General features: G+C 24.2%; 10 protein-coding genes across 20 annotated transcripts; 5 read left to right on the top strand and 5 right to left on the bottom strand.

Moving 5' to 3' along the window:
- Positions 1-3,180: 3,180 nt before the first annotated feature.
- LOC129606804 (flexible cuticle protein 12-like) lies at positions 3,181-4,629 on the bottom strand. Its single transcript, XM_055517368.1, has 2 exons — positions 4,392-4,629; positions 3,181-3,864 (listed from the first exon to the last, which is right to left on the bottom strand). Exons 1-2 carry the CDS (start codon positions 4,517-4,519, stop codon positions 3,672-3,674), a joined length of 321 nt encoding a protein of 106 aa, XP_055373343.1. The 5' UTR covers positions 4,520-4,629; the 3' UTR covers positions 3,181-3,671.
- Positions 4,630-18,059: 13,430 nt separating this feature from the next.
- Positions 18,060-18,936, top strand: LOC129606807 (endocuticle structural protein SgAbd-6-like). The gene is made up of 2 exons (XM_055517372.1): positions 18,060-18,196; positions 18,747-18,936. Exons 1-2 carry the CDS (start codon positions 18,060-18,062, stop codon positions 18,934-18,936), a joined length of 327 nt encoding a protein of 108 aa, XP_055373347.1.
- A 6,617-nt stretch (positions 18,937-25,553) lies between these two features.
- Positions 25,554-26,146, top strand: LOC129606745 (endocuticle structural glycoprotein SgAbd-5-like). Its single transcript, XM_055517258.1, has 2 exons — positions 25,554-25,752; positions 25,882-26,146. The coding sequence occupies exons 1-2, from the start codon at positions 25,625-25,627 to the stop codon at positions 26,069-26,071; spliced, it is 318 nt and encodes a 105-aa protein (XP_055373233.1). The 5' UTR covers positions 25,554-25,624; the 3' UTR covers positions 26,072-26,146.
- A 4,289-nt stretch (positions 26,147-30,435) lies between these two features.
- Positions 30,436-30,906, top strand: LOC129606744 (larval cuticle protein 65Ag1-like). The gene is made up of 2 exons (XM_055517257.1): positions 30,436-30,566; positions 30,717-30,906. Exons 1-2 carry the CDS (start codon positions 30,436-30,438, stop codon positions 30,904-30,906), a joined length of 321 nt encoding a protein of 106 aa, XP_055373232.1.
- A 2,472-nt stretch (positions 30,907-33,378) lies between these two features.
- Positions 33,379-34,738, bottom strand: LOC129606884 (endocuticle structural glycoprotein ABD-5-like). Its single transcript, XM_055517501.1, has 3 exons — positions 34,636-34,738; positions 34,284-34,411; positions 33,379-33,872 (listed from the first exon to the last, which is right to left on the bottom strand). The coding sequence occupies exons 1-3, from the start codon at positions 34,642-34,644 to the stop codon at positions 33,686-33,688; spliced, it is 324 nt and encodes a 107-aa protein (XP_055373476.1). The 5' UTR covers positions 34,645-34,738; the 3' UTR covers positions 33,379-33,685.
- Positions 34,739-53,306: 18,568 nt separating this feature from the next.
- LOC129606935 (larval cuticle protein 1-like) lies at positions 53,307-55,458 on the top strand. The gene is made up of 3 exons (XM_055517583.1): positions 53,307-53,315; positions 53,519-53,670; positions 55,236-55,458. Exons 1-3 carry the CDS (start codon positions 53,307-53,309, stop codon positions 55,456-55,458), a joined length of 384 nt encoding a protein of 127 aa, XP_055373558.1.
- Positions 55,459-55,712: 254 nt separating this feature from the next.
- On the bottom strand, positions 55,713-57,342 carry LOC129606904 (actin-related protein 6). 2 transcript variants are annotated; one of them, XM_055517532.1, is made up of 5 exons: positions 57,170-57,342; positions 56,923-57,067; positions 56,202-56,837; positions 55,950-56,137; positions 55,713-55,883 (listed from the first exon to the last, which is right to left on the bottom strand). In XM_055517532.1, exons 1-5 carry the CDS (start codon positions 57,247-57,249, stop codon positions 55,754-55,756), a joined length of 1,179 nt encoding a protein of 392 aa, XP_055373507.1. In that variant the 5' UTR covers positions 57,250-57,342; the 3' UTR covers positions 55,713-55,753. The 2 variants fall into 2 exon arrangements, with proteins under 2 accessions (XP_055373507.1, XP_055373508.1); XM_055517533.1 differs by having other exon boundaries at positions 57,199-57,293.
- Positions 57,343-65,099: 7,757 nt separating this feature from the next.
- Positions 65,100-108,548, bottom strand: LOC129606727 (protein nervous wreck). Of its 7 annotated transcripts, none has more exons than XM_055517226.1 (10): positions 108,505-108,548; positions 102,723-103,213; positions 94,149-94,381; positions 67,475-68,558; positions 67,259-67,397; positions 66,990-67,189; positions 66,160-66,919; positions 66,024-66,095; positions 65,883-65,905; positions 65,100-65,776 (listed from the first exon to the last, which is right to left on the bottom strand). In XM_055517226.1, the coding sequence occupies exons 2-10, from the start codon at positions 102,741-102,743 to the stop codon at positions 65,180-65,182; spliced, it is 3,129 nt and encodes a 1,042-aa protein (XP_055373201.1). In that variant the 5' UTR covers positions 102,744-103,213; positions 108,505-108,548; the 3' UTR covers positions 65,100-65,179. The 7 variants fall into 7 exon arrangements, with proteins under 7 accessions (XP_055373201.1, XP_055373206.1, XP_055373203.1 ...); XM_055517231.1 differs by having other exon boundaries at positions 67,478-68,558; XM_055517228.1 differs by having other exon boundaries at positions 102,723-102,836; positions 108,505-108,545.
- A 15,695-nt stretch (positions 108,549-124,243) lies between these two features.
- LOC129606972 (PHD finger protein rhinoceros) lies at positions 124,244-138,765 on the bottom strand. 4 transcript variants are annotated; one of them, XM_055517631.1, is made up of 7 exons: positions 136,977-138,765; positions 136,668-136,868; positions 136,350-136,566; positions 136,076-136,265; positions 135,615-136,013; positions 135,469-135,551; positions 124,244-135,357 (listed from the first exon to the last, which is right to left on the bottom strand). In XM_055517631.1, the coding sequence occupies exons 1-7, from the start codon at positions 137,435-137,437 to the stop codon at positions 124,675-124,677; spliced, it is 12,234 nt and encodes a 4,077-aa protein (XP_055373606.1). In that variant the 5' UTR covers positions 137,438-138,765; the 3' UTR covers positions 124,244-124,674. The 4 variants fall into 4 exon arrangements, with proteins under 4 accessions (XP_055373606.1, XP_055373604.1, XP_055373603.1 ...); XM_055517629.1 differs by having other exon boundaries at positions 135,469-136,013; positions 136,977-138,126; positions 138,193-138,765; XM_055517628.1 differs by having other exon boundaries at positions 135,469-136,013; positions 136,977-138,374; positions 138,435-138,765.
- Positions 138,766-140,383: 1,618 nt separating this feature from the next.
- Positions 140,384-143,279, top strand: LOC129606843 (coiled-coil domain-containing protein 6). Its single transcript, XM_055517427.1, has 6 exons — positions 140,384-140,490; positions 140,747-140,952; positions 141,020-141,110; positions 141,164-141,313; positions 141,380-142,129; positions 142,202-143,279. Exons 2-6 carry the CDS (start codon positions 140,828-140,830, stop codon positions 142,622-142,624), a joined length of 1,539 nt encoding a protein of 512 aa, XP_055373402.1. The 5' UTR covers positions 140,384-140,490; positions 140,747-140,827; the 3' UTR covers positions 142,625-143,279.
- Positions 143,280-144,179: the final 900 nt, after the last annotated feature.

The raw sequence follows: 144,179 nt of genomic DNA, 5'->3' as shown, positions 1-144,179 counted from the left end.
TTGCCCTTGGGTCTTTGACAATACTTCTTTTGAATCAATATAATATGCTGCTAACAAATGAGTTAAGGATGCTCATTTTTTAATAGATCAGAACCATGTTGGACTCCCGAATCATCACGGCTGATATGGGATGCGCTAGTGTCACAAGGAGCATCGTATGTATGGCTGTCACTTTTCACCTCTGCTTTGGTGTATGGTGATGAATGGCCTTTTGTATCTACAGACTCTCTGATGAATGAAACAAGAAGCAAGGCCAGTTGATGATCTGGTTGTTATTGTGAGAGGCCAGGTTGATGATCTTGTAATTGACTGAATGCGAGTGGGTCTGAACATCATTGGGGACTGGTCTCAGACTTAGTATTAAACCCGGCAGGCTGTTATTAGACGAGTTGCCAGGAAACTCAATTTTTTTCTATAAACTAATTATTTACAGCAGTTATTTGGCTACTTTATAAAGCATTTGACTTTAGATTTAAAATAATTAAATGTCACATCTTTTCTCACATAAAATAAAACTGTAGACGTGTCCTGATTAACAATATTTCTTTATTTGCTTACTTATTTTATTTAATTCTGAGGTGAATTTTAAAATTTATAAAATACCCATAAAAAAAATTGGATTGTATGTATGTATTAATAGATAAGATTTTACCTACATACATTTATGAGGTATACAATACATTTGAAATCAGTTTCAAAAATGAAATGGGTTGAAATTTTGTGGCAGATTAAAAGATTAAATAACATGAGGATGATCCTGATTGTAGGCCTGTGGCTAATGAAATACTGTGACTATGACTTGTTATGAAAATTCAATTATACTAAAGGTTTCAAAAGGCGAATATTGTTTTGAAAGTCATAGCTCTATTCCCTCATATCACCTTCAAATGTTCGAAATAATGAAACCTGCATATTATGTTACTGCATAGCTACATGAGTTTGCTGCAACAGAAAGCTTCACAAATGCACAGAATGTATTCCGTTTAATATGCTCTGCGTTTTATCTATATACATACATGGTGACCCGTGAGAAGGCCGACTGCTAATCAAATCTTCTGTTTATTATTGCCAAACCATTAAGCCAGCCTTTTAAAATTTATTATACAACACCTAAAGGCTATGCAGTCTATCACATACTAGTATATGAAAAATAAATCTGTGCTAAATTTGCTAATATTTCGCTTTAACGTTGTTATCGCCCAGTGAAATATTTATCACTATAAAATTATAATGATCCACACTTAAAATTTTATTATGCATAACTGTATACCTATACATACACACATGCGCCATAAAAAAAAAATTAAGCGAATCTAAGTGAAAAATTAATTGACTAATTTCCATTTTTTTTGCATAAATTTTATTATTCAAAAAAAAAAATACACGGTATTAATTTTGTTCCTATAGAACGTGTATAAAAGAATAGTAAATTCGATGTGTGTATATATATATGTATGTAAGTTTAGTAAAATGAACAGCTAGTGAAAAAGATGATGCATTCATCCTATAACAATTATGACAGTTTATTAGATATTTTGTTTTTCTATATAAAGCTTTTAATTAATGTAATAATTATAATAATAATAAAATGTTATAAACGTTATTAATTTACAATACAATATTCGAACACACATAAATGTATACGTACATACAAACTTATTGATTAAATCTAGATAAAGATGGATGTACAATCTTAATCATTGTGATATTTATTTTTTGATTCTTTTTGGCTTTAAGCTCTTTGTTGGTTACTATTAAGTTTTTTCTTCGATTTCTTCGATTTTAGAAAGTTGATATGCAATTATTATGTATTTTAAAGCATACTTCAAAGAATTTGGGTCATTACGTTATATACACACTATTATATGTAAATATGTACATACATACATGCAAATATTAATTAAATTATAGATAAATTTTAATTATATGCAAATGCTGATATCTGAAATTTTAATTAATTTGTAAAATTTCGTAAAAAATTCAATATTTTAATGTCATTATTACCATACTAATTTTGATAATGATTATAGGTATATAATCTTAAATTGCAATTGCGATTACAATTTTTCAAGGTTAATAATTTTAGGGCACTTGTTTTTCCATATAATTAAAAGAAATTAAAATAATGGAAAATATACTGAAATCCGAATCTAGCTCGATATTAATCTAGATGCAGATATATGGTTGAATAATAAATGTTAATAATTACCCAAAATCATTAGTGAATTTCTTAATTTAAAGATCATAATGATAATCTTATACAGTTATATATATATTATAATTAATTCTTATAAAAACTGCTGTAAATGACAAATTGTATATGTTGAGTATAAGTAGGCATATTTAATGTCAATTTCCGTATATACATATACATACATATATAATGTAATGTTTAATTATTAACTAGTCTACTTAATTTTTAGTAAGTAGACATATTTTAAATACGAGTATTGTTCTACTTTAATTTCATAAACACTTATACACTCCATAATTTATAGTATATAGCAAGTGTATACACTTCGTTTTTCGAAAATTAAATTTAAGTGAAAAAATTTATTTTCATAATCTTTTAATTATAATCTTAAAGACCTTTTTAACTTATCAACTTATATTTCAATTATTTTCAACTTTTATACCAGAAAATTATCTTAAAAATATTTTCAATAGTCCTTGTATACAGCAGAATAAAATGTTGTTACAATGATCTTGTGATCTTATTGTAATTACCATTTAAAATAGTAATTAATGTTAATCATCATTATTTACAAAGTAAATGGAAAGTAATAATTTTATTTCCATTATTTTAAGTAAATGTTCGGAAAATCAATTTTATCAATTGGCGACAAAGTTAATGATTAAATATTGAGTCTTTATTTATTTCTCATTCACTTACTTTTGAAGTATTTATACTTGAAACACCCCTGTAGTAAAAGTATTTATACTATTTTTTAATTACTAGACCTATATTGTGTGTAATCTTAAAGAGTTCATTAATTTGCCCAAGTTTAAAATTTTTAAAATGCGTAAATGTGCGGATTGTTATAATAAATATAATTCAAGGCTATCTGGCAATATTTTGCAATTTTAATGCTGCAAATTGAATTTAATTAAAACAATTATTATTTTTTTTTTATATAACAAAATCTTGTTCTTTATTTTTTATTCAATTTTATAATTTTTTTTTTTTATTTTAATTATTATCAGTTTTAATCACATTACATTTTTTTTTTTTGTTTTTTTAATCTAAATGATTCGTTAAGTACAATTTAAAAAAATGACTTAATTTTTTGTCTTATATAAAATTAAAAATATAAAAAGAATTTTTTATAGCCAAAAAAAAAAAAAATTTTGAACAAAAAAAAAATTTCTTAAACCAAAAACAAAAATTTTTAAATCGAAAAAAAAAAATCTTAAATCAAAAAAAAAAGGTGGTATTTTTTTTTTTCAAATTTTCTAAATAAAAAATTTGAAAGCGAAATTAAAATTACAAAATTAAGTGAGTTGAGTGAGTGAGTGAGTGAGTTTTTTTCATTACTGCGTAGAGGCGCATTCTTGAAGATGTCTATTATATATATATATATATATATATAATAATTATAATAATAGTATTTTTATTTTCTCTTTTAAAAAATATAATATGGCATGACTAGATGTTATTCTAATATACATGCTTATGCTGCACGTGGTAAATGTGCACCTTCTGGTTGAAAACCATTTTCATCAGCAATATAATTTAATGTATATGTTTGTCCATCATCAGCAACCCATGAATATGAACCACGTACAGCAATTGCTTCTTGTTCAGTACCAATATTTCTTAATTCAGCTTGTTCTTGACGTGATGTACCATCACTTGTTTCGAAACTATTTATGTACATAATTAGAAAATATAGTATAGTATATAATAATTAAATTTTAATGTTAATTGATTATTAAATTAAATTGTTAATAAAGATGACAAAAAATTCATGTATAGAATGAAAATTAATAAAAAATTAAAATATTTTAAATTTCTATTGTTAGTATGCTTGAATTTATTAATGAATATTGTCAGTTAATTTTACAAAATATTATTAATGATTTTCACCAAAAATGTTGAATGATAATTAAATAAAATATCAATTGTTCGATAAGATTTTATTCCGAATTTTGGAAGTGAAAACGATCTCATTATTTAAATTTCTTTTTGAAAACTTTTTTAAATTATTTTCTAAATTAATATTGTCTTTATTATTCAACACTATTCTATTAAAAATTCGATTCACTTTAAGAATTTTTAAATACACTTTTCATTTTAATAATAATTTAAATATTCCATTTAATTATCCATATTGTATTAGAAATAATTACGTAAAACAAAAATTTATTTAAAAAAACCAAAAAAAACTTACGCAAAATTATAACCATCTACACCAATATTATTATTATCATATCGTAAAATTTGTGCGTTTCTTGAATCATCAATTGGTACAGCAACAGCTACAGCAAATAAAGCAGCGAATACAATTACGAATTTCATTTTTAAATAAAAAAAAATGAATTTATAAATTCTTTAAAATAAAAAAAAAATATATTCCGTTTCGGACTTTTATTGTCGAAAAGATAAACTTCTAATGTTAATCTTTTTGAATTGAACAACAGTTTTTATACAAATTTACTCCCGGTTGGTAATTGTTCCAATATTATGTACAATAATATAACAATTGCCCGTAAGCGCATATATTTATGACAGTAGGTACATTTTTATATATTGTTATATACGTTATATATTTGTGTTATATGCGATTGAAATGTATACATAAATAAATGAAGAGTACATGTACATTGAATTATAAAAGGAATAAGAAGAAGAAGAAGAAAAAGAAGAGGAGTACATAAAATTAACCATTCGCACATTAAAAAATATTTAAAATTTTTTTTTTTTTTTTTTGAAAATGTAGTAGTTTTATACAGTACATTCTTATATACAAACATACCGTATACACCTTATATATACCGTAAATATTAACTATTTTAAATTTATATTTCTTATGTACTCATATTAAAATCTCCAAAGTATAATAATTGCGTATATGATGTGCAGATATTATATGTACAATTGTACATGCCTATACATATATATATCTTCTATATACAATAAATTTTGTTAAAATATCATCCATAAAGTAAAGGTGAATTCAATGAATATTATTAACCTATTGAAATCAATTGAAGATGGTTGCACATCATCGCAATATGATCAAAAAAAAAAAAATTTATTTTTTAACTTTCGTTATATTTTTTTTTTAATTCAACAATGATTATCAATTTGAACGGTATATGATATTATCAATCAATAATCAATATCATCATCATCAACTTAATCATCTTAAAAATTTTTTAATACCTACATACTATCATGTATTGTGAGTAGAATTCATGAGGAAAAAATGTGTTTAAGAGCAATATCACAACAATTTTAATAATATAAGTAAGTGAAAAGAAAGAGAAAAAAACAAAAACAAAAATTAAATTGTAAGTATAAAGTATAAAAGCTTTGAATGCCATTAAATAATTAGCACTTCCAGTCAAAATAAAATTAAAATTTTTTCTTATTATAAAATGTTATGGATTTTCATATTTGGAAAAAGGCATAAAGTTATGAGAATAATTGGTTACTGCCGTCCAAAATTATAACATGACTACAAAGCCATAAGTCCCCTGCAAAACCAAAATCAAATACAATTACGGACACTATTGTGTTTAAGTTGCTGGAATCCATCCACGCTATATCGTAAATCGGGGAACAACTTGAGATGGGACCAAGTAGAGCGACGTTATTTTTCCTAACCAATTCTGACAAGTGGAAACATTCTCACACCCGTTTGGAGTTTATTAAGAATAAGTCAAGAGCTTTAAGTCGTTGTCTGGCAACATATACTCGAAGGTATAACAATCGCAGGGTTAAGTCGCAGAAATCCACCTGCTCTGAACCGTGAATTACAGAACAGCTCAAGCTAGTATAAATGGTAGAGCAACGTCATAATCAATTCCACAAACAAATGTAAACACTCCCACACCCGTTTGGAATTAATTAAGAATAAGTCAAGAGCTTTAAGTCGTTGTCTGACAACATATACTCCAAGATATAGCAATAGTTTTACTCTTCTACCTTCTGTGTATACTCCCCTGTAAGATAAGGAAAAATTCTTAAAAATTTTCAAAAACTCAATTTATATGCATTTATTCTCGATTTTTTTTTTGTTGAAGTTAGAACAGATGTTCCAAATTTTTTACACCACACTACATCTGGCATCAATACCGAAATCGAAAACATAACTTTGACCCATTTCTTTGCAAATTCTTTTACTCGTAAAAATCTTGTGTTATATCAAAACTTTAAAGTGCAACATGCAGAGCTATGTATAGGTATACGCGGACACGCCATTCTTCGTATGACTACCCCGTGGCATTAAAACTTATGTGGCTCCAAAATTTTTACGAGATTCGCTTGGAATTTCTAATTACCAAATTGGACGAATATTGTTTTTGTCAATAATTCATTCCATAACATATCAAATAACGGGATCTATACCAGTATACATGCATAATTCGACAATTTAATCCAATGTACAATAGAAAATAACGATTCAATTCCATTGACTAACAAATCAAAGAAAAAAAAGACCAAAACTATCTAGATCTTTAATGAATCAATCTTTGTCATAATTATTTTTATTGTATGAAATTTCAAAGCAGATCATCTTTTTTTTTACATCTGATTGTATTTGATATTTATATAATGTTGTTTATATACTAAGTACATAATACGATAATAATGAAAATGAAAACAGCAAGCTGATGACCTTCTATACAAAATTATTATTTTCTTTATTTTTTTGTTTTTTTTTTCTTTTACAAATAAATATCGAAATATGGTGGTCAAATATGCTTATATTCACAGAGTACCTGCATACATACTTAACTACATAGATATATGGCAAAATGTAATTATATACAACCAATTCCAAATATCGTAGTCATTGTAAGTATGTGTCGTTTACTCGTCATAGTTAAATACTTTTCAGGTATGTGCAGGTACTCATCATATGTACATTTACTTGGTTTTTTGTTATTCTTCTTGTTGTTTTGGAATGAATCAATGAATTTAATAAGTTTGTGTATTTATGGATTCTGAAAATTCTCTTCATCTGTACAACTTAATTCAATTTCATAAAATTGTTTCTATTTTTTCTACATTACTATACATGTAGATATAATCCACACAAAAAGTAACAAAAATTTTTAAAAAATTTTAGAATTTAATTTGATCAAACAATTGATAATGTCTTATCAAGAAGTTTGCTAACTCAATACTGGATGCCTGAAATTTCATAGCACTTCCAAAATATAGGGTGATAAATTGGAATTAAATTGAAACGAACAAAAAGGCTGGTTATGAGCTTGCTGGACATCTTCATCTTTTTAAGTTTTTTCTTATAACTTGTTCACAGACGCTTATAATACAGCCAATTCGACAAACGTATTCCAGGGTTTGAGTCCCAGATTCTTTGGTTAAAGGACCAGCATCATGATTACCCCTAATAAAGGGTTAAAATTTTTTTGTTTGAATATTATTTTATGTTAAAAATGAAGAGCTCACAAACCTTACGAATGGTATAATAAAACCATGGTAAAAAATAAAGCTATATCTAACATGTCTATATTATATGTAGGTATCTGTACATTCATTCATATATGCTTAACTGTATCGATATTATTATGGTGATTAAAATTGAAAATTATTTTTTAAGAAAATATTGAATCTTAAGCGCGTGTTTCTTAAAATTTACACAAAATAAAAAAAAAATCTTATAAATATTTAAAATGTAAACATATATGTACGTACATACATACGTATGTATGTACATATATGAACATAATAATTAATATATAACAATATATAACAAATTAATATACATATATGAACATAATAATTAATATATAACAGAAAAGTTAATTAAAATTGTTTTTGGTATATAAAAATCTTTAGGAAGTACTACAGTTAATTTTAATAACAAATATAGAATTTCGCGATAGACAGAGACAGAAAAGCAATTTATAAAATAAGAACAACAAAAACAATAACAACAACCTGACAATCAAATTAAAAATTAAAATTACTTTGTATTTTTTTATTCTTTTTTTAAAAACGTTTACGTTTGTTTTCGTAGATTAATAAGTACTCTTAAAAAATACAAAAAAAAAAATATTTAAAATACTTAAAAAATGAAAAAACAGATTTTGTATTTTTTGGAAAAATCTATTAAAATAATTAAATGCGTTATGGATCAGGAGGAGTGAGGAAGAGATGGGTTTTTAGTGTTTGTTATTTAACGAGAATTTTCGATTATTGTGTATATAGATTTTTTGGAATACACACATGCACATTACGTTAAACATAACGCTCCGATCGTTATTATGCAAACAATAATAAATCACGTATAGGTAATTAAATTGTATGATGATGAAAAACAAGTACAGTAAATCAAACGGTTAAGAGAACGGTTTATTTGCGGAACAAGAAAAACAAATGAAACAAATCAAAAACAAAAAGCGAAAAGCGAAAAAATGATGGATGAATTTTAATTTTTCTTCGTCTTTTTCTTCTTTACTTAGTACGAGTACTTTACTATAGGAATTCATAATATTGGAAGATGGGTGGGTAGAAAATAATATTCTTTTAAAAAAACTAAGAAAAAATATTTGAAAAAATTTTTAACTTATTTTTTTTTTCTTTTCTGTTACGTAAGAAGTGGTAATCATCAATTAAACTGGTTATTTATTCAAATCATACATTGTATTCATTTATTGGTCACTATCTATACGAACAGTGAATTAAAAAACCATTGATAGAATATTAAAAAAAATTTTTTTTAAAAATCTAAAAATATCAAAAAAATCTTAACACGCAAATGTGTATAGGAACATTGAGAAGAGTCAATGAGCGTGTGCTTCATACGAAGGGGTTTTGGCGATTATTATTGCATTTTCAAAAATAAAATTCATTTTATTTAAAATTCTCCTAAAGTATATAAATTAATATGTTCTTCTTTTCTGTTAATTAGTTAATTTTATACGACGTATACTTAAAATACGCAGAAAATCTACTATTTTATACTATTTGAAATAATTTAAAAATTCTTAAAACGTTTTCAATTAAACGTCTTTGATTTGTATGTGAATTGTATAGAGAACAACAAAGCGCATCATATAATGTCATCAAATAACGATTTATAACGAGAATACGATGTATGTATATGCATATTATTTTGTATAATTGGACGTGGGCATTCTCTTCATTCCCAGCTTGCACTAAATAGGAAAATATGTCCGCCAGGAATTTATTTGAAAACAAAAAGTGAAAATATAGAAAATCGTTTTTCTGGAACACAATTTACGTGAAAAACCATCGAAATATGGAAAATCGTCTGGAAAGGAATTTATTTAAAAAATTATTGAAAATATCAAAAAACGTCTGTCTGGAACGCATTTTATATGAAAAACCGTCAAAATATGGAAAATCATCTGTCTGGAACGCAATTTATTTAGAAAATCGTTAAAAATATGAACAAGTGTCTGTCTGGAACGCAATTTATATGAAAAACCGTCGAAATATCGAAAATAGTTTGTCTGGAACGCAATTTATTTAGAAAATCGTTAAAAATATGAAAAAGCGTCTGTCTTGAACGCAATTTATTTAGAAAATCGTTAAAAGTATGAAACGATTTTCTATAGCGTCTGTTTGGAACGCGATTTATTATTGAAAAAATCATAAAAATTTTAAAATGCATTTATTTAGAACGCGGCTTATATGAAAAACTGTCATAATATATTTATGAATGTGAAAGAATTAATTTTATTTTGCATCAATGTCACTGGTCATAATTGAAAAGGTAAGAGAACCAATTAAATAAACACAATCAATTAGTAAAAATTCGTTTTAATAACTTCTCTTCCTTAAACGAAAATAATTCCAAAACGTAATTTTTATGAACACATATTTATAAATTATACCTACACAAGTGAGTTAAATGTTACTTTTTTCGATGAGAAACCTAATGAAAAATTCATGAAAACATCCTTGAAATATTGAACATAATCTTAAACTATACAACATGTACATTACATAAAAATTACATTACATTTTTAACCTGTTAACAAAATTTAAATTGAAAAATTATGTTGAATTTTCATAAAAAAAAAAAAAAAAAAGTCAATCAGGATGCGCATCATGTTCATCTTATTTATGTAATTTTAATGTAAATAATTAATTTTGGAATTCAAGTTTTTTTTTGTCGGAAAAAGCATTTAAGACAATAACAATTAATACAGAATATAATATGAAAGATATTGGACAATATTGCTAAAATTTCGCATAAATAAATTTTTCTTTCAATTAAGCCCTTCATTTCATTTTAAGTGTTACTTTTATCATTATGTTATGCTTTAAAAATTGTTTATTACATCTATAATTGAGTTGAAAAGAAGCATGAGTAGCTACTAACAAAAGTAATTAGCTTCTAAGTTAGGACACCAAAAAATTTCACTATTGCGCACATATCAGGTAGCGCCCCACCATATTACGAAGCATCTTATTCTGGAAAGTTTATATTTGCTTGGCACAATCCCATGGTTTTACATCATCTGTTCATATAAGCTTCATTATTTGGTTATATATCAACACGTATAATATAGAACCCAGAATACTACCTTAAAGCACACGCACCCCAATTTTGTTTAAATGTGACTTCTTGACCTGCTTAATTTTAAATAGATTTTCAGTTAAATATGATTCAAGTAACTCCACGAAATGTAAAAGTTTCTACTTTTTAAGTTTAAATTGCAATCCTTCGTATCAAATTTTATTAAAAGCCTGGGTCACGTTCAGAAGTATTGTTGAAAATATTTGCTTTTCTCCTAAAACTTTTTCTACTATATTTATTACTCTGTGCACTTGGTCAACTGTTGAATGCTTCGTTCTTAAACTAAACTGATAATTTGGAATCAATTTTTTATTTTCCATTATCGGTATCAGCCTTGTTAACAATCGGTGTAACATTTTTAACAATTACGGGACAATAATAAAGTCCAGATTTTAAAAATAAATTAAATTTTTTAATTGATTTTGCTCCCAATTCAAATAACTTTCGTTTTCAAAATATTAAAGAATTGCAAATTAATCTTGGCACCCCCAAACGAGTTTTTTTAGAAATATATTGTTTAATTTTTTTCTTTAATTGCTTTTCTTAATAAATATTTATTTAATTTTAATTTATTAATAATTGAAAACCTTGATTTTAATCAGAATAAATTTAAAAAGCAAATTTTTATTTAATTTCAACAGCAAGATGACAAACACGTTATTTATACAAATTACCTAGATGTATAAACACCACATGACGTGTAGTGTTATAAAAATTGCTAATGATTTACAAAAATTATTTTAATTCAATATTAAACTCATCATAAATTAAATATTATAATAATCTTATAAACTCATACTGTACCTATACTTAAAACTAAATTTTTTTTTAATTTACTCAATTAATTTTAAAGCGCAAACCTGTACGCGAGTAGTTTATGAATTGAAAAGAAATTAATTTTCAAATATTGTGGACACCCACTTCGATAATCACTTAAATCCAAAAATTATTACAATTAATTTAAAATATTTTAAGGTCGTTTTTTAGTGTATAATATGGTTCGTGGTACAAACAATTTGTAATGCAATCTACTGGAATAATTTAATAAACTTCTTAAAATTTATAAAAAAAAAATTTTTTTTTTAAATATTTTGCGTTTCCGTATTAATATTTTATTTTTTTTTTTTGCCATCTTTTTCTTGCAAAGTTCATCCAATATAAATTTTTTGAATTAAAACTTTAATTTATGAAACTCAATATAAATGAATGTGTTATAATTTAATTGTGTTCTAATAAATGCGAGAGAGGAAAAACTGGTTCATATACACAATCATCTGTTTTATTTTGATGATTAATGGTGTTTGTACGCGAGCCAAAAAAAGGTATAAATAAATGTAAAAACAAGATTAAAAATTCTGAACAATGTCAGATCACTTGAAGTTTTCCAATATTTTAATTGATATATCTGTTTATAATTTGATATACAGTTATTTCAGTAATGCAAACAACTATAACGATGTATCGATTTGTTTTACATAAGTTTATAGGGTAAATAGGATAACTGGTATGCATAGCTCAATATATAACCGGTTTGTACATTTTTGTATATACTTTGGTAAAAATAGGAAAAGAAATGTGTATTATTTTCATCATGCCCGCTAGAATGTAAATGTCATAAACCAGTATATTACTCAAAATAATTTCATAAATTGAGTAGTACACATATACATATATGCTCTATGAAAATTTAAAAATTTTTCATAAATAAGCTATTTCTTTTTAATATTAAAAATTGTAATAAATCTTTTAGCGAAGTTTTCGAAAATTCGCTTAAAAAATCTTTACCTCTTGTAGTTTAGCCAAAAAATACACTTCAACGTTCTCGTATAATTATCAAATTGTCTCTAAACAGGAGCCTTCAAATATGTTATCAAGTAAATTTTGTAATGTTACACAGTAATCGAAATACTTACCTTAATATTCCCTTATTTTCTGGTTAAGTTTTTATTTTAACAAAACAATAATATCATACGAGGTTTTAACGCCATTCTGTGTCTTCCAAGGAATTTCTTGATTTAGAAAACAAAACAAAAATGAAAATTAAATTCGATTCTTCTTGATTTAATTTTGATTCTTCTCAATTTAATTTCGATTCAATTCACTTTACAATTGAATTATACATCTTTTTGTTAGAAATTATTAGGTTGTAGTTACAAATGATTTTATTAGAAAATTTTTTTTTTGCTATTCTTATTTATTATGTACAAAACTACAAATAAATTAATTATTTTTGGAACCGTACACAATTTATTTTATATAAAATTTGCCTTAAAGAATAATTATGTAAAAATTTTCGAAATTCACACCACATTAATCGAAATAGGTTATACATATGTAAGTACTTTAATAGTATATGCATTGTATTTTTATTAGTTGCTTGCACAAATCATATGATTGCTATTGTTAGATAGAGATAAAAAAAAATTTAATTACCACTGATAATTGCGTCAAATTATAATGAGACTCAAATAGCAATAATTTTAATTTTTTGTAATTATATTTTTAAAATTAATAACAATATAGAAAATTAATATTAATACAAAAAAAATTGGTAATAATCATTATAAAAATTGTAATTTTTTTTTTTCGAAATTCCACACCTCATTAATAATAATTTGAGAAAAGAGGAAAACAACAAGAAAAGACGTACCATAAAAAAATTTCTTTTAAACATTTTTGCAATTTTAAAATATAGATGGCGCAGTTTCAAATTTCAACTAAATGTGTCAAACGTCAAATTTATTACAAATACTTTGGTTCATCTTACTTTTTCTTTCGAAATCTTTTACTAAACATATTTTAAACCTTTTATACATACATACATACATATATTTTTGTTATTATTTTTTCAAACTTTCTTAATTTTGCTTTTTGTTAATTAATTGAGACAAAAAACAACAATAATCAAAACCTCAAAATATATTTTTTTTTATTAATCAAAATTGATTAGGATTACAACTAAAACTAAAATACATTAAAGATATACAAGATAATGTTATACACTACAATTATTACAGATAAGAAAAAAAAAACATAATTTTATATTTTACCTACATCATCTTTAAGATCATACTGACCGCGATAACTGATTTAATAATTGACTGAATGATTGTCTAAATAATAATGAATTATTTAAAAAAGAACCAAAAACATAATGAGACCTACAAACCTCGTGTAAAGTTGAAACATAAGCAAGAAAAAAAAACAACATCAAAATTAAAATTATTACTTAATTTTTGAAAATTAGTAAGAAGCTTAAAAATTACTCTTATTTAATACAGATATACACATATGTACGTTAAAAAGTGCAGTAACTCTAATTTTACTAAGCGACTAAAGTTTACAGAAAATCACAATTTTTAGCTCGTAACAAGTAACAAAAAACGGATTGAATGTAAATTATAAAAATTAGAAATATTTTTTTTTTTTTGTTTGCTCCTCTAAAATGAATTCATGTAGAAAAATTTTGATGGTCTGCCCTACACTATCATCATTTTAAAAATTAATTAATCACATTGTAGGTACTTATATGTATATTATAATTTTATATAGTATAGGTTCATCATTTATCCGCAGGTTAATTTCTAAAGCAAAAATTCATTCAACTTCATTCAAATTTATTATTTATTACTAAAAGTTATTATACTCGTAGTATAAGAAGATATAATAATAGTAATAATGTTATAAAAATTTTTTATAGTAAATTAATAAAACTGCTACACATAGTTTTTTGGCAATAATATAAAAAATACGTTGATAATGAATAATTGTTTAATAATGCAAACAATTCTAGGGGGAAAACAATAATCTGAAAATTAACTTAATCTAAGTAAAATTGAAATTTAGAAAAAGAAAGGTAATTTCTTCATACATAACAGCACAATACCTTAATGCACGCACCTTCAACAATCGAGTTCTATTGGAAAGTGAAAGTTTTTCAGTTTTTCCACATTTATGGATCAAACCAATGGTTTTTAAAGAATCAACCCCTTGAACAAGTGAGAATACTGCTTTTATTTACAATTTACGAATTTATTTAAATTAACTTTGCCATATACCAGAACGGGTGGATTGGGACGGGGATATTATAGACGGGAGAGTGGGGTGGCTACAATAAGTCAAAAATGGCTGCGGTGGCTTGGGGGGATGCTCCTGTCCCACTCGGTTCCCTTAGAATCTATCTATCTATCTATGGACGGAAGAAGGGGTGAATGAATAGACGAATGGAAGGATGGAGAGATGGACGGACTAACAGACAGAAAAACGTCTGCTTCAAAAATGAGCCAAAAGTAACTAAAGATTGCAATTCTGAAGAAGGTGGCGCATCGTTTTGTTGAAAAATTGTCCTCAAGCTTTATTTTCTTAAGTTCCAATAGCTTATTTGTTAAGATGCTTTGCAACCTAAAAATTCAAACATATCCGACTTTTTGCTAACTAAATTAATCTAGTCCAAGCCGGCTTTAACTTAAAATTACATACATTGTTCTTCAAATCATAATTAATTAATTATCTTATCTTCATTATTATCTTATTTTGTTTCAATAATCAAATTTAATTAAAAATATACGATTAAAATTCTTAATAACACCTACAACAATTTAAGAAAAAACTTGAAATATTATAATTGCAAATACTTTAAAAACGCGACAAATATCAAGATTTTATTGTCATTTGTCATTATGATTATTATTTTTCATTATCATATTAAATATCTAACAGATTTGTTTAGGATGATTAAATGACCAATTATGATAAGAAATCGATTAGGAATAAAAAATTAAAAAAACAGATAAAATTTTTCTCTTTTTTTTATATTTGTTTTTTTTTTTTTAATATAAATTATGAATGAATACAAGTCAATTAAGATAATTTCGTTTGTCGCACACACATACACATATATATTTAATTTATTTCTCAATTTTTTTTTTTGCAACCTTAATATATTTGTAATTTATTAATATTTTAAATATTATATTAAAAATTTTAATTATATTATAAAAAATATAGAAAAAAATCAAAATAAAACATTTAATTTTCGACTTTTATTGATTTAAAACAAGCCATTTAAAACAAAGACTAATAATAATAATCATTAAAATATTTAACCCACTTACTGGCATAGACGAGTAAAATCGCCAATAAAATAGAGTCAACTTTTGGGTCATGACGAATGTACTCGTTAAAATTTATCATGACATCGAGACTACTAGTCAATATAATAAAAGATTAAATTGTTTGTGTGTATTTCGTCACCCCTTCGAAATCAAAATACCTTTCAAGTGTGTATTTGCGTACATGTATATAAAAAATTTTATAATTCGCTTTGTGTCATTACGAGTAAGCTCGTCTTGTTTTCATGCAAATTTGCTGAGTATAAAAATAAGTGTGCTGTTGAGTAGATCGACAAAAATGTTGTTGCTAATAGAAAATAAAGTATGAACAGGAACACGAAAAATCGAAAAACTATTTGGAGAGTATTATATCAGACTTAGAAGTTTTCGATGTATCGGTTTATTCAGAATAAGGTTTTTTACGTTTTAACTTTAAATAATTTTAAATTTCCTTTAATTTTTTGTTTACAGAACTTTTATATCTCTAATATGGAAGATATATGAAAAGTGACCCCCACATAATCACAACTTTAAAATGGTGTCCGTAGAGAGTTAAAAAAAAAAAATTGTGTGCTAAATTTAGACATTTTTGGTTAAAATTAAAATATAAAAACAAAAAATCGGTAACTATTTATGTTAATTAGATATCATGGCACGGCGAGTTACACAAAACAAAAAAAAGAAATATCACAATCAAATATGTTTTATTAAATTATAAATGAATGCCTTTTTATATACAGTCAAATCAAATTTAACTAAACGTGCTGGGCAGATGAGTATATGAACTAATTATTATGTGTTACTGTGTCTGTATTTCAGAATAAATTTTTAATTAAACTGGAGACTCTTTAAAATAAGCATTACTAAATATATACAAATTTATAGGTATGAGAAAAAAAATGACACGAAAATTTTAGAACAATTATTATGAGCTTATTAAGACAGCCCAATACTGCCGCAGAGTATACTGAATATGAATTCTTCACTAGACCTGGACTGTGATATTATCATTATGTCTTATGTTTGATGCTTTCTTTCAAGAATAAATAGTGCGCATATTTTAATGATTTGACAGGCTCCCTATAAATATGAAGGCAGGGCATTTACCCACAAATATGAAGAATATGTGTTTTGACCCTTCCGTGTAACAGTTGATAGTACGTGATCTTATTTGGTATAGTGCGAATTTGCTTTCTCAATTCTTTCTGTTATCTGCTCACAGAGTAAAAATTTTCTCAGAGCTCTGCCTCTGAACTGTACAGTCTTTGGTATAATTCCGAACTCTTCCTGCAAATATTACTGTCCTGTATTTTCTAACCTGAAGATCAAAGTCTCCACTGCTGCCTTGGCAATCAGGTAAAGTAGGATTAGTTCCAATATTACCTTCGATGTTGGAATTGAGCATTTTCTTATAGCCCTTGTGAGGCAGACGCAGGTAAGTCTCTGCAATTATATCACATTTTTCTTATCCTTATTATTACACGTAAACTACTTTAAAATAATATAATATAAGATTAATGTTTTAAGGAAATGTGCTACAAGTTTTAATTTTTATTTTATTAACAATTTGTTTAATTAATAACAGTATGTGCACGAGCGTACTGATTAGGCATATGTCAAATTCAAATGCGGCTTTTTGTTTTTTTCTATTATTGTTGTCATTTATTGTAATAATTCATAAATTATATTTAAATTTTAAAAGAGAAGAGTGGCAAAATGAAAAAGTGGTTTGATTATTTTTTTTCATTTTGTTTTCATATAGAAAAATTATTTTTCTAATAAAACTTCTTAAATTTGGTTTTTAGTTTTAATATTTATGTTTTTCTCTTTTACTATATTTTACTAAAAAATTATAATTTTTTGATTAAAACTTTCTTGTTTTAAGTATAGAAGAAAAAAGTAGACAAAACAACAATGTAGATATTGAGATTTTATGCCTAAAAAGCACCAAAAATTTCATTAAAACAAAAAAAAAAGAAGATGATTAAAGATTTTTGCTAATCATATATATTGTAGTTAAATATATAAAAGAAAACGAATCATTGTAATTGGAATTAGTTATTTACGATAAAACTAAGATATTGGTTGTATTGTAAATTTAAAAAATAAAAATATTCTACAAAATATACGTTTGGGATTTTTCGCTTTGATTTTGCTTAATTCTTTCATATCATCTTGTATAGCAAAAAATTAAAATAATAAAATGAAATTTACTATTATTACAATTATTTATTCAATTGGGATTTGTTGTGTCCTTGCTGCTCCTATCGATGATTCTCAGAATGCACAAATCATAAGATCAGATTTCGATAATATCGGTGTCGATGGTTATAGATTTTCGTAAGTTACAATCAATTTTTAATATATTCATAGAAATTTTTATTCATGTTTTTTATAATAATTGAACAAACAAACCGATTTACAAAGATTTGTACAATATGAGAGACAGACAAGAACAATGAAATAATTTGGCATTGTAATTTCAAAAAATTTACATTTTTTATTAAACGTATAGAAATGTTTGATTTAAATGTAAAAATATTGCAAAATCATGCATAGGAAAAAAACAACATTTTTTTTGGTGAGAAAAAAAAATTCAAAAAATTTTTACCATCATAATAAAAAAATGCCTGCATTACACATGTTTTTCTTTTTTTGCTATGATTATTAATTAAAAATTTTTATTATTCCGATAACTATGCATTCAATTCCAAAAAATATACATGCACAATGTAGACACATAAAATAAAAATTCTTAGAAAAATAAGAAAAAACAAATTCAAATAAAAATTAAATTTTATATAACGGTTTACAATGACATCATTGACCTTTATTTTTTTAGTTTTAAATTCAGATAAAATAATTAAATTTTTTTTTGTTTCTGTTACAGCTATGAAACTAGTGACGGTATTTCACGTCAAGAAGAAGGTCAATTAAAAAATCCTGGTACAGAACAAGAAGCAATTTCAGTACGCGGATCAGTATCATGGGTTGCTGATGATGGTCAAACATATACATTAACATATGTTGCAGATGAGAATGGTTATCAACCGGAAGGAGCACATTTACCGCAGCCTTAATATTATTTTTAACAAAAAACGCGTATTAATTCTATGCTGTACAATACATTTAAATTGAATTCAAATTAGCAAGAGCTCCTCTTTAATTTGATTTCTTTCAGATTTTATTTCTCTATTGGTATTCAGTAATTCCAATAGAGTAATTATATATACATATATATATATACATATATATATATATATACATATATATACAAAACAGATGTTAGTGTTAAATGCCTTTTATAGTATTAATTTAATATTTTTAGAAAAACCAAAAAAATTTGCATTACTTAAATGTGAATTAATATAAAAATAGAAAAAATAAATACAAAATACTTTTCTTAAATGTTCTATAATTTTTCTGAAAAGCTGCCTTTGAATGCCAAGATATTCCTAAATATTTTGTATATATTTTTGTATATAAATTTTATATAACTGCAATCTACTAAGTATGTATATATATTTGATATACTAATAAGAGTTCTTAAATTATTTACTCAACATCAGGCGCCATTAATATAACGTAACAGTCGGTATAACTTTAGGTGCCACGCCAGTAATATTTTACTAAACACTAATATGGGTTGAGTATTAATTTTAATTTTACAGGTAAATTGCAGCCATCAATTTGAACATAATAATTGAGCCTTAGTTCGTTTTAAATTTTCGTTAATAAGTAGTTATTACTTTCGCTATAATATAACAGTGTCTCTAACTTTCCTCTTAAAGTTAAAACTCTATTTCAAGTAAATGATTAATTTTTTAAAATTATTGCAATAACCAATTTAATTAAATTTTTTAGGTATATTTATTATAATTGCGATACTACTTAATTATTAACATATTAACATTATATGCGTGCAGTAAATTGTGAATATATAACCCCATTCCAAGACGTGGGCAGTTGACCACGGAATATGTTTGTATAGTTTTTTTTATAAAAGACAATTTATAATTAGTGTCCCAAAATTTACTATACATATATGCGTAGTTCCGAATATTATGTAGGTAATTATATAAAAACTGATTCAAAGAAGAGAAAACTACAATATTTTTTTATTGGTACAAAAACATTTTTGGAGCACAAGTTAAAATTGCATAAGTGATTTTCAAAACAGCACATTTTTCTTAAAATATATACAGAACAAAATAAAAAAAACGCCGTTAAATTACATTCCTGATTCTAATAAAATAAGACTGGTAGTAAGAGAATGAAGATTTTTTTACCTTGAAGAATCTATCTTGAACATTGAACGTTTTCTCATTTTTGATACATGGATGATAAGTATTAATTCTCAATTTTAAGAGCATTGCAATATGAGGTTAATGTGACACTTAATTTATTATCATGACGAAAATATATTAGGGAAAAGACTATATTTGCCAGCAATTTTGAAAAACTGAAAATTTTATGACAGACGTACAAAAAAGAGAATAATTTAAATTAAAAATTTTTCTCTCAGTTTAAAGTCGATGCTATTAAAATCACGAACACAAAAAATAAAGCGTCCACATTCTTACATTTTAGATAATTTATTGATGAAGGTCAAGGAAATTACATCGTTCAGGTAAATTTATGTATATTGCACGCGTATTATTCGTGGTGATATGTGTATGTTTATTGTAAAGTATTTAATATTGGTAAATAATTAATACAAACGAGATCCGATTACCGTAATTTTAGTTTTGTTAATATCTTTTATTTTTGTTTTTAGTATAATTTGAAAATATTACATTCAACCTTTTAAAAAATTTTTTAATGTATGTATGTAACGTTTGTAAATTGAAATAATATGTTTTATCACAAAGTTTTACCGGTGCGGTTTTAAACCAGTTAACGCAAAACAGAAACATTGGAATGATAACGTTAGGATAAGTTGTATTGAAAAATGTAAAAAAATACCACAAATAAATTGGCAAGTGCAATTTCATTATTATTGAAATTAATTATTATTTTAAGCTCTAATGGGTTTAATTATCAAGAAATTGCAAAAATTCTGTATAAGTTATTCTCAAAGCTAAAATTTATGGCAATTTAGAAATCACTTAATGGATTACTATTATATACAAATTCATTTTACCTCTTCTATCTCAAGTCAGCAAATGCGTATAAGCACCAAGTTCAGCAGAAATAAGAAAATATCAATTTTTGCAACTTAAATATGCGCAATTACTAATAATTTACAATTTATTATTCTTAAAACTCATAAAGAAATTCAAGTGTGCAACAAAATTTTATTTAAATTAAAAATTTAAAATAATAAAATTCAAAAACAAATTTATAATTACAATTTAATTATGACACAGAATTTTTTCAATTTGTATAACCATTAAGCGCAAAAATGTGCAATTGATGCGTTTAGCTGTGTAAATGATCGCTTAGCCATAAATAAATTAGACTGCATTCCATGTAAAATATTAGATTTTTTACATTGTAAGTATATGTAGAAAAAAATCAATTGAATTTAATTGTAATATTTTTAGTAGGATATTTTCAAAACATAAACGCAAAAGAACAAAATAAATATAAAATTTTGTGACCTTTCAATTTTACTCAATTATAGAATAAATTTTGGAAGATTGCGGTTTTTGAAAACATTTAACTTTATATGCATAACATTACCTTATTTTATTCGGGAAATCTTTGGAAATTTAAACTATGGCAATCTTCGAAAACTGTCGTTCCTTCGGCAGTAATTTTCTTGACTCGTCTATTCTTATAGTTCGACAGTATATAGAATACCATAACGAGGAAAGACACATAATTTCCGTTCAAATAGTCAATTTTAGAGCTTTTATGGAACAAATTCTAAAGTTCATCTGATAATGATGCAACATTAGATTAAACTTTACATTAGACTTTAAAAATTTTGAGTGAGACTGTAATAATTTCAAAAATTTTCAAAATATTTTGGTTATTGAATATTAATAATTAAAAAAAAATGAGTTAATATTAAAAATATGATTGAAAATTATACATACGTATGGAATTTCGACAATCTTAAGTTGTTAAAATTAAAATTAATAAAAGTTTGCAATTATTTACACACTAAAAGACTTTGTGTTTAATACACGCACTAATCAAAATGTCAATGTCCTCAAACTTAATTTATACTGAATATTTCTTTAACTCTCAGAAATTTTAATTACATACTTATATATTTTGCAAGTCATTAAATACAAATATTAACGTTATTCCTCCAAAATACACTTGTCTATAATGACATAATCCAATTAATTATTTAAAAACTAATAAAAAACAAATATTACTATTCATACTATTAGAAGAATATCTTCCGTTTAACCTCATTATATGGAGTTGATTCGATTCATCGAGAGTGAAGAACAATCGTTTTTTTTTAGTAAAATTCATTTTATAAAATTTCGAAGGAAATAATTCATATAAACCGGTTTCAAAGTAACAAGATTTTGATTTTTTTAGTAAAAACCAAAAAAAAAAAAAAGAAAAAGTATCAAATATTTTTTGTCAAATTATGATGGAAGATCATAAATTGTGTATTTTTTATGTGTATGTTCTTATGTTTTTAATAATTTAATTGCACTTATGATAGAAACATGCTATATACAAATTGAAGTTAATTCCAACCTTCGAGTATTTATTTATTCTTTACTTCAAATATTTATTAAGCAATTAACGATAGAAAAAGACAACACAAAAGTTAATTTATGTTTTAATTAAATAATTTTACCAAATTTTATTCCTATGTCAATCAATTCGATTGAAACATTTTAATTATTAGTGATATTCATTTGTGTCTTTTGATGAAATATTTATTATTTAATTGCATTTCAAATCCAATTCAACAAATGGTTTTGCATAGCATACATAAGTCATAATACGCAACTATCTTGCAAGCAATTCGTAGGGAGATTCAACATTGTGAACTGATAAGGTTTATTTACACATGTGTGTTCTAATTTTAGTGAATCATTACTTACAAACGCGAAAATTGTGGAATTTTTATCAACATGGTTATGATGTTTTTTTTGCTCGAATAAAAGTTTCCATTTCCAGTAAAAAATAAAACCATCTGAAATTTTTCAAACGTAATGTAAATTAAACAAAAAATGTGAATTAAATACAAACACATTATATAGTGTGAATTTTACGTATTCAAATTCCAGTTTATCATATATATAAACGCCACTTATTATGCGGGATTATGCCGTAACAAGTGCACGAAAAAAAAAACTCAAAATTTGATTATAAAAATGATTAAATAGCAAAAAATCTGAATTTTTTTTTTTGATTAAATTTTTTGATGCGCTCATAATTCGTGAATTAAAAAAAATCGGTTTATCCTGTTATAAATCGAAATTTGTAGTCATAAATTATAAAATGAACATATATATGCTTCTGTTCACAAAAAAATTGAATACTTTTGATACAATATATACGAAAAAATCTACAATTTAATCTGAAACTGTAAAAGTCGTGCTTGTAAACCTTGCTTGGCGTCAGCGTCCTGCATGACGCAAATAATAGTAATTACTCTCTATTCTCACCAGATAGTTGAAAACAAAATAACAGCGATTTTCCGCGACAAAATGTCAGAATTTATATAGAATACACATATGTATTTAAATGAGACTGTCAAGAATCAAGCAAAATTACCACCGCAAAATCAACCGCCGACGATAAAATAGTCTAAATTTCTGTATTTTGGTTATATATAAATTCCGCATTTTTTTCATATTATCTGTTCCCGTGTGTGTATTATATTATATGCAAAAAAGTGTTTAGTTAATTTGCCGTCACCGTTCACCACTTTGACTATGATGACATTTAATATTTTCCCGAAGTTTTGAACACCAACAACGCAATTGCTGACATAATGTACATCGTAGATTTATTCTTAGATTTTAGAAGTACTTTACTCTTAATTCAAATTTTTTTTTCTTTAAATTGCAAAATGATTTCAAATGCTTTTCACTTCATTTTATTGACATTAAAGCATTTTTAAATCATTCTTGATTTATAATCACTTTAAATTCAAAATTTTCTTTTATTTTTCAAATGTGACATTTTTAAATTTGAATTCTTCAAATATTTTATAGAAAAAATTATATTTTCTAAGAATTTCAATTTACAATAATTGTGGGCAAAATACAAAATATAAATCATGGTTTTACACAAAATAGCATAAACCATTTCCTGATATTGGCGCTGGAATTGATTTGGAGAAGAACCATTAAATTGTCAACTTATAAATTTAATTTTTTTGTTTACAAAACCTCAAAAAAAGGCAATTTTTTTTAAATTTTATATTCTCATTTTTGATATACATACATACATACATAAATAAATACGTATGCAGTTGCTCTTCCGAAATCAATTAAAATCAGCAAAAAATAATATATTGCCGGTCTCTTTCGTGTATGTGTACATCAAAGCAAAAAAGTTCAATCACTCACTGTCAATTTTTGATTATTCAATATTTCTTATGTTCTTTTTTCTTTTTTTGTGAATTTTAAGCCTATTGTTCTTTATAATTTCATACAAATGGCAGAAATTTTTTAAGAACCTAAACTAAATTCAGACAGGGGAGCAAACAACATATTATTCTTGTTTTGGTTTTCTCTTATTTAAATGTCTATATCTATATACATGTAAACATAGTTTAATCGATTCTTTAATTTCAATTCGATATTTTTGAATGTCATTAATTTTTTTTTTTTAATTTTTATTGTCATTTTTGTTGTCATCATAATATTATAATGTTGCTGTTGTTTATTAGTTTTGTAGGTGGTGGATATTTTTAATCGGGTATAAAATATTGTAAAATTAATTAATTGTAATATTTTTTTTGTGTTTTTGGAAAACAATAAAAAGAATATTTGTAATACAAAAAAAAAAAATAAAATTTGACCCCAAAACAAGAAACAAAGAAACAATATGATTTTTTACTTCTCTTTTCATTTTGTTTTTTTACCAAATTTCGTATACATTTATAGTAAATTCATGCTCTAAAATCAAGAAAAATTAGCGCGATCATCTTGAAATCTACATAATAATATGAAAATTTATTCTTATATTCACCAAAAATTTAAATAACTTTTTTGATAATAAATTTTTGTTAATACCGCCAAAATTTCTTAAAAATGAAAATATAAAAAAAAAAAATACCAAAAATGTGCTACTGACCTTTGTTAACTTATTTTGTCAAAAAATGCATTAAAAGTTTCAACAGAAAATCAAGATTGTAATAAAAATGAATTCGATTGTACATATATACACATATAGATTTACTAATAAAATTTACAAAGTATTAATGCAGTATATGTGAGGAGTATATGTGTTTTTGGTGTTGTAAAATATAAATTTATGCATATATTTTTCGATTACAATATTTTTTTTTTAAATCATACAATCTCCAATTTATCACAAGAAGATGCGTTCATATACGTAACGTATGTACATAATTATATACTTTTTTGTTTTCTATGTGTATTTCTATTTTTTAAATTTTTATTAAAGATTATGAAAAATTAACATTTATAATAAATATTTCATTTTTACATTTTATATAAAATCAAATTCTATTATACAAACTAAAATTTACTATAAAAGCAGTTAACAATTTAGTCAACACTATCATTCGACGATTACACTTTCAAATAGTTAAAGAAATACAAAAAACTAAATTTTAAATTTTAAATAATTTAAAAAATAAAAATAATAAAAATGAAATACGTTATTGCATTTGTTACACTTTTTACAATTGTTATTGCTGCACCATTGGATAATTCACAGAATGCACAAATTATACGACAAGATTTAGATAATATCGGTGTAGATGGTTATAAATTTGCGTAAGTTTTCTCAATTGGATTGTCAACTTATAGCATATTTTTATATTATGCATCTTAAAGGATTAAAAATATTTAATAATTTTAATATTATTTTTCTTTTTTAATCCATAAACATACATATATACATAGTTATGAAACTAGTGATGGTGTAACACGTGAAGAACAAGGTGAATTAAGAAATGCTGGTACTGATAATGAAGCAATTTCAGTACGTGGTTCATATTCATGGGTAGCTGATGATGGACAAACATATACAGTTACATTTTTAGCTGACGAAAATGGTTTTCAACCAGAAGGTGCACATTTACCAAAGGCTTAATTTATAATTACATAAATACATTTAAAAAAAAAATGAGAAAATGAGAAAAAAAGAAAAAAAAAATTGTTAATTAAGTTTAATTTTTTTTTACAAGTAAATATATTTTTTTTTATAAAAACCATTTAAAAAATTTTAAGTATTTTTAGTATTACAACAAAAACAAAAAAAATACCAATATGATATCACACATATGCACACAAACTAAACATATACAAACCTAGAGTTTTTATAACAAATTTTAAAAATCTCAAAATTTTTTCTTAAACCAAAAAAACAAACTAATCAATTCTTTTTTGACTTCATTTTGTTTTCTGTCTTGTATTTTAATTGTTGAATAGTATTTAAGTAAATTTGTTTACTTTTTAAAATATTTACAGTATGTATATAACAATATAGATCATAATTATAACAGTATAATAATAATAGGTCTTATAACAAAAAACACTTCAAATATAATTGGAAAAATAACAAAAATTTTGATATTTTTTAAAAAACCTTTAAATAAATAAACACAATACATACATAAATATTATTATGTAGATGAAAAAAAATTATGTAGATCTGATATATACAGCAATATAACACTTTTATTTATATTTATTAAATGTGCCTTCTCTTTAATTTTATATTTATTAAACCTATATTCGTATCATGGATTTCTTTTAAAACATAATTACAGATTAAGAAGGAGGAAAGGATGAAAAAAGCAAAATTTAATTACGAGTAGAAAAATTAAATTATCATATAAATTACATAAAAATTTTTGAAAAAATCTACAATAATTATTGAGGTTATATGTATTAATTGAAATCGTGATATATTTAATATTTTTCATAATTATTATAATGAGTATTCATAATTATAATTGTACCGGAATGCACATGAGACGATACAGTAAATTGTAAAATGTAAATGGATAATTCACTTTACGAAGTCCATATCAAAAATCAATAAAATCGGATTATCAGTATGAAAAATCTATAACATGTATGTATATCGGAAGTGAGTATAATATAATCTCGTATTGTGGATGTAAATATGGAAATCGATAAAATTTTTTTGGTATGCTTCTCCTTTATACAATTAATGTTGATTTACGAGTAATTTGTAAATAATTAAAATTCTTGATTTGTCTGGTAATTTTTTGAAAATATGTAAATTGAAGGTAGGTTACCCGAAATTTTGAGAACTCGGGTATACATACATACATATAACAAAATAATTCTAGAGAGAATTTATACTTTAATTTCTAAAAACAACTTAATACGACTAGATTTTATATTGACTGAAAATTATATCGAATTTTACAAGTATGTACAGGTAATACAAAACTTATTCTCAGGGAACATTTTAAGATTTCCATTCCCGTAACAAAATAAGAGAATGAATTAATGATTAACATTTAATATATACGAGAAATGTGACATTCAAGATAAACAAAGAAAACTATAAATTCTAATGATTACAAGAAAATTTGACAGTAATTGATTGAACTGCTTGTTATGGTATGCTTGTTATTGAATTAATAAGTAATATATTTAAATAAATTTTCATATTATTAATAAAATTATGATTAAGCAGTCGGAAATAATTTCGGACTAGGTCAATACTATATTCATATCGTATTATAAATCGGACATAACATAAAATATTATAGAAACAATGTTGTAGAATAACTTTTAACTTTGATTTACAAAATTTTAATTATAATGTGTAACATTTTATTAATTTTATATTTTAGATTGTATTTTTCGGGACTGAAGCTTAATTCAATTGGATTGGATTGGGCATACCTTGAGATGTCCCCCTAAAACAATCGTCAGATAGGAACTAGAGCGGAGCCGTCAACGAAAAAAATTTGTTAGATCTATCGACAAAAATTACTTGTACATGGGCACAAATCAAAAATATATCCCAAAACAGAGTGCGATGACGAAAGTTTTGTAGCAGTCCTACTTTCCCACGAGAAGTAGAGAAGGAAAAAACGAATATAGTACAGCATTCTTTGGGAGAGTAAATTCCGGAATATAATAATTTTCAATTATTTGAGGACAGATTGCCTGAAGGCTATACATATGTTGTGGACTGGATAATTACCCAGCTACTCCTCAGCTATTCTCCAACTACTCCAAACTGCTTAATTTCCCTAATTAAGTTGTTGATGATTAGGATTTTGAATTGTTCTTAATTCGTAGTTGTTAAATAAATATTACGGAAGATTAAGCGTTCAATATTATTAAAAGTTATAGCTTCCATTAATATTCATTTAATGAGATTTGTAACAAGATGAAATTCCAAATAAATTTTTCATTAAATTATTAGATACAGTCCGTTCTAATTAAAAATATTAAAGATCAAGAAACTTAAATTGAATGCCCAGTCACGTATGTACATGTTTATATATTTATATAAATATATAAACATATTATGTAAGTATGTATGTACAATTACGATGAAATTATGCTCTAAGCTATTATATTTATTAAATTGTCGCCAGAGGGGTGAAAAGTTACCGTTTACCAAATTTTTTCTATTTTTTTGTTATTGTTTTTCTATTTTTTTTTTCATTTTGAATCAGTTTAAATTGGTATTTTTCAAATCACACGTGATTATTGGTTTTAATTAAATAAGTAAATATTTTCATATTAACTTTTGTTCATAATAATTGAGAAACCTCCTACATATTAAACACTTATTGTTATTATTTTCTAATTTTTTTTCCTTGTTGTTTCTTGTTTTTCTTTTCTTTTTGAAATATATTATTAAATTGAGAGCATAACCGCTTATTATAGTTGTTTTGTTGTTCTTCTTCATCAAAATCTATGATTGAAGATTTTGCGTAATACGAGTATGGTATATAAAATTTTTGAAATGATTGATTTGGATGATTACTTGCATTTTTTTGTCGGAATAATGAATGTTTTGTGTTTAAGTGTTAGAAGGAAGTAAATAATATTAATGATGCTGTATACATTATATATATATGGGTATTTAAAATGTGGTAAGCATGTTTACATATTTACGGTAACAAGTAAAAGTAAATGATGTATTAAGAAAATTAAAAAAATTTAATTTTAGAATGTTAATATGCTCTATATTAACAAATTTGGAGGACAATTGCAATAATATAGTCAAAAATAGTTAATTTTACAAATTGTACTGCCAACAAGATATCCCGAGTGTTTCATTCAAATCAGCAAGAATTAATAATTATGAATATATTTGAAGTTTATAATCTTGAAGAAAGGACAAAGATGATGCTTGTTTAATTTGGCTGTTCTTAATTTTCACAAATCGGTGAATGCAGAGAATTTGAACTTAATTTGAATCTATCTTCAACTAGATTTAAGACTTACTTACGCGGCATTACTAATTTTATTGCAACCTCTTTTAAATTGAATAAATGTGATGAATATATGGCTTTGTTCTGCAAATTACAGACTTATAGTGAAAAATTATTTAACTAAATTCAAAACTGGTAGTGCTGACCGTAACCCATAGAGATGATAGCATCACACTTAATTTTGTCTATTTCTGGGACTTTACTACCCTATAAAGTAGATTGAGCTTCTGACATAGTAAATCCGTTGACACAGTAAAATTTATATACTTCAACTAAATTTAATTTGATTGTTGTGTTCTAAAACCTTTATATAGATATTACAAAATAATCACAAATTAAATTTCAAAGGTGTCAAATGAAATTTTTTAATCAATTATAGTTTTCAGTTTCATTAAGTGTTTCGCTATGATGTCATCCTTAATTAATGCAACCGAATTCAAATATTCATCTATATTATAATTAAATCTAGATCATATAGCAAATAATTAAAAATCTAAATCAATTCCAATCAAACAATCGAAATTTATAAATTAAATCAATCATCAATAATTAATGTTAAATAAATATTTAAAATGCCATTTAAAAATTTATGGACCCTATAAAAAAAATTTCAAAAATTTAATAAATCAAAAATTTTTTACCTATCATACTCGTATGTACAGTTGTAATTTTAATATCAAAAAATTTTTTATTATTTCCATCTCATTTTATGCGTTCACTTATTTTGCTATCTTCTTCCCTCATTAAATGAATTGAACAGCAATGTCGTATGTATTTTGTATACAAGAAACAAGTAAGGTACATCATTTATCAATAATTTTTGGGGAAGAAAAATGAAAAGAAAAAATTAAGAAAAAAAAAATCTACTCATATTTTTTTTTACTATAAAAGCAATTCATAAAATTGTAAGAAGCATCATTCAATCAGCTTCCATCGTTAGAAAAGCTATTGTAATAATTAAAATAATTTTAATTTTTTTTTTAATTATAAAAAAAAAATACAAATTTTTTTTAAAACGAAAATGAAATTCGCTGTAGTAGTATTCGTTGCAATTTTCGGTATTACTTTTGCCGCACCATTAGATAGTCCACAAAATGCACAAATTTTAAGACAAGAATTGGATAATATCGGTGTTGATGGTTATAAATTCGCGTAAGTTGGATCATATACAATGGATTATTTTTTATAATATAATAAACTTGCAAAAGGAATATATATAAAAGGATTAACGTTTAATATAAATTATTAAAATTTTCAATTATTTCTAAAAAATTATTTTTTATTTTTGAAATAATTTTGTAGTTATGAAACAAGTGATGGTATTACACGTGAAGAACAAGGTGAATTAAGAAATGCTGGTACTGATAATGAAGCAATTTCAGTACGTGGTTCATATTCATTTGTTGCTGATGATGGTCAAACATATACAATAACATATATTGCTGATGAAAATGGTTTTCAACCAGAAGGTGCACATATTCCTAGAGCATAATTAAACTTAATTATATATAAATTAAGTTTTCATATATAATATAGTGATCTTCTTTAGTGATTATGAAAAAAGAAACAAGATATGTAAATTTTTTTTTAATAATTTTTCTTGTAAAATAATAATATGACTGTATATTTTGTTGAATAGTTTTTAAGAATATTCAATTGTACCTATACCCCAAAACTTTTCACAACAGCAAATAAATCGTATTATGGATTTTTATAATAAAACAAGAGTGTATAAATTTTTTTTTTGAATTTATTTTAGAAGTTTTTAAAGCTTTTAAATTAAACCATATTGCATTAACGGTTTTTTTTATCCGCGCTTTTACAGTTATAAATTGTATAAAATTTCAAATATTACCAATGTTTCATGTTGAAAAAATATTGCATATATTTAGGCTGAGACATTCAAATGAATGTTCAGAAAATTGTTGCATAAATCGAGTATAGCTAGTATTTACGAACTAAAATAAAAATTTTAAATTAAATAAATTGATATTAAATTCAAAATAATTAAAATACATAAATATAAATCGTGAAATTAAAATAATTTTGTATAAGGCATGAATACATTGCCATTTTATAATGTAGGAGTTGTGCATTAATATGTGAGCAATTTTTAAAAATCAAATTTATAATTTTATTTTTTTTTATAAAAATTCAATTTTATTAAATTTAATCATAAATTTCAAAATTATTACAATTAATGTAATTAATACAAACAGAATGCTTTCAATATTTCAGAATGCTTCCTATGTACTAAATCGCTGACTCTGTATTTATAAAATTTAATCATATATAGTAAAACTTTGGTTACTATGACACAGCATACCCCAATCCAGTTCAATCTGTCATCGCTATGAAATAAACTTGAATATAAACATGAATTTATAAAAGATGGGTAAATAAGATGGTAAATAGAGAAATATTGCTTACAAATTTGGAAATGTATGGTATCAGTGATAATGAACTAGAACTGATTTAAAAGCTTTCCTCGAGTGCAAAAAGCGAAAGATTTTTTAACTATATAAATATTTTGATCTTATTTTTATTAATAATGAAATTCTACAAGGAGAAATATTAGGTGTATTGAGCTTCTTGTTACATATAAATGATATTAATATGAGTGTTCAGTCTTGTAAAATAGTTCTGTTGACCAATGATGATGACCCCTTATAAACTAGACCCCTAGAACTAAAAAACTTAAAAAGTCATCTACTGCCACAGTATCTCATTGAGATGTCTGAATTATATTGGGAAAGTCACAGAATACAATTTAAAGTCATCGAATATGTTTCGATTGCCTTAATTTAGAAGAAATAGCACATAGAATAAATGTGCTATTTCTTCTAAATTAAGGCAATGACACCGTTTTACAATGGTGGTCAGCTGTTGAATAATCTACCATTGGAAATTTTAAATAAAACAAGCTAAAATTATTTTAAAAATTTTCTTGTAAATGTTTTATTGTATAGTGTAATCTTATGTTCTAATTTTGTAAGAACAAAAAACTTGTTAACATTAAATAGAGGAATTGAGATACAAGAGTCGACAGACTGTAATTAATTAGTTTCCAACGAAATTGTAGGCATGTGCGTAAATGAAGACAATTTGGAAAGCAATAATTTATAAAAATTTCAACATATCATTATATCTACATCCGCAATATATTGTAATATCCAATATTCTAAAAAAGATGTTCATAATAATGTGCGCGCATTCGTGTATACTTGCACATTTTAATTTATTACCATTTTTTTATGTTTCATTTTAATGATTTACAAAAATTACCCATATGAAAGCTAAGAAGGTTAGTAATGAAAGTTTTCCAAAAAACAAAAATAACCATCCAATATTTTATCGATTCCTTTTAAAGAACATACAAGTGTACATATGCACATATTCTGTCATATTAATCTCGATTAAAGATTTATATAATAATACCTACGCTTTCTTATACAACCTTTCGTTTGTTACATCACTTTTTCTCATTTACTATAGGAGAACAATTTTCTTTCGTACAAAATTCATAAAATGTTAAGGTCAAAATATTTTACAATCATAATTTTTTTTTTTATATTAAGTTATCAGTTTATCATCACCATAAATTTTATATTAATAAAAATTGCGTGTCCCATTCATTTTTCATACGATTTATTCGATGCTTAATAAATATTTTTTTTTTTCTGAAATAAATGATATTTAAATGACCGGCTGATTTTACAGCTGTTGCGGCAAATCTTATAGTAAAAAATAAATTTATAGATTTTTAGAAATTCCATATAGATTTATTGAGGAAGATAAGATTTCTTATCAAATATTTTTTTGGCAATAAACATGAAAGAATGGATCAAATCGTTCGAAATATCATTGGTCTCATTAGAATTACCTTGAATTTAAAATGAATTATGTGCAGCATGCAAGTAACCATATAAAATTTAATAAAATTTCATTATATTTTTTTTTTTTATATAAATGTATTTTTAAAAAAAAAAAAATTTTATAAAAAAACAAACATAAACTACATACATATTTACAACAAAAATTCATCACAAAACTCATATAATAAACAAAAAAAAAAATTAATAGCCAACAATTTTACAAAATTAAATAAAATTTTTTGTTTTCTTATTTTTAACTCTTAATATCAAACATACGTATAGTAAAGAATGCCTAGAAATTTTTTGTTTTTGGCATTTCATTCTGGCCTCATATTACACTTAGATATAAAAATATAGATGGCGTTCCTATGCGATTTTTTGTTTTCAATAATCATTTTATTTTGGTAAATGATCACCTCTCGGTTGAAAACCATTTTCATCAGCAACAAATTCTATTGTATATGTAATACCATCTGGACCAACCCATGATATTGTACCACGTACAACAAGTACTTCATCATCAGTACCGGCATTTTTTAATTCAGCTGTTTCAGTTCTAGCAATTCCATCACTTGTTTCATAACTACATACATGTATATTATAAGAAATTTTAAATAATTTTAATGAAAAAAGAATTTTAATAATAAATATAGATAAAATTACAAACTTAGGATCCATGCAATTATAATGTATTAACTCTAAAAATTTCGTTTTTCCAGGTTTTATTTTTAAATACTTCCTATTTCAGCTATATACAACTAAAATGTATTTAAATTAGATTTAAAGGTCATATATACAATTTTAACAATCATTTTTAATTTAAACCATTTAGAGTTTAATCAAAAATGATTTTTCATGATTTCCTCAAAATCGTAATTTTTTGGAGTTAAGACATTTCAGTTGCTGGGGTATAATATATTTGTTTCATTCAAGAAAATTAAATTAAATAATAAATTTTCTTATTTTCTTTTTTATATATAAGAACAAAACTTACGCGAATCTATAACCACCAATTCCAATATTCTCACTTTCATATTTAACAATTTGTGCATTACTTGAATCATCAACTGGTGCCGCTCTCATATTATTAATTAATAATGTTAAGCATATTCCAAAAATTATCTAAAATTTATGAATTTTTAATAAAATAAAATTTAAATTAAAAATATAAAGCAAATAGATTTTGCAAACACTCAAAAGAACAGTTCCAGAATTCTTAGAACAATTTCTTAAATTTTAACAATAACCAAAATAATTTCCACTTATAATTTTTTATTAAATTCTTCACTTTTAAATATTAAATTTTTAATTCTACTTTTTAATTCGATCACTATGTCAATTCTTACCAGTTTCATTTTTTTAAATTACAAAATATTTAAAATTGTTAAAAAAAAAAAAAAATAATTTTCTTGTGTAAAATCGTTCCCGTACTAAGTTTATAGTTAACCGTGACTTACACTTTTATATACGAAATTTTCAATTAAATTGCCATACATACATTTTTTTATTTTCAATTATTAAATTATTATTATTATTATTAAAGTCCCATTTTGGATATGTATAGAAATATTTAAGTGTATGTCTGTCGTATATATAAGAAATGCGTAAAGATGTCTTCTTAAATAAATTAATAAAATAGCCTTAGAGATGAAGATGAAAAAAATTCACAAATATAAACAAAATCAGAAAACAAATTTTTTTTTTCTTTTTTTAATTTTAAGTAGTCATTACTGTGTACACGATAAATATGATTGTTTACTAACGTACAACACGAGTACAAACATTCTTCATACTGCATATTTGATATTTATACCGGATGTTTTGGAATTTATAATTTATCGGGGTCTTGAACAGCAAACCTATTTCTTATAAGTGTGATTTTGGAATAGAAGGCATTCATAGAAACATAAAATGGGGCACGAAACTTAAGCATCATAAGACACTCCAATATAATTATAATCAAAATGTCACAATTTTACAAATTTTCTAATTTAGAGGAAAATTTTCTATTGGAATAAATTCACCGTTTGTGTTAACCATTCTTTTAAATTCTGTGTTTTAAACTGTTCTAAATAAATGAATTTCAAATATTGAATTTTATATTAGAAAAAAGTAACTTTATAACTTTTTTCTGTAGTAGATCTACTTGAGATATATTGATCAAATATTGACAATATATAGAAAATACCACGGAGAATTCGAATTTGTATTAAACTCAAAAACTTAAAAAATTGACTTAGACAGTTATTGTTCTAATCTCAATCTATATATAATAAAGAGAAGCTAATTTTAGCTGTGCCAATACTTTGCAGTAGCAAAGACGGCAATTTCATCGACGCGGAATTATTGCCCGGTTTAACTGCGCGAGTTACGTATAATTCCGAAAGTCGATTAGTCGCGTCAATGAAATAACGAAAACGTCAGAGATATCAAATACATGGGGCGAAAAACTCTTTAGAAATAAAACACTGTCAACACATTTTGTTTTATAAGAAATAGATATCAAACACAATCAAACTAACTGTTATACATCAAACTTTCTTTAAACATTAATCAAATCAAACTAAACTCAATAAACAGAATTATAAATTTAATAATGTTGGATTTGTAAACTGTACTACGTTTCATAAAATTTGAAAAATTAACAATTAAAATTTTTAACTTGGAAAAACAAACCAACCCTGTACAATAATCATAAGCAATAAATATTATATTTACATTATACAAGAAGTTTAAAATGAGAAGAAAAAAAAAATAATTCTGCAATCAAACTTCCCACCCTATTGAGAATAAAAGAGCATTTGTTGAATGTCACACAAAATATTTTTTTTTTTTTTACAAGAAAACAAATTACTCCCAGTTACTCTCCATTATATTGTATTAAACGAGTATGAAATATACGAATTAAGGTATATAAAAGATTCAGTTGCATTCATCACATGCAATAATAACTTTAAAATTTTGCAAAAATTTACATACATACATTTACACTTTTGCAAGAAGATGGTACATACGCATATATGAAATTTATTTTATTGACTAAAAAACTTTTTTTTCTTTTTCAATTTTATGTGTTCTTCTGGACGTTATTGTTTTCACATTATGTAGTAGTTAAATGGTATTAAAAGAATAAGAAAAGTGTATCCAACTTAAAAGTGAGTAATCTTCAATTAAACTGTGCAAGTATGGTTAAATAAAAAGTATGGCTATAAAATAATGATGACCAAAGATTTTTTTTTTTAATATTATGAGATTTTTTTAAATCCGCAAAGAAGATGAAATAAATAATTAGTGCGTGTATGTGAAGATGTGAGCGTAAATTTACATATTAATCATTTTACATATATATTTTAGTTTAAATGAAGGAAATTGTAATACAAAAACCAAAAAACCCTCTGCCGGGACCAATCATCTTTCTTGGCCATCATATAAAAAGACCCTCACGATGCGCTTCCTCTTCCACATCAGAAACGAACAGGCACAAAAAAGATGTTCCATATCCTAAATCCCTGCAATATCCTGATATCCTTGACAAACATCCGTCATAGTGACTACAAGCCTCTAGGCCATTTTTTTGCTGGAGACAATGCCCCATCACACCCACACCAGTATGCTGAAATTAGCACTACCGTATCAGAAGAACCCCCTCGTCTTTTTCCCACAAGGCCACAGCGCTCTGATCACCATGCACTTGTGAGCTCCCGTCCACAAGACCTCACCCTTCCTTTTAGTTTCCTCATTTATGATGTCAATGAATTATTTCAGTGGTAGAGGCACTGATTCATCTACTAGGTCAGCATCCCCGCATGTGCCGGCCTTCACAAGCCCTCTATGCAATATTAATTTCCAAATCCAAAAGTTTGAATTAAATGCAATTACGTATGATTCTAATACATATTTAAAAATAAACTTAAACAGTCACTGATCTAAATGAAATTTTCAAATTATTAATAAAATCAAACATTTTCATCCATCATCCCACCCCTTGTTAATAATTTTATTGAACTTCTATTGTTTCCCTCATTTACAAAACAAAAACCAAACCATATTTATTAACAAAATAAAATTCTAAATTAACTGTTTATATAAAGCAGTTATCCGCAAATTCTTATATATGTACATACATTTGTACATACATGCTGGGGAAATCTGATAAAAATTCATACATTTAAAAAATTCAATCAATAATATCAAAAAATAATTTGATCGACCTCAAAATCCGTTAAGGTATATAAGAATCAAATATCACATGCAACTGTGCACGTACATAAGATTATTGTATTTATAGAATATCTTAAAGAAGATGCTAGTTGCTTTCAAATTACAAGTTGATTTTAAATTTATAGAAAAAAAAATTAATGAATTAATAATATTTAATGAAAACTTTTGAAATATAATAATAAAATTTGCCGTTTATCAATTGTTGTAGTAGATTTACTATAATTTATAAAATGTAATTTTGTGATACTTATTGATCACCTAATTTAATTGCGAAAAAGTGAATTTTTGTATTGCTCTAAGTGTTTTAGTACTTAATGACGAACTTATACAATAATGTTTTAAATATTAAGCTACTTGTAATTAAAAAGGGTATGAATTTATCTTTATTTTCGGTTTTAATAAAAATCTTGGTGGAATAAATAAGGCTAAAATAAATTGCATTGATGTGACCATCAAACTTGCTGACCGAATCATTGTAACTAAACAAACTCTTGTTGAGGTGATATGAGTATTTCAAACGACTCAAGCAAAATAAAATAAATATTTTATATAATATCGTATTCTAATCTACTACTCTTGTAGGCTAACAATATTTTTTCTCCCATACTTAGTCGGCATCTCTATACGAGTATTAACTTATATTGAAACAAAATCTCAAGAGTGTACAAGAGCAAAAAATTTGTGGAGTTTTTTTTTTCTCTTATTTTCTATTTTAATTTTCATTAATATCGTAATAACATTTTTTTTATTATCGTTTATTATTAAGTTATTTATAATAATGTTCTTGTATAGCGATTTAACTATAATTTATTAAAAAAACAAATATTTTAAGAAAAAAATAACAACATGTTGTAGTAGCGATTTTAACACCAAATACTGTTCATGTACACAGTAACAAAAAAACTATATATACCTATAAAATATGTAAATAATTATGTAAATATTTTTGTACATATTTAAAAACAATTCACTGATATTCTTTAATAATAATTTTATTTCTATATCACACTATATACGTGATTATTAATTAAGTGATAATTATTCAAAAATATTATTAAAGATATTTTGAAAAATTCATGTAAGATTATAAAAAATGAAAAATTATTATTTAAAATTAATAAGATGAGAAGATTTTAATGTTAACAGGAGGTAATAAATTATGTAATTTAATAGGTGCAATATTTTATATTATTTTTTAAGCTTTGCCTGCTAACAGTTACGTTAATATCTTCTCTCGCATCAAAAAAAAATTTAAGAATTTTAAATATCATGCAGTTTTTTAATCACACCCTATAATTATATTGCAATTAATTTTAAAAATTAAACACCATTATATATGATGGATTTGTACAGAATGCTTTCCGGAAATTATTTAATATTAAATTTTGTAAAGGACTCACTCTTAAGTTTTCCATTGTATATTAAGATTATAACATTTATTCATGCTTTCTTTAAACACGTTTATTTTATTAATGAGCAATAAGCTCATAGTCATACTTGTTTTGCTCAATAAAATTTCAATAATGCTCAATTAATGTGAACTTACATTATGTTATGTGCAATTTTGAATACAATATCGATTTTAAAAAAAATTTAAAAATTGTGAGAATTATAAATGAAACACAAGCACAAATAAGTAGAACTAATTAATCTAGATTAGATTTTTGAAGAGAAATAAGTCGGTGTAAAGTAATCATATGAAAAATAATTTTCTTTTCATTTAAAATCCCATTACTTTCACAGAAAACATTTGATACACAATAATAATTGATCATAGAAAATATATCGTAAATCAGCATCAAAGATAAACCAAATGGAATTAAACTATTGGCTTGTAAAATAGCAGATTTTCCTTGAACAAGTGAAAATACTTTTACATTTATAGCAACTTAAACTATTTTCAAGTACCAAAATTGTAATTTTATGCAATAAATAATTAGTGCATACTTATAGGATGTAAACAAATACACAACAAAGGAAGTAATTATTAACATAACAATCGAGTTACGACGACTAATTAGATGATGTATGGTTTTCTTTTGCCCAGCTTAAATTTTTAATAATTAACAAAATAAAAATTTGAGATTAAATAAAAGCAATTTGAAATTGTTTTAAAGTGAATTTTTGCTTATAATTTAGTAATATTTATTACCAAAAATAATGGACGCAAATGCATTCGTATAGTACACTAAATTTACACATAATAATTATTACAAAAATCTAAACTGCAATTAAGAATAATAAAATAATAATAAATTATTTGAATTATGCCTAAATAATTCCTTAAATACACAATATTCTCATATTGTGATCGTCAAAATTTTAGTAATAAAGAAAAGGAGTATCTGTAAAAACTTTTAAACTGTTAAGAAAATCTATTCGAAAATCGAATTAATTTGTATTAATTCTAGTGATTTTAAAAGCATCTTTAAAAAGTATTTGGTCATATAAACATCTTTATAGTAATTAACATTTCAAATATGAAATATACAGTAGTAGACAAAACATTTATTGCACATTTAGACTGAAAATTTATTGCACATTTAGACTGACCTGCCCTTAGGCTCTCGACTCAGGGGGCGAAAACTATGGGACTAATATCGACCCATATGACCTTTCGCGATTAGCACTATATTACCCGTTCTACATTAGCACTATATTAGAGCCCTGACAAATTTCTGTATTGCAAGCAGCCAAGCCGCAAGACTTCCATTTGGTTTACAAAGCCCTTCCAAAACATCCCAGACGTGCACGAGCTACAGCTTCGCATTCACACCATAAATGCTTAACCGATTCGTCCTCCTCCAGGCAAACCTTAACCTTGAGAGACCCCGCTCCTGACCTTCTTTAAATAAATTTTTTTTGGAGTGAGAAAGGCCCTAGGCAATTATTCCAATGGTCGACCCTGGCCTGTCTCTTCCCATCATTCAGTGAATGGAGCAGTATGTCGTTCTAGGCACCTCAACGCATGGTTTCGGCACAGTTGCCGCTTCCTTACATGCGAAACCATTAGCTAATTCCCTAATGTAAGTTACTTTGTTACCTAGCCAGGAAGATAAGACATCAGCGCAATGGTAAAAATCTTAAATATTGAGGCTTTTGAAACTTTAGTGAGTCCTTTACAAAATTTAATATTAAATAATTTCCGGAAACTTGGGTGTACCTGGGTGTACTTGTGCGCCATAAAACGAACAGTTATATTTTAGTCTGCCTGTGTATTTCCACGGTGATATTGATCCCACCAAATGATGCACCAAAATTTGCAAACATACTCGTATACCTACATTTTAAATTCCATCTACTACTATATTTTGTTTTACTTTTATTTTCATATTTTTGTTTTTACATCTGCATTTTTTTTTTGATTTCTTGATTAGGTCAGTCAACTTTCATGGTCGGTTAGATAGTTTTCATTTTTAGTTTTATTTTTATTTAAACTAATCACAAAATATGTTTGTATGTATGTATGTAAGTACAATTGATTAAACGTCTATCTGATTAGGATATAAGGTTTGTGACAGTGATGAGAATAGATGGTAATAATATGAAAGTGACAAAAAATAATATTCGTAATGAAAAAAACTTAAGCAGCCAATGAAAAGAGAATAGCGGATTTTTTGAAATGACTTTTCAGATTTAATTAAATTTCATTTAAGAAAATTGGCATGACAGTTAGTAAAATTGTTAAAAGTAAAGAATTCCGTATGGCATTTTAGTTATTTGGCTTTGATGAGCACATGAAATACGTGACGTGTTTTTAAATATTTTTTTTCCATCAAATATGGAAGTTGTTGAATTTTAGTTTTATTCTTAGTATTTTTGGAATTTCCAAGAAAAAATTAAAATTTTTAGTATATTTTTGTTGTGGTTTAAAAATTTTGAAATATTCTCGTGAATATTGTCATTGTCGTAAAGGAAAGCAAATCTCGAGGAAACTTATTAAATAATTCTGAGATGTAAAGCTTAAGTTAAATTCAAACCCAGGTTAGCTACTTTTTGCAAAATTTTTTTTTATGAATGCATCGTCAATGAATAATGACTGCCAACTAACTGTTGTTTAAAGCGCTTCCGTATTTTTTCTAAACGCATTGTTGAATATTGTGCATATTTTGAATTTACAAAAACGGGGTAGTAAAAATCGATTTTGTTAATCGAATTTGTTAATTATCTTTCATCAGCAAAGTTAATGTGGGCAAATTAATTTGAGTATTTTTCTGTGTGGCCAATTTTTTATATATTTTAATAACAAATTCACAATAAATTATTAAAATTTATTATCACACGTTGTTTTATGTCTCCGAATTATTATTTTTATTTACAAGCTTAAATAATTTTTTTTTATTTCTTAATTCATTTTATTCAAATTTGAATACTTAAAGTGTCAAATTATGCAAAAAACAAAAAGCACCTTATCTTGTTAAAATACAATGTTGCAAATAGAATGAAGCACATTTTTTTTTTTTTGTTGTACAGAAGACGCAAAGTATGTGGACGGGCAATAATTTATTTTGTCAATTTATGACTATAAACGAAGAAGTTATGATGAAACTTTTCATATTTTGTTTGTTTTATTTGTTTATATGTTTTTTAACATTAACGTTTCAGTTTGTATGCTTTTCATGTTTTCAATTTTATTGCTTTAATAAAATTTAAAGTTTAGATTTAATAAAGAAGGTTCACTAATTGCTTAATTTTCGCTACGAGTGAATAAAACGAATTTAGAATATTTACTTCTGAATATATCAAGGTTATCACAAGTTCTTAGATTTTTAAGAATCTAAGGCATTAGACAAAATGTTCAATTTATGTGGAAAATTATCACAATTCGAAAATTTGTCTGCCTGGAACGCAATTTATGTGAAAAATTATTACAATTCGAAAATTTGTCTGTCTGAAACGCAATTTATGTGAAAAATTATCACAATTCGAAAATTTGTCTGTCTGGAACGCAATTTATATGAAAAATTATCACAATTCGAAAATTTGTCTGTCTGGAACGCAATTTATATGAAAAATTATCACAATTCGAAAATTTGTCTGTCTGAAACGCAATTTATGTGAAAAATCATCAAAATTTGAAAATATGTCTGTCTGGAACGCAATTTATGTGAAAAATTATCACAATTCGAAAATTTGTCTGTCTGAAACGCAATTTATGTGAAAAATTATCACAATCCGAAAATTTGTCTGTCTGGAACGCAATTTATATGAAAAATTATCACAATTCGAATATTTGTCTGTCTGGAACGCAGTCTATAGCTTGTGATTTAGTACCTCGAATATGCCTTTTCTACCAATTCTTAGTTCAATGAAATTGCCAAAATAATTAAATTATCCTTCATTTTTGCTTTCCATATTTTATTTTATGCACATATTTAATGCCCATTGAACGCAAACAATGCGTGATAAGCTTTTGATATCAATCAACTCTTTAAAACGTACCTATATACAAATAATAATAAATTTTTTCTAATATTTACAAAATTTTTTTTTAATTTGAATTTAATTATACAAAAGCCGCACCATTATGATATGAAAAGTGTTAATTATTCATGTTATCGAATTGCATTTTTTTGGAATCGGCTTTTTTTCTTCGTAAAAATATCATAAAAATTTTGTTAAAAAATTTAAATGGCATGAATATTTTTTAATCACTATAAAAATATTCATTTATAATTATATTAAATTGATAACCTTGAAAGATGATTTTATAAATTATAATTCAAAAAGTTTGTAATCACTGGAATAATTGCAAAACTCGTATATAAAATTTTAATTTGAAATTCAACGAAAACTTCATATAAACTTTTTAGGTATTTTGTTTTAAAAATTGTTAAAATTCTGGAATATTAATTTTATTTTGGATTTTATGTTTTAAGGTCAAGGTTATTATTAATAATTACAAAATGCCATCATGGGAATTGGAAAAAATAATGATTTCAAATCAAGAATAACTGTGAGTATAATTGCAATTTATTAAAAATTATAAGCAAATACTATGTTGAGCAAATCCTTTTTTATCTTTAAATTATTCCATTATTCAATGTATTAGTGTGTCCATTTTAGAAAATGAAGAACAAGAATCAATCATAAATTATTTATACTTTAAATTATACTTAATAAATTTCAAAATTTTAGGCTTGAATAAAACAATTTGCATTAACTATTTCATGTAAATCGAAAAATAAATAAAACTAAATAGAATTTCGATTAGAGAACTATACTAATCGAATTTAATTAATTATTAATCGAATGCACAAATAGCCGCGATACTTATTAAATTAATCGATTTTTTCTTAATAGAAATTCTACCATGTGTGCTCATAAGTTTTTCTCAATCGAAAATGAAATTAATTTGAACGCACTCTTCTACTCAAGAACATTTTCTTATATAATTAAATTACAAAAGCATTATTCAAATGCATATTTAAGAAATTTATTTACAAACACGCATATTATGTAAAAAAAAAAGCCCGTTAGCTATTCTTTTAATTAATTTCTTCATTCATCATATATGTATGTATGAATTACGGCTCTTTAATGGCTTAACTAGCGTTTAATTTTAAAGTTATTTTGTTTATATGTCACTTACAACACATTATAGTTAAAGAAATGAAGGAAAAAAAGTTGTCAACCGAAAAATATGATTATTGCAAAATTATTGAAAAAAAAATTAATATTAATTAAATACACACTTTTTTTCCCAAAAAACAGTAATTTACTTCTATACTACTCTATTCATTATGACACATGTGTATAAATAAATTATTTAGTATGAAAGTCATTTATATTATGTCAGCACTCTACCACAATTATAGTAAATTTACTATTATTTTGATACAAAAAATAATTTATATGACATTCCGCGATATTCCAAAATCCGAACAAAATAAATTCGGATGCGGTTTCAATTTCGTTCGATTTCAAATTAATCTGTGTTCTGCTTTTCACTATTATTATGACGTCCCCTAGAACAAAAACATGAATCGGTAAGATGTTGTTACATCCTAAATTGGGATATCATTTAAAAAATTTTTATTTAGTCAGCACCATTTCAATTAAATCATTAAATAAGCATTATGCATTTCATGTACTTATTTCTCATAACATTGTCATGCTGTCTCATCATAATTCACAAAATATTGTGTCAAAATTAATTAAAAATAATATAACTGTCACTGTTAAAATTTTTCAAAATGTCAAAAATTTGATATATTAATGTCAATTCAAAATTTCAAATTTAAAAAAAAAATAGCTAAATCCCAAAACGAAAATTGACAATATTAATATTTCTTTTTTTGAAAAGTGACAACACTAATTATTATAATATTGAGCAAAATGTTAAAAAACGATAAACTCTTTTGACCCAAAATATTATTAGATGATTACATGTCATTATATAGATGTAATGTAAACGTCAAAATATCACCATCAAGGTTAAACATTGTCAAATTTTTTTTTTAAATTTTATTTTTTTTTATTTATATTTTGTACATATGTATGTATACGAGTATTTAAGTTTATCAATATACTAAAATTATCATGGATCAATTAAACAAAAAATTAAATATTTAAGGTATTAAAAGAAATTATATGGAAGTACATAAATTTTATATGTAAGTATAGTATGTGAATGCGTAAATATACGCAATGTAAGTTATGGTTAACATAGAATTTAAGTTGAAAACAAAAATAAGAAAAGAAGTAAACCTAAAACCTATGTTTAAATAATCAACAAAAAAAGAGAAAGATCATTAAAAAATGGTATCGACTTATTAGATAATAGTGTGAACATTTTCAATATTAATATTATACTACGCGTTTAAACACGAATGAATAAACGATTACGAAATTTAATCGAACGTACCAATTAATTTGTCAAAATTATCGTACATAAAAATATGCTTGTAAAATTTGAATGAATTCAGGTCAGGAACATTTTCACTTTTTCAGTTATTATAGTAAGGAAAGAACAATTTATTTCCTAAATTTTATGTAATTATATAGATAAGCTCATTAGACAAAGCAATTTATAGTAATGAGTGCATATTTATAACCAAGCTTAACATTGGATTTTGAAGAAAAATTTTTAAATATTATTGATAACAATAGACATTTTCATAAACGCAAACAATAAGTGCAAACGCAATACTGCAAAAAAACATAACGTGATAAATATGCAATATATTTTTGACTACTATTCTAAATCAAGAATTCTACTATTCTAAAATCAAGGCAGTTCATATGATTTACCTGCGTGTTATACTTTTAATAATTCTGTTATATTACGAAAAATTAGGCCATGCTTATATTAACAAATTAGTTTAGCAACATTTGTTATTTATATGCTATGTTTATGAAAAGGTCTAACATCTTAACAATATTTATATGTATATTAATTATAGTATTAATGCCAATTCTTTAAGATGTCTGTAAAGTAAACAACACTAATACGTCTTATGACAATATATATGACAATAATTTAAAATTTACTACACATCAGTGTACAGTGGATATTGTCTTCTTAACAGAAGAATAATATCATAATACTATCTTGTTATAAATAATGCCATCGTATAACAGAAGGATATTGTATATCAATAATTAAAATAAAAATATTTACATTATACATAATATTATTTTATTTTAATATACATACATTAAAATTTATTATTTGATTGTTGTTGATTATGACATTAAATCTATTAAAAATAAAATATAAATTAATAAAAAAAAATTGACGAAATACAATACATACATGATAACATTAATTTAATTAATTGTACTTTTCCTTTTAATTTCATTTTATTTGCATGTCATCATCACAACATATTTTTTTGGATACTGTGATCTCACAATTAAAATCACACGTAAGAGAAGATCTCATTGCATATAATATGAAAGAGAATAACAGTATACAATAAATCCAAACAACAAAATTATAATATGAACAACACCATATGCTTGTAATAATTATAACTAATGTATTTTTTGATGCAACATGCTGATCTCTCTTCCTTAAGTGTATGAGGGTTATTAATTAGTTGCTAATGATACAATCAAAATACATGTATTTATTACTCTCCTTCTCTCATATTAATTATTTAATGTATACATTGAAATTCTCTTTTGCTTGTACATATTGGCAATTGTCACGATAATGATTTTAAAATTTCAACATAAACAACAAGAGACAACAACTATTTTTAGGCAAAACGACAAAGGAACAAAAACACAAGAATTTCTTTTTCATTTTAAATTATTACATATTTGTATTATACCTTATAGTTGACATTTATTATTATTATTACTTAATAAAATTATGTTATACATTATTACCTTCATAACACTACAGAATTAATATTTTTTTTTTATTAATAATTTATTGATTCGTTGCTACTTTCTTTAATAAATAAAAATATAAATAAAAATTTACACAAAAATCCTTTTTTAATAAAAAAATAAAAAATTGCAATAATAATCAATAAGATTTCTTAATATTTTTATTATAAACCCACAAATATTAAAATATTCTCGGAGTTTTTGCAAGAAACCATATTGTTTTTTTGATATTAAAATAAAATTTAATTGAAATAAAATCTTTTATTTCAATTAAATTTATTTTATTTCAAAAAAAAAATATTCGATTTTCATATTTATTACATATGAATTTTTCATTTTTTATATTTTCCACATTAAATTTCAATATTTGAGGTGTTCCTCTTCGCAAAATATTATAGCGTATATTGTAAATAAAGTTGCAGAATAGGAAGAATAACAACGACATGGCATAGTGTAGATTTCAGAGACATGAAAGAAGCGAACATAGAAGAAACGACAATCCAGGACCTGGGATCCTGGCGCCTCAAAAATAGGAGACCAGACTCCAAATAAATGGAAACTGGTTATGAAGAAGAAGAAGATTGTAAATAAAGTTGCAATCATTTAATTCAATCAAATTAATTCATAAAAATTTCAAGTAATTTTTAATAAATTAATTTTTTTTATAATAATAATTTAATTAATGTTCATTTTACCAAAATCAAATTATAATAATTTTTTTTTTTTGCTTTTTTTTCAATTTTGTAATAATATATTAAACATTAATCATTTATATAAATATTTTAAAGATGAAGGGAACTTTTGAACTGTATAGCAATAATCATAAAAGACAGAAGATTAAGAATGGGTAAAAATTTCAAGATTTATTTACAATAATCTTGTTAATTATTCGTGTATTGTAAATGAATGCAGTTGTTGCCAAACAGAAAATTCGATTTGATAAAACAACTCTAAGATAAAAATCTTAATTATTAAAATTATTATCTATACTGCCAATAAAAGATGTCATAATATTTATAGGCTTGGAAATGATAATTAAATGGAAAAACATAATTTAAAATTATTAAAATCAACATAATTTCATTTAAAAAATTGCATATAAAAATTAACATAATTAATACAAGCCAATGAAACAAAAGTTGCTTCATTATAATAATTAATGCATCAAAAAAAAAAATTTAAAAAATTCAAAACAAATTTTATATTGATTTTATATTCAAGACATTATAAGTGAAGCTTTAACACCGAGATCATTCTAAACAAAACTCGAATTCAGATAATAGAAGAAGTTTTAAATTATAAAATAATTGAAAATTAATTCTGTCAAATGATAAGAAAGCAGAATTTGTTTAATAATGCTGTCATACGAGTATTAATAATGTCAAACGAGAGAATTAAAATAAATGGTATAATTGATACGTCAAACATTTGATAAAAATTCATCTAGCTCCTTTTTTTTTATTCCATCTCTTTTTGCATTTTTCAATTTTCTCTCCAGAGTTTTAATTCTTTTTAATTAATCACAACTGTTGCGTCTTACAAAAATCTTATTTATATATTAAATTTATTGAAATTGAATATTTACAATTGTGAAATTCGAAAAAAAATTATTATTGTTACAACCATAACCAATATGTTTATACAAACGAATTAAAATTTTCTTTGTATAACAATATATGCTTTGTCATTTTTGTGGTTTAACATTTTAAAAGATTGTTTTGAATGGTGAGTGATAAATGACAACTACCAGTACATAATTATTTAGTTTCATATTACAAATAATTAAACTTGTGAAAATAATAATCAAAAATGGAATAATGAGAATTTTAGAATTTTTTATCTGAAATATCCCAAAACAGAAGGGAATAAATCCGATTCACGAGTAACATTAAGAGGTTTATCATAATCGGCGAAGCAAGTGACTGTCCACGAATTTGAAATATTACTGAATTGTTAAAAACAAAGTTTTGAAGCCAAAATTTTTACATTTTTCGATAAGTCTAGTAGCTTCAAATTCTGGTTGTATTTGAATTTTTTTTACCCATGTTCTAATTCATCTTAAAATTGTTAAAAATGGAATAAATTTCATTTTAATTTTCACCATCACATTCATTTTTTCCGTGTATGAATTTCAGTATTATTAAAATATGAAAAGGTGAATATTGCTGATCTTAATACAATAAATTTTACTCTAATAATAAGACAAACGTGTTTTTCTTCTTTTCTGTACTCTGTATCATAAACTTTTTTTTATTACTTAAATCATAATCCTATTATTCCAACATACAATATTTGTAATTATTTAAAATATGAAAAGGTTAACCCACAAATATTTTATTACCTAATTAACTCTTCTTTTCCTTAATAATATTGTGTGAAGTGAATTTTATTTATTTGTACGCGTTTCAGTCATTTTTGGTACTCGTATTATTATTTTTAAAAATGCTTTCAAAGGATAACAAATGAAATGATCATTTCACCTACAATTAATATTATTTAAAAATTTCATAAGATTAATTACAGTTTATTGTTATTGTTAAAAAAAAATATAAAAATATGCTCAATAGCCTACTCAATGTAAAAATTTACATATCTCAACATTACAATCGCAACAAAAGTATTACTACAAATATATAGATGGCGGTATATGTATAGAACATAGTACTTGTTAGTTGATGCGATTAAGTAAAAATTGCCCAATTCTTGTTTGATCTGTATGTAAATGGTAGGTAGGTATATAGAAATAAAAATTCAAACTATTTAAAAATTGAAAAAAAATTTTTTATACTTGTTTTCCTGTTCATCCAAATTTATCATGTCACCTTCATTGCATTTCTAGTCTCAAAAATTAAAAAAATAAAAACAATTATATTTTATTTTTCTTCTTAAAACCACGTTAATTACTTCGCGACTTTTTTTTTGAAAAATATTCACAATTAAATGTGATGAACTTTTCACATACATAAATAGTAAAAGAAATTAGTAATATTTATTTATTACAATGAAAAAAATATTTATTATTTTGTTGAATAAACAAAAAACAACTAGATGAGTACAAACATTGAGTACTTTTATAAAAAACAAATGAAAAAAACAAAAATACACAATAGATTTTATAAGGAATGAAAAATTGAATATAAATTTTATTTATTTTAGTTTACAAAATACAAATAAATTAAAATAAAATTAAAAATGATTTTAAAATTTTTTTCTTTTTTGGTATAAATTTATTATATACACATAAAAAATTTTAATAAAATTCGTATAACAGATTCATTTTTGTAATCAACATTAATAGTCAGTTTATTTCGGTTTCCCACGCTCTTGTTATTCTGTCATCTCATTGTCATTCTTATTATTGTAATAAATAGTATCTTTCTGCTTATATTTATAAAATAAAAAATTGATAAAATAACATTGCATTATATAAGAAAATCTAAAATAAAATCTACGATATAAGACTGAAATTATGTCAGACTTTACGTCATAATTTAATAATTTGTTATGAAAAGTAATTGTCGCCATTTTACTTTTAAAAAATGTGACAGTAAATCTTATGAGAATGTAGAGTAATTAGACAAAATTATTATTTGCCTTTAGACAGAGCCTGATAACAAACAAGGTGTTTGTGACGTGATATGTACGTTTTTCATCAGACTCAGATTAAATCGTAAATTTTCTTCAATATTATGTAAGCAGTATAACTAATTAAGAGATTATTACTGATTCATTAAGAAATGAAAAATCGAGAAAAAACGATCGGAAGCAATGATTACAATTTCTTATATTGAAAATATAAGAAATTAATCATTGCTTCCGATGATAAAATCTGTGATTAATTTGTTAGAATATAGTAATGAGAAATTTCTGTTACAGAATTTGTAGAAAAAAAATTGCTATTATAGATTGCTGAAGCTGTTCGTTTATTCTTATTTTGACAAATGTCAATTTTGTTTTGACACTTTTTGATTTTGACATTTTGTGACTAATTTCTAATTGTACAAAGGCTTAGAATTACTGGAGTCTCAGGCTCCAGAACACAAGCTGCATGTGAAGCTTAATATTCTAGTGTTTATGAGTTTAAAACAAATATGGCACTTGTTCTTCTTTTTTTTTTTCAACTAAACTACATGCTTACCATAATATCGCAACACAGTGTCATCATTTAATGTAAACACATGTAAACAAATACGTCAATAATTCCCTAAAATTTCTCATAAATTTCCTTTAATAAAATCTCAAGAAAACTAAATCCAAATTTCGAAATTTTCATATCTATTTTTTTAATATGAATTCAATCGAGAAACTAAATTTGAAAAAAATAAAAAAAAAAACAATAATAAAAACATGACAGAAATCAATGTCAACCACGATTAAAAATAACGGATAACCGGTGAGGCAGCATCTAATAATTATTACCGTTAATAATAATGTAAAATTTTTTTTTTTTGTTATTATAAAAAATAAAATGTAGGTAAAAGCTCGCCTTTATTTTTAATTCAGACTCTATATATAAAAAATTAAGTTGTTAAATTGCTGTTAAAAGTTTCTTACAGAGCAAGTTCGACTTTATATATGGACCCTTAAATGCTTCATTTTTTTTATTTTTACCTTTACAGGTTGCATATTAATTTTAACTTGGGATCTGTTTTCAGTTTTTTTTCTTCACGTGTTTCTCCCACTACGTGAAAAATAAAAATTTTTAATTGTGTTTTAGAGTTGAGCTTTTGAATTAGAAATTCAATGCTTATAAATAAAATCGATGACAAAAAAAAAACAAAAATTGAAAATGAAAACGAAAATGAAAAAATATTAATGGTAAAGTTTATTAAAACTGTATAAAAAAGAACTAAAAAGAAAGACAGACAATAAAAACAAAAAAAAAAAAAAATCAGAGCCAAAAAAGCCCAAACGATAATTACGAAAAAAAAAAAAAAACGAATGAATGATTAAAGTAAAGCTAAACTTTTTTTTTCAGTATAAAGTTGCATATTTTGCATGATTGTGTTAAAAACAAAAAACCCCAAAAATAAAGTAGAAAAGAAAATATGAAACATAAAAATTTTACAAGACATTTAGTTTTCGATTGGTAGGCAATTTTTTTGAATGTAATTTGTGTTCCTTTGAAATTGTAATGAGCAAGTTGTTGGTGGATAAAAAAAAATAGAAAAAATTCCAATTGATACTGAGTTTTTTATCATTTCAGGAAATTTAATATTCAACCATATTCTGTAAGTCGCAACACTTGACTACTATTAGTCCGAATCTATCACGGATTGTTATTAAAAAATTTTGTAATTTTCTGAAGAAAATTAATTTTAAAAATTTGAAATTCCGTACTGAAAAACTTCTTATTACTTATAAATATTCAAAAAACGTTCCATAACCATAAAAGATGCAAGTAACAAAATATGGGCTAATTAATTTTTTTCGATTTTTTCACTGACATTTGTTAGAAAATTAGAAATTAGCAATTAAAATCATTTACTCATAGTTTAGCAAAATCAATTAAGTCTGCAAAATACAAATCTTTTGCAAAAGCGCGATAAATGGAAATGTTATGGTGTCTTATTTACTTTTTTTGCAAAAAATTCTGATATCATATACGAAATGCGTACGCAACTAACTACCTAACATACTAAACACAAGATTTTGAAATGTTGATCAATTTTACCGATTCGATATTGCCTATACGTAATTTTATTATAGTTAAATTTGTTAATTTAATCAAAAAGTTTCTCACTTAAATCTTTTGTTCCTTAATTGAAATTATACGGGAGAAGTTAATTTCTAACAGACATAAATGTCAATTTCAAACTGTTATATTTTTATAACAGTTCTAAACTGTTATGGAATAATTTTTATAAAACAAAAATAGAAAAAAAATCAATAGAAACTGCTTTGCAACAACCTTATAGCAAACAAAAATTTTTATAAGAAATCAATTTTTTTTTTTTTTTGCATTTTACATAATAAATTCTCTGATACCGAATTTAGTATCGGAGAAAAAAAAAATAAAAAAATCAAAATTCAAAAAGTTCAACAATCACAACAACAAAACAAGAAAACCAAAAACTTTATTTAAAACCGAAATAAAATCAAACATTACTAAGTTTCGCACTCGAATTTTTATCATTTAGTTTAAGGTGATCTAGTGGCCAACATCTCTTCAGCATTTCTTTCTTGACTTTCAAGATTTCTTAAATCTAAAAATAAAATACACAAAAAATTTAATTTTATAATTTAAAAAAAAAAAACTAGACAAGCATTCAACACAGAAAAAAAAAACAATAAAAAAACCATTGATTTTTTTTTTTCAAATACTTCCGTTGATTTTTAAGACCAGTTTTTTTTTCTATTTGATTTTATTGATTTTTTTCCAATATTATCGAATTTTGCTTCGTTTTTTTTTTTAAATAAAATATTTTGTTTTGTTTTTATTGCAAAATCCAAAATGAAAAGTGTAAGTGTTTTTTTTTTTTGTCCAATAATAGAAAATAAAATTTTAATAATTGAAAGTGAAATTTTGAGCAGATTTATTTTTATTTATTAAATAAATGTTTCAAAAATTCAACTAAATAAATAAAATATATAGAAAAACTAAAAATATACAAATGAAATCAAAGAGTTTATCAACAATATTTTCTCTTTTTTTTTTACTTACAGTTTCATTGTTTAATTGTATTGGTGGTGGTTTTGATTGGTTGTGTTGCCGCTCAAGAAAGAACACTTGAAGGACAATTATTGGATATGATGATGCCAAAAATTCTACTCGAAGAATATAATAATGTGCCAAGAGAAGATGGATATAATTTTAGGTAATTTTTTGAGTCGAAATAAAAAAAGAATTAAACAGCACAAACCAAAAATTTGAAAAGTATAAGTTGGTCGGAAAGAGAGACAAATAATTTTTTATGGAAAATGTTAATCGAATTAAAAAATATTTTAATTATTAATTTATTTAATATTAAATAATTTTTGAAATTCTGGTTATTAAATACGGAATGAGCAATAACAAATAACAGTTAACAAAAATGAAATTAACGTTTTTGAGAAAAAAAATTATTTTCAAAAAAAAATTGCATATAGTTAGGCGAACTAACTTTTCTTCTATCAAGAATTATGGGAGTAAATTTTTAATTTTCTGTTTGTTATTTAATTAAAAATAAATAATAAATTAAGTGATATTTAACGTGACTTAAAATTAAACATTCTATTGATCTAGAATCTAATCAATCTAGAATTGAAATTCATCCATTTTACCCTCTTATTTTACCAGTAATTGCATCATTTATAATAATAAAACAATATTAAATATCATGAAAATAAAATTTAATATGAACCTGCAATATTCTATAAAAAATTATTTTTACAAAATATTTTTAAAATTTTATGAGTATAGCAATTATTACAATATACTTAATATTTTTTAAATTAAATTTTAAATTAAATTCTTCAATATAAAAATATTATTTATATAAAATTAAAAAATTTATCATTTCAGCCCAATTCTAGTGTTGATTATTAGAATATGCTGGCTATTCACACTTTTAATTGATTTACGATTTTAGGAAACAAATTTCAGAATAATAAAAAACCAAAAATATTAATAAAATAAAAAAATTTATCAATATGTACTATTGTAAATACATGATTTCAAAACAAATTTGTTAAAAAAAAAAAAAAACTTAGTTCAAATTTTCAAATTTTAAATTATTAATAAATTATTTATAAACTTTAAACAAAAAAAAAACTAAATAAAGACCAATTTATTTATTCAAGAAAAAAAAAAAATTGCAATTCTAAAGTATTTTTTGGCATTTACTGATGAGATTTTTAAGTAATGGAAACACAATGGTCATAACATAATTCCGAATTTTTAAAGTTATTAAATTCAACATTTGCGCTTGCATATAATTAGGCGAACATATTTTCATTTTCAATATTCACCACTTTAAATACTAACATATTCATGATATTAGCCTAAATATATGCAATTTTATATGAACTTGAAAATAACATTGATTCGAAAATTAATTATTCGAATTTCGAAAATTTAAAATCATTCAATCGTAATTGTTTTTCAAGAAAATTCTAATATTTTAAATTATGGTTTAACATAAAATTTTCTTGGTTAAAATTTGGAGCTATTGTGGAAGCTTTAAAAATTTTTTAAATGCAAAACATACATTAATTTCCAGATGGCTTATTTTTTATAAAAAATAATGTCTAGTATCTTGTACTTTTGTTGTAATAATGTTATTCTTTGTAAAATTATATAAATATCAAAATATCATCCTGAATACGCATAGCTTCTTGACGCATAGTTTTCTTTAAAATATATTTAATTTTATAGTATTAATAACTTTAATATGTTTTTCAGTTATAAAACTAGTGATGGAACAATTCGTGAAGAAATGGGTATTATTATGAACCCAGGAACACCAGAACAAGAAATGGTTGTAATGGGTTCCTTTGGTTACGAGGACAAAGAAGGTATTAAAACAGTTACAATGTACACAGCAGATAAAAGGGGATATAAACCAAGAGTATCTATTAAAAATCGAAAACTTAATCCTAAATTGTTAGCATCATTGGCTGGTTAAAAATCTTTGTTAGTTACTTTAATTGATTTATATATACATATTTTTTTTTTAATAGAAAATATTTGAAATTTCATTATTTACGTTCTTTTAAATTAATAACAAAAATTAAATTGTCATTTAGTAATAAGAAATCATTGTCATTATTTTAGTATATTACTGAATCAATTAATTTTAAATTAAAATTTTTTTTATAAAACAAATAAGTTACCTTTCCTTTTATTTATTTATGTTTTTTATTACTTTTAAAAATTTCTTAAAGACGCTATGTCACGCTTACACATATTCATTATAATTGTTATAAATCAAATTTAGTAACTGAATGTTGCACTCCATTTTCATCATAATCTTCTCTAGTCATAATATTCTCTCGAAAATCTGGAGTTTCTGCCAAAATTTTACCACCAAACCAAGGGTATGAAATTGGACTAAAATAAGAAAAAATTTTCATTTTAAAATTTAATTAATATTTAAAATAAATAAATATTATTTACTCTTCAGGAATTGAAACATTAACTTTGAATTCATCAGGAATTAATTTTCTAATTTCTCCTTGCAATCTATCTCGCATTCCGGGGAAAAATGCGCATCCTCCAGTAACTATAATATTAGACACTAAAACATGATGACTGCAAGGTGGACAGGCTTTCAGGCAATCCAAAACACTTTCAGCAACACCCATCTAAAAAGAAAACAATTATTGAAATAGTATGGAATAATATTTAAAGAAAATTGTCAAAAAAAACCTGACGAATTCCTATATCTGATGGATAAAATAATAATTCTGGTATAGTAAAGCGTTCGTTACTTAATTTTAACATTTGATAATCTTTGTAGTTATCATCTTTTTTCTTAACATAACCGCGTTTTATTGAAGTAAAATCAGGTAATACATATTCAGTCACAATGGGATTTTCACGAGTTTTTGATAATTTTAAATCTCTTTTAAAATCTTGTGATACAAAACAAATGTCCTCCTTTATTTGATTCACAACATAAGATTCATCCATAACATTTAAATGGCGATAAGAAATTAGTTCTTTTAAATGATTTGTTAATAATTTCCCACCAATATCAATACGACGAATACCTTCTTTAATTCTCTTTCGCTTTACGAAAGGTACTATATGCGTAAAACTATATCCCATTTCTATAACAATACATGTTGTTATATTAGGAATATCACTTAAATATTTCATAGCAGATAAATTTGCAGATGTAGTTCTATAAATTCCTTCAATTTCATATTCTTCGAAAAATATTTCGGTCATAGCTTCTTGATTACTTTCAAAATTAAATTGCGGTTCTGTAACAATTAGTACTTTTTCAGCTAAATTAATACCAACACCATCAGGACTAAACATAAAATCCCAAACAGTTTTCTGAAAACGAATTTGTTTTTTTTAACAGAAACAGAATACAAACACAAATCTATTACACCTAGAAATTATAATAAAATAAACTCACCTGTACATCATAGTTAACTAAATAGCCCTTTTGAAAACTTAACATGTAAAATAAACCAGATGCATCACGACATTCCTCTATTTGACTTCCTATAAAAGCCCTTCTTCTTTCCGATTTCGCTTTCATAACACAATTTGGCATTACTCTGTTAATTGTAATAGAAATAAGTTTTAAATTTTATTGTTTAATTTTTTGCAACATCAATGCATCAAAACAAATTGAAAAAAAATAGCAAAATTAATCTTACCTAGGCTTCTCATATGAATTTAAACCAACCTTTGCAAGATATGCTCCATTATCAAGAATACAAACATTCCCATTCACCATATTTAACTTCTTCTGTGTTAAAAATGTATAAAAATTTAATTCTAGGCCATAAATTTTCTTAATAATTTTTTTTTTTGTAATTGTTTGGTTTTCTTTTAATGAAAACAATAACCCGACTTCTATGTTTATTTACAATTTTGACATTTCTTTAATACAACCGGCATTATTTGTAGAACATTTTGTAGAAATTTCGATTTTAAGTATGAGAATTCACAATTGCCACATATTCACAATAATTTACAAAATATTTTTACAAAATATTTACAATGAATATAGGTTTCATTTTTCATTTAAGTATAAGTCAGAATTAGTGAACAGACAGACCAAATTAAACCATGAAACAGAATTGAATTTTATATCCTTTATCTTATTAAAAAATAATAATGTTTGTCCCGTGGTGTGTTTCATCAAGAAATTTTTACTTAAATTTTGACGTTGTCAAATTGTAGCCTAATTAAATTTTAATTCTCGACGACCAATTGATTTTTCGTTTTGTTTACAAAGGTGTGTAGCAGTCTCAACAATATACAAAACAAAATATAAAAATAAATTCCATTCATAAAAACAAAGGCTTCTTTTTGTTCGACTTGAAGGATGAATACAATTCAGAATAAAAGTGAGTAACAAACCCAATAACCAAAAATTAAGGGAAATTTTTGCATTCAATCAGGGATGAGTTTATCAAATTTCAACTGAATTTGGTTTGTGTACAGAAACAAATTCGAGCATCGAAAAGCTAAAATCAAAACCATTCTCGTTTTGTTTTTTTTTTATTTAATAATGTACGTGTAGAGTAACAAAAGCACAAGTGCATTAAGGAAATATTATTGCATTATTGCATTAAGGAGGAAATATTATATTCTGAAGAAAAATATTAATATTGAAATTTAGAATATTTAAAATTTAAAAATGATTCTCAAAAATTTTCTTTTCAAAATTTATGTATTTATAAGAAAATACTTATTTGGGTACATGGGTGTTTACCAAAATACAGATCTAATATCAATTTGACTTATTCAGCTATTTAAATTGTATTGCTGAATTAATTTGATTTACTGATAAACATACTCTATCAGGGAATTTAAAATAAAAAGCAAAATAAAGTTTTATTGTACTTGTTTCAATATTTCTTTTATTTTTCATATTATTAATAATATTTTTCTTAACAGATTTACATAAGTTTTCCTTTATTAATTATTTTATTTTATTTTTTGTTTCACATTGTTTTCAATTTTTTTTTAATTTTTTTTTTTTGTTTGTTTTATTTTTTGGTATTATTTCAATTACATTTCATTTTTCATTCATAATTTTATTGTAATTTTGTTTTTTGTATTTATTTTTCCTCATTTTTTTTATTCTAGTTTAAATTTTACTATTATAAGGTTGTTTTTGTTTGTTTTTCATACGTTTCATCTTTAATGTAATTACATTACATATTGTAAATATGTAATTACTTATATGTATATGTGTGTATTTTTATATATACCTATATGATATTTTATATATATGACAAAAGAAACGATTTTCCCTAATATGTGAATAATATTATTTATTTATTTTTTGTATTATATTAAATTATGCATATATATATATATATATATATGTATATATATATATATACACATATATATATATATGTATATATATATATATATATATATATATATATATATATATATATATATACATATATATACATATATATATATATATATATATATATATATACATATATATATATATATATATATATATATATATATATATATATATATATATACATATATATATATATGTATATATATATATATATAATATATAAAAATATTTATTTATATAATTATATATATAGATATATATATAATTTTTCATTTCAATTCAATTGAGTACAACGATTTTGTAGTTTTTAATTTATTTTTATCTTACATATGTATATATATGTATATATATAATTATATATATATATATTAATTCATATATATTCATATATGAATATATATATATATATATATGTATATATATGTATACATAAATTTATTTTAAATATATATAGAGTTTAATTTTTGTATAAGAATTTTTTTTTGTTTTTTTTTTTAATTTATTTATTTTTAGATAAAGATATAATATAATAAATATAACCAACAAACGATTTAACTAACTAAAAAACTATAAGCCATTATAAATTAAAGCAATATAAATATATTGTATATAATATATATATATGTATATTATATATTGTATATAAAGATTTAATATTTGAAATAATAATTACAAAATTAAAAATGAAAATTTATTATAATATCTGTACATTTATTTTAATAAATACATAAGTAATTACATATAAATAATTAATTTTTTACATAAAGTTTTTGTTCTTTTTATGTATAACAATAATATCTTAAGTATTTCATTTTTTTTATTGTTTTCAAGAATATAACGATAGAATATATAATATTAATAATTTTAGTGCCCTATGTAGAATTGATAAAAATTAATATAAGAAATATTTGTAATTTGTATTAGAAGTAAACGATTTTTTTTATATATGCAAATAAGCATTTATCGTAATTATGATATATTTTTCCAATTTTTATTATTATTATATTTTGGTTCATTATGCCAAATCAAAATAACAGATTTAATAAAATATTTCAATAGTTAAGAAATAAAATAAAATAATGTAAAATCTTGTATTTTATGGAATGGCAAACAATAGTGCCCTTAATAGTAATTTATTCAGATATACAATATTGAATAATTTTAGACAACCATGCATGCATACGTGAGAGATCCTTAGTCTATATAATAATTACGAGCGAATTATAATACGAGCTGTCAAATCAATTTTTAACATTTGTTAGTGAAAAAATATTGACAAAAATGTAGGTAAAAAAAATTAGTTGCAGTATAAGTGAAAATTTAAGTAATTAAATTGCAAAATAAATAAAAAGAAAATTACATTTATATATAACCAATTGAAATAACATTCAAATCGGCAAAATAATGACACAAATATATTAATTGTCAATGTGGTGTAGACATATTGACATTTTGATATTTTGAAAAGAAATATTAGAGCACATGCGATAATTGTTTTTGTTTTTTTGTGTTTTAATTTTTTAACTTGCTTTGTCGAATATTTTTTCTTTTTTAAATGCTAAATAACACTAAATATATGATATTAAAATCTTTATAAATATAATTATTGGTGAATACATTAATAAAATATACTGTTATATAAATTATAATGTTATACATTTTTGTTATACCATTTATTTTATATACACAATCAGAATAGGTTTAATATTAATCTTAATTAATATTAATTTAAAATTAATAGGTTTGTTTTTTTTACGATCGATAAAAGTATTTATATACGAGTGAATATTTAAAATAATTAAAATTAAAAATAAATGTTATACGAGGAATTAAAGCAAATTTTGTAATAATAATATTATTATTACATGTATTGTAATTATCATAATTATTGTACATGTAATATTAGTGCAATTTTTATATTAACAATAATTTATATTTTTTATATTATATATTACTTATTTACGAGTATATAACATGTATATATATACAATATATATAAACATATAAGGAGTATACGTGTAATAATAATAATATAATAATAATTTATAATTTATTATTTTTAATATTATTCGAAGACGTTAACTATATTAAATTACGATAATAGGATTATAAATATGTATGTATATATGTATTATACATAAATGTACGAAATATAAATTATTATTGCTTATAGAAATGTTTTTAATATATGTGTATATTTTTTTGATTTTGTTTTTTTTTTTTTTTTTAAATATTTGGTTCTCGATTTATCATATGAAAATTTTTTAGGGTAAGTATGTATAATATAGTACAATGTATATAAAATATGTAGATTTATAAAACAAAAAAAAAAAATTAAAATAATTAAACTAATTTGGATAAAATAAATAAAATTTTCTCTTAAATTAAATTGAAATAATTAATTAATTAATTAAAATTGAACAAATTGGAATATATAAAATTAAAATTAAAAATATAGTTTATGTGTATAAGTGTGTTTTTGTTCTAATGAGTAATACTCTTATAATTTTTATGGCATATTGCATTATTTTATATTTTTTTAATAGTTACATAATTAATATAATAAAAAATATATTTACATATAAAACGTAATCTCTATATAAAGAAAACCCTAGTAAATTTTATTCTTAACATTGGAACTCTTTAAAACTTTTATTACTGCTAACAAATTGTTCGTAGTATCTGTTATACTGAGATTACACTGTTATATGTAAACGTTATTTATAAACTTATTTAAACGCAACATTAACTTATTATATTCATCTATTTAAAATTAATATCAAACTTTAAATAAATATCAAGTTAATAATAAAAATAAATTAAAATTTCCAGAAAAATTATCAGAATATATTTAGCAAACAAATATATTGGAACTATAGATATTATATTTTTAAAGGAAAATGTTAAATCTGGCAGTGGAATTTAATAATTTGAGTATATGTATACTTTATTTAAGTAAAACGGTAAGACTGATTATACATTTGAATATTATGATTCCGTATTAAAATTCAAAATTAATAAAGAAATGAAATGACTATTTATAAAGCCATTACTAATAAATGTGATATACAATGTGTACATAAAATGTATGTTGTGTATGTTATCTAGGTTATATAAGTAAAACAATTATGTTAAACATTAATAAATTTTTATGTATTAGGTGCATGTACCTAATAAATTATCTGTCGTAATTATATAAAAAATAATTTTTTTAATAAAGAAAACTTTCACCTAGTTACATACATACATATATACACAGCGTACATATATAATTTTTATAACAAAGAGCATTACAAACTCCATCTAATATAGAATATGTAAAAAATTGGCATTTGAAAAATTCTTGCAATTATTTGTGAAGGAATGTAAATAAGAGTCATTTAATAATTAAAATTAAAATAAATTTTAAATAGATTAAAATAATAAGTAACATTGTACAAATTTAAGACAATTTAATACAGATTTAAGACAATTGAAATTTAAAAATTTATAAGGCATACTTTTGTTATTAAATAATTATAAATATTATATAATATTCTTAAAAATAATTATAAATTAATAATAACAATAATATAACAAAAACTATTAAAATTTAAACATTAAAAATAATTGGTTTTTGTACATAGAACATATTTTTTTTCTATACAACAAAATTATATTATTTTATATAATAAATTTACACATAACTTATATTTGCGTATAATAATATTTAAGGTGATAATCTATTTGTTATACACATAACTATGTAGCAATATAATAATATATTATTAAATCAAATTCAAACAAATTTTTTTAATAATTTGAAATAAATATAAATCTAAAGAGCATTTTGAGGAAAAACGAAACAAAAAGAGGGTCTTATTCTGAGTATCGAATCACTAAATGGTAGTGATATTTAATACTTTGAGCATTTGATAAATTATGTGGCAACAACAAATAAAATATCACCTTTAATAATTTCGACTTATAATTCATATTCAAATTTAAAATTTTTAAATACATTTTTTTCCAATATTATATATAAATAAATTTATTATTATGCACACATAAAATTTTAAAAACATTTTTTATTTATTTGGTTTTAATTCAAATATACAAATATGCATATATATATAGAAAGGCATTAAGTTTCACATGTTTTTTTATTTTAATAATAAGTAATATTAGGTTTTAATTTAAAATTTTTGTAATATTTTAATGGTACGAGTATATAAGTATTCCAAATTTATTTAATATAAATTCTTATATTAAAGTACATTTATAATAATGTATATGCGGGTATTAACATAAATAAATTGAGTGGTATTAAAAATTAATTATAAAATTTTCCAGATTTCAAAATTATAATAATATGGTATTAATATATAAGTCAGCTTATGAATTACAATTGCTGAATATTATATTAATACAATATTATCATAATTTTAAAGTAATAGCTTCTAATAATAATGAAAATATTATATTAAATTATACAAAATTATTTTTTGTTCTTCATTATAATTTGAAATTTAGACATTGGAAACATGGAAAAAATTTTGTTTTTTTTTATTCAAAGGTGGATTATTTTCAAATGATTAAAGTATATTTTGATTTTTAAGAATATAGTAACATAATATCTATATATATATATAATTAATTTAATATTAAATAACTATAAAATCTATACACAGATGCAAATAGTGTATTCAGTTAACTTTAAAATGATGATTTTTGATCTTAAAATTTGTTCATTATTAACTTGAGATTTGTATTCAGTAATTAATTGTTATTGCAAGTTTACACGATAAATTTGTAGTCATTATAATAATAATTAATTATATTTACAAAATTTTAAGCATGACAACAAAATACCATTCAATCCAACTTCATTTTTATTTATTCAGTAAGATCAAATTTAAACTTTTGAATAAATGAAATTGAAGTCTGAATATGCGAATTTAAAATATTTATGCCCTTTATTATTGTTAAATTTTACAATAATTTTAATAATAGAATATAGCAAATAATTTTAAATTACTTCTTTTGAATTTATAGAATGCTAGACGATTTTCTATATATTTTACTCTTTTCCGTTTTTTTACATTATATTTAAATATATTTAATTGTTGCTTTTCTGTTTCTTAGTAACTTATTCAATACCATTTAATTCAAGTTTAATTTAAAATAAGATTGCAGTTATTTCTAAATAGTAAAAAAAAATTTTAAACAAATATTTTTACCTAAATATAATTTTAATTACTGTACACAAAAAAAAACACCTTAATTAGTTAATTTGCTCATTAGTGAGTTTAATAATTGGGCTGGCTTATTCAAATTATAGAATCATTAAATGATAGTGATATTATCGTAAAAGTTTTAAAAATCTTATTATAGATACGATTCATTTGCATGAATTGATTTGTATTTCCAATAATAATAGCGAACTTTTTCAGATAGTTTTCACAATCACTTAGTGATTCGATACTCAGAATAAGCCCCAATATATATGTTTTATTAGAAATTCTCGAGTATTTACGGTAGCATTTTAAATATTAATATAAAATTCTGTTAATTTTAATATGAACATAATTCAACAATATAAGAAGTTTTAAGTTGAACTTGAATTAAATATTTTATGTATTACTGGAATTTTTGAAATCAGAAATGAGGCTATTTATTCTTTTAATTCTTTTATAGGAAATGTTTTTATAGCAACAAACAACAAATTTACTTTATACAACATACAAATTATTTTTTAAATACAATTTTTTACAAAGTATACAATAAACAATATTTGTAGAGCACAAATATTTTTAATAAATTTACGTTCATTTAAATATCAAATAATTATTATGAATATTTATTAAATTAATTTTTTAACGTTTCTTTTCGCTCCCATATTTTCAATATCTAAGTTCAAAAATTTGAATTTTTTTTTTTAATTTATACATTTAAATATACAATTTTTCTGTTTTTATATATTATATAATAATTTCTACGTTTATTTTTAACGTTTATTAATAAATTAATGTTAATTTTTTTATTTTTGGTAATGTGATGAAAATGAATTTTTTGTGGAATAATGAAAAAATTAATGAATTAAATATAAATGAATTTTGAGTGTTCATATAATTACTATTATAATTTATATAATTAAATTACAATATTGTATTTTTGTTTTTTGTATATTTGAATGAATTATTTATTTATATATAATTTTTAATTTATTATTTTATATTACATATAATATAAACGATTACTAATATTTTTATATGTTATATATATATGTATATATATATACATATGGATTTTTAATTTAAATATTTAAATATTAAATTTTAATAGTATAAAATTAAGCATTCGATTCTTTTAAATTTTGTAAACGTGCTAATTGATGGGGTTCTAATTCTTCTGGTATTGATGCTCTACCACCAACAACTTGTTTTGGTGTATCAACAACATTTTGTGGTGATTGATTATGACTATTATCATCATCATCATCACTAGTTTTTTGTTCATTGGCAGCATTAAATGCATCATCAAAATTAGCTTCAAAATTTGCTTCAAAATTTGTTTCAAATTGATTATCATTATTATTTTGTTGTTGTTGTTTATCTGTTATTTTTGGACCAAATGGTTCTTCAGTTTCTTGTATTGGTTTAACATTATCATGTTGTTGTTCATTTTCACTATCAAATTCTGAATCATCTCTCATATCATCATCTAATAAATGTTCATCAGCTTCATTATTATTTATTCTTTCATTATTATTTGATGAATTTTTATCATCTTTAATTGATTTTTGTTCATCTTTTGGTATAAAACCTTTATCTTCAATCATTGGTGTTGCTGCAGTTACATTTATTTGTACTGCACCTAAATTATAATTTCCACTTGGATCACCGCCATTTGAATTTGTAACTCTGACCCCGGGTATGTTTGAATTTTCCTAAAAATAAAACAAAAATTATAATATATTTTTTTAAATATTTTAGATATTAGAAAAAATAAATTAAAATTTATATATTTTGTACATTATATTTCATTCCTATTACCTCAGGTTCTTCCTCGATAATAACTATTTGTAAGCATTTATAATAAAATTAAAAATATTTCAATATTAAATACGAATTCGAAGTAAACATAAACATTTAGAATAAAAGAAAAAGTGTTAGCCAAAAAAAAAGAGTTCTTACCCGGGGGTGGTGGTGGTGGGGCGCCCATCGGTGGAGGTCGTGTAGGATAATCATCAATAACCATAGCTGAATCTAAAACATAGTAGAGAAAAAACATAATTTTTCGTTTACTTTTAAATTTTTTGAAAGCAATTACCATCCATTTCATCAGTTGATTGGAATAAATCATCATTTTGTGCATATTCCGGTGGTAATTCTGGTGCTGCAGGAAATGAAAAACTAGGCATTGCTGAACCAGGTGGTGTTTCATCTTCTTCTTCTTCATCATCTTCTCCATATGTAAATGGTTCACCATTTTCATCACATTCTTCAACAACAAGTGATGGGAAATTTCCAACTTGACCATTTAATTCACCTTCCCACCATCCGTCATCAACACCATGTGCACTCTTTGTTATAATTTTAATAATTTGTCCCTCTTCAAATGTCAATTCATCTTCAGCTGTTGCATCGTAATCATACATAGCAATACAATATTCTTGTTCACCAGGTTTAGGTCTTTCACGTTTCTGATAATTTTCTTGATGTTGTTGTTCATATTGTTGTTTTTCAATTTGTTGTTGCTGTTGTTGGATCTGTTGATTAATCATTGCAGCTGCCTGTTCAGCACCAGGTGCCATTATAACTGATACTTGATCTGGTGATTGACCAGAATCTTGAGTTTGATCTTCATTATCAACTGTATAATCGACTGATGAAAATGATATTTGTGTTTGTAGTTGGCTAGAATTATTTACTGCAGCAGCGGTATCTTGATCTATGTCCAAATAATTATGTGGTACGTAACCTTCTTCACCTTTATAATTTCTTGCACGTAACCAACCGTCACCGTCACCTTCACCAATAACTTCAAGTTGTTCATTTTCGACTATAGTGAGTTCGTCCGGGTTTTGTGCCTAAAAAAAATTTAAAATTAAAGTATTTATAAATAGAATAAATCTTAAAAATATGCGGATTTCGACTTACGGTATAACTGTACAGTGCAAGACATTTATATATAACATCTTTCTGTGAGCTTTCAGGAACTGGCGTCGCTGATACTGGTTGTGCTATTTCGGGTTCAGCTGCTTCTGTTGTTTCTGATGCACCCCAATTCACTTCAGTGGGATCTGCATCCCAATTAGTAGCAAAGCTTTCTATAACTGGAGCTGGTGTATCTGGTTCAACTAGTAGAGTTTAATGAAAACAAAATTTAATCATGGTGTTTTGTACATATTTTCTAATTTTGAGCTTACTATCAGAATCAGAATCAGGAGTTCTTGCTCTAGGTGGAGCAGAAGATTCAGCAATAGTTTGTTTCTTAAATGAATCTTGTCTTGTAACATCTTCATCTTTATCGCTATCATAAAATGAATCTGAACTGGCACCTTGTTCCTAAAAATTTAAAATATAAAAAATATTTAATGACCTTGAATGTGATATTATAAAATGATAATTGGAATGAAACCTACTACCTTTTCAGATGCATCTGTTCTCATTGATAATGAACTAGCTGATCTTGTCAATTCTTGTGCTTCTAATGATTCTGCTTCTTTAACCCATTCATCAACATTAATTCCACCGGCACGTAAACATTCCAAACATGCTTCAGCTTTACATTTTTCTGTTTCAAATCTACGAATTGATTCTTTAAAATCTTCAATTTTAGTACTTAAATCTGGTCCATTTGGATCATTTGGATCTGAACGTTGACCAGCATCACGTAACGATGAACAAACGGCTAATTTTTTAGCACTTTCCCTAATTGTATTGTTTGCTTGAACAACTTTAGCAGCTAAATTTTTCGCTTCTTTTGCTAATGTTTCTGCAGCTGATTCATGTTCGGCAGTAATTTTACTTATTGGATCATTGTCACATGGTTCAAAATCATATTGTATATGTTGTTTTAATACAGGATAAAAAAGATAGCAACACTGTAAATTATATTCTCTAGTTAATTGTTGGGCTTGATCTCTTATTTTACCAAATGAATTTTGTGTTGCCGAACATGTTAATAATTCTGTACGTCCCATTAATGTTAAATATTCGGCAACACGTTCATAAACATAATTTTCCATTGTAGTCATTGTTGTTTGTAAATCAACAGTAAAATAACGATTTTGATGGGCATTTGCTGCTGCTAATGTTAATATGTAATCATTACGAGCACCAGTTGATTTCTCTTCCAACATTTCTTTACGTGATGTAACACGAGCACTATTTTTTTGTAATGATGTTATTGATTGAAAGAATGAACCTTTCTTTTTTTTCAATTTCTCTTCAATATCACGTGCTTTATCTCGGACATCATGTGCACAATGCTCTTCATCAAAATATTGTTTTTTAGTTCTATCAACATCGGCAACACTAAAATGTAATTCTTTTTGTATATTTGCTATTTGACTTAAACATTTTTTTGCTATTTGCAATTTATATTCACGCAGAACTTTTGCTTCATCAGCAATTTGTTGTTGAAATACTTCAATAGCAGCTAAACGAGCTCGAGCTAATTTTTCATTTTCTTCTAAAACCGTTTGCCATACACTCCACATATTCCTATATATAAAAAGAAAAAACAAGAGAATTATGTATTAGCAAATTACCCAACAATTTTCTCTAAATTATTTAAAAAGGAAAAAAACACTAAGTATAAAGATTAAAAACAAATTTATGGATACAATAATGACCTTTATATGTATATACGAGAATATTAAGTATATATGTACACATATACACAAATTTGTTTATTTTACTTAAGACACAAACGCTCAAATATTTCCATAATAATGGACTCAAATATTTCCATTTTGTAAAAAAAATAAAAATCCTTGCGGATTAATTTAAAACGCCTAAATGAATTTTTATTGATCTTTTTATTGAAATCTATACAAAATAATAAAAAAAAAAATAAATACCACCTCTTGTACCTCCAAAAAAATATAGAAGGTGGGTGGTTATGGCCAAAAAAAAGTCGAGATCTCGGTTGACTTCACTTTAAAGCGTTTTAGAATAACAAAAAAATTTTTCTTATTTTTTTTTTATAAAAAAGTTATTTGACACAACAAGAAAACAAATTTTGACTTTCATTTCAATAAAAGCAAATTTATGTGCTTTTTATTTTACGTTTCAACAATTTAATTCTAAAATTTTGATTTTAAATTTAAAAACATTGAACAAAAGAAATAAAAGGCTTAAAAAACGTGGAATTGAAAATAGAACGAAACCGTAAGTAACTTGCATCGTAGATTGTTAGCGTTTTATTATTATAAAAACAATACCAGCATGGAAATAATTCAATGTAGTTTTTAAATGGAACTTGGTAGGGAAGACAAGTAAGAACTGTAAAAGTTACATACCTATAAATATTGAAATATACCTAGAAATTATTATGTTCTGAAGCCAAATATATATTTCGCTTGGGACCGACTAGGCGGGAACAGATTGCATTTGGCCGTTCAGATTCGATGGCAATTGGAGCAAGTACTAACTGAACACTACCTCTCGATGTTCCACCTGAAGAGGATGGGCAAAATAAAAGCCGAAGTCTGTCGTCTCTACCTTGAAGAGGACGAAACGCTAAATTATTTGTTGTGCAAATGTAAGGCAGTACTTCGCTTGTGGCTGAAATGCTTCAAATGAACGGCTTTGTGACTCCGATGGAAGTCTGGTAATTTGCTGTAAGCTGCAATACTGCAATTTGTCGGAGACTGGATATAGGGGAATAAGAATCATAAAATACTGTAAACTACAATATTGCAATTTGTCGGAGACAAGATATAGGGCTAATTTAAGGGAAATGAGAGTCATAAAATACTGTAAGCTGCAATACTGCAATTTGTCGGATACTGGTTATAGGGCTAATCTAGGAGGAAATGAGAATCATAAAAGATCGTATAGGTCAACGCTGAAAAGGACTTTGAGGAAGAAAAATATTCGAGGAAAATAATCATACACAATTTATTCCAGCTTCAGCTTTCGTGTGCAAAAAAAAAAAATCAATTCCGTATGCTGTTCGGTAAATTCTGTATATATCAAAATGTCTCCTGTACATAAAACGCCGTTTCAATTTTCCGTGAGCTAAAATTTAATTTTTCATTAAAAAAATACAAAGCCATCTACCGGAATAAATATGTATATAAATATTTCTCTCAAATATACATTCATCGAAGGCTGATTTATGAATTATATAGTTAAGATTGTTATACGCTCGGAGCGTTATTCAAAAAATTTTTATACTCTTGAGCATTACTTGGAGGTATTATAGATTTCGAGTATTTGAAAAGAGCACAGCCATTACTATAATATAAATTTTTTCTTTAGCTCAATTTTCTCCAGAAGATTATATTTTGTAATTTTAAAATTGTTTACTCTTTATTCAATCTCTATAAAATTCATTTTGACATTAAATCATTTTATAATTTTGCATAATAACATGGATTTAAAAAAAATGAATAATCAAAATCAAAGTTTTTAATACCACACATTATTTTTAGCTTTTACACATTACAAAATATTATATAAGTTGCATTATCGTAAATATGTGTGGATACAAAAAGGACCTTAAAATACATTCAACCGTATCGGGTAAATTGCAAATCAACATAAAAACCTTTCGAGCACAATACTTAAGAATAATGTTATAACAAATGCATATATTTGTAACAAACACACATATTTAAGTTATTGTAGGTTAAAAATCAAAGGTAAAAAGTTTATACTCGTTTTGTATCACCCTACTAGTTCTTTTAAAGTTTCTCTGAAAAATAAATTATATATGTGCATTAAATATGTAAAGTGATCCTGTTACTACAACATATATGTGTATGTAATATAAATTGTATTGAATTTTAAATATATTTGAAATAAAACTTGAAGGAGAAAGTTTTTTTGTTAAAATCATAACATTTTTATAACTTGAAATCAAAATCTTGTATATGAATAGAATTAAGTGAAGTTGCAACTTAAACTTTAAGAAAAATTCAATATTAAAATCACGTAGTTCTTTAATATAATTATATAGAGTTGAGCGTAATATTCTTAAATCCTCAAAGAAAAATATTTTCAATGCAGCATTGAAAATTTTCTTGCAACAACTTATAATAACAGTAATTTCATGGTATACAAAAAACCAAGTCAAATGTTTTACCATTTTAATTTGATTTATTCAAGTTTAAAATTATGTAATCCGAAATAAACAACTAGGTAGTAAATAGGTACAATAAAGAATACAACCCGATAAAATTGAACCAGTTAACCTGACTTATTCAACAAAGCAATTTAATTATTTTAATTACGACTATCCCACTCTATTTTGTTATAAAACAAGAAAGGCCTTTCTTCAACATCTATTGGATAGATGAGTGCACGAAATAACGGACCAATGAACATAATAAATAATAAAGAGGTTAACAACCTGGCTGATGTATGTAGGAACTAACGAATTAAGGAATTTGGTGGTCGATGGATAAATTGGCGAATGCGCGAAAATATATACGATGAATTATCGGACAGACTAGTGAACGAATGAATAGATAGACTAGGCGACTAGACGAATAGAAGAGTAGACGAATAACCGAACAGACTACTGAAAAATCAGACGAGTAGGCGAATGAAAGAGTAATAACCGAACCGCCGAATGAAAGGAAAAAGGAATGCACGAATGGACGAACTAACGAACCGACGGATATAAAAAATAACCGATAGGTGAAAGAACTGGTAGACATATGTATAAACTAACAAAGGGAGAGATGTGGGAGTCGATAAACAAATTTTGCGAATGCGCTTAATTATATCAGATAAATTAACAAGCAGATAGATTAATAAAAGGGAGAATGAATAATTAGGGTACCGGATGCGAACCGACGGAGCCGAACAAACGGGTAAACGAACTAAAGGGTCAAAGGATAACGAACTCGCCGAATCTCTAGCTAAATGAATAAATAGACGTGTGGACAAAGGAAGGTATGCACAAATGGAAGAACTGGCGTTTAGATGGGCAATGTGCAAATAAATGATTAAAGGGCCTCATACAAGTGTGAGCTGTCCAATGTGAACAGATGAAGAGACAAAGAGGTGGGCATAAAGTCTGAAAGAAAAGATTTTTTAATTTTCTTGCAAGTGCGCAAAAAAGTAATACGGAGATTTTAGAATTAATATTTTAGGTTGCAGAGAATAATTATTTGTTATAAAATTTTGAAAACCGATGATGCCTCTAATAAACTGAGTAATTGAATGGGCTTCTAAAAAATTCAATTTCAAAATAACCCTAATCTACTTCCCATAAAATGTCTATCTAGGCCATAGATTCCTACTTTCATTATTAGTTTCTCATCGTATTTCTCATAAGTTTAACGTTTAAAGTGTAATATCGGTAACCGTTATATGAAAAGTTTTCTTTCATTATTCTTATACTTAATGATAAATATTCTAATAAACTTGAAAATAATTATCAAGATTAAACATAAAAGAAATTTCTAAAATTTTCTTAACATATTTTCAATATTACTATACAAAATTATTACTCTCATATATAACATTCAAATTGCAAATTCAGCAGGATAACGATTAATTTTGCTCCCTTGAATTTCAATAACAAAATTACGCCCTCACAAAATTAACTGCCATTAATATATTGTTTAACAATTTTATTTTATTGTTTCTCATATTAAATATTGTAAAAACATTTATTTAATATTGAAAACATATGTTAAAAATTACAATAAATGAATAAAGTTCTATGGAAATTTTGGAAAATCTACAAAAATATATAGGCGCATATGATGTACGGCATTCCGTCATATACTATGAATATCTTGATTCTTTTATTTACACAAATATATATGTATATAAGTATATATTTAAATAATTTATGACGTAATTGTAATATTTAAGCAGCTTTAAAAGTTCCATTTTGTATATGTGAACTTTTTAAGAATACAAAAAAATAAATTTGATTGTATTTATAAATTATTTTAAACGATTTTTCTCATATATTTTTCATATACACAAATTTATAATATAAATCCTTTTTGGAAAATGGTGGGATAAACACATATAATAGAAAGAATTTCAAACGAACCATGTATTTTTATAATAAATTTCAATAATAAATTATACCCCGACATTTAATATATATATGAGAGAAGTTTGGAGAATGGGATTGTCTCGAAAAATTGATTAGTTTGTCCCGTAAAATAATTCAAATATTTTTTTGATGTCATAACCTAAGATATGGTAAAATCACATTTGAATGGCATTTTTGAGCGATGATGACTCCATGAAAGGGCGAAAACGATTTCATAAAAAAGTAAACAAATGCAATTTAGTTCGATTCTCGCCAGCTACCTCATTTCCTTCCACTCTCATATGGCCTGACACCCAGCACAAAATTACCCGATTGCTCCTATCCAATTAATTGAGTTTCTCAAGACAGCCCCATACTGTCGCGGAGGAAATATTATACTATAAATTTCTATTAATTTAAACTTGTACGATGTTTGCATGTAAAAACTATTTCATGTTCATTTGGGTGAGTGGAAATTTGTCTTTCAAATTATCAATGTAAGTATATTTACCATTATGATACGGTAACATTTTCAAACTGTCTATTGGTCTTAACAATTTCGATATTTTAAGAAGAATTTGAGTTCTAAAAATTGTGTCTGTGTTGCTTATCTTTAAATCGAAATAAACTGTAAAAGTTTTTAGCCTCATCAAAATTACATGATGTTGCAAGGCATGAGTTGATTCCTGAGGGCATTCTTTTCCCAGATAAAAATGAAGTTCACAAATAAATTAAAAAAAAAACCTCTACAACATATTAACCACGGTATTCTCACTTTTCTAATAAAATTTCACCAAACATTTTCGAGTGCCTACAAAATTTAACAAATTATTTAACACAAAAAATATTTTTTTTTAAATAGGAATCGAAAAATTTTCAAATTTAAACAAAGTAATTGTTTGAAGAATAAAAAAAATTTTTGTTTAAAATTTTTGTTTAAAAATCATTTGTAATTTACAAAAGAATAATGAAAACAAGAGAAAACGAGAAAAAAAATAGAGTTGACCTTGTCAACTCTGTGATACCCGTACGAATTTGTTATCCTATGTGCGAATAACTAATGTGCCATAACTAACTATGGGGCAGACTATGACTTTAAGTTGCCGTATTACCATATTAATTTATGCAAAATTTCAGTACTATGTGTTATTCAAAATACTGGTTGTGCCAAACTACTATTGATGTTGTATGGCAGCTACCAGAAAGAGCCAAGAAATTTTAGCGAATTTTATCAAGCACATCGGCCCTACTAATATACTCACTTGTGTGAAATCTCAATATCACAGCTTTTATAGTTTCTGAGATATAGTCAAATAACTTTTGAAGTTGTATGGCAGGTACCAGAAGGAGCCAAGTAATTTCAACGACTTTTATGAGACACATTGGCCCTACTAATATATTCACATGTGTGAAATCTCAATATCACAGCTTTTATAGTTTCTGAGATATAGCCAAATAACTTTTGAAGTTGTATGGCAGGTACCAGAAGGAGCCAAGTAATTTCAACGACTTTTATGGGGCATACTGGCCCTACTAATATATTCGTTTGTGTGAAATTTCAGTACCATAACTTTTATAGTTTCTGAGATATAGCCAAATATATTTTGAAGTTGTATGGCAGCTACCCGAACCGGTAACCCGATCATGTCCAATTTAAATAGGGTTCTGGCACTTACTACAATAAATCATTTGTGAAAATTTGGTGAACTTAGCTCAATTAGTTTTTGAGTTATCGTTGGGACGGACGGACGGACGGACAGACAAAGCTAAATCAACTCAGAATTTGACGCTGATCAAAAACATACACTTGAGTCTATATCTAACACCGTTATTTCTTAGCGTTACAAACGGTAAGGCAAATTTAGTATACCCTTCGAACATACGTTCGTACGGGTATAAAAATAGAAGAGGAAATAAGGAATTAATATGTAAGCCTGTTTCTTGTTAAAGTTATGTGTTTGTATGTTTGTATATGTATTTCTATTGCAATACACCCCATATATACAATACTCTTGCATATTCTTTTATTATTATTTTTTACACAATTTGGTAAAAGTGGATTTTTTTTTTCTCTACTTTGTTTTTCTATTTTTAAAATTTAATAAAATTTATTGCCGAAGGCTTAAAAAACAAAACTGAACTTTATGTGCTTTTAGTACACACTCCTTGAATCTCTTTTCGACTATACGTCAAAAGTGTAACAAATTAAAAAATATTAATTTTCTAGTTAAGTATGAAAGGTGAAGATGGGAGGAGCAGGCTCTCTTTTTTTCTATCTTAGACAACAATCGCAATTTGTTACAACATTATTTCGCGTCATCAGGTTTTTCACCTTATTATACTCTGCACCTTTGTGAAGGATATAGTAACTATAATATAGCGTTTGAAACTGTTTACAAGAGTCGTCTGCAATATAAACATGTTATATATATTCTTGCGCTCAGCGTCAAACATTTAAAGAAAAGTTTTCATGCTCAGAATTTCAAGTTGCAGGATATATTCCAATTACATAAGTTTAAACCGATTTAAACGATTTTTTTTCTCTTATATGGAATATAGCACAGTTTATACCTATTATTTTATACCCTTTCGAACCGGTTAAATTTTTCATATTATTTTTTTAAGCAGCTTTTATATTTAATTCAAAATTTTCAAGAATAAAATATTGTACGAAAATTCAAAAATTTTGAGTTGTTATAGTTTCATACAATAATCGTGAACTCTTACATATTTATATTTGTTATATATACAAAATAGAAAAAAAAAATAACTTGATATAAAACTCTTATACTCTATATTAAAAAATATGAAATGTTATATGAAATATTTTTTATATTTACTTTAAAAATACAATTGCTTCTAATTTGTTTTTTCTTTTTCTAATTTCTTTATGGTATATATGTATATATACCATCGGCTCCACATTTAAATGACGTTTTCTAGAATCCTTAATGTTGCATTGCTCTTATATGAACATTTTCTATATAGACGTATAGATATAGATTCTACATAAACGTATAGTTATACAAAAAAAATATTTTCTATTTTTGAACATAATGAACAGGCTTACACATTAATTACAACAACCTTATATATATACCATATATATATATATCTGTATTTACTATATTCAATGAAATGAGTAATGTATAAATATAAAGGTAGGTGGAGACACTCACTTGCAATTTTCAGCTCTTCAAAGAACATGAAACAAATGAAATGAAATAAATGTACCATAAAATACACATATATAGGTACATATATAAAGTATATACATATATATCAAATATATTTATGTATGTCTGTATGTACGTACATTATTAAATTTTTATTGTTCCAAGCGTTCTGCAATTGTATATTTTTTCATTTGTTTTTCTACATATTCATTATAAGTTATTCCACAAAAAAAAAAAAAACAATAACAGGACATAATATACTTAAGTGTATCCTTGAACTCTACACATACATTTATATCTGTACATACATACTGTTATGGTATATATGAAAATTTGTATAGAATTTCCATAAATATTCTTTTCAAATATCAAAAATGATATACTCAAAAGTATATAGGTATATATTAGCTATATATATATGTATATATATATATATATTCATGTACATATTTATCTAAACTCTAATAATAATGCCAGTTTATCTTAAATCTTCTCAAAAAATTTTAAATGAGTATGTATGTATGTATAAGAGAAAAATGTAAAGTGTGTAAAAAAATATTGAAATGGACATTTCTTCAACCAAAACAATAAAAGGAAAATTAATTTTCAATAAAATCATTCATTATATATGTATAAAGATCTTTATATATGTATAAATCTTTATACATCTTTATACATATGTATAAAGATGTATAAAGATTATATATGTATAAAGATCTTTTAACACATTTTGCAAAAAAATTTCAAACAAAAATTTAGTTCAATAGTTTTGTTCTGTCTATACAATGCGACCATCCGCTTATAAAATTTTTAAACACTTTAAGATAGAAACTTGTAATTTTGCGGAGACAAATAGAAATTATAGTCCAGAAATTGTCTTTTTCATTATTATAGGCTTAAAAGTTTACAAATACATAAACTCTAAGCTAACATTCCTGAAAGGAAATGTGCTACTTCACAAAATATAAATTTGATTCACTAATTTTTCTTTCCGTATATCGATTACGTAGGCATTTTTTTTCTTCAATACTGTTTCGAGTTCGAAACAAACACATTTTTTTTTAAATGAAAAAAAATGCCCATTACTTTCCATTTAACATTTATCTGGTATATTTTTAGAATAACACGAACTCGGTAGTATGACTTGGCATTATTTATGTAACAAGAACTAATTTTCTATACAACAATTATTGCGATCTCATTAAATTTTCACAAATTTTTTTTTTTAAATAATTATGCAGTACTTGAATATTTTAAGAATTTAATATTTGATTTTTTTTTTCAAAATCACATGCTCATTTTATATTATTCATTTATATTAAATTTACCGTGTTTAAAGTAAGTAAAGTTGTAAGTAAAAATTAAAACACGAATTTCAAATTAAGGAACCGAAGAGATTTCCACGGCAGCATCACATATTGTAAGAGAACCAAGGTATATGAATAGCAGAAAAAAAGAAAACAATACAAACATTTTGCAAGAGAGTGACGTAATATGAATATGACAATTGGCAGATGAATTGACTTCTACAGACTACAGTACAAATATTTGATAAGAGAGCCACATAATATGAGGAGGTCTTTTATCAAATTATTGTACTGTAGATGTATAATAAAGAGAGGAAGTCGAACAAAATTCTAGAGTACAAACATATTATGGCAGAACCACGTAATATGAGTGGCAGAAGAGAGGAAAGCAAAGAAAGTTGCACAGTAAAAAGATTTTGTAAGAGAACCACATAATATTAACGGAAGAAGAGAGAAATCTGAAGAAAGTTCTAAAATTCAAACATATTTTGAAAGAATCATGTAAAATATGAACGGCAGAAGACAGTAAGCTGAAGGAAATTCTACAGCAACATCACATCATAACAGAACCATGTAATATTCATGGCACAAGAGCGTGGAATCTGTAGAAAGTTGCATAATATAGCAACTAATTATAAGAGAACCATGTAATATATGAACGACAAAAGAGAGAAAGGATAAAGTTTAAAACACAAAATATCTTTAAAAATAAAATCTAATTTGTAACTACGGCATTAAAAACTTTAACTGCATAGAACACCCTATTCATAATCATTTCAAAATCAAAAAAACTAAATTAGGATATAAGCGTTTCACAACGTGGAGTCCCTCATCACTTTCATCCTCAATTTAAACCGCAATATCCTTGTAAATTTCTTCCATATGCTGGTACGTTATATTTTCTTTTATATTATATAGAACTACTAGTTGTACTACCGTCTGTTATTGTTGTTATAACTATTATTGTATTTTTTTGTTTACCATATCATTTTTAAATATTTAATTATTTAAATAGGTTTGTTTTTTTTTATTAACACGCAATGAAAACATAAAAAAAGTTTTCTTGTTTTACAGTACAGGTGAGTGCTATAATTTTTTAGTTTTTATTTTATAAAGCTGTTAAATTTAAACGTTACATAAAATACTGTTACGTCTTCAGTTTTACCGATAATAAAATACAAATGGTTTCTTTTTTATAAAGTTAAAAATAAAATTTTATAATCAAAATGCAATTATATGCATAAGTAGAGGTGAAAATAAATCATTTGCAGGTGAAAATGTAAAAACTAATATTTAAAACTTTAAAATAGTCATTTAGAATGGTGTTCGTGGATAATGTTTCCCTGATCCTTCTTTAGTTATTATTTACTATTTATATTGTACGCAATTACTAATCTATAGTATAACACCTAAGGAATATTGTGTACACAATCAAAATAAATTATTAATGAAATATTAAAAATAAACTGAAAATTTAATTACCAGAATGGCGGTTTGTGGTCAATTTTACACTTAAAGATATTTTCTCTAGTTCACAGCTCGAGACTCATTGTTTTCCCCAATAAGTGCAAAAGCTGGCACAAAACATGTTCTTAGAAGTTACTGTAGAGAGCTTGATATACAAGTTTAATATTTTCTGCGTATAACTCAATTAGGTAATAGCCAAACACAGTACCAACCGACAAACCCATGCAATATATTGTATCCAGGAAAAAATTAAAACTGTCCGACCAGATATCAAACCAGTGAATTTTTTTTCAGCATTCGTGAGAGTTGCACTATTAATATTTGTGATATTTCTTTTAAATCACCGTAAAAAAAGGTTTTTAAGAAGTGGCTTCTCTTCCACATCATAAACATAGAAGATGTTCTACGTTCTTCAACACTACAATATCCTGACGACTCAACAAACTTCTATAGTGTTGACGTCACAAAGTCTTAAGTATATTACTCAAAAGACAGTGTCTCGTTATTGTCAATACTCTCACTAAGATGGTGAGAGCCGATCTATTATACGAACTTATAACGCGTCGGTTCTCTCCTCATCTGGAAATGATCAGAATATCATTTGTTATGCCTCGTCATACCCTGCATGTAGACGGATATATGACCTATTGAGCTCGCTCCTGCTTTTATTTTTCTTATCTTTTATATTTCTAAATTATTTGAACGGCATTCGTAAAAGTGCAACCGAGACAAAATCGTCCAACTAAACTCGTAATTATCCAAAACCAAAGTTTTTAATTATTTCGGGTTGACATTATTAAGAATAACATGGAATTTTTTTTGAATCACAACAATCCTGCCACCCTTCTGCCTGTTGCTTGAAATATTTGTAACTTAGGGTACTTTTTTTAATTTTGCTTATTAAAATTTTAAAAAGATTGGACAATAGTTCAAAAACAAAGAGTTAAAATGTGTTATATTTCATTATTATGTTGATTATTACTTAATTATTTACAAAATTAAAATTTAAAACAAAAATTTAGATTTTATAAAGGCATTCTCATGAGAATTTATCCAAAAAAAAAAAAACAAAAAAAAAGTTTATTTTATTCTCTCATACATGCCATTAATTATGATTTAATTGTATATATACGATTTTTATTATAATAATTACCATAATGTTATACGTTCATTTAAAATATGTCTATGTGTGTATGAGTGTATAATTTAGTCATGTACTCTCTTAATACATGAATATTTATTTATATAATATAAAAGTTAATGTATTAGAAACTTTTTTATTTAAACAATGAATTTATATTTGAAAAATGAGGCAAAAAAAAATGAGAGAAGGCACAAGAGAAGCACACACAAAAATTATGATGATTTGACCTAGAAAAATGGTACAACCTTTGAATGTAGAGTAAAAAAAAAATTTTTTTGTTACTTTCTTTATCTTTGTTTTATCCGTTTTCTTTTTTTTCGAAAGATAAAAGGACGAATTTTCTTATTTTCATTTATTCTTTTCTTTGCTTTTTTGGGGATCTTTTATTCCTGTCTATAGGGATAAATACAAAATGTTGTGTGTGTGTTTATAAAATGTATAGGAAAAATACAGTTAATTTTAAATTGTTTTCTTTTCACTCATCTTCTTTCCATCTTCTTATACTAAGAATATTTTAATAAAATTGCAAGGAAGAATGGGAGAATGCTTAGTTCATTTTTTTGCTTCTTTTTAATATTGAAGGCATAACTTCAACAATATTAGGGTATGTTAATCAAATATCTGGAAAATAAATATTTTTATTGATTAATAATTTTAAAGGTATAACTAATAATTTTAGTTATTTTCCTTATATAGGTTTTTTTTTATTAGGGAAACTTTCTGTATCCATGCGATTTTCTTGCTAATAAAGCAATCAGATGAAACTTGATTTTTTATAACACTAGTGCGAGAAGACATGAATCTCACAATGAATATCATGAAGGTCTGCCAAAAATAATATGTTTCCGCACATGTTAATAAAAGATTATCGGCATCACTATATCATTAGGTATGTTGTATTTTCAATTTATTGTAGATAAAAAATATATTTTAAATATTGCCCATGAGATAGCTTAGAATTAATATGAATAATATGAAGGTATTGAAAAGATCCCCTAAATTAGGATAGAATCTAGTTAAATAATTAAAATAAATTATGGTATTAATTTCGAGAAAAATTAAATGTATTAGTAAAAAATTGATGACGGCTAACAAACGTATTTTAGAGTAATACTAGCGGTTGTACTAGTAGTAATATTAACACTAGTGGGGGTAATAAAAGTAGTAGTATCTAGTAGTTTTAGTATCAGAAGTAGTAGCAGTGGTAGTAATATTACGAATAATAGTAACAGCAGTAATACTAGTAGCATTATTAATAGTATTAGCAACAGTAATACTAATAGTAGCAGTGCTACTACTAGTACTACTATTACTAGTATTAATAGTAATAGTAGTACTATGGTAATAGTGGTAGTAATAGTAGTAATAGCAGTAGTGATAGAAAAAGTACTACTAGTAGTAGTAGTCTTAGAAGCTATTGTAAAAGTTATAGTACTATAGTGGTAGTATCAGTAGTAGCGTTGGTAGTTTTACTTGTAGCATCAGTAGTGGCAGTAATATTAGTACTTGGACTATTAGTAGTAGTTGTAGTTATCTCAATCACCATTTTTCAATTAGTTTTCAAGCGAAAGTATTTTCATGTTCTCAAAAAAAAAAAATGTTAGTCATTCCTCCAAATAGATTTTTTATTTTTATTATTCAAAACAAGACTCATTCATTTTCTCTTTATACGGTAAGTAAAACGCTGAGATGCAGAATGCCGCCTGTTATTCATCTCTGAACATAATACCAGCCGAAGATTCTTAAACTCTCTTTTAAACCGGCCCAAAATTTTATAAATTTATAATTTTTTTTTTCTAAATTTTAAACGTATGCGTCTAATTTATAAAAGAAACAATAAAAACCTTTCAAATCATCGCCATTCAAGGAAACATTTAAAATGTATACGCAATAAATTTTTTTATGATTCTAAACATTTTAAATTTGTATTTTTTTTATTTTTATTTATTTAATATTTTTGTCGGTTTCTCTTTTTTTTTCTTTGTTTATTCTTTAATACTTAAAGGAAAAAATATGTTGAATTTGAAAGTATGTAAACTAGCATTACGTAATATTACGTAAGGATTATATTACAAATGGAAGGACGAATTTGAAGTAACCATTTATAAACTATACAATGTGGGTACAACAAAATGCGGATATAGGCCCAAAAAAGAAAAAAAAGCGAAATAAAGAGATAGAGAGAGATGAAAATATTCCCTATATTAAGAAGATGAGAATATGCAAAAATACAAATATTTATATATAGATGTCTATAGATATGTGTGTGTGTATATGCTTAGTGATGAATAATTTTCCATCAAATTCACATTATCATGTTTTTTTTTTTTTTCCTTCTTCCATTTTCTATTTTTATTATTTTTTTTAAAATGCGGTCGACATAATATAATAAAGGAGGTACTGTAATGGCATCAATAAATTTTGATATATCGGGGTTTCAATGAAAGTGCAGCATTTTGTACTGGTAAATAAATTATTTTTAATCGAGATGTCCGCCTGCCTGTGTGTGTGCTCGATTGTTTCAACTTAGACTGAATTAATTTTGTTAAAAATTTATTTATACAGAACTCTAGAAATTAAAAGTCTTCTATGAGAATCAACTTCAAATATTTGAAATCATATTAATTGTATGAGGTTGTTAACTTTCTCAAAATAAGAACTAAGAAATTAAAGAAAACTTTTATAATATCGGGCGGCACTTTTACTTATATATTATTCAGAAAATTCATATAAATAAGGCGGTCGCGATTATATTCTGTATTTCGAGAGAAAATTCGGTTTTCAAAACTTCAAAAATATTCATACTGTCCACAGTATGTCACTACTTGTATGCCAAACCAAGCAATGCACATTGAGTACAATAAAATATTTTTTTTTTAATTTTTTTTTTTATTTTTCATCATTTTTATTCCTCTTCGTTATTTCAATATATTTATATTTGTATAAGTGTATATGAAGTAAATATTAAGAACATATGCACATTCGTCTTCACATAAAATAGCAATAATAGGCGACACCTACACAAAAATATTTTTGTTATTGCAAAAACAAAAATTTATTTTTTTATGTTCCCTTATATTTTTGTTTTTTGTTATTATTATTATTTTAGTTCTTTAAATAGATGTCCTTACATAGTGTTATCTTTTTTATGCATACATATATATTGATGGTAGTACATTAGTGTAAAAATTAAATATTTAAGCCCTTTTTATTTTTCTAATTTTACATTATCATTATTTATATATACTTGCATATTATATATATATATATATATATATATATATATATAACAGGTATATAATGTATTACTTATTATATATCTTTTTATTTTAAAAAAAAAATCTATATACCTATTCAATTTTAGATGAAAAGTGTACAAGCGGTATAATTGATAAAAGAAGAAGAGAAAAATCATTCAAAGGATAACAAGGATGTCAAAAAGTAAATGATGCATTTTTTAAACTGTTCTGTAATTTATTCAATACTGTTACTCTAAATAAATCAAAAGAATAAAATATAAAATGGATAGTAATGATATTTAGGGCAGTAAAATTAGAAATTATAATTTTTATAGATAATTGCTTACTAATTATGCAATGGTCTCTTTGACTCAACAGTAACACTATCAAGGATCACACTGATATCTCCTGAAGTTATGTCTAAAGGGAATAATAGAGGTAAATTTTTCCTCAATTTATAATAAAGTTCGTAAAACTTATTCTAATTTTTCAAATAATTTTGAATCAGAAAACAAAAAATTGAACAGAAAAATATGAGCACGTTATATAAGCAGAACAGGTTATTGAATGAACAAGAAACAATATATGAGCATCTTTGACTTGTGCTCATCGTTCAACGTAATTGATTAATAAACAGCTAAAAAATTTCAAAAGCTATAACAGTAAGTATCAACTAAGAAGCTTCTTAAATTCGACCTATGAAATTAATTGAAAAAACATGATAGATGCAGTTTATATAAAATCGAATCCAATGATTAGGTGAAGAGACTACTTACAACACGACTAAAGGAACATTTAAATGAGCAAATATGTTCAAAGACACAATAGGAATTAAATGGAATTTCGATTTAATGGTTGCGAAAAAAACATTTACGAAATGAATAACACAATTACAGAGGAGAACTTAAATATTTTAAAAAAAATAAAAGGAAGATATAGAAAAGAAGTTCATGATTGCAAGCACTTATACAAATCTAATATTGGCCACTTACTGAACACGGATGAAGGTAGTTTCGGCTACTTGGCTGTTTAAATTATTTTTTGACCAAATCATAACCAAATATGCTAAGCCAGATATTATTATCGTTGATTTAATTCAATTACTGAAGCAAGATACTGCTGATAAGTTAACAGTGACATGCAAAATTTAATTGCTAAGGTTATGGTTATAAAACTATGCTTAAAAATTGTAAACCAATTTTGTGCCAATTTGCTTTTAAATCCGGGGCATAATTGTGGTAACTTAATAAATTTGCAAAAATGTATTTAATTTAGGTTGAGAAATTTACAAAATTGTATTAAACCTGATTTAATCATCACACAAATATATTTTATACATTGAAAATTTCAAACCACAAAGTACATAACCTTAAAATTTTTCTTCTATTTACAATTTTTAAAATTTCATTAACGTTAATATTAATTTTCGTTAAAATCACACGAATATTATTTTCTTTTGATATCTTAATTATTAATAGAGGAACACACACCACATTCCATTACAATAAATTCGAATTAAATAAAAATTTTTACTCCATTAAGTGATTTCCTGAAGCATAAACGCATATTAACCATTTTTATCATTTTATTAATTCCTAAAAAAAAAAAAGACAAAAAAGAAACACATAAAAAGGCACTTATCTGCCTCTTTTTTTTTGCTATAAAATTTACAAATTTTTGTCACATATTTTAAAAATTATTTAACCCCAAAAACCAAAACCTCGATATTTGTATATACATATGTACATTTCTTTTTTATATGAAAGCAGAAAAATCTAAGATTTTACAACTGAATGCACATAACAGTACATAACTAATTTGTATCGTATACTCATATGCTGTATACTTTCCAAATTTTTTGGTAAGGCAACTAAATAATGTTAAGCCTTATATTTCAAAGGAAATATGTGGTAATGAGGAAACATATAATCTTTAAATGAGTTACATATAATATATAAATGTTATATATATGTAGTATATACTAAACTCCCGATCAATCTTATGCTATTTTGTTCTTTATAATCAGTTGTAAGCAAAATTTATGAACAATTTTTACACTCACGTGAACTCGACCAAAACCCTTCATAAACCGGGTTAAATCCCTTACATTTACATTCACTAGATCCGTAACTCGAACAAAGATATGCGACCCGAAAAAAAACCACCTATAACATACCAAAGTCAGACATGAACACAGAAAATGAGCCACCGTCTCCTCCTCTTCCCAGTCACACCAGCTCCTGCAGAGACTGTTAGCGGGACATAACATCTTTCTAGCGTGTAATAAATCAGACAGTGCCAAGTTATAACCCCTATCACAGGTCCGATGTCACCTCAAACAGACACAGATCTGGCTTAGGCCAAAATTATCTGAATGTCATTGTCATTTTTCTATATGTCATTTTTCCATCTGCTGTTGGAAATTTCGCTGTATTGCGTATTGCCCTGCAACATCTCGCTTGTAGTCAAAGACCTCCTTTTCATTCATTTCCAAAAGTAGTTCCATGTCTCTTGAGCTCATTCGAGCAATATCGCTTTTTCGCCGTATTTGAGATTGATATGTCTTTAGATCTGACATTATTAAATTGTATATAAATTATTTGAAGACTTTATAATAAATATATTAAATTTAGAAGTTAGGATATACTGTATATACCATATACTGTATATAACATAACAAGAAATTGATAATGAAAATGTCAACTTCATTTTGTTCAAAAATTTGAAAAAAAAAAAAATTATTATTTACATAAATTTTAATATCAAATTTCCAAAATACCCACATCAACATACATTATTTCCAAATTCATATAAATTTTTTTCTATTATAAAAAGAATTTATTTTGTTAGTCTGCCTGTCTGTCTATTCGTCTATCTCTTCGCAAAAAAAAAATAAATGTTCATAATTCATGAGTTGATTTAAGATGCTTATAAGACGGCTATACACTTGCCTCGGAAGAGTTATTTTTATTTTATTTCTTTTACTAAATTCAAAAATTATTTCTGAAAATAGAACAAGGATTTGGGAAATTGCCATATTTTTTGCAGTATTTTTCGAAATTTAATTGAAAACTGTTGATGTCATTCAAATATTGAATTCAATTTTTTTTGGTAATTACTAATTTCATAATGTAAATATGAAGAAAATTACTGCAATCTCTAAAATAATATGATTTGAGACAAAAAATAATAATTTTTTTTTTTAAATTAAAATTTAAAATTTACTTAACCTGAAATTTTTTTATTATACGAGTTGAATACCAAAAACAAAAAATACAAAAGCAATTTCAATATAATTTTTGTGAATAAATAAATTTTTTGACAAAATATTTTTTGCAATTTAGAAAAGAAGAAAATATTTACATTTTGCACTTTGTAAATACAATATTAAGAAATGAAGGAAACAAAAAAGAAAAATTATTAATAAGGAAAAATGATTTTTCCCCGCAGTAATATGAAATAATTTTTTTTTTGCTTAAAAATATAAAAGATGTTTTTAAATTGATTTTTGTAAATTTGCGCATTGGTATATAGTCAGATTTCGATTAAATCAGAGTCTTATATAATTTTATATTAGCTCTTATATGACAAAAATCGGAAATTATTAAATTCTTCAATTTAATATTTTTTTTTGATATTAAATTCAGATTGGTTTGCAATCTCAGCTTTAAGTATTCATATACGTATATTTCTCGGACATCAAAACTATACCACTACCTTTGGATCGCGAACAGATATTTTAGCCCACGTGTTGCTTGTATATTCTTGGAGTTGAAGTTCTTACCGTTGTTACCTTATATTCATACCGATTTTTTAACGCTTTATTTTTTGAATCTTTGTAGCATGCTTTTATTGTTTCTGTAAGAGTTGCCCGACATTTGCATTGAATACGCAATTGTATTTTGGAATAAACTGAAAAATACGCTTCGTTTATTTATGAATATTCCAGCAATTTTTCTAGCTTCCTTTTTTAGCTGCATAATATATCTGGCCTCTTAATTTCTAATAGTTTTAAATAGTAAATAGCATTACGTATTTAATTAGAATCGGTTGTGCTATTTCGGTAGTAATAACAATTTAAAAATCAATTTCACTTTATCTTAGAATTTCTATTCAATTCTAATACTATTCTTCCAGAATTAATCATTAAAAAAGCTATCGTTCTATAATTTGAACAATTGTCTCTAACACCCGGTCTAATTTTTAACAAAATTTATCAAATTAATTTTTTAAATAAAAAAATTTTTTTTATTCATACTCCAATATTCATAATTTCTTTTCAATACTCCATAATTTCTTTTCATACTCCAATACTTAAATTATTTTTTTTTAAGCAATTTTCATTTACAAAATATTAATTTTTACAAATTTTGAGTGATTTTAACCAATCAATCATCAATGTCTCTTTTAACAAAAATTTATTATATTCTAAACTGTGAGCTTACTCATTTGTGACTAACATAAATTCAATTATAGGTACAATATAGGCTGTTAAAACATCAAAGTGTTTATTTGATGGAAAAGTGAAAAAATAAAAATTTATTTTAAAAACAATTAACATAAAAATAATTTAAACAATATTGTTAATATTAAATTGCAAAATATAAACTTAACAGAGTAGAATTGTTCACATTCTCCAAAAATTCACTTTCTCACTTATTCTCACTTATGAATTAAGGAACACACATAGACTTTAAAAGAGGACCATTTTGAACAGATAGTCCTCTCAACGAATTATTCAATAATTGAAATATTCTATGAATACATTTTAGGGAATCAACTTCAGTTTTTGTTCCCAATTCAATAGGGAAAGCATAACCTGCTGTCAGTATTCTATTTCATTACAATTCACAATCACTATATATATATATATCAGAAAACCTTCTTTAGCAATTAAATTAAATTTAATAAAAATTACAAGCCCCACTACTCACTCATACATCACCTCATCACACGTATTTTTATTTACTAAAACGGAGAAACCATAAAATTCCTTAATTTATTTTAAATTCTTTATCTTCTTTTAAAACAATTTTGCAAAAATCTTTTAAAATCAGAAAATTATTTTAATATTTTTATTAATAAAATAAAATTTTTATTTACTTAATAAAAGAATTTTGTTAAATTTTTCTTTTTTCATTATAAAATCAAATGAATTCAAATAATTTATAACAATTATAAGGGTCCTTTTTTCAAGGACAATTAAATTATATAAAAATTTCATTTTTGACAATATTTATTCTATACGAAACTGTTGTCATCGTATATGGATGTGCTTGTCTTCTGGTTACAATATTTTACAATTTATTTATTAAAAAATTTACTTGAACAATAAATATTGTAAAATATAGCTCTATTATTTTAATAAAATATATGTATATATGTACATAACATAATTATATATTTAAAAGTTTAAAATTCATTAAAATATTTACTGTCTTACCAGCTTAAATTACAATATTCTGTTTGTTTATTTTGTTTTTTGTATACACAGAGAAAAAATATAAGTAAACAGAAATCTTTGATTAATTAGGAAAAATCATAAAACTTTTTTTCTTCTTTCTAGACTTTATAAAGTTTTCTCATGTACATTCGTACATATTATAAACATATACACAATAAATAAATAAATAAAATACATAATATGAAATATATATAGAAGACATCAGAGTATATATATATATACAGTAAGTATATAATAGACTACAATTGAATGAAATTTTTAGAAGGAAAATATCATGTATATTTCCTATTTACAAAGTAAAACCAAAAAAAATACAAAAATATCATCTTAGACACATTCAATTTTGTCTTTCTATTTTTGTTTTATATAACATAAGAATAATATACAAATTGTATAACAGAATATACACATGTATACAATCATATACTCGTACATAATAATTATTATGTATTTGTGTGTCAGTCAGTTTGTAATGTATAAAAATTTTATAATTTCTTCAAGGATTATTGAAAAATATAATAATAAAAAAATTTTTTTTTGTAAATTATAATTGGTCATCCCAATTCAAGGATATTAAAAAAAAAAAAAACCAAAAATATTCAAAAATAAGTAATCTATTTTTAAAGAACTTTTATATATTTTTAAAGAATTTCTCTTCTCTTAAACTGTTATATTATAAAAGAAATGTGCTTGTTTAATACTCACGCGACAATAGTTTGCATTAATACTACATAATCGATTATAAATATTCGATAATATTGTGGTATTATTTGGACTGCTTTTAAAAGTCAGCTTTATAATGATACGAGTTCTGTTTGTGATTTAATCTTGATGAATTTCATGTAAAAACGCTCTCAAATTTTGAAATTAATTGTGTTATTATATGCCAATACGGTTTTATTATGAGGAAATTTAACAATAGTTAATAAAATAGCTTAATTTCCCCTGTTATACATTGACCACATAATTCTTTAAAATTTTGTTGCTATCAATCTTATTCTTTAAAAATATTATGTTTAATTAGGAAATATAGTAGTATTGCCATTGCGATCTAAAATAATTTAAGCAATAATATAACAGTTTTTTAATATATTATTACATATATATGTATATAACAGTTTTATTAAATATTATATCCGTATACAAATAATTGTATAATTTACTTCTTTAATAACTAAAAAAATTTAAAAAAAATTTTTTACCGTGTACACACGAATAATAATTATAATAAGAAGTTTTTGGTCAAAATTAAACAACAGCCAGATTACAGCTGAAATATTTTAAAACTCAGCAATTCACAAATCAATAATTCACAATATTGAGTCATCCTTATCTTAAAGTCTCTCCTAACATATATAAAAAATTATGTTGAACTCTATAAGGAATGCGTTCTATAAAATTGTTCTATACAATTGTAAATTAATCTATTATTCTTTTTTCAGACTCACAAATAAAACCCCAAATTAAATATACCCTTTAAAGAATATTGTGGGTTCATGCAATTTTTTATAAGGACAACCTCAAATAAACAAAGTATCCTTAAAATTATTATGTAGCAGCTATTTTCTTTCGTTTCTTATTCTTTAACTAGAATAAAAACCAAATTGATTGCCTCCATCACATTTTCTGAATTTTAATTTAAAAACAAAAAGTTTTCGTTCTTTTTTTTTGGATTCTTTAATTTGTTTATTTATACATCATTGTTGACGCAATGACATCCGATTTATGATTCTTAAATTTTCTCATTCTTCAATAGAAATAAAATGAAAATTTGCATTATTATTCTGTAAGATTTTCTAGATTATGTCCTAAATACTTAATATTGTAGAGCAAAAAATAAAAAGTTTGGTAAAACAGAGAGAATTTAAAATTTTAGACTTTTCGTTCCACTTTTTTTTTGTTTAACTTAAAGTTTTACAACAAAATTTTTATTATATCTAAATTTAGAATAAAATTTTTCCCAACTAAATTGTTTGACTTAATTGAACACAGAAAAAAATATTTTTTTTTTATTGTTTTAACTTTAATTTTCTTTATATCAACCATTTTGAAAAAAGGAGATCGTTCTGGTTTTTGTAAACATTCCAAATGTTGGAATAAATGAGGAAAAGCAATAATTTTATTTTTAAGCAAAACGCTGAATAATGATTTTCCAGAACTCTATTGTAAAAAATATTTTATTTTTTAAGTATAAAAGAAAATTTTTCAATTAAAATGCCGCTGACATTTTACTTTTAATTTTTCGGCTAAAAAATGAAATTGTGGCCATAATTTCAAATGTCATTATTCTATAGAAGAATTAATTAATAATTTAATTTTTTATATTAAGAAAGAATGTTCCGCATTAAATACACATATATTTGCATAGTGTACAATGGTCTATAAAATATATTTGCATAGTGTTTGAAATGCGATACAGTGACCTTAAAAGTTAAACAACAGCTGCTAAAATATTTGAATTGAAAGTTTAAATCAAATTAGTTTATATAATAGTTTTGTAGGAGAGTCCTCTGAAAGAATACTCTTTCATTTATATACTACTTTACTATGTCACATAAATGACTCAATAAATTGATGAGTCTTATTTAACCTCACCACATAATAGCACATTATAATTTGAATAATTTTTGCACATAATAATTTGAATCGTAAATGAGGTAGCCGCCGACATCGAGAGTCGGAAGTCAAAGAGTCGAAGTAAGGTAGTTAGAGACAAATAGTTGAAAAGAAAGATTCAGAGTTGAAGACCTCGAGTTAAAGAGTCGGAGTAAAAAAATTAGAGTCAAGGATTTTGTGTAAAGAAACGCAGTCAAAGAGGTGTAGTGAAAGGTATGGAGTCAAGCAGTTGGTGCTAGAAAGCCGGAGTCAAAGAGTCAGAGTCAAAGAGTCGGAGTAAAAAAATTAGAGTCAAGGATTTTGTGTAAAGAAACGCAGTCAAAGAGGTGTAGTGAAAGGTATGGAGTCAAGCAGTTGGTGCTAGAAAGCCGGAGTCAAAGAGTCAGAGAGTCGGAGTCAAAAAGTTAGAGTCGAGGAGTCAGTGTAAAGAAGGACAATTCAAAGAGTCGAAGTTAAAGAGTCAGAGTTAAAGAGTCGGAGTCAAAGATTCGGAACCAGAGATTCGAAGTCAACGAGTTAGTCAGAGTAAAAAAAATTAGAATCAAGGAGTTTGTGTCAAAAAATTTAAGTCAAGAAACCGGAAGGAAAAAATTAGAGGCCAAGAGATAGAGTGGAAGAATCGAAGTGATGAAGTCGAAACAAAGGAGACATATTGTCGAAGATTAGGGTTTCGTGTTTGTCAATTGAAGTTTTAAGGTATAAAACCTGTGTAACTGACTCTGTGTTCCTGTTTTCAATAGCAGTTACATTTACAATATTTATAATATTTAAATAAAGACTTCTACTATCAAAATTCTCTTAAATTCCTTTTCGTATATAAAAGATGTTTTATACGGTTTCGTATTAAATTTCTGAAAAAGAAATTTAATTTTTAATTTTAACGTTATTCTCACTCTTTTTTTATTTATCTTTAAAAAAAATAAATTTAAAAAAGAAAGTTCCAATATTATTTTTATCTAATCCTTATTTTAACTTTTAAAATATCCTGTATGGTTTCCTTTAACTTTTCCTTTGATATTTTATATATTTTTCGTCTATTTTTTTTTATCTTTTTTGGTTGATTTTCCTACTCATTATACAATTTTATATTCTTGTCTTCTTCTTGATTTAAGTCCAGACAAAATGCAAATATTAACTTAATTTTTCCATTTATTCTCCTCTATATTGTGTGCATAGTATTAAAGGAGTGTATATAATATAACTTCGATACTATATACTGAATACATGTATATATACGATGTATTTTTAAAAGGAAAAGGATATCAGCTATAAGGATAAATAAAATTAATATTTAATCCATATAAGAATATATTGGTTAAAATTAAGACTATTGGCCAGATATATTGTATCATATAAAAGTATACAATGTAGAAACCAAACCAATATATTTAATTTAAAATGTTATACAAGGATAAAATCCTATAATATAACAAAATTTTTTAATTCTTATAATAGTGCACTTAAACTACAAAATTATGAATAATTTTGTATATAAACACTAAACTAATAATATTAACTTTTAAAAACTTATTTATATAGTAAATCTTAAATATTTTTTCAAGCAACATACGCTTATATACTTATATAATAGATAACATAGGGTAAAATATTCATTTATATATACAAAAATTTCGATTATCGGTGAATAAACTTTTGTTCACGAGTAATAAGTTTTTTTTTTATACAAAATTTTGTTTACTCTTTTTTTTCATATGATTTAGAATCAAGTGTCATAAATTAATGTACACTGTATATAATTATGTTGATATAATAGTACAGATAAGAAATAAGTATTTATAAGCACGTAGACAATAAATAAAGTAAAAAAAAATAATAAAATTCATGACGTCTATTATATCAAAAATTGTGAGCGGAACCCATATAGTCCCATTTTTGTTATTTTTCCCTTAAATTCTATAAAAGAAATTTATAAATAACTTTTAATGCCTATTATTATTTACTTAATGGTTGACAATATTATTGACAATACTTTTGCATTTCAAAAAAAAAACAGGTCTAAAATAGGTCTGTTCTATTTGTTTTTATCGCAATTTTAATCAAGCGATGCCATTATTGCTATTTGAAATATTTGAGTATTATGGCAACAATTTGGTTGTCATAGTGTTAGAAATTTGCATTAACAAAAATTTTTTTCACTATAGCTATTAGATTTTTTTTTTGAAGAAAATTTTGAGGAATGACAAAATTTATAAAAAAAAATTTTTCCAAGTATAAAATCAGATTCACATATCATCCCTACGAATACCGTTACCTATGCTAAATTTTACTTATAAAACCAATAGGCTTCCTTTTCCTTCTCCTCATTATTTAGTGCAGCAGTGTAGTGTGAAGTGACACTAGTTATAGTAATTCTAATATAATAATTGATTTTATAATAATTACTTTTAACAGTCGACTCATGGGAATTTGAGCTATAATAAGGGCATTGTGTTCGAATATATTTAAAACAACCTGACAATTATGAATGAAACATAACTTTATATAGCGAAAGTATAAATCATTCTGAGCAATCACACAAAATCTTTGAATTATCCCACAAAACACATATAAATACACAATATAAAATATTTTATTGTATCCCATATTAAATAAAAATTAATATAAAATTAATATATATATATGTATAACAAAAAAATATTATAAACTTACCATCTTTCTTCAACTTGTCCTTCCATTTTAATATCCGGTATATTTGGAATTTTTTTATTTAAATATGCTGATGATATTTTAAGCAATGATTCGCTATATTGTTTTTCAATTGCTGAACGTTTAATTGTAAATTGTCGTATATCTTCCAATAAATCACATTCATGTTGATTTTTTAATTGTAATTTTGTTATTTGTTCAGCATGCAAACTTTTTAAAAATTTTAAATAATTTCCCTATATTTACAATATGGTTTTCATTTCATTATTTTTATATGATAAATTCAATTATTCCGGGTGTATATAAGAAAAATGAAGAAAAAATAGAAAAAAAAATATTATAGCTATATAAAAAAATTTTTTAATATAAAAAATTTATGAATATTTTTTGTGTTTTTTATTCGATATTTTCTTATTGAAATTTACATACTTATTTATTTTATTATTTAATATTTATAATTCTTTATTTGACTATATTTTATATTTTATTTATATATGTATGCTAGTATATATTAATTCTATCTGTTATATAGTGTATAATGAATTCACTTTCAATAAAAAAATTATTAATAATTAAATGGTTTTTTCGGTTTTAATTTTTTTTTGGATGATCATGATGAATGGTATAAAAAACAAAATTTATTATTATTTATTTAAAATTTTAAATTTAGAAGCTATATAATTAATAATTCAAACATAAATTTAATTATAATCTACAAAGGAATTGAATTATAACAATTTCACAAACGAATAAAATGGCAAAAAACAACAAATGAAAAAAGGCTAAAAATGCCCACAAGGAAATTAAAATTATTAATTCTAAATAAATAAAAACTATCAACATTAAACACATAATATATATATATATATATACAATATATATATACATACTGTTATACAAATATTATTGATTACTAAAGAGACATTATCGATTACAAATATATTTTATTCAATTAATGTTTACTCTATTAAGTTAAAAACGGGTAGAAAAAAATATATAATTGAATTATTGAGCAAGCAAGCAAGCAATATAAAAAAAAACGGAAGCAAATACGAGTATTCAAAGAGAGGAAAAATCCTAAAATAAACTCAATTGTTATTTATTTTATGTTTTTTTTTTTGTTTTATTGTTAATTTTTTTTTTTTAAGAAAAAAACACATCAGAGACTGGCAACCCATATTGTATATATTAAAATTTTTTTCAAATTTTGAGAGTGTATTTTTAGATATAAAAAAAATTAAGATCAACTCAAGTAAAATAATTAATTAAAAATACTTCGTTTTCCAGTTTAATGTTGAATAAAAATCAGTTTTTAACTATTTCTTATGTTCCTGACAGCTCAACTAGCATATTATGCAGAAAAGCGGACTAGCATAAGTGATAGTATGAACGCAAACCAATTTATAAAAAGTGATTTGTGTCTGTATTAAAATTTAAAAAAAATTTTTTTTTGCAATAATTTCTATCTGGTATTAGTAATTGTCTTTTTTTTTTAAACTCAAAATTAGTAAGAAATTTGAGAAGGAAGGAGACAAAGAGGTGAGGTCGAATGAATGGAAAAACTTTCAGAGACTTCGACAGGCTAAATGCCTTTTGAGAAGTTTTGAATATTATTGAAATGGTCGAAAACCGGGTGATTACGGATGTCTTATCAAGCCTATGCGGAAAGAGGGGGCATTTCAGGAACCAGAGCATAGTGGATGATTACCACTGCAAATTTTGTGGGGTAATCGGAGATGAATTCAGTGCATCTTCTATTGGAAAATGTGGAACTCTAGTACACAAGAGCAGGGGAATGCTGGGTATAATTAAAATTACATTCAAGAGGGGGGGGGGGGGGGGGGGGTGGCAAAGATTTCTTATTTAAAATTTTCCATTACATAAAAGTATTATAGTGTTATCTATTTAAATATAATCGAATTTACTTGTAATTGCAAGCACTTTTTCAACTATTTACAAAAATATTTAAAGTTTAAATGTAAAGTTTAACTATGTTAACACTAGTTTAGATTAGATTTAGATCTAAAATGGAAGGGTTTGTAATTTCTTTAGTTTTTTTCAGAAATAGCAAGAATTTCCATTTTCCCATTCTAATGCAAAATATATAATTCTGGAGGTGAAATCAATATTAACAATTTTTATATTATCTCAATACACTGAAAAATTGCATACTTTTTGGGGTTCATATGAACAAAATACTGTTACAAACTTGTTATATAATCAATCAAAATATAATTCTATTTCATACCATTGTAATCAGCATTGTCTGGCTAATTTTAACATAAAAACTGGAATTGAAATTTTTTTAAATTAGTATTTTTAAAATTAAAAATTCAATTTTGAAAAAAAATAAGAATTTTCACTGCGATATACTCAATTGACTCAAAAAATGTAAATATTCAAAAAAATAGTTTTCAATCAAAAAAAAAAATTAATTATAACATGTGATTTAATTGAATAGAAAATTTTTGGATTTAAAATAGAATTTTTGAGTAAAGCACTCATCATGACATCAATATATAGTTATATAATTCATAAAAGAAGTTCAATCAAAGCGTTATACACTTACATATAATAGAACACATATTTTTTACTATATAAAAAATTCAGATAGTAAGAGAAATTAGATTATGTATACATGTAGTAAAATAATTTTAGAATGAATTATGTAGTGTTATACAACATTGAAAAGAGTTATACAACCACTTACATTACATACGTACATATACATATATATTCAAATCAAATTAAATAGAGTGCATTCTTATATAAAATATTTTAATGTTCAATAAATAAATGAAGAGGACAGAAACACTGATATACATATATTCAGGTAGTATATGTAATAGTAATAGAATAGGTAGAATATTAATAAATTTAATTAAAAATCTTTTATCTGATATTAAATTTTATTATTAAATTTACCTTTATCATTTTGAAATCTCTAGAAGATCTTGAACTTCTACGAATGTAATACATATTCGAAATTATCGTAAAAAATTGTTTCACTGTTTTCTTTTTTTATGCAAATTTTTTTTTTTTGATGTTAAAGCTTGACTATAATACAACAAATTTGATTTTGTACATTTTTCATTTAAATTATTTTGTTTAAATATGTATTTGTTTAAGGAATATAATAAAAGACACAAAATACAGTAAAAAAATTATACTTAGATTAAAATTTTAGAAAAATTAATGAAATTTTCATTTATTTATTGAAAAATAAAGTTCTAATTAATAAAATATTAAAAAATAAACGAAATTATAGCATGCATCACATGTTGATTAGAATATAAGAAATTCTTTGATATTTATAAAAAAACTGAAAGCCTTCTGTAATTTGTGTAGCACCGAATTTGTTTAATTATAGTATTTCAAGGTTCTATTCATTTAGAATCGGCTACATTTATTAAATTTCACCGGAATATACTTCTAGATAAATTCTAGATTAAACTCCTGGACTTCTAAGCTGTATAAATTATTCTAATTTAAATTAATTTGAAAAACCTGCCAAATACAATTTACTCAAGTTGAATATATTCGGAATTGCGTCTACAATGCATTAGAAACATTGTATCATTGTATCAATGAAATGTGAACAAAAATATTTGATAATGGTCAGAATTTATTTGATTTTGTGTGTGCAATATTATTAACACTGAAATATCTGTCAAATTATGTATCCAAAATTTTTTCTCACTTTTACCCACAACTTTGAGATTAAATGACTATACTTCGATTAATATTTGACGGTAATTAAATTAAACAATGAAGATTCTCAATAAAATAGCAACCAAATTCGATTTAGGCGTATTCTGTTAGTATAACAGCCAGAGAATTTCCTGAATTTTGAAATGGTTTGTTAGAAATTATGGATTTGTTAAAGTAGTATAAGGTGATTTTAAAAAAAATTTCATGAAAATTCTACTTTTCACATTTCTTAGTTGCATAATATAACATTTATTTTAAGAGTATAACAGTTTATTTCAATCAAACTAATTATTTTTTTAAGCAACTTACGAATTTTAATAACGCATTTATTTTGGTCGAATTTACCTCAAAATTTCTGAAACATTTTGTATTTTTCAAAGTCGTTTTGTATTCTATGCGATTATTCGAATAAATTATATTTTTTATCGATATTACGAATAAATAAAATTGATTTATTATAAATAATTGCATGCTAATTATTTTTTAATCTCGTCTATACATATGAGTTAATTTAGTTTGCAAATCATGTCAAATCAAGGTCAAATAAATTATGTTTTTTTTTTTAAATTAAAATATTTTTTATCAAAAGACAACGAATAAATTAATTAAAAGATTTCTAACTTAAGTAAATTAAATAATCTGCTTATAAGTATTTGAAATTACGATTAGCACTTTTATGTTTTTTTTTTTTTTGAATTTTTCCTACATAGTATGTAAAACCTCTATCTCTATCTTATCGTAATCCAAAAAAGAAAAATACCAATGTATGAGATAACATTTCAATTAATAAAATATGTAATATAATAAAGTCAATAATATTGACAAATTGATAAAGTGTAATATACAACAAAAAGTAACTCTTTTTTCTTATCAATATTGTGGTAACATTGATGTCACAAAGCTCAACATAATTATTCATGTACCTATATAATAAATTTGTATATCAATAGTTATCTTTATAATCATACGAGTACATGATAGTCCAATTCTAGCTGCGGAATCACCTCCAGGTGATTCCGCAGGGTTTATTTTTAAGAAAACAATCGTTCGGGTGGTAACTGGGCGAATTCAGACGATTAGCTTTGGAGGGTTAAAAAAAATCGGATTGAAGAAATACTATTTCACGAATATTCATTCTTGCTTCAAAGCTGTTGAAGCTACAAAAATAAGTTATTCAGAAGTTTTCTTAATTGATACATAACAATTTGCCGATTATTGTCGTCAGACTTATGCTGTTTTCGTGTTATAGTCATTCAAACATAAAATTTTGAGTTAAAAATCTGAAAATTTTTAAATGAACGCTAATTACATTATCCTCTAAAACATTGTTACGCATAACATTCATGGCATTCGTTCTATTTCGCTGGAAAAGTGATAATTTATGTATACAATTTTTTCGATGCCTATAATAAAACGACTATATTAAAGAAAAATCAAAGACTCAAACCTTTATTTATACTTTACAATCCCCGAGCATATTAAATACCAGAACCGAACTACCCTGTATATTAAATTTTATTACTATATTTCATGGATATAATCTATGTGATATATAGTTAAAATACAAAGTTAGTATAACAGAATTAGAAAAAATAAAAGATTGTTTACATAAGAATATAGTTAAGTAAATAAAACCTTAATGAATCCAAACAAATTTAATGCGATAAATTAAAAATATAATAAAGCGATTATAAATAAAAATCACAATTTAATTATATTAATAAAAGTATATAGAAAATATCAAATGATATATATACAAAATAATAATATATATGATATACTTCTTATACAATAATAGGTTTCCAGCCCCTGTCTCTATATAATATAATATCAAATAGACACTATTATATTCAAACTGTTTTGTATATATATAAAAGACAGTTTGTGTAGAATACTAAAAAAAAAAATAATCAATATTTTTTATTAATATTTTCTGTGTTTTCTTTCATTTCCTAGTTGATTTCTTTAAATATTTTATAACATGTGCAGTGTATAGAGGATACCGCACATACACTATTTTTTTTTACCCATCATCACATTTATGATGTTTTTTTTTAATCTAAGAGGAAAACTGGTGGAGAGAGTAGGGAGCACTATGGTTTGGTAATAATATTGAAAGCTTTATAATATATTTTTTTCTTCTTATTTTTTGTATTTTTCGATTTTTTTATTTTTTTTTTTGTTTTCAATGAATTTCCTTTCATTTTAATTTCATTAACTTTTAACATAGACAACTTTTATTTGAAAGGAAAATGCAAAATAAAATATAAAATAAAAAAAAATTTATAGGACATTTATTAAAACACTGTACTAAATACAGTATTGTTTAGGCATATAAAACACCTGTTAAATATTGTTATATAGATAAAAAAGATATTGTTATATGCTTTCGAATTGTATAATTTACAATTACAATTTTGAAATATCTAATCATAATTGAATAATTAAGTTCTGTTTAGGATTATTAAAAGTTTAGATTAAATTTTTTCGAAAAAATTGTAACATTCAGTATAATTTTAGCAATAATTTCGAAACTAAATGAGGTAAATCAATAAAATTTTGAAGAAGTATTCATAAAACTTTGAATTAATTATTATAAAAATGTCAATCCTAGTTTAGTAATAAATTTTGCAGGTTTTTAAAAATTAAATGTTTTTTTTTTTTTTTGTATTTTTACCGTAACTTTGAAAATATTTGAGTTATATTAACAAAATTTTTTACAGAATATCGAGTATAGTGGAGAAACTTTGAATTTCACATAAACTCAAAAAATAAAAAAAATTGACTTACAACGTTTTGCTTACAACTGCAAAATTTTTTATTATTCGATTTTTGTTCACTATTTTAAAGTGCGATTTTGCATAATAACAATTTATTTAAATTTACATATATGTATATTCTCTTTTTCATATTTTAACGACACTGCTCCGAAAATATTATCGAAAATGGACTAGCATGCAATGAATAAGACAGCTTATGTTTAAAACAATAAGTAAAGCATAATCTTCATAAATTTTCTAGAAAATGCAGTACGTTCTATATTGGAAAAATGAAATTCCCTGAAAAACCTTATCTTTTAAGAATTCTTAATTTTATATACTACAAATGAACTTTTGAAAAAGCAAGCAATTGTGAAACTGGCCTTTGACATATTCGTCGAAATGGTAACGTATAGTAATTATTACACCTCTTTGCCAATTTTTCTGTAAGTGTTTTAGGTACGGTACAGAGAATATGAAAGTCGTGTTGGAGCAATTTAAAGGAGTAATTACATAAGTAAAAGTAGAAGGTGTCAAATTTATTACCACCACCTCGCCAGTTAAGGGTTAAAGATATTCTTCTGTTAGCATTTATTCATATAGAGATATGTGCCTAAATGTTACTCAAAAATATTCCTAAATATCTTGACCTCACTGTTGTATCAAAAGAAATTCATATTAAAGTTTAACAATAAAATAAAATTTATACAATTATTAATAAAATATAATTTAATTATTGATATTATAGAAATAAAATAAAATTAAAATAAAAAATAAACAAAAAACAAAAGCACACAGGAATCATTTTTTTTTTTTAATTATTTTTTATTTTGTATTGCATAAATTTTTTATACAAAATAATTTTATTCCATTAGTTTTGAAATTGTTTTTTCAAAAAAAAAAAAAAATATTCATATATACAAATATACACTGACAAAGGTATATAATATTTACTGTTTGTTTGTATGTGTATTTTAAATAAATATATATATGTGCATTTTTTAACATATTAAATTTTCATAGTGTATAGAAAAATAAAGAATATTAAGAAAAAGAAATTCAACTTATTTAAAGTGTTAAAGATCATAAAAATATGCAGAATACAATTATGGGTTACGTACAGTAACTTGCTATATATATATATGGTGAATTAAAAAGGGGTGGTTTATACTACATATACTTATGTATATATAAGGGTTAGGTTTTCAGGTTAAGTATGAAAGTAACTTTTCTATATATATAATCAGTATATATGTATATATTTGTAAACAGAGTGTCCAAGTATATTCTTCCTAATATTTTCATATTTAAGCAAAGGTAAGCTCAGTATATCAGTTTTCATATCTTGCAATTTATCAGTTAATGATATTGCATTATTATTAGTTAAAGCAAAAACTAATGAAAATATTTTGCTTTTTTTATAATTTTCCTAATTAGTTTTGCAACTGCTATCTTTACCAATCTAAGCAACTATACAATTACAAACTGTTATAATAAATTACAAACTGTTTGATTGCTTAATTGTATTCAATTATAAAGTGCATGTGTTTGCGCTTAAATATAAAGCTATGGAATATTAATAATCAGTCTAACAGTTCTAAAACTAAAAATTGAATGTTTCCCTTAGCCTTAGCACAAATATAGCGTGCCACTATAGAAAGTAATTATTATGATTTTGCCAAATTCATTGTATACTTGTTTTATTATCCAATCCCTAGTTATAAGGTTTGCGGATTATAAATTTGGCTCCTCATATATTAATTTTATTAAAATCTTCTTCTTCAAAACCAATTCTATTACCATATCCTCGAGCAGTAGAGATAGAATACCACCGTGTCTCGGACATTCTGTATAAACTATATATATATACATATATATTTTAAACATAAACAAAGGAGGAAGATGAAATTTAACAGAACCCAAAAAAAAAAAAAACAGGAACAATTTAAAAGCAACCATTTTTTTTCCCACAATATTAAACTTTAAAATTCACAATAACGTTAAACTTATATATGTATAACGGTAAAACGTATATAACGCAAAACAATTTTCTATTTGGAATTTTCGGATGATTTTTTTACAAATTTGATTAAATTCAAGAACTTACCTTACGCGGTGGGGGCTGCATTTTTATAATTTATTTAATTTATTTTTTTTTGATATTTTTTTTTTTAATTTTTAAATTTTTTTTAACTAATTTTTGCTTAATTTTATAAAATTACTAGCAAAAATGAAAACAAAAATAAATTTTTTTTTAATTAAATTTTTCAATTTCAATTTTTTTATGAATATTTTTTATTTTTTCTATATATATACTTATGTATATATATTCAAAACTTATTAAATTATTGCCAATTATTAATTATATAAATCGCATTTATTTATTTATTTAATTTATTTTGTGATAAATAGCCTTGTTAGATTTAGATGCCAGAACAAAACAAAAAAACAAAACTAAATTTTTTTCCCCAAAATATTTGCTGCTTGATTTTGCTTCTTTTAGCATATATATTAAGCCTTAATTTGGATATATATGCGGTAATGCTGTTATTTATTATTATTTGTATTTTAAATTTTAAAATGAATTAAGCTCTAGCTCTACGTTAAAAAAAACAAAATTAAAGAAGAAATAAAATTTTATTAAGTAAAAAGCAAAAGAAAAAATTTATTAAATTTTGCTCTTGAATAAATTTTTTTTCTTTGCTTATATATATGTGTGTGTATATAGCAATTAGCATTATATAGCGTATATATTGTTGTATATATAGCATATTATAAAAGTATTTTTATTAAAAAAAAATTAATAATATAAATTGTTTTTATTTTTTTTTATTTGTTTTGATTATATATTTGTCACATAAATTTAATATTATATTTATTTAATTTGAATGCAATTTTAATGTGAATAAATATATATATATATACTTATATGCGTGTTTATATTGTATATATATACTCGTATAACTACATATATATATTAAAGAAATTATACTATTAATATATAAGAAATTATAACCATATGTGCGTATTATAAATTTAAGTAGCATATATTATTAAAAATTTATTAGTATATATGATTGTGACTATATATATATCCGGGTATATATTATTATATAAAATTGTTATATATATATATATATATATATATATATATATATATATATATGTATAGTGTACTTGTACACAATTGATATATATATTGTACAGGATAATGTGCATAATTTTTAAAAATAGCCCAGCCTAGATAAAGGTCCTTTTATTATTATAAAACAAAAACAAAAGTAATTTTTATATATTTTTTTTTGAAAAATTCAATTGTTTCATTTAAAATGGGAAAATGATAATTTTTTTAATAAAGTTTGTAAATTTGAAAAATTAATTAAATTTTAAAATATTTTTTTTTATAGATTTGGAAAAAATGAGAGAAAATTAAAACTAAATGGATATTTTGAAATAGTACAGAAAATCAAATGGACACTTTCAACGAATTTGTTATATATACGTTTAAATTGAAGCTAATTATTTTTAAAGCTGTGAAAATCATTTTAAATAGGTCTGATTTCAATATTTCAGCGGTAAGATTTTAGTATCAAAACTTATATTATTCTGTAATATCCTCATTCTGCTAATTAATTTAATTTATATTATTTTTAGGATAATTAAGATATAAAATGGAGGAAATAATTACTTTGACAGATTTCTCAGGTGTCATCTTATCCAGAATAAATTCTCTTTAAAAAAGATTATGAATTAATTGAGATTTAAGTTTAATATTCAGGAAATAATGATATTATATATCATTTATACTATTATTGTTATACAATCTATTACTATTATATTATTCATATATGTATACATAATTGTTAAGAAATACACAAACAAATTGGCAAAATTTAGTATATCTAGTATATTTAGTATATTTAGTGTATTTAGTATATTTAGTATATCTAAAACTGGGAATTTTGTATAATAATTATTATTTAAATAATTTATTAAATTAAATTTTGAAAATAGTTATTATTATTGTCTTAATTATTAAAACCACAATTGATTTTCTTATATAAATATGTATAATATATGATTTTTAGTATAAAAAAAAAATCACTGTCACTCACTGAAACTTACTTAGAAAAATAAGACGATAAAAATCTTTTATATTAATTTTATAATAAATAGGAATACCTATATATTAAACATTGAAATATACAAAATTAAACTAATTTGAATTTTTAAAGAACAAAATTAAACTAAATACCATTAATATTATTAAAGATTAGATTAAAAAAGTGAATTTTATAGATTTTTCATTCTCCTACATATTTCTCTTTCTCTTCTCTCATTTTTTTTTTCTCTCTTTTATTCTCTATTTTTATAAAACGTTACGTTGTTCGTGTTTCCTCCCTCGTTCTATCTCTCTTAGTTAATTCAAAAAAAAAAACAAAAAAACCGAAGGAATTGTAGTTTTTTTTTATATACTTTCGTATATATACCCATATGTACGTACAATCTTGTAAACTTGTAATATATATATAAGTATTAATATGCATATTTTTCTAAATATTATGCAAAATACAAAATATGTTACATATTAATTAAATATATGACATATTGATATACACATTTATATTCATTGTAAAATATAATAGATCCCACTATATATACCCATTATATATACCCATATAAAATAGTATTAAATTTATATATACTATATATAATAGTATATTTTACATACATATGTACAAAAATATATTCTTGTAAATTTCAAATTATGTAACAATTAGCAAAAGTGTAGAAGAAAAAATGAAAATATAGGAAGAAAATAAGAAAATTTTAATGTTCCCTATTACATATAATAAATTAATAAATATTTATGTTATACAATATATATATAATTATTATATTAGTATAATACTTTTGTATATATTTTTATTTTTTTCAAAATATTTTTAATATTATTTTAATAAATTTATTGGTATATATTAAAGTTTTTCTCATAATTATTATGTTATTAATTATTTATTATTATTATTAAATAAGAATGATTTATTTATAATTAATATTCACATAATAATAATGAAATTTATTTAAGAATATCATTGTTACTTATGCTCTCTATTTTTCTAACCATTTAATTTTAAAGTATATTATATAGTAAATTGAAAATATTTATTAAATTTTAAACTATTTATTATTATTATTATTATTGCTATTCTAATAATTATTTACTAAATTCATTGTTATATTTTTAATATAATAATTGTATATCATACTGTTATATTACAATATTATAATATTTAATAAGCACAAATATCAAATTATGAAACGTTTACTATATATTATAAATTAATAAAAATAATAAAAAATAATAAGAATATAGCACTGCATTTAATTTGGACAAGAAAGAATTTTCAATTTCAAGCCATTCATTTGAGATATTTGCGATACTCGTAAAGAATATTTCACTTTATTCGTATATACAATTTAATATTAAACGAAATTCTTATTTTTTTGTAATATTTTAATATTATTAAATTTGTATACTTGTGAATCTTATAAGAAAAATATTATTACTTGTGAAAACAAGTGAAACAAAAAAATTCAATTCACATTTTACAATGCATTGACAAATATTTGTAAACAGGTTTATTGATAAGATTAATTAAAACGGACAAATTTAAGCGAATTTGTTTTATTCCCATTGTATATTTAAGTCATGTAAAGGTTTCCAGATTTTTTCAACAATATTTCAACAATCTAAATAGCAATAAAAATGATATATTAAAAATAATAATGTAGCAATAAAATCAAATAAATAAAATTATTTTATTTATAAAATTTATTTGAATATTTTAAATGGCAATCAAACCTAAACAGCCTAAATTAAATATTAGTAAGTTTTTGGGTAAACATTAAGTTTTAAATTTCATTTTCAACAATTTTTATTTAAAATTTAAATTTCAAAACAATATACTAAAAATTGTATATTAAAAATTGTATACTAAAAATTTTTGCAATATTTGTTATATTACAAAATTTTACTATTAATTTTTTAAGGCCATTAAAAATTTTTTTCATATTTTAGTTCTGTGCTAAATTAATTTGATTTAGGCTGTTTTGTCTTATTATATATATTGATTGCCACCGATATATATACGAATATTAAATTTATAGCACAATAAAATTTTATATATATTTATTATTTATTCTCAATATTTATTATTTATATTTTAAATTTTAATTATATTTATTATTATTATTATTATTAATGTTTATTTATATTTTATATAATAAATAATTAATTAAGATTTAAATATATTATACATTTTATATATATATATATTATATTAATATGTTAAGAGTGTTATAAATGTATATTTATAATGTTTGTATACAAGTATATATATGCATGTGTGTATATTTATAATATTGTATAATAAATTGTAAAGAAGTAAAAAAAAAATATATATTAATTATTTTTAATAATGAATAAAAGAATTTCATTCTTAAACATTTTACATATAGAGCAAATTCATTTTATTTATGCATTTGTTTTATTTCTTTCGGAGTTAACAATTAATTAAAACAATTAATTTTATAACATTTATTAAATTTCATTTATATTATATATATATAAAAATGACAACAATATTTATAATGCCTAAACTAAAAAACAACAAAAAATTTAAATATAAAATAAATACTATAAAGAAAATACAAAAATTAAACGCACTTCAAAAAAATTCATTTTTTTTAATTAATTGAGAAAATTTTTTCAGTAAAATTATTTATTAAGGGTTTTTTTTATTATTTAAATTTTTATTATTCAAGTTTTTAGTTTGCTTTATTTTTTTGTTTTTCACTTAAAAATTTAATTATAATAATAAATTTTAATATTTTAAATTAATTAAAAATTTTTTTAAATTGTGATTTTTTTTTTTTTTGTTTTAAAAATACGAGCAAAAATAGTAAGTAAGAATTTTTCAAAAAAAAAAAAAAACTTCAGACAGAAATTTTTATTATGAATGTACGTATGAATGTTCCATAAACATATGTATGTATGTGCATATGTATATCATATAACAAATAGTATTAGTATAGTTTTATTTAAAAAAAAAATATATATATATATATATATATATATATATATATTGTACATTAGCACTTTAATAAAATAGGAAAGTAGAAGAAGTAGAAGAAGAATAAGAAGAAACAAAAACAAAAATTCAACAATAACAACACTAAATAACAACAATAAAAAGTATGTAAAAAAAAATATTTTTCAGGATTCTCTATTTTTTTTTTCTCTTGATTTTCTCTTTTTTTTTTTTTTTCTTGTTAAAGGACTTCACTTTTTTATTATATTATTTTTTATTTTTTTTTTCATATAGAATATAAAAATTTTTTTTTTTTTTGTTCAATGAAATTATTCACTATTGAAAATATTAAAGTAAAAGATTTAAAAAAAAAATATATGAAAAATTTAAAAAAAAATTTGTTGTAGAGTTGAAAAGGGAGAGAAAAAAAAATTCCTTCCTTTTTTGATTTTTAAAATTTTCACTTCAAAAAAAAAAAATTTTTCTTTTTAATTTTCACTCTTATTCCATTAATCGAAATCAAATTTAATTTTTTTTTGTTTTCTTCATTTGAAATTTTAACAAATCTAAATTTTCTCTTATTCTTTCAATTTTCCATATAAAATATAATTATAATTTTTTATTTAATTCAATTTAATAAAAAAAATTTTCTTCTATTTCAAATTTTATTTTTTTTTTTTATTAATATAGTGTATATTATGTATTTTAGTGTGTTTATGTATGTGTGTGTGTGTGTGTATTGTACAAAAAAAATTCTTAATAAATTTATTTTAAAAAATAATTTTTTTTTCTAACACTTTTCTTAGCCATTTCCTGAAATTCACGACTGCGAGATTCTTTGAATACTACTGAACAAAAATTTTATTTAAAAAAATTTCGGAACAGAAAAATATAAAAACAACCAAAAAAAAAAAATGAAGAGATAATAAAACAAGGTGAGCGTAAGAGAGCTAGAGAGAGAGAGAGAAACGAAAAGAGAAATTAAATCGCGAAAATAAGAAAATGACAATATTTAAAAACATGAAAAAGTTTATCGATTTGCTATTTCTATTATGTACAAATATATGTATATAATAAGTACATAATGAATATCCACATGTGTATATAATGTGTGTAATATGTACAGTGTATACGCACATATAATATACCTAAATAAATCGCAAGGAAAATGTGAAAGAAAATAGAAAAAAAAATTATGATGTACTGAAAAAAAAAAGAGAAAAAAAATGTTGGAAAAACCTCGTTTCTTTCTTGTTTTGTTTTTCTTTCTTTCTCTATTTCTTTCTTTCATTTTTGTTTTTATTATTTTGACGGGGACTTTGATAACTCAACTCACCCATTAATCAGTAGTAGATAATGTTAAGAATTTCAAAAAAAAAAACAAAAAAAGCTTTTTTTGTTTTTGTTTATTACCATCTCTCTTTCTTTCTTTCTTTCTTTCTTTCTATAAATACAAATTTAATTTTACATAAGGGTTGTGCTTTTTATGTAAAGGAATTTTTTATAAAATGTATGGGTATGTAATAGAACTTTCAGAAATATTTAAGAGATTTATGTGCGATTATGTTAAGAAAATTTAGACACCACTATATAACAAAATTTTTCATTATTTTAGATTTTTGTATTTTTTTATATTTAGAAAATTCAAATTATAAATTTCAATTACCGTCAGAGTCGGGGAGGGTCCTCCAGCTCCGTTCGGCTCCTTCAAAAAATCTACAAAATCTACCGTGAGAGATCCGTATTTCTGGTGTTCGTATTTCTATATTTTTTTTTTTAGTAAGCGCGGTTATTTTGCGAGGGATCCCCACATATACTCAATACTATGTATAATAGTGACTTTAATTGTGTCGAATGTTTCACAATTAACAGCAGGGTATTTGAATCGTTTATACACCCTCGTTCTTCCCGTAAATATTTGTCAATTTTAGGATTGATTAAGATTTTGTGGAATACGTTGAGAATTGTGATAGTTCTTCAGTTACTGCATTATCCATAAGGTTCGCCATTTTTCGAAAGCTTTGCAACAATACCTTGTGTCCATGCATCAGGTACTCTTTCATTTCTCAATATACTTCCGTCAGGATTCGAAGCAGAATATCTGTATTGTGTTCGGATCAGCTTGAAACAGCTCTACAGGTATCCCATCAGGACCCGAAACCCTATTTTTCTTCATTTTGACGGTTTCTGGTTGTTTCTGATGACTGATTTTCAATATTTACTTGCAAAAAATTACACGCTCTCAATTTAATAAAATCGCTCTTAATTTAATAAAAGCATATTTAATAAATAGTAAACCGCATTTAGCAATCTATAAGCATATAGAAATACCTGGAATGAATATTTCAACCCTGCCAAAGTATTCTACTACATTTCCATTTACATAATAGATCATTTTCTTAAAATCCTACATAAAAGCTTTCTTATTTAAAAAAAAATTCCTTTCTTTTTGACATTTCCATTTTCTTACAAACATATACACACAAATGGAAACATTTTTCACACAAACACAAACGCAGATATACGCATGAGTATTTTTTATTTGCAAAAACAAAAAAAAACAGAAAGGAAGAATTAAAAACTCCGTCTATATAATTGGGTATGTGTGTGAGTAAACCATAATGTAAATTTTATAGGTAAAAATAATTATGAATGGAAAAGCGTGACATTTAAAATTGAAAACAAGACAAACAAAAAACGAACAAAAAAAAGGAAAGAAAAAAAGTATACAAAAAAAAATAAAAATTAAATAAAAAGAAAATTAAGAAAAATTTTCAACGAATTTTCGAAAATTGGCTTTAATACATTTCAATTTGCCTTATTGTTTAAACAGGGTTGTTTTATTATGAAAAACAGCTGCCAGGGTTGTAACGTAATTGTATAAATAAAAAGTACATTATTATTTATTTTTTAATTAAATCAATATTCTTCAAAAAATTCTCCAAACATAATATCCTCCAACAAATATTCTTCTATAATTTCAATAATTTCTCTAACTACTGTTATAATCGACAATTTAAATTGCCAATTATAACTGCAGTTAGAGAAATAAAGACTTAAATTGATGGGGAGATATAATATTCCAAACGTACAACACATCAAGAGTTTAACGCTTCTAATTAATCTTATGATACTCCTAACCGTACTGCAGGGAATACGAACGGGATTTGGATTTCACAATGACTTCCTGTGTATAATATGATAAAATCTCCCGGAATAAATCGCAATTTTAATAGAATTGCTTTTAATAGGTCCTAAAATAGATCCACCTTTGGGTGGCGGTACATTGTTACCCATACCTAATCTAATCTGTTCAAATTTGTTATAAGGATAAGTCTCGAAGAAGCACTTATGGCAAGGTAGATGGAAGAGGGGCGGGAACAAAATAGATCAACCACTTGGGTCACCATGTATTTCTACCCCATATCTAATCTAATCTAATGTAAATGTTCTATCAGGGCGTTGCAATCAGGAGTGTTATGCAACTTTTATGCGGAATTTTCTAAGTTTGGAGTGTTATACCCCCTAGAAAAGGAATGGTTGATATATCGCTTGCATAAATATAGGCAAATATTTGAAACTATTCTGTTTCTTGTAAAGTTTACTGCGAAAAAAATTTATTTTATTAATATTATTAATTTTAAATTAGGCTTTCTATGAAAATTTCATTTATTAAAAAAAAAATCATTTTAAGTACCAAGGGAAATAAAATGCATAGGTATTTTATTTTATATAAGGGTATAATACAAATGTGTATGTATGTACATGTTTATATGTTAAGAAATATGTGCGCAGCTCCATATTTTTGTATTGTTTTTCTGTTATAAAGAAAATTATAGAGATTCGAACTAAATTTTCCATTTTTTCAATTAATTTTTTTTTTTTTGCCGAATGCGAGAGAAAACGAAATTTTCATTTTCGTTTTGATTTTTATTTTCGCCCTTTATTCATATGCTTTATCAATTTAATATTTTTGTTTTTTTTTCTAGTTCTACTCTCTTTCTCTACATTATATTAATCTAACAGAACAGTGGCTTTATGATTTATATACCCGGAGGATGTATTTAATGATTTTAAGTTCTGACTCTTGTCCTTTATATTTAAGCATACATATTACAATATTAAATATACTCGTACACACAAATCTACATATACAATATAATAACATGTTACAATATTATTATTATAGTTATTATTATTATCATTTATTATTAAAATTGTTTTGTTGTTCCTTATGACTGACTTTCTCTTCTTTTCTGCTCTAAAAGATTGTATACCTACCTACTGACCGAGTAAAATATTTTATCGTATATGTGCATATTTTAAATATGAAAGTTTGAGTTTTTTTTTCATATATAAATGAGAATGGAATGAGGTCATTTTATATTAAATAATATGCTGGGAGATAATTGAAAAATTATCTCAGAGATTGGAGGATTCAAAATTCTTAGTATGAAAAATTTTCTTTTTTTTTTTTTGCTTGAAATTTTCCTGTTATATGCAAGTTAATAGATAAGGATCAAAATTATTAGATATATAAAGGTATAGAATTATTGTTATACCCACATTTTATACCAACTACCAGGTACACATGTGAATTCATGTGAATTATATAGATAATTAGCATAATTTTTTGAAGCTAATATTACCTATATTTTAAAGTTATAAATATAATATAGTCGGAAGTCTATGTAGAAGAGTGACTTCTGTAGAGAGAAGCCATAATTATTTCTCTCTTACAATTTTGTTTTACTACTTTAACATAAAATTTTTGTTGCAATTCTTACAATTAAATAATAAAATTTCTTAGAATTTTGATACGAAAATATCAATTTAATATGCACATACATATGTTATTAAAATCAGTTTATTTAATTCTATTTATACTATACATAGTCTAAAAGAAAATTATACTCACAAAGTATACACGCTAACATTACAGAATACAGAAGTATAATACAAATTTTAACTTTTTCTTCTAGGCAGTAAATGAATCTCTATTACAGTACACTATTTTAACCACACATTAAAAACTTTAAGAATTTTAGCTGATAAATCCGAGGATGGTATAACATACATTACATGAAATTACTTTATGGCGATATTCTTGAACTTTATTAATTATTTTAATTAGAAAAGAAACATGCATTCCAAACATCCATAAGAATAAAGAAATACTTTGCGCTCTCCACTTTTGGACTAGAATTTAATTAAAAGTAAAAAAATCATTTTATAAAACATAATAGCAGTTTTATAATAACAACACACAAATGTTTAATAGCATAAATTTTTATTTTTATACTAATAATTTAATTTTAATATAACAAAAGAAAAACTTAAAATATTTCAGTCTCACAACAAGAGCTTCATAAAAATTTAAAAACTTAACTTGAAAAATTTTTGGGTACTGCTATTATTTTGCACGCAGTTGTATATATTAACATAATATGCTATTTCAATATGCCCCTTACGAAATATATACTTGAACAATGGAATTTTTTTTTTCGTTAAAATTTTGAACCAGAATTTTATCAATTCAGAATTGACAATATGACATTCGCAATTTTCCGAATTTGATAGATACGAACCGAATTCATAATAATGCTGAATATTAAATGCATATATATTCAATAACAATATACAAATTTAATATCTTGTATCCCCATCTCTTATCTCCTTTTAAAAAAAAAAAAATAGTTTTTTAAAATAAATAGAAAAAAATTGAATTTTTTTTTTTTAATTTTTTTTATTTTATAAATTTTTTTTTATTTTATATATATATGTATACATATATATATTTATTTTGTAATTATACATATATATATATATTAGAATAAATTTAAGTTACATATATACCTATTTATATATTATATATATATATGTATATACATATAAATTTATATAATCTATATAATATTTTATTTAAAAAATTACCTACTAAAACATAAAATATTTTTTTGTTTATTTTTAATTTTGTGTTTTTTTTTTTTATTTTTTTGTTGTTTTTTTTTTTAAATATACTTATGTTTAATAATCTTCAATGTTTTTTTTTTGTTTTGTGTTTTTAACGGAAAACGTAATCTTCTTTTTTTTTTTTGTTGTTTTAATCTTAAATATTATTTTTTAAATATTATTTATTTTTTTCTTTTTTTTTTTATTAATTAATAGTATATATATATTATTTTTATATATATATATATATACTTGTTTTTTACATATATACTTTTTGCACAAAAACTTGCCAATATCAATCATTTTGTAATTATTTTCTATATTTTATTTGCTTTTCTTTTAATTATTTTAATAATAACTTACACATTCTATTATAAATAATTTACGCAATAATAATAGTAATAATAATAGTTTGCAATAATAATAATAATAATAATAATCGTAATAATAATAGTAATAAAAAGGTAATAAAAAGAATTTTTTTTTTGTTGATTTTTTTTTAATTTTGAAAATTTTTTCATTTTCAATTTTAAGTTTTATTTTTTGTTTTTTTTTTTCACATTATTAACTAAAAATAATATTTTATTATTATACTTTGTGTTTTTTTTTGTTTTATTCATAATAAATATACAGTTATTACAATAGATCCTTAAATTAGAATGTAATTTTTTTTTTTTTTTTGAAATTTTGTTTTTCCCTTAAATTTTTATTTTATGATTTTTCTGTTTCATTTTTTTTTCGCGCCGAAATTTATTTATTTTTGTTTTTGATTTTACGATTTAGTTTTTTCTTTGTTTTGTTTTGTTTTAAGTGTGTAATTCTTAATTTCTCTCTCATTATTTTTTAATAAAAAGGATATTCGATTTTTTTTTTGTTAATTTATTTTTGTTGCTTTATAAATTTTGATATATTTTGTTCTTTTTTTTTGTTGTTTTTTACTATACAATACGATTATTATAATTTTATTTTATAATTATAATAAACTTAAATTTTTTGTTTTTTTTTTTTTTAGTCTAAATTTAATTCAATTTTTATTTGAGAGTTTTGTTTTTTGTTATTTACAGATAAGAATTTTGTAATTTTTTATTTATTTATATAATTTTTATTTGTTTTTAGGTTTTAATTATCATATACAAAATAATACAATAATTTTTAATAAAATACCATACATATATATATAAAAAGTAAAAACATGTGTTTTTTTTGTGTGAAATGAAAATTTTATGAAAATGAAGGAGAATAATTTTTGTTCTAATTGAATTTTGTATACTATTTTTGTATTAGTTTTTTTTTTTTAATTTCTAATTATTTAAAAATTTTATTTTATTATTATGTTTTCTTTTTATTTATTAACCTTTAAGTACTATAATTAAATTTATTTTAAGTATAATGGTTTTTTTTTTTGTTTTACGTATTTAATTTCGTTTTTCTTTATACATTAAAATAAATTATAATTTTTTTAGTTAGTATAGTATAATTATTAATATTTAATTATTATTTTAATTTTTATCATCAAAATTTTATTCATTTATCTTAATTACAAAATTTTTAATTTATTTTCGATTATTTTTTAATTATTCTCAATTTTTTTTTTTTCAAACCGTAATTATTGTTTAAAATTTGTTAAATTTAATAATAATAATGAAATTAATTATAAAATTTATTATGTTTAAATTTAATATAAATATTTTAAAATCAATATTTCTTAATAAGAAAAAAAGAATTTGTAAAATAAGCAAAAAAATCTTTTAAGAATTTAATGGAAAAGAGCAACATAAGAAGAATATTCTTATTTAATTTAAAATTTTATAATTTTTTTTTAATTTAGATTAGAAAAAAAATATTTTGAATAGAAATTTTTTATTTCAAAATTTCAAAATTAATGAATAATACTCGCCCTAAAAATTAAATTGAATTTATAATAGAAATTAAAATTTATTTTTAACATAGTTAATTAGTTAGTTAGTGATAGACTGTTGGTGGAACCGTTAACACTGCAGATACAGCAATAGGCCAATAGAATACTCATTGGTATCTCTCCTAAATTTTGAAATCAATATTTGTTATACAATATACTTAATTTTTCTCTATATATTTTAGCTGCTTAAAAATTTAAATTGCAAATTTTTCATTGTAAATGAAAATTGTTTTTTTTTTTTTTTAACATCCTATTACAAAATTAAAATGAGAAGTAAAAATGAATTTTATAATAGTATTAATTTAATATTAAAAAATTTTTATCAATTGAATTTTGTATTTGAAAAGAGAAAATCAAATAAGGAAAAAATAAAGGACTTTTTTTTTTATATCGAATTTAATTGAAATTTTGATAGTACTTAAAGGTTAAAATTTATTTTAAATTTTAAAAAAGGTTGTCTTTTTTTTTTGTTTTTTTTTTTTTTTTTGTCTTTTTATATACCCTGTTCGAATTATTTACGTACTTTATTAAAATTTTTTTTTCCTTAATTTCACATTTTTTTATTTATTTAATGTGTTCTTTTTTTTTTGCTTTACTTTATTTTTAGTTTTAATTTTTCTCATTTTTTACATATAAAATTTCATTATGAAATTTTAATTATTATAAATGTAATATGTATGTAAGTTTAAACAGCATTATTTTTATACAGCATTTTAATATATGTACAAAATTAATAATAATATTTTATTGTATAAAAAAAAAATATAAATTATATTTTAAAAAATACAATCTTTAGTTTTGGTTTATGCATTGTCTCTTAAAAATTAATTAAAAATAATTTATGAAAATTTTCTCAATACAAAAAAATTATAAAATAAAAAAATTTCTAATAAATTGAATTTGATAAAATTGGTTCTATTTCTGTTCTATTAATGGTTTTAATTAATTAAATTTTTTGTTTGTTTTTGTTCTTTGTAATATGAAGTGTTAAATTATATAAATTGATATAAAGAATTCTTATGTTTTTCATTTTTTATTATTTATTTAATACATAGATTTTGTATTTTTTACATTACATACACATTTTTTTTATTTTCAAATTTAGTATTTTTGTTTTAAAAATGTTAACAATGAAAGTTTATTTTTCTTTTTTTAAATATCTTTCTTTTTTGTATTATGGTGTTTGTATTGTTAAAAATATTTTTGTTTTGTTTTGTTATTTTTTCATTTGCTTTTTAATTGTTTTGGAAATTCTTTTTAAGGATTTTAAAAAAAATTTCTTTAGAATATAAAAACTTTTTTTTTATCTTTTCTTTTTTATTTTTTATTAATATTTACTATATAAGTGCAATAAACATGTTTTATTTGTTTTCTTTTTGTGTTTTTGAATTTTCTTTAAAAGAAATTCAAATTTTTTATATAATATTGTTTAAAAATTAATAAAAAAATAACAAGCATAAAATGTTCAAACAAAAATTTTTTTTTGTATGTACTGGTTAATAAACACAATATTTGTTATATATGACAATTTATAAATTTATATGGGAAGGGATAGGATTTGTTTTTGTTTTTCATTTTTGATACTTTTTTTAAGTTTAAAACAGCATTATTTTTTTATTATAATTAATAAGTTTTTGTATATTTTTTTATATTCAAATATTTTTTTTTAAATTTAAAATATATAAATAAAAGATAATCAACATGCATGTAAAATGATGCTAATGTTTAAAAACAATTTTAAAAATTTTGATAAAAATAAAATACAAAACAAAAATTTATTTAAATACCATGAATAACTTTTGAATATAAAAGTAAAATAATTAAATAAAGTTTTATAATTTTTCACTTAATCCAAATACAAATATTTTTTTGAAAATATAAGATAATATACAAGAAATTTTTTAAAAGAAAAATAAAATTTTAAAAAGAGAATAATAAATTAAAATAATAAAAAGTAATTTAATTTTTTGTGTATGCCAAAAAGAAAATAATAATTGTTGCTGTTTAAAACTAAATCAGTACAAACAAAAAAATACAATATATTCAGAAATAAAAATTACAGAATTTTCATATTTTATATTTTTTTCATAAAAAAAAACAAAACAAAATGCAATTTCAACCTTCGCAAAAATTAATAATTCATTTTGAAAATTTATATTTCGTTGATATATATATGAAATTCCTTAAAATTTATTACTTTGAAAAAATTAAAAATAAAATTATTTGTCTAATAATTATAATAAGTTTTGGCATTTAATTAGAAATACAAAAATAAATGAAAATTCTTAATATTATATTAAAAATTTACAAAAATAATTTAAAATAAATGCAAAATTTTTAAAAAAGAATTTTTGTTTTTAATTTTGTTCATCATCGCCATTTTAAACCGTACAAATAACATAATATTTAAATTTGTTTTTTTTTTTTGTGTGCTTTTTGTTTTTATAAATAATAAATTACATAAAATTATTGCAATAACTATATAATAATATTAAAAATAATTAACAATTTAAAATTCGATTCAAATATTATATTTATATATATACATATTACATACATTTATATTATATTTATGTATTCAATAATTTTCATTTTTTGCATCAAATTAATATTTCTGTTTTTTTTTTTTTTAATTTGCAAATAAATAAATTATTTATTTATTTTTTTAATCATAAACTTGTTTTCTTTTGTTTTTATTGCATTTATTCATAATTTTTTCTATTGATTTGGTATTAAGTGTTTTATTATTTTATTTCTCATTATTTTTATTTAATAATTCAGCAAAACAATTCAAAATAAAAAAAAAAATATTACAAGAAAAATTTGGAATTCTATTAAAAATTAAATGTTTTATGCAATTAATTTTAATAATGTATAAAGAATTATTACATTTAACATTTCAAAAAAAAAAAAACAAAAATAACATTGCATAAGTTAAAGTTACATAAGAAAATAGTAAAAAAAAATTATACCCAAACATATAAAAACCCAGAAATTTTTCATTATTACTCATTTTTTGTAAAATAATTATAAATTCTGTAGTTAAACTGCTTTCTTAACAAATAAAGTGCTATGTTGTAATAAAAAAATCCTTGTAACCTAAAAATAAAAATTTAATTATATATCAATTTCAAATTACATACGAAAAAAATTCCATAACTTAACCGAGCCATCAAAAAAAATATTATATAATTCCGGATTTTGTCCTGTTATTATTCAAATATATATTTATAATATATTCGAGAAATTATGTATTTGAAAAACATTACTTTTGTAAATAAATTAAATATAAAATATTGTTAATTTTTATAATTCTCCAACTTTAGAATTTAAATAAATCAGTTTAAAACAATAATTTTATTAAATTAAATCACCACCATTTGGAAAAAATTTTTTTGTAAACCATTTACAAATTAGTTTTGTGAACACGGTTTGTGATTTCATTTCTAAAAAACTGTCACAAACTTAATTTTACAATACAATCCGGTTTATTAGTTCGAAACATACTCCAAAAAAAATTCTTCTGCCGAAATCATAATAAAAAAAAAAAAATTAATTTTATCAAGCTATTGAATTAAGTACCAATTGAATAAAATCTTCATTTCTTCAATTTTCATTCATTTGAACTTCAAAATTTCCGTAATTCGAACGAATACTAAAAATATATAAAAAAAAAAATTTTAGAAATACTAAAATGTTTAAAAATTTAATTCGAATTTTATATATGTATATAAGCTCAATTAAGTCATCATTTAAAAAAGCCGTATGCATAAATTATTAAAATTTTTTAAAATTCTGTATTTCTTTTATTAAAATATGAATTCAAATATTCATATATATATTAATAAAAATGAAATTCATAATTATTATTATTTGAAATTGATTCAAATTTTTTCCTATAATATTAAGAAATTGAAAAGAAAAAAATAAATAAAATTTTAAAACATCATTTTTTTTTTTCGTTTTTTTCTTAAATTTTGGTTTTATTTTTCTTCTATACATTAATCAATTAATAGTAATAATAATAATAATTAAAAAAAAAAAAAAATAAAATAAAAGAAAAATAAGAAAACAAAAATAAATTAGGGAAAATGTGTGTGTGTTTGTGTATGTATGTGTGTGTATTTATATGTATTTTCTTTTTTTTTTTTATTTATTTATATAATTACTTTTTATTTATTTATAATATATTTACTTTTTTATCATATAATTATTTTTATAATTTTAATAATAAAATTAAGACACTTTGCTCAAAAATATATTTAATATGTTTTGTATTTTTTTTTTTTTTTATTATAATTTATATAAAATGTATAATAATAATAATAATAATAATATTAAAAAAAATATTAAATTAAATTAAAAAATATAAATAGTGACATCTTTTAAATTGATTTATATTATATAATACGCATTTGTATATATATATATATATATTAATGCGATATATATATACAAATACATAATATATATAAAAATCATTAAATTATTTTATTATAATATTTTATTTATATTTTCATTAATTTATTTGGATTTTTTTTTTATATCAAAATGAGATAATTTTAATGATATAATTTAAATTTTGTTTTTTTTTTTTTTTCAATAATACACGTATTACACAATTACTAATAATTTTTTTTTTATTTTTTTTTTTTTTGTTTATCATCTTATCTTACCTATTTTTATAATTATTGCTATTTTTTTTTCTTTTTTTTTTTTTGTATTACATTAATTAGATTTTTATTATTTTTTGTTTAATGATTTTTTAATTTATTCATTAAGATGTTCTAATGTATTTCTTTGTTTTTATTTTTATTATTAAGAATATCTTAATTTCAATTGATTTCCTTGTTTTGTTTTATGATTTCTTAAATATTAAAATATTATATACATGTATAATTGGATATTATTATTATATACAAAAATTTTTTTTTAAATAAAACGAATTAAAAATATTCATAATTTTTACACAAAACAAAACAAAAAAAAAAATGTTTTTAATTACAAACATTTTTGCTTTTTTTTTTTATATGTTTTTTTTTCATTATAATTTAATTAAATTTAAATTTAAATAATTAAATGATTTTCATTTATAATTTATATTTTAATTTAATTTTTTTTTTGTTTTTTTCTTTTTCTCTTGTATAAGTTATTTAATTTACAATTTTTTATTTAACTTAATTTAATTAATCGTATTGTTATGTGGTATTTTTTTTTTATTATATAATTATTTTATAAATCTAGAGATATACATATATACAAGAAAAGAAATAAAGACTAATTTTTTAAGATTTTTTTAATTATTAATTTTTGTTGTAAATTATTTTACTTTTTATAATTTAGCAATAAAAAGGTAGCTTTTTTTTTTATAATAATTTATAATTTTTTTTTTTTTTGCTTAACATTTACACTATGAACATTTCTGTTAAATTTGAAATATTTTTTTTTTTTGCATTTTTTTTTTAGTTTTATATAATAATTTTTTTTTTGTTTTTAATTGACAATTACAATACCTTTCCATTCTAAACAAATAATATGTTAAATACATATTTATGTATGTAACTAAAATATAAACATGACATACATTTATATGTATATAAGTATTTTTTTAATATGCATAATTTCCAGATTTTATTTAAATTTCTTTTACTTTTGTATCTTTGAACTCTTCGTATGAACATTCGCTTATTAAATATTTTATTTTTTTTGTTTTGTTTATATAAATTATTTTGAATTATAAATAATACAAAAAGTTGTTTTCATTTCATTTTAATATTTTTAAATATATATTTATTTTTATATAGAGAGAAAAAAAAAAATAAAAATTTAAAATTTATTTTAATTAATTGAAATATTCATAATTGGACGATTACAAAAATTTTACAAATTACAAAAATGATATATGCGTGTGTACAATTATATAATATTTATATATATATATATATATATATGTATATATATTCAATATAATATATATAAGATACAAATTTATAAAAAAAAAAAAACAAAAAAAAAAACGCTGATCCCGCAGCTTTAATTTTGAAAACAAAAAAAAAAATTATTAAAAAATAACTTTCTTATGAATTTAAAAAAATAAAAAAGAAGTGAATATCAAAATTTTTTTTTTAATGCTCAAAGAAAATTTGAATACAGAAAACCATTTTGTATTTTAAAAATAATAAATAGAAAATAAAAGCTATTGAAAATATATTTTTTTTATTCTAGTCGGACTATTCTTAACGACAATTTTATCATAATTAATTTACAATACAAAAAATTTTTTTACTATATTATTTTAATATATTGATAATGAAATCAATTTAATAAAAAGACAATTAAATATTGACAAATAAAAACATTAAATATTAAAACTTTCATTTTACAATATTATTTTTTATCAACTATGAAATTAACATTATCAATTATAATAAAATATTGAAAAATCATTATCAAAATATTATTATGTTTTAAGTATTTAAGGGGACGGAAACCAAAAATATATAAAATTTAAACATTACTGAAACATAAAAAAAATAAAAATTTAATATAATTGAAATAATTAATAGTTAAAATAAACCAAATACAAATTTAAGAATTATAATTTTTGAATTTTCAATTAATTAAAATAAATTTATAAATTTATATATGAAAAATAAATATATATTTTAGATTCAACTCAATTTTTATTATTTATTATTTATATAAACAAAATATTTTTGGAACTTATATATATATATATATATATATATAATATATATTATATAAAAATGTTATCAATTGATTTCTATGAAATTTATTGCATCATCTCATTTTTTTACACCATCATAAATCGCTTTTATTTTATTTATTTTATACGCCATAATTTATTGGTTTTTTAATAAAATCTACAATGCCCATTAATAAAATTTTTCAAATTTGAAAATAATACATTTTTTTTTTGAGTTTTTACATCTCAGATGTTTTATTTTTTTTTTTAAACAAAATTTTTACTTATTTTGAATTTTTTTTTTAATTTATTTTTGTTTTAATTTAATTTAATTTGAATTTTTTGTTTAACAGAAAAACTAAATGAAAAAAACAAAATGAACCAACACTAATGATATTTTTATTTGTCTTAATTTTCATACTTTTTTTTTAATATTCAGTAAATTTAATTTTCTTCTTTTCTTCTTTTTTAATTTATTTTTCACATTTAAGTCTTAAATTTTAGTTTATTTTAGAACAATTTTGTTGTGTTTATTTTATTAAATTATTATTTCTATATATATATATGTATATACGTATATATTTTATAATAATATTAATGAATTATTTTTTTATTGGTCTCTCCGATGATTCTTTTTACGATTTTATATTTTTTGTTTTTGTTCTTATTTTTAAATTTTTTTTTTTTTCGATCATTTTACTTTAATAAAAAGTTTTATAGTAACATTTTTAAAAAGTTTATAATTTAATTTCATTTTAATTTATCTACTTAATTTATTTTTGTTATCTTACTTAAATTTTTCTCTTTTGAAACTTCATATAAAATAAATAAAAAAATTAAAATGATTTTACGCTTACAATATTATTACATACAAAATATAAAATGAAATGTGAATAAGGACCTCTTTGAAATTCATGTTTTTGTTATTGAAAAATTTAGAAAAAAACAAGTGAGTAAAAAAATATAAAAATTTTTTAAATCATAAATTTTATGATAACAAATAAATTCCTTATAAAATAAAGTTACATATATTTATAAAGGTAAATAATATGCATTTTACATAAATTTAAATAGCGCCCTTCTTTAATTTTTCATTTACTTTTTTCAAGAGTATTTTTTCTATATAAAAAATTATATTTTTAGTAAATTTTGAGTTAAAAATGTATAAACCATAAAAATTCTGGAATTTTTTTTTTTTTTGAATAAATGATAATTTTTTTTAATTCCTTCATAGTTTATTATCTTAGATTTTCTGATTAATTTTCAATAAATCTTCATTTTAAAAAATGATTTCATATTCATTTTATATTTAATTTTAAATGAAATATTTTTGCTGTTTTAATGAAAAATTTTCCAATATATTGAATTCAATATTATGTATTTATAAGATAAATTGAAATAAAATATTAATTTGTTTTACTAGTGAAAAATACATACAAAATTTAGTTCAATATTTTGTTACTATTTTCCTTTTAACTTAATGAAATTTATTAAGACTTTCTATTTTGGAAAGAAATGAATTAAATATTGTAACTATTCTCTTACTTAAATTAACATATATAATAAAAAATAAATAATTTGAAATTGTAAAAAATATTTGTTATGGATTTAACGAAATAGAAATGAACTGATACAAAACAAAAAAAAAATTTAAGTACACTATTTTTAATATTTAAAAATAAAAACTTAATAATTAAAATTTCCATTCAAATGTAAATTAATTTATTCATTACAATAAATTCATATTTAAAAATTATTTATAAAATTTTTAGAGCACATATCCTAAAATCTTTGAATATTTATTTTAACAACTTTTTTTAGTTTCTTGATTTTTAAAGTAAATGAAACTTTAAAAAAGAAAGGTTTTTAAAATATGCAAATACATTTTAAAAAAATTACATATCTAAATAATAAATAAAATTATTAAAATTAATAAATATTGTAAGTTTATTTCATAGAGAAAATTTTGTATATACATGTACTAAGTTTTAATATAACCAATATTATGAAAAATATGACCAATATAAAATATTATGAAATTTTTAATAAGAATGTTGAGCCTTTAATTAAAGGTATTTATTTTTAATTTCTATATATTATTAAAATTTGATGAAAAGTTTTTCTAAAGATTTCCGCACCTTACATGTAATATTATAAATATTTGATGTAGAAAAAAAAAATAATTCAAACTTTCAAATATTATTAAAAAAAAAAAAAAAATATAATAGTTGGAAAAAACATTTGGTTCCCAGTTTACCCTATATCTTAAATTGTTTTAAAATCTTTAAATTAAAATGTCGAAAGATATTCTATATTTAACTAGTTATGGTTATTTTTATATTCTTTATAAGATTTGCTATTTAAATAAAATCCCAACTTAAATTTATTATCATCTAATCTCACAGTCTTTATTGAAGGGAAGGATATTATCATTATTTGATAAGCCTAATGTTGTATTTGAAATTAAATTATTAGAATTATTGTTGTCGGAGTTTAATATTGAATTATTTATATTACCACCAGTTATATTTGTATTTTCTCTAATAACTGATGTTGTTTCTAGCATTGTTATTGATGTCGTTGTTGTTGTTGTTATTGATGATGTAAATTGTTGCTGTTGTTCTGCTGTTGTTGTTGAATTTATTGTTGATGTTAAATTTAAATTAATATTTGTATTATCTATTATTGATGCTGATAAATCATTATTTTTATTTATAAGTAATGGTTGATTCATAGAATTTGTGCTATTATTACTATCTTCTAAATTCATATGACTTCTACTATCATTGCTTGGTTCAATAAAATTTTTATCAATAGGCGTTGATGTTAGGGAATTAATTATTGCACCATTATTATTTTCACTACCAATATTAAAATCTCGGCTTCGTCCACCAATACTTATGCCATCATCACCACCTATAATATCATCATTATTACCATTATCATCCATATTATCATTAGCACTATTAAATGGTATTGTAGCTGTTCCCGCTGCTGATGATGAAATTAAACTTGCGGAACTACGTATTGAATCTGGGGTACTTGTACGACTATGACTTCTTGATCTACTATAATGTAATTTAGCAACAGCGCTTGCAGGTATTGGAGTTTGCGTTAAAACTACAACCGGAATTTTTTTATTATCAATTAACTCGTTTTTATTATTTATTGGACAACTATTACTATTTTCGTTTGTGATTTGTAACATTGATGATGACGAAGATTTTGATGAATTTGTGCTACTGCTTCTATTTTTACTGGAACTTGATTTTGTACTTGATTTTGATTTTTTTGCTGGATTTGTACTACCGTATTTATAACTATCTTTATTACTACTACTTTTTGAATACATTTCATCGCCAATCACATAACCATCTGATTTTTTACTAATTTTTAATTTTAATCCACCAATACCGCTGCCACTGCCTGAAGTTGATGTCATATGACCTTTATTTATATCACCCATTTGACTGTTATTACTGCTGCAGCTTGGCAATGGAGAAGCTGAACGCACTGAAAAAGTGGTACTTTCATTCCCATCAGTGGTAGTGCCACCGAGTGATAATTGATCATCATCGGCTCTACGTTTAAGCTTGATAATAAGTTTCGTAGGCATGGTTTGTTTAACTTCAATTTCATCGTGTGTCTGCTGGTGCAAATGGTGTTCTTGAAACTGGTGATGGTGATAGTGATGCTGATGATATTTTTCCTTATCCTTATCCTTATGCTTTTTCTTCTTTTCTCTATCACGGTCTTTATCCTTATTTTTCACTTTATGGGATTTAACTTTCTGTACAAGTTGTGGATTATCCTCCGGATCCCCATACGATGCCATTACTTGTTTTCTAAACATCATGCTATCTCGTTTTAACATTTCAAAACTAGGAACTGAGAAATTAGATGCAGAAATTCTACGTTTCTTTGGAGGAAATGAGGTCGCTGGCTCCACAGCATTATTGCGGATTTTAATTTTCAAAGGTGCATCATGCTCTTCTACTACGTGGTGGTCAATAAGCTCATTTGAAACACCACTAACAGGATTTGGAACGATACCATCTGATTGTTTACTTTTACTTCGACGTTTTGTAGAATTTTTGATATTTAAGTCACTGTTGCTTCCTGATGAACAAGCGCTACTTCGCCTTCTTTCTGATGATCGTTGTTCCAAATCATAATTCTTTGTTTCTAGTTGACGTAATTCCCTTCCACAACCAGGTGTCTTTTTACGACTTTTGAGACTTTCATCATCTTTGCTTGCTATTAAGGATGACAAAATAGAATCATTTGATTGTTTTGGGAGTTCGATTTTTGATTGATCTAAACCAAACGATAAAGTGTTATCTGCGGTTCCTGGTAATCCTACAGAATCTTCTTGATTCATATCCTGGAATACATATTGCCGTAAAAGTTCTTTTTTGCGCATTCTGCGAATACTTCCACCCCCAGATCCAGAGCTTGTCATTGATGGTTGATTTATCGGCAACGATTCAGATTGTGATTGCACTGCTTGGGTATGACTGGAAGATATGGATGACGAATTATAGCTGACTGCATGTGCTAATGGTCCTTTGATTTTCAATTTGAGCTGATTTCTAGAATCAGACAAAGACTGTTTAACAGTCATTGTATCTGAATCGATCGATATTTCTTCAGAAGTAGTTTCCATAGAAATTTGTAAATCGGAAGAAACCGTAGACAATGTGTTTGATACCATAGGCGTGGGAGTTGGATTATCTGCAGTACTAGCATTACTGAGCGACTGCTGATCTTGTTGCAATAATCTTTTTTCCTCATCTTCTCGTCGTTGCCTTTCTTTTTGTCGTCGATCTTCAGCTTCTGCTTCCTTTTGTTTTTCTTTTTCTTCCTGTTCTTTATGAAGACGCTCTTGCAGTAAGCGATCTTGTAACTGCCGTTCTTGCAATTGTTGGTCTTCTAATTGTCTTCCTTGCAACTGCAACTGCATATCTTGCAAACGTCGATCTTGTAAATGTTGTTCTTGTAAATGTTGCTCATGGACATTTTGTTCTTGTAAATGCTGCCGATGCAATTGAGGAGAAGAAGGTTTAATTTTAACAGTTGTGCTAGCTCTCAAAGCTGATTGGAATTCTTTTTCATCCTCTTCATCTATTTCGGGCAAAGGATGATCAGCAGTGCCTGTAGCAAATTCTCTTAACAAATTATGACTACTATTGTAACTATCTTGACTGGAAGACAATGTGTTATGACTTTCGAAACCAGAATTGTATGTTCTCATGTCAACTGGACCTGGAAGAACTGGGTGTATATGTAATGATGAAGTTGTGCTAAGCGCGCTATCAATTGAAGATGTCTGATTTGATGGTTGAGGTTTCAGTTCTGGTAATAATCGAGTATTAACTGAGTTTCTAATTTTATTGCCAAAAGCTGGGCTATTAAATTTCATCGAATCCTGATTGTTATTTACTTGGTTCTGATTTCTACAGTCAAATGAACGTCTTCTATCACGCAAGGATTTAATTGAATTTTCAACATTACTACGGAAATCTTCATCAAAATCTAAGTCGTAAACGGTTCCAGCCAAATTATTCTGTATTGATCCTACTAATGGACCTTCAAATTCGTGTACAAGAGCATGAGGAATTTGCGGTGGTACTGGCAGTAATCTATTGGAGTTATTACCACGGCCACGTCCTCGTCCTCTTGGTCGTCCTGCTCCTGTACCTCTTCCTCTAGGCTTTCTTACTCGTTCAGTAGGGCGGTCCATATCCTGGCCCATTTGTTTCATTTGTTTGTTAGTAACATTACTTGAATTATTTTTATTTAAAAGCTCCATTTGACGTGGACTTTTGCCTGGACTACGATGCATTTGTGGCGATTTAATTTGATTTTGCGTGAAATGACGTCCGGCGGTATTACAACTATTTCGTGAAGGGGGTTTGGTTGGCGATTGATGACCAATAACCGGCCCCATAGGACTAATATTAGATTTGTTCTGGTCACAACTATTGAGCATTGAATTTTGTGATATATGATTAACTAAAGATCCCATATTAGCAGAAAGACCAACATAATTAGACTGTTGTTGTGCTTGTTGCTGATTTTGCGATAGTAATGATTGAGTGGAAACAAGAGCAGCATTTAAAACCATATTTGCGCTTGATGACGTAAACGCATTTGCTCCAGTATTATTTTGACTAGTTGACGCATTAGCTACAACACAGGACTGTTGATTCATATGGAATGGAGAAGTTGAATCTATGTGGACGGGAGGAGATGTGAGCATATTTTGCGGCTGTTGCTTTGGGTGCAAATGATTAGAAGAATTTCCTACAACATTTGTTGGTGCACCAAATATCGATGGCGCGGCATTTTGATTTGTATTAGGTGGCGTATATTGCCTCATTTGTTGAGAAAATATATTTGGATTATTCACACTTCCTGGTGATGTGAAAGCAGCCATTTGATTATTCAATTGTTGTGGTTGCGGTTGTTGCTGGGATGGATGCGATGGATACATACTCACAGAATTATCATTAAACTGATTAGTTTCCTGGTAATTATATGGTGCCATGATATCTGGCCCGTTCATGGACATAGAAGATGGCTGCTGATTTTGTGGTGGAATTTGATATGGTTGAGTCATATCAAAATGAGCCTGTTGCTGCAATGCACTTGAAAAATTTGGCTGAGCTTTCACCAAGTTGTTTTCAACAGCTTGTTGATTACACAACGCAGATTGCAGTACGTTTGCTTGTTGTGGTTTATTGCAAGAAATATCTCGACTAATAAGTTTATTTTGCTCAGTTCCATCATTCGATTCTGAAATTGAACTTGGGGATGTTGATACTGACCTTCTAGTTTGTATTAAATTATTTTCATTCCAAATATTTTGAGGGTGCATATTAAATGGTGACTGCATTCTACTTGAATCATCATACTCACAATCAGGTAAAGATCTATTATGTTCTTTATCAGTATTGTTAATGCTTGAAATAGAGCGTAATGAGGTTGAGTCTTTTGTAATTTGCTGGTGCATATCGACAAAATCTCGATTTTTGAAAAATGTAGAGGTTGATAAACTGTCAAAACACTCATTTGGAGTATCGGACAAGTTCTTGTTCCGTTGATTCGAATGTTGCTGTTGGCGACTCTTGTCAGACCTGGCATTAGGTGATATGATGCTGTGCTGCTGATCTTGAGATGATGGACAAATTATAGAAGACGGTGTTGATGGTGGATTTAGCGGAGTTTGAGGAGTATGTGGCCCTAAAGGAGATGGTCCCATGGGAGTGTGAGGACCATGAGGCGAGGGGCCGTGCGGTGTATGTGGTGTATGTGGCGTATGTGGTCCTAAAGGTGTTTGAGGCGTGTGTTGACTGTGAGGGGTTTGTGGTCCCATTGGAGTTTGTGGGCCTAATGGAGTGTGAGATCCTAATGGTGTTTGAGCTCCTTGAGTACTTAAAGGGGATGGACCCATTGGTGTATGTGGACCAATAGGAGACGGATTAATAGGCGATTGCTCAACACTTTTCTGGAAATTATTCTGATCTGGGGTTCCTCCACAAAAGGGAGTCATTGAAATTTGATTGTTAAGAACCATATTACTTGTAACATTTTGTGTTTGATTTTGGTTGTTATTTGAGTTATTATTCTGAAAACTATTATATATGTCCGACGGGAATTCAGACGATTGTGGTAATGAAGACGGTAGAGTATCTTTTCGATTAGGTACAATAGTATTAGGATCCGGATGTTTATGAATTTGATCCAATGGTAATTGAAAATTATGCTGTTGCATATTATTATCTTCTTTTTGTGCGTTATTTTGATTATTTAAATTCGTATTACACACCATGGTATCCACTGTTGAAGTCAATTCCGACTGCATATCTGCCCCCATAGCCTTATTTCCAGCTGCTCGCTTGTTCTTTTGTTGTCGCAATTTTTCTACTAGATTCATTGTTTCCCTTGCATTATCTTCTTCTTTATTAACAGAAGAAACGATCAAATTCTCAACGTTTTCATCACTGAAAATAGATGGAGTTGGTGGTGGTAATTCAATTAAATCAGCATCAAATATATTTTCTGAAAATTTATTTTGTGAATCAGACAATTCAAAGGCATTTTCTCGTATTTTGTGTTTAGTAACACATCCTGTGTCATTATTAAGAACTGCTTCGACAGTTTTATTATTCAAAGTATTTTCAATATTTTCATTACCCGAAGTTGTATTGACGAAATCTTCTTCAGCAAATGTTGTTTTCTTGATGCCGCTTTGATTATCTTCACCGAAATTTAAATTATCTTCGTCAATGGCATACAAATCTTCACGGTCAATTGATTTTCGACGAACAAATGAATTAAAATTATTAGTAGGCTCAATATCATCGATTTCAGGGATTTCTTTAAGGTTATCATCGGTTTTATTAGATGTGCCAGTAATACTTTTTATACTTTGGGCTGATTCAGATGAATCGATTACTTCAATGATTTCAGAATTTGTTATTGGCCACTTTTCATTTATTACCTTATTATTTTCTTTGAGATCTAGAATGGAAGTAGGTGTTGCGGGTTTCTCTTTCATTAATTCCATTTCTTTTTCCATAGCTGAATACTTTTTAGTCATTTCTATAATACTATCGTTAACGATTATTTTTCCATTATCAATTTCTTCAATATCCATGTTTTCCACAGTCAAATTGGATGGATGTGGATCTAATTCAGTTGGTACTGGAAGCCTTGGCGTTGGCGGTATTTCAATTATTGGTGACATTGGCGTTTTAAGTTCGTCTTCAGATGGCGATGATTCGTTTTGGTTTTCATGTTGAGGCGATAAACAAGGAACTTCGTTTTCTTTTGGCTTAGGTGAATGTAAGTCGTTATCTCGTAAAATCTCTCTTGGTTCCTTGCATTTTTCCGTAATGTTTTGGTTATTTAAATCAGAATTTAATATAGATTTTGTTTCTTCTTTTTCGTCAGTTTGTTGCAACGCATTTTGGGCATTACTTTTAGTTGATTGGATTACATCATCTTTTTCCGTTTTAGTTAAATCATCGATTTTTTCAATTTGTTCTAAATTCGTAATTTCTTGTAATTTACTTTTATCTTCACTATTTGCATTACTTGACATCACTGAATCTAAGATCAGATTATCAGTTTGAGGTATAATTTTTTCAGAATATTCATTAGAAATTTCGTTTTTAGTTTTCTCTTGGGATTCAATTATTTTGGTATTATTATTTTCTTTATTATCACTTATCATAAGATTTTCTATAGGTATATCAATCTTATCATCATTACTAACATCACGATTTGAATTTTCTAAATGTTTATTTGCAAAACTTATAGCGTTTTCTTTTGAAATTTCGCTCTTATTTTGATTTTCACTTTCAGCGTGTGACATTTTAACTAATTCAGAAGAACTCTTTTCCAAATTCTTTACTAAACTACGATTGTCTTTTTCTGATACAACGGTTGATTTTAAAGGTGGAACAGGAACTTTATTTTCAATAGGCGTACGATCATCCATAAACATGCTCTTTCGTCTTGGTGGCAAAATTTTTGTTGGTGGCGTACTTGGCTGAAATGTTGATCTTCTTCTTACATTTCTAATGTTGGCTACGTTTTCTTTCTCTTTTTCTTTCTCTTTTTCCTTTTCTTTAATAACTACTTCTTTTCGCCTCTTCACACTTCTATCATCTTCAGAGCTAGAACTTGCTGAACTACTACTACTTAAATCGTTATCTGAATCATCCGAATTGACAGAACTAGAATCTGAAGTTGATTCAGACTTCGAAGAATTTTGACGTCTTGTTTTCTTAACTGGCATTGGTTGTTCTTTTTCGACTTTGGTTTCAGCTTTAACAACAGCTATGGACCGTCTTGAAGTTCTACTCTCTTTAGTAATTGGCTTACTTAATGCTGTTGTTGTGGATCTTGTTGAAGATGTTTGTTTTTCGTTACTGACCTCTGTTGTACCTTTAGAAGGTTTTTCGTTAGGTAGCAAACCAATAGGAGTTGAGGAAGACAATCTTGTATTTGATTCCTTATCTTTAAGCTCGACAGCCTCTTTTTCTAAATCTGCAGGTGTGGCTATGGGCTTGCTTAAGCCACTTTTTATATGCTCCGCAGCCTTTTTTGCAGCTTGGCGTTGAGGTACAAAGGCTGCCATTAAATTACTCAAGTCATTTGCTAAAACATTTTTACCTGCAGTTTTATCTTTTAGGTTTTCTTTCGAATTTTCTTTTTCACCAACTAAACTAGAAGTCTTAATAGGTTCAGGACTGGGAGGCCTTGATTTTGGTAAGATTTTCGTTGAAGATTTTTCTTTTTGAACTTGATCTCTGGTATGAGAATTTTCTTTTGAAGAGCTTTGGGTTTCTTTGACTACTTCATCTTTTGTGGTTTTTGGTGGCCGACCACGTTTGGATGTTCTTTCCCTAATCTCATTCCTTTTATCTCTTTCTTTTGCGATAGATATATCAGATTTTTCCTTACTAATTTTATCCTTTAATTCTTTCTCAAACAATTTTTTACTTTCATTTTCTTCTTTATTTTCTTTATCTTTAGCAGCACTAGATTCGCTAATTTGATCTTTAACAGTTTTTATACTATTGACCGGTGAAGGTAAAGGAGGTACCCTGTCAGAAATAGTTTCTTTTTCATCAAACCTTGAGTCTCTCGAATCTTTTCTACCTCCAACAGCACTAGACGCTATAGCCATAGCTGAATAAACATTATTGGAACGCATGTTTTCCGATGCTTTCTTAGCCGCTTGTCTTTGAGGTACAACGAGTAAGTCGGTTGGAAAATTCTTAGGTGTTTTAGATATTTGGTTAATTTTGGTTTCTGTATGTTGTGGTTTTGATGTTGAGTTTGAGTGTTGTTTGACTGTTTTAGTATTTGATTTTCTACTTTGTTCTCTTGAAGGCTTTTTATTTGGTTCCTTCGTATTTACAAATGATTTTTCTTTTTCATTTTTCATTTTTTGTGATTGATTAATTGAAGAAGGTTTTGATGCCTTGTTTAATGACTTAGTTGGAGATGAGCTAATTTCAATGGAACTATTTAAATCTGAGGAAGATAAATGCATGTTGCTCTTATTCTTTTCGGAAACAGTTTTCCTATTTAATTTAGGTTCAATTGAATTTGGTTTAATTATTTTATTTGCAGCAGCCGATTGCAAATTGAATTCTTTCATAGCAGCTTTTGTTCTAAACATTTGGTGTTGTGGATCTGTCACAGTGTTATCAACTTCTTTTTCTTTATCAGAAATTGAAGTAGCATCACTAGCGCTGCTTCTATCATTATCACCTTTTGAACTATCTCGTTGACTTGAGTCGTCACTATCATCATCATCTGAACTTGATTCTTCTGAGTCTGTATCCGAATATATTGGCACTTTTTTATTAACAGTTTTACTACGGGTATCTGCACCTGTTGTTGGGGCACTTGTTCTATTTTTAATTGGCAAAAGCTCTTCACTTTCATTACTGGAATCACTCTGATAATCTTTAGCAAATTCCTTCTCCATTTGCTGTAATAGGAGATTTTTCTTTGAGTTAGATGCAGGTTCTGCAATTTCAGTTATTTTCTTATTGTTAGATTTATTAGTAGTGACTTTCTTTTTATTTGGCTCTAAAATATTTTGCTCATCTTCACTGGAACCAACAATTGTTGAGTCTTGTTTCTTATTATTACGTTTTTGTTGTTGTTTCTGTGATTGTGTTCTAGCATAGGTTTGTTTCTTATTGCAATTTGTTAAATTTTTACTAGCACTTCTATTGGTAATTCTATTAGGTCGCTGTGTTGCCGTTGTTATGGTTGTCTTTTTATTACTATTGCTTATAACATCCTTTTCGGGAGAAGGTACAGAGCTGGTAGTTGAGGATGAACTTCCAGAGCTGCTACTACTACCGTCGGAATCATCTGAATTAGACGAACTACTATCGCTACTACTAGTATCACTACTATAAATACAATCAACAGCTGAAGGTGTTTCACCTTTGTTGGCTGACAAAACAGAAGAACGTTTCTTCCTATCTGTCATTCCATTGAGTTGCAATTTTTTATATGGCATTTTACCTACTCGGCATTTATTGCCCTTGGCTGTTGTCAATTCATCATTACTATCACTAATACCTAACGCAGTAGTTCTATTAGCTTTGCCAATACTACTACTGATACCTGAATTAACTGCATTTGCAGTACTAATACTATTATTACCTTTACCAACTTTTTTGTTATCGGAATTATGAGTATTTTTTAAGCTACTTACAGATGTATCAATTCGACTTACTAAAGTTGTAAGAATATCTTCTAAACTATATTGGGAATTTGGTGGATCGCCAAATACATTGACATCACTTGAATAAAATTTATCATAAGCAGATGGACCATTATTAGCATGCAACACCGCATTTATAAAAGATTCATCAGAAGAGACATTATAACTATTATTTAGATTAACATTATTCATACTAATATTGTTGTTATTACTAATATTACTGTCATTAAGAGCATTATTACTCATATTATTATTAATATTGTTATTACTGTTATTGTTATCATTGTTATTATTATCATTATTATTACTATTATTAGCATTATTGACGTTATTAACATTATTACTATTATTATTACTAATATTATTACCTGATTGATTTTGATTACTATTAACACTATTAACATTATTACTATTATTACTAATCATATTATTAGTATTACTGCTATCCTTATTTAAAAGTGTAGATAAAATTGCTGTTTGTTTATAGAAAATTTGTTCACTAGTTTTGAAATATGATCGTGATAATTTTTCTCGTCTGTTTACCATATAACAAAGATTTCTAACACGTTCCAAATCTTGCCGCAAATGAACGACTTTGCGACGTTGTTCGGCTTCTTCTTCGTCTTGTTTATTAGAGAGTATTTCAACGTCCTCTGATTTAGCTGGTATTAAGGCTCTATTATAATTTTGTTTTCGCTTTAATATCCAGTAGTAATAAATATATGTTATCGCGTCTTGATCAATATCATGAACGTGACAGCTAATATCTTTTACATTAACATGTTTATCAAATTCAGCTTCAACTTCCTGAAAGGTTTCGTTTTAATAGTATATAATGATTGTAAATTATAATAACACAATTTAAAAAAAAATAATACTTTACAAGGTACAACACTTTCTTGAATATAGTTAAATTACCTGTAATCTTTGTGCTCTAACTTGATTTCTTTCCTCAGTTGTCATATCTTTACGAACCTTTCTGCTCCGCCGACAATCATCGTCTTCGGTTTCAGAACCGTTAGCACTTACACCATTATTCGTATTATTTTTATTGTCTTTCTTACCTTTTCCTACACTATGTTTCAGACAATAAGATCGTAATTTGACACCATCTTCTGCGTTACCTTCCTCAATAATGGCACGCATTTCTAAGCCATGTTGAAAAGCACACGTTACGTGGTAAGCTGTCTTACATGTTTTTACTGAACATTGTATACAAGCTCCGACTCTTTCTCGACATAATACACATAATAAAGCCCATCGGCTTTGTGGAATGCTTGAAATTTTCGTTATTGGCTCCATGCGATCAACACATCCAATACTAACTTCAGGTATCCATAGTGCACATGAAACGTGGGCCCATTTTTTCCCAGATTTTGTTGATTTCATGGCACCACCTTTGTTGGGACAAAGAACACATTCAGGCTTCTTACCCATATTACACGTTCTACACAGCCATTGGCCTGGAAGCAAGTAATTAAAATTAATAAATTGAAAATATTTTGTTAATTGGTCTCCCTTATACCTGATGGAATAGTTGTGATGCCATAACATGCCTGATGTACACATATGTTGCAATTATCACAGAAAACCATTTCATTCGCCTCCTCAGAATCGGGAGATCGACAAACATCACATATAACATTTTCATCATATTCGATTCCAAGACCCTCTTCAGTTTTCATTATCGCATGGATTTTATCCCAGCAACGCATCTTTATTTTTTTTAAGTTATTAAGTAATTGTTATTTGTCTATTATAACATATCTAATCAAAGCTAAATTTTTATTTTTATTTACCTCTAACTCTTCCACAACCCTTTCAAACTGACTGTCTAATATTGGCTCAGCCCCGGAAAGAATTCGTTCTTTATTAACTATTTGTAACCAACATTCATCAGTTTGATCAAGATCATAAGAACATACTGACTCAGCTCTTGCTGGAACATTTGATAAATAGTGTAATTCCGGTGAGAAACTGTCATCTTTTGTGATGCGAACATATTTATTTTTTGGTCTATACAGAAATTAAAGTTTTGTATTATTATTACGAAATATTTGATTGATAATCAACTAAATAAAATGAAATACTAACAAATAAATTTTTACAAAACTTACGGTCTAAAATCATGGTTCTGTGGTACAATCAGTGAATAATCTGGTATGTACTTTACACTTGGTTCTGGCAATGAATCTGGATTCACTGGAACTTGAACTCCCTTTTCCCATTCTTGTTTCCATTGGTCGGTAATTAACCAGTATTCATCGTGTGACAGTGGCTCTGAATCTGGTAGTTTCATTGCACTAATGAGATCTTTCCTGTAAAGTTATTTAATTTATGTATGAGTAAAATGTTTATCCAATTACTAATTAACAAAATAGTATCATACTATATTATTTCTACAACAAAAGTATTCCTTTACTTACCTAAACAATTCAGCTGGCGCTTCTGAACTGCTTCGATTATATATACTTGATGACTTTAAATCACCAATTGCACGTGCATGCCATTGTGTGGAAGATGATGATCCACCACCAGTGCCACCGCCAGATCCTTGCGCTTTAGATGTTGATGGTACAACAAAATTAGATGCCGACACAACAGGGCATGCACCTGTTGGTCCAGAAACGTTTGTAGCACCGATATGTGATGAAACTTTATCAAAATTGTAAGTATCAACATTTGCACCATCATAAAATGTATTTTGAATGGCATTTGACACGGTACTACCACCATTGTTGCTGCTACCATTACCGTTACTACCACCACTGCCATTATTATAGCTATTGCTGTTAGTAGGTCGTCCTTTGCGACGCTTAACTGGTGGTTGTTGTATTATTGATGAATCGCTCTCCAAACGATTTCCTCTCTTACCTCTTTGTGACATTTCTTATTTATAAAACATAAGTTATGGTTTTTATTTTTATTTGTAGTTTTGAAAATTGCTATTAAATTCATGTAGAAAGGAGTCTTCGACAAATCTTGGTCAAAAACTACTTCAATAATTATTTTTGAAATTATTTGCTATCTATTTAAGTTTGATGTTTATTAAAGGCATTTAATTTTCATTTAGCGTATATAATTATAAAAATTTAGTATATGCGGTTTTCTCATGTTTATATTTTTTGATTGTTTTTTCGTTAGTTTTTTTTATTTCTGTTTTATAATCAATAACATCAAATTTAGTTATTATGTGCGACACCAAAAAGAAACTTTGGCAAAAATTTTGACACAAAAATTGTTTTTATTTTCTATTTTGATGTTTTTTTATCTTCAGTTTTCCTGTCAAAACCTTTTATTAAATGGGGAACTAATTAAAATTCTTAATGGAATATCTGCAAAAGGATTCCTTAATAATTGAATATTACGAATTTTCTAATTTTCTTTTTTTTCGCACTTTAATTTTATACCTGTTATGTACCTAGTATAGCTGTGTGAGCTTTAATTATTCATTTGTGGATATTTCGTACAATATATTTTCTACTACATTCTCAAACAATGAATGTTTTCGCTTATACTTCTTCTTGACATCGGGTATATATCCTCGATGTGAAAAATGCTTTGCTCAAATAATCACTAAACGAAATTAACTCTTTCCGTTTCAAAATTTAAATATTACATTAATTTTTTAAAGTAATTTACTTTTAAAATGTCCTGCCCACTTTTGTATACTTGCAAAAAAAAAAAAAATAACACACTCCTGCCTTCTGCACGCAGCAGAAGTGCACACCAGAAAGAATTGTATGTATGGTGAAAGAATTGTGATACGAAATTTTTTGTCAATAAATTCCTTGGATCCGCAAATTTTCGAATCAAACTTTTTTCTATAAAACAAATTAAATAAATCAATTTCAATTATTTTTACATTATTACATTACAATTACAGATAAATACGATCTAAATATAACATTAAGTTGCTAAAATGTTTTGATATTTCAGTACATAAAATAAAAAATTTCGATTTTCAAGTAAACAACACACACTAGCCATCCCCGCCATAGTTTCTTCACTTTTCGTTTTCATTATATTTAAGCATTTTTATTTTTTATTTGGCGATTCTTAACTTTTTATATATTCTTTTAATTTTTAATTGATATTATACAATATTTTTAGATATATCTTTAATGCACTTTTTGTATTTGATAAGTTTTTCTCACTACTTTTTTTTTTAAAAAAAAGTTTAATCTTTTAATATTTACAAGAAAATAGACAGTGCAGTCGCCATTATTAATTTTACTCCATTTTAAGCGAGTGCTGCCAGTTTTGAAAAATTTGAGCGGCTGACTTTTGTCACTGACATATGTGCAAATTAAATTTATATTTGAAATACTTACTCTAATTGACGAAGAAGGCGTTGATGTTTTTTAAAAATTTGAAACAAAAGTATTTAAAGTTAAAATTTTAATTCTAATTTAAATAAAATAATAAAATAAGGAATTTCGAACGAATGGAAGGCTTTTTAAAAATTTTACGATGAAAAATAATACTAAAATGTAATTACAAATAAATAAAAAATGTTTAATGACATATTTGAGAGTCGCATTATGGTTTTCTGTTTTTGTAAATAATTAGTTGACCGTAAGGGGAAAATACCTATGGTCTGTAAGCACTTAAAAAATATTTTTTGCAAAACTTATTACAAAAACTTGAGATTTGCAAAAATATCCAAATGTTTACACATCAATTATTGTAACAGAATTTGTCAAAAATTAAAACAAATGCAATCTTACTTAGACGACTTAGTACAAAATGTAAACAGCAAAGTAAAAAATTTCAGATAACTACAATTTTGGCTGGTTTAAATAAATATTAGTATTTTGTTAGATTAGCTGACCAACCATTTTTGAGGTCGAAGAAAAAAATTTCAATCTAAAATTTATTACCTTTAAACTCTTCGTAAATTTTATAACTTTATTTTGTCGTGTGAAAGTTATTCAAACCAAAGAAAAAATTAAAGTTGGAGCAAATTTAATGTTAGCGTGAAAGTTTTTCTGAAATGTCAGTTTTATTATTATTTTATATACCATAACTACAATAATATACTATTCTTCCCAAATAATGTGTAATAAAAATCCGTGTCATAATTCTTCATTGTCAGAAATTTTCCACACTTTTAGCAACCATTAATGCGAAAGGCGTCGTGTAAATAGAGTTTTTATATACAAAAACTCAATATTTATCTTTCATTTGTTCTTGCTCGGTTTAATAAAAAATATAAAATATTCTAGAAAGTCAAAATATTTTTTCATATTGATTAATAATATTCCAAACATTATGTTCTGTTTTTTTTTTATACTCGTATTGGAATATTCCAAAAGCCTTCTTTTAATTCAGAACAAGAGAAAACCGGTAAACAATGTTTGATGTGTAAACGATGCAAAAAAAAATTTTTTTTTTTAACATTTTAACATTTATTGTTCCATCTAGCAATTTACAATATTTTTACATTTATGCTTTATGTAGTGATCGGTTTTCACCTTACAACTATAATATAATATACATTTGAAATTTTTTTTTTCGACGAATTTACTAAAATTTATGGGAAGATATGTAAGACATGCAAAAAAATTATGTGTTTTATTTTTAAACTTTAAGGTGGGTTCACAGCCGCAGCCTTCGGTTTTGTCATGTTTCATTTATGTTGATCACAAAAACGCTCACTTTACACAAAAATTTCATTGGACCAATCGAATCAAATTGCAATTCTATGAGAAGAGACTATCAAGTGTAAACCTAAGTAAAAATCGGTTAACCGGTATCATTTATTATATTTTGTTAAAATGCGTTATTTTAACGAAATGTCAACATTTTTTGATACAATGGCAACTCATTATTCAACCCTTCCAAAAATGTCAGTGTCATCGCGGTTCGGAAAGATTTTGTGAAAGTCTTTTTTAATAAAAATTTCAACGAAATTACATCAAGCATTCGAAAATAAAGGTAAAACAATGAAAATTTTTAGTTATATAAATCTAATTAAAATTATTTGAATTCTAAAAGTGTAATTATTTGGTACGAATTTCGATAAAACTAATGCGAAGTTGACCACCTTCTGCAGCACCATTTTTGACAATTTTCACTTCATTTTTGCAGTGAAATTTAAATTTTGTATAAATTTTTTTGAATTTTAATTTCTGACTTTTTTTGAAAATGTCAAACGAATTAAAAAAAATATGTACATTTATTTTACATTTAGGTTTTTCGGAAAAATTGAAAAGCAACAGTTTTTAAAAATTGATATATTTAGCTGATAAGTTAAATTTGCTTAGGAATCAATATGGAGAGTCCATGCGAATCAGAAAGTTCATTAGACGGAGGGGGGTCAAGTTCAATGTTACCTCCAAGTCCAGTTTCAAGAGAGCAGTTGCAAAAACGGATAGAAAGTTTAACGCAGCAAAATAGGTTTGGAAAAGTTTCACTGTATTACAAATATAATTTATGAATATTTAACATTTTTGAAATCCAATAGGGTTCTGAAAGTCGAATTGGAAACGTATAAAATTAGAGTTAAAGTTCTACAGGAAGAAAATAAGTCACTAAAACAAGCTTCCGTTTTTATTGTAAATATTAAGAAAATTATTTTAAATATATGATTAACTTTTCTATTTATTAGCAAGCAAAAGCTGAACAAGAAGAAGAATACATTTCCAACACCCTATTAAAAAAAATACAGGCTTTAAAAAAAGAAAAAGAAACTCTAGCTCATCATTATGAACGAGAAGAAGAATGTTTGACAAATGATTTATCGCGTAAATTAGATCAGGTAAAACAAGTTTTTCCTTAGTATATGTTTTTTTTTCTTAACATTGACCAATTTGATTAATTTTAGTTGCGTCAAGAAAAATGTAAACTTGAACAAACACTTGAACAGGAACAAGAATGTTTAGTTAACAAACTTATGCGTAAAATCGAAAAACTCGAAGCTGAAACCTTAGCTAAACAAACAAATTTGGAACAATTACGTCGTGAAATGGTCGAATTAGAGAACACACTAGAACAAGAACAAGAAGCTTTAGTTAATAAACTATGGAAGCGAATGGACAAATTAGAAACCGAAAAACGTTCATTACAAATAAAATTAGATCAACCAGTTTCAGATCCCACAACTCCAAAAGATATTAATAATGCTAACGGTGATACTGCCAGTAATTTAAGCGCTCACATTCAAACATTACGCAGTGAAGTAATACGTTTACGTGCCAATTTGGCAGCTGCCCAAAAAGAGACAAATGAAAAAATGCAAAAATTCGCCGAAGAAGAAAAATGCATTCGAGAAGAAAATTTACGTCTTCAACGAAAATTAGCTCTAGAAGTTGAACGTCGTGAAGCTTTATGTCGTCACTTATCGGAGTCAGAGTCGTCATTAGAAATGGAAGAAGAACGTTTTTATAATGAAAATTTATTAGGCGGAGGTGCTGGTGGAACTGGAGCAACTGCTGGTGCTTTAGGTACACATCGGCAACGTACTATAAGCAGTCCTGTACCACATAGTCCATCTAGTAGTCGTCCATTGAGTCCTGGAAATGCTAGTGTACTTGTTGGCCAGCAGAATCGCTGTCACCACTGTGGTCAATTAGTTGTAAATATAATTGCAATTATATATATATGTTTTTATTTATGAATAATTTTTTTTTTTTTATGAAATATAAAGGGACGCCGTACAAGTGAAAGATTTATTAAACCGGCCATACCATCATCTGCATTAGGTCTAAATACCTCAGCACCAAATGTTTTAACATCAAATCAGTTATTAAGTTCCTCTGGAGTAACATTGCCACCACAACATAGCTCTCAACATAGCTTATCATCCATTAATTTAGGAAGTAATTTAAGTGGTGAACGTTTAGTTGGTGGTAATAATGCAACAATTATGAATTCAAGTTTGAATAATTCATCGTCCACATTAAGTAGTTCCAGTAGCTTAATGATGAGTTCAAGTAATTCGTCATCATCTATTGCTTTTACTCCTACCAATCAACATCAACACCATCAGCAACATCAACAGCATCAACAGCAATTGTTTAATGCACAACAACCAGCTAGTCCAATGGACACTTCCACATACAAGGAATAATTATTTTCAATTTTTTTTTTTTTTTTAATTAAACAAAAAAGCAAACAAACGGAAGAAAATTATGATTATATCGAAAAATAAAATAAAATTCAATGGCAATTCATTAATAATAATATTATTGGAAAACATTAAAAAAATAAAAGGAAAGAATAAAGTTTCAAGTCAATTTAATCCTAATTAAATTCAAGCGATTAGTAAAATTTAAAAAATTTAAAATTGATTTTTGTTTTTATATTATGCACATACACTATTATTAAGAATTTTTTTTAAAAGACTATTTTTCAAATTCGATTTTATTTTTATGATTATATTCAGTTGTCATTGAAAGTTTTTTATTCTGATAAGATATTTTGAGAATTACAAATTCTTTGTTTTTCCTCCATGTTTTTTATTTTAATTACAAAATGTCAAATTCTTTTTTAAGTTCAAGTTTTTTTTTCTAATTTTTCTAAATATTAAATATAATAAACTTATACATAATTTTTTTCTTTTTTGAAAATTTTAAATCTATCATTATAAATGTATTAAATTTTATTTTACAATATTACATAATAGATATATTGTTTTTATTTTTTTTAATCAAATAAAATATTTGTTTACTTATTAATATTAAATTTCATTATAAAGTTAATAATATAAAAATTATGTATGGTAACAAAAATAATTGCTTTTTTAAGTGTAAAGAATTTATTGGAAAAAAAAAATAGAAATAAATTTTAATAAGGTAACAAAAATTTTAAAATCATTATTTGCACACAGAAATTTAATTTAAATTAAATTTTATTTTACAAAATTATAATTACAATTTTAAACAAAAAAATTTTTTTTAAATGATGCAAATATGTTCATGTAGATATACTTACGAGTATATTCTATATAAATTATCAAAATTATTCGAAAAAGTACCGAAGTATTAACAATTTCTTAAATTTTGTTTATTTTTGATTTTCATTTAATTATATTTTATTAATAATTAAGTAATGGCAGTTTTTTTTTCCGAAAAAAAATTATAATTTCATTTTGGTATTAAATTTTTTATTTTGTTTATGAATTTTTGAAAGCAAATGAGCGTTTGTAAAATAAGGGAGAAAAAATGATTTAAAAAATCAAAAGAATTTTTTTTATCAAAAATTTCACCTTATGTTTTGTGTGATACTAAAGTTATTATAATGTTATAAGTAAAAAAAAAAATTAAATTTTACAAAAAATTAAGAAAAATACTGTAGAATTTAAAAAAAAAAAAACACATGATCTTTGTTCAATATGATAATTGAAATTATTGCATACTTATATTATATTTTTTTTGTCTCTTCTTCAACTATATTTATCTAAACATCTTTATCTATATAACTAAAAATTTAACATTAAAATTTAATAATATTCAAAAAAAATTTGAAATGAAAATTTTCTGTGTCAATAATCTACGTAAAAAATTTAAAAAGATAAAAAAAAAAACAAAAAAAAAACAAATAATCCTCAAAAATGTGTTAAATTTACGAAAAGTAAAGAAAAAGAAAAGGAGTTAAAATTAAATATTGTTTATAATTCCCTGTAA

The sequence above is a fragment of the Condylostylus longicornis genome, unplaced genomic scaffold, assembly GCF_029603195.1.
Source record: "Condylostylus longicornis isolate FDR11 unplaced genomic scaffold, ASM2960319v2 ptg000022l, whole genome shotgun sequence".
Lineage (NCBI taxonomy): Eukaryota > Metazoa > Arthropoda > Insecta > Diptera > Dolichopodidae > Condylostylus > Condylostylus longicornis.
The sequence above is the reverse complement of the archived record's forward strand: the minus strand, read 5'-3'. Positions and strand labels throughout refer to the sequence as shown.

What these genes read in the sequence shown, in the direction of transcription:
- LOC129606804 (XM_055517368.1), bottom strand. Translation starts at nt 4,519, where the DNA reads ATGAAATTCGTAATTGTATTCGCTGCTTTATTTGCTGTAGCTGTTGCT. An exon ending in GTAGATGGTTATAATTTTGC is followed by an intron (nt 3,865 to 4,391) that starts GTAAGTTTTTTT and finishes GTACATAAATAG; the next exon opens with TTTCGAAACAAGTGATGGTA.
- LOC129606807 (XM_055517372.1), top strand. Translation starts at nt 18,060, where the DNA reads ATGAAATTTACTATTATTACAATTATTTATTCAATTGGGATTTGTTGT. An exon ending in GTCGATGGTTATAGATTTTC is followed by an intron (nt 18,197 to 18,746) that starts GTAAGTTACAAT and finishes TTTCTGTTACAG; the next exon opens with CTATGAAACTAGTGACGGTA.
- LOC129606745 (XM_055517258.1), top strand. Translation starts at nt 25,625, where the DNA reads ATGAAATACGTTATTGCATTTGTTACACTTTTTACAATTGTTATTGCT. An exon ending in GTAGATGGTTATAAATTTGC is followed by an intron (nt 25,753 to 25,881) that starts GTAAGTTTTCTC and finishes ATATATACATAG; the next exon opens with TTATGAAACTAGTGATGGTG.
- LOC129606744 (XM_055517257.1), top strand. Translation starts at nt 30,436, where the DNA reads ATGAAATTCGCTGTAGTAGTATTCGTTGCAATTTTCGGTATTACTTTT. An exon ending in GTTGATGGTTATAAATTCGC is followed by an intron (nt 30,567 to 30,716) that starts GTAAGTTGGATC and finishes ATAATTTTGTAG; the next exon opens with TTATGAAACAAGTGATGGTA.
- LOC129606884 (XM_055517501.1), bottom strand. An exon ending in ATTGGTGGTTATAGATTCGC is followed by an intron (nt 33,873 to 34,283) that starts GTAAGTTTTGTT and finishes ACATGTATGTAG; the next exon opens with TTATGAAACAAGTGATGGAA.
- LOC129606935 (XM_055517583.1), top strand. An exon ending in GAAGATGGATATAATTTTAG is followed by an intron (nt 53,671 to 55,235) that starts GTAATTTTTTGA and finishes TATGTTTTTCAG; the next exon opens with TTATAAAACTAGTGATGGAA.
- LOC129606904 (XM_055517532.1), bottom strand. Translation starts at nt 57,249, where the DNA reads ATGGTGAATGGGAATGTTTGTATTCTTGATAATGGAGCATATCTTGCA. An exon ending in CAGATATAGGAATTCGTCAG is followed by an intron (nt 56,138 to 56,201) that starts GTTTTTTTTGAC and finishes TTTTCTTTTTAG; the next exon opens with ATGGGTGTTGCTGAAAGTGT. An exon ending in AATGTTTCAATTCCTGAAGA is followed by an intron (nt 55,884 to 55,949) that starts GTAAATAATATT and finishes TTCTTATTTTAG; the next exon opens with TCCAATTTCATACCCTTGGT.
- LOC129606727 (XM_055517226.1), bottom strand. Translation starts at nt 102,743, where the DNA reads ATGCAGCCCCCACCGCGTAAG. An exon ending in CAGATGCATCTGAAAAGGTA is followed by an intron (nt 67,398 to 67,474) that starts GTAGGTTTCATT and finishes TTAAATTTTTAG; the next exon opens with GAACAAGGTGCCAGTTCAGA. An exon ending in CCCACCACCACCACCCCCGG is followed by an intron (nt 65,906 to 66,023) that starts GTAAGAACTCTT and finishes GCTTACAAATAG; the next exon opens with TTATTATCGAGGAAGAACCT.
- LOC129606972 (XM_055517629.1), bottom strand. Translation starts at nt 137,437, where the DNA reads ATGTCACAAAGAGGTAAGAGAGGAAATCGTTTGGAGAGCGATTCATCA. An exon ending in GGGTTGTGGAAGAGTTAGAG is followed by an intron (nt 136,266 to 136,349) that starts GTAAATAAAAAT and finishes AAAAAAATAAAG; the next exon opens with ATGCGTTGCTGGGATAAAAT. An exon ending in TTAGAGCACAAAGATTACAG is followed by an intron (nt 135,358 to 135,468) that starts GTAATTTAACTA and finishes GAAACCTTTCAG; the next exon opens with GAAGTTGAAGCTGAATTTGA.
- LOC129606843 (XM_055517427.1), top strand. Translation starts at nt 140,828, where the DNA reads ATGGAGAGTCCATGCGAATCAGAAAGTTCATTAGACGGAGGGGGGTCA. An exon ending in AGTTTAACGCAGCAAAATAG is followed by an intron (nt 140,953 to 141,019) that starts GTTTGGAAAAGT and finishes GAAATCCAATAG; the next exon opens with GGTTCTGAAAGTCGAATTGG. An exon ending in TATCGCGTAAATTAGATCAG is followed by an intron (nt 141,314 to 141,379) that starts GTAAAACAAGTT and finishes GATTAATTTTAG; the next exon opens with TTGCGTCAAGAAAAATGTAA.